This window comes from Balaenoptera musculus, chromosome 10 (genome assembly GCF_009873245.2).
Source record: "Balaenoptera musculus isolate JJ_BM4_2016_0621 chromosome 10, mBalMus1.pri.v3, whole genome shotgun sequence".
NCBI lineage: Eukaryota > Metazoa > Chordata > Mammalia > Artiodactyla > Balaenopteridae > Balaenoptera > Balaenoptera musculus.
Genome location: NC_045794.1, coordinates 46,324,557 through 46,468,735, shown reverse-complemented (window position 1 = coordinate 46,468,735; position 144,179 = coordinate 46,324,557). Strand labels below are relative to the sequence as shown.

The 144,179-nt window shown below is 39.8% G+C and overlaps 1 pseudogene; it reads left to right on the top strand.

Moving 5' to 3' along the window:
* Positions 1–48,928: 48,928 nt before the first annotated feature.
* Positions 48,929–102,742, top strand: LOC118902782 (annotated as a pseudogene).
* The last annotated feature ends 41,437 nt before the right edge of the window (positions 102,743–144,179 follow it).

Genomic DNA, 144,179 nt, shown 5'->3' with positions numbered 1-144,179 from the left:
TCAGCTGGAGTCGGATTTTACCTTGGGTAGTGTTTTTATGAGTCTGTTTGAGGAATGAAGACTCGATTATTAAAACAAAAGAGCTTAAACTTAGAATGAAAACTCACAAGTTAACACAGTGATTTTGGCTTTTATACACTGTAGTCTGTTAGAGCTAGAAGAGTCCTTTGAAAAATCACCTCATCCTGTTCTTTCATTTTACAGATGAGGAAAATGGGATCCAGAAAGCATTGGTGACTTGCCCAAGGTCACCTCTCTCTTTAGAAATACTCTTTCCACTAAACGACAGTGACTTCAGATTGAAATTTGCTAAGTGAAGTGCCATTCCCAGTGCAGCCTCTCACTATGGGTACTAAAGGACTCCAGGTACTGGAAGATTGGCTTATCCTTTTTCTACTAAAAAGGATATTATGCTCAATACCCTGGTTTAACTGATAAGGACCTCTGCATTTACAACCAAGCTGTATTCAAAATCTTTGTAAATCAGTGGTTTAGAATTTGAACTCTACTTTTCCCATAGAAACAACATTAGAAATGGTGGGTTGGTGCCAAGACAACTCACAGAAACATATTTAAATTAGGATAAGACTTCAATGCCATAAGTATTACAGAAGATATAATCAGCAGCAAATACTTTTGCAATTCTTGCAATTAACCATTAAGAAAAATATAAAGCAATCCATTCCAAAGTAAATTATCAGTGCTTAGTTATGTTGAATGTTGATGCTTAAAGAAAAGCAGTTTTAATAAGTATTCATTTAACAAGAATATTCCGGGTACCACCAGATTGAGTGCCTGCCTCTAAGAAGCTACAGAAGCCTGGAAGGGACAAGGAAACAAAGAAAATGAGAAGGTTAGAGACATGTCCTAAGGTGCAAAAGGAATACAACTGCCTGGGGAGATTAAGAGGGCCCTTGCAGAGGAGGCGACTTCTGATCCAGTCCTCAAAGGATGAGCAGGAGTTTGACAGGAAGATGAAGAAAGGAATGTCACTCCAGAAGGTAGACAGAAACGTGTTGAGGCTATTCTGTTGAAAATTTGAGCACTCTTGGGGACTAATTATTTCTCATTTCACTTAAGAATGTGGAGATTCCCTTATTGCTTAATACAGATATCTCACTAACACTGCTCATTGCTCCTCAGTCATAATAAAGATGGGATTTATCTATGAATGAAGGGAAAAAGGAGCAAAAGAAGAAAAGGTTACTGAGCAAGAACTGGAAATGGGACGGGAAGACCCAGCTCAAATGCCCTGCGCTTGCCATCCCTATAGGATGCCAGGTTCTTGACTCATTTGCTTTCGAAATTTTTAGCGCACAGTGTGTGGCCTGTATTAGGTACTTAGCAAATGTTTATTTGAGTTAAAAGGCACAAATTTCCACAATGAGATACCACTTTACAACCACAAGCATGGCTGTAACATAAAGACAGGTAATAACAAGTATGGATGTAAGAGGATATGGAGAAATTGAAACACTTATATACTGTTGGTGGGAATGTAAAATGGTTCAAGAACTTTAGAAAACAGTTTGGCAGTTCCTCAAAAAGTTAAGCATAGAGTTGCCATATGATCTTGCAATTCCACTTTGAAGTATATACCCAAGAAAAATGAAAACATATCCACACAAAAAAAAGTGTACATCAATGTTCATGACAGCATTATTCATAACTGACAAAAAGTAGAAACAACCCAAATGTCCATCTACTAATGAATGGATAAATAAAATGTGACCTATCCATACAACATAATATTATTCTGCCATAAAAAGAAATGAAGTCCTGATACTTGTTACCACATGGATAAATTTTGGTTTGTTTAATCAAGTTATACTTGACATACAATATTATATTAGTTTTAGGTATACAACATAGTAATTCTATATTTTTATACATTATGAAATAATCATCACTGTAAGTACAGTTACCATCCATCACCATACAGAGGTGTTATAATATTATTGACTATATTCCCTGGGTGTACATTACAACCCTGTGACTTATTTATTTTATAGCTGGAGGTTTGTACCTCTTAACCTCCTTCACCTATTTTGTCTGTCCCCCAGCCCCACTGCCCTCTGGCAAGCACTAGTTTGTTCTCTGTATCTATGAGTCTACTATTTTCTTTTGTTGGTTCATTTGTTTTGTTTTTTAGTTCCACATATGAGTGAAATCATATCATCCATCCACGTGGTCACAATTGGCAAGATTTCATTTTATATATATATAGTGAAATACTACTCAACCATAAGAAAGAACTAGATATAAATATATAATATATATATCATATATAATCCCTGATATATATATATATATATATATATATTCCCGGAAGTGGAATTGCTAGATTTTACAGGAGTTCTATTTTTAGTTTTTTGAGAAACCTCCATACTTTTTTCCATAGTGGCTGCACCAATTTACATTCTCACCAACAGTGCACGAGGGTTCCATTTCCTCCACATCCTCATCAACACTTGCGGTTTCTCGTCTTTTGGATAATAGCCATTCTGACAGATGTGAGTTGATAACTTATTGTGATTTTGACTTGCCTTTCTCTGATGATTTGTGATGCTGAGAACCTTTTCATGTGCCTCTTGGCCATCTGTATGTCTTCTTTGAAAAAATGTTTATTCAGGTCCTTTGCCCATGTTTTAATAAAAGTCTTTGTTCTTTTATGTTGACTTGTACGAGTTTTTTTGCATATTTTGGATATTTACCCTTTACTGGATATACCATTTGCAAATATCTTCTCCCATTCGGTAGGTTGCCTTTTCGTTTTGTTAGTGGTTTCCTGTAAGCCTTTAGTGTGACATAGGTCCACTTGTTCATTTTTGCTTTTGTTTAGTCCCTGAGTTCCTCTATTCTTCCCCTGAGTTCTGTGAGCCTCTTTATGACTGTTTCTTTGAACTCTTTATCAGGTAAATTATTTATCTCCATCTCATTAGGGTTTTTTCCTGGGTTTTATTTTGTCCCTTTATTGGAATATATTCCTCTTTCTCCTCATTTTGTGTGACTTTCAGACTTTGGTTCTATGAATTAAGCAAAACAGCTGCCTCGCCTGGTCTTGAAGGAGTGGCCTTGTGTGGGAGCATCCCTTGTGTAGACTGCTTGTGCCTGGCGGCTTGGTCAGGCTGACGGAAGCTGGAGCAGCCCCGGTTGGGGGCAGTCCCTGGAGAGCGCTGCACCTGAGGCTGCCTTGGCGGGGCAGCTGGGGCTGGGGATGGAGTGCGCATGGGCTGGGGAGACAACCCAGGGGAACTCAAACAATGGCATTCACCAGTGCCTCCAACCCCAGGGAGGGCTCTCGTCTGGCAGAAGCTCTAAGGTTAGTAAATGGCTTTTCTTCCCATATAGTCTAAGTACCCTTTAAACTGCTGCTTTTCCGCTGTGTCCCAGGGTGGGTGAGTCTGTGCTCAGACCCCTCAACTATCCCTCCCTACTGCGGGTTGCCATGGCAGGGTGGGGTTCCTGTGGATACCATGTCTCCAGCTTTCCTACCAGTTTCTATGTGGTCCTTCTACGTGCAGTAGCTGTTCAGTCAGCGCTTGGGTCTTCTTCAGGAGGAATTGCTCTATAGGCAGGTGTAGATTCAGTGTGCCCACGAGAGGAGGTGAGCTCAGGGTCTTCCTATGCTGTCATATTGACCAACCCCACCAACGTGGATGAACTTTGAAAACATTAAGTGAAAGAAGCAAGCTAAAAAAGACCAAATATGGTCTTTTCCATTTGTATGAAATATCCAGAATAGGTAAACCTATAGAGACATAAAGTAGATTCGTGGTTACCTAGGACTGAGGGATTGGGGAAAATGGAGAGGGACTCCTAATAGATACAGGGTTTCTTTCTGGGTTATTGAAAATGTTCTAAACTTCATCATGGTGATGGTTTCACAATTCTGTGAATATACTAAAAACCATTGAACTGTACACTTTAAATGGGTGAATTATATGATATGTGAATTGTATCTCAACATGCTTTTTAAAATAAAGTCACGAGGTAACCACAACTATGAAATTCCTTTATCCATTCATTCAACAAATATTTTTTAAGCCCCCACTCTATGCCAGGCACTGCTAGAGGCCTGATACAGAAAAGTAAGCAAGACAAAGTCCCTACCCTCAAGGTATTTATACGGGGGAGGGGTAGACAATAAACACAAGATTAAGGGACTGGATAAACACAGTTAATTGAAAACAGGCCCTTATATACTCCTCTCTCCTAAATTCCAGTAAAATGACTGCCAAGGACTAGAAAGGTATTAAAAAGCAGAGACAAAAATAACAGAATAGGAAATAACCCCAGACAAGACATGACAAAAACTAATAGAGAAAGAAGATGGACAAATGATATCGCAACATGTCCACTGGGAAGTCACTAAAAGCTTTTAAACAAGAACAGTGACTTGAATTAACACTGAGACCATTTATTCTGGCTGCTCTGTGTAGAATAGATAACAGAGCAAGAAAGTGGAAGGCAGGAGAACAGTTAGATGTTATTACCATAGGCCAAGTAAGTGGTGATGCCACTTGGACAGTGAAGACAGAAAAAGTGGGATTGAACTTGAGGTATATCTTGAAGGTAGAACCAATAGGACTTGCTGATAGATTGACCATGGGGCAAGAAGAGAAAGAGGAATCAAAAACTACCACTAGGTATTTTGGTTGAGCAGCTAGGTGATGATGCATCATTTACTCAAATGAAGACTGAGGGGATGGAAAAGGAAAGATTTGGGGATGAGGGCAAGTAATTAAGAATCAAGCATTTTGGGCGTTTTAAGTCTTATATGCCTGTAAGATATCCAAGTGCCCAAGATGGGTGCCAAGTAGATATTGTATGTATAAATTGGGGTAGAGATATAGATTTGGGAGTCATCAGCACATATACGGTATTTAAATTCATGGAACTAAGAGGAGAAGAGGGCCCAGATCTGAGTCCTGAAGCATTTAGAGGTGGGTCACAGGCTCCCGCATTTTGCTGGATACTTCTTTTGTTCTTTAAGTTTGTTTGTGAATTATTTCATTCTACAGAAATTTTCAATTACCTTTCAATTACCTAATATTTCTGCTCTCCATGACATCCTAAGAAAGGCCTTCTTCATTCAATATAACAAAATTTTCCTCCTACACATCCTTCTAGTATATTCAACATTTACATGTATATCTTGAGCTCAGCAGTGGGCTAAAGATCTGAACGGATGCAAAAGGCAATAAGCTGGTGCAATCATAGAACTCACCTCATTTGATTCCTGTCTCTCAGGGATCCCTGGCCTTTGTTGTCTGGTGTCCAGGATCTTGAAAACCATCCTACACCTGTTTTTTGCACATTTGGTGAGGATATACTAAATATATAGAGTAATTTCATTTTTATACAAATAAAATATGCATACATAAATACATACATACATACTGATAAATGTGCACACAATTTACAAGTTCATACAGAATGAACTGGAATGATTTATACCAAACTATTAACAGTGGTTACTCTCACAAGTGAAGGAATAAAGGTAAAATAGGGATCACTTTTTATTCTACTTAAACTGCCTTTCAGTGTTTTAATTTTTATAGTGATTTAATATAATCTTTATAAATTATTTAAAAATAATTAAAATATTGATAAGAACATTTTGAATCGTTACCCCTCGCTACCCTCTTCAATTCAGTGAACTGCATTGAAGAAGGTGTGTCTGTGATTGACTAGCTCACACATCAGTTCACATGACATTGTTTCTTTCACATTGAGATTTCCCATTAAGGCCTCCTAGACTGTTTCTCCCATGTTTTGAAAAGCTAATCATTTAATCCAAATAATATGAGAAGGAGGACAATTTAAATCAATAAAGGTATACTTTAAATTCAGCTGGAGAAAAATAACTGCATCAACTATAATTTGAAATATAGCTATGGCTATTACCACCCCCATTGAAACTTTCTTGCTGGTAGAAAGGCTGTTTTGTCTTCAGAGAAGATAGGGAGGCTGTCAAGCAATTCCACCACGTGGTACAACCCATCCTTACCGTCTCTAAAAATCTGATTTCTTGTTTTGAATACTGTATTTAAGTTAGCTGACAGCTTTTGCATTGCAAATTGATGGGGAAGATTCTTGTGCAACCAAATGTCAATCTTGTTTCCAGAGCTTAGGACTGAAAATGTAAGTTCCACTATATATTTTGAATGCACTCTATATAAAAGAGTTCAGCAAGATAGATGGGTCTGTATGTGAGGAAATGCTTCTTAATGGACCTCTAAGTGCGGTTTCAACCCCTCAAGCATTTTGAAGCTAGGGTGGTAAAGGAAAACTGTTTCTTTACTCACAACATTTCTGGCACAAACGTGTAGGTGGGTGTTCCACACCAAGCAATTCTCCAGTTCTCTGCAGACACCAACTGCGAGTCTTAAAATGTAATTAAATTCTGACACTAACTACCCTGAGCTACCACAGAGCCCGCAGGTTAACGGCTCAGTCCCGTAAGGCTGCCTCCCTCTTCAGGTGCCAATCTCAAGTAGTGGGCTCCCAAGTCACCCACACTTTTGTCTGACTCAGCTACAAATCAGGATACCCACAATCCCTTCTCAGGTTCAATAATTTGCTATAATTGCTCACAGAACTCAGAGAAACACGCTACGTATGTTTACTGATTTATTACAAATGAGATTACAAAGTATACAAATGAAGAGCCAGATGAAGAGGTACCGTAGGACCAGGTCTGGAAGGGTCCTGAGTGCAGGAGCTTCTGTCCCCATGGGGTTGGGGACACCCCACCCCCACTGGGTGCACCACTCTCCCAGCACATGGGTACTTTCACCATCCCAGAAGCTCTCTGAACCCTACAGTTTAGCCATTTTTATGGAGGCTTTATCACATAGCCACAATCGATTATTAATTCAATCTCCAACCCTTTTACTCTCCCCGGAGAATGAGAAGTGTGCTGAAAGTTCCAAGCTTCTAATCATGGCGTGGTCTTAGGTGACCAGCCCCATCCTGAAGCCATCCAGGAGCCCACCAAGGGTCATTTCATTAGAACAAAAGACATTCCTATCACCCAAGAATTTCCAAGGGATTTAGGAGTTCTGTGTTAGATGCTCCTATCACTCCCATTGCTCAGGAAATTGTAAACGTTTTAGGAGCTCTGTGTTAGGAACTGGAGACAGAGACTGAATATATATTTCTTATTATGTCACAGGTTGGTCAGCACATAATATAAAATATATCAAGCTTCCTCTTTCTATAGCAGAGAGATGACATGAGGCTCTCTGGAGGTCCCTTCAAGCCTTACACTTCCTTTAAATCTGTCACGTATTTGGTACTCCAATAAACACACGCACACACCCGCACGCACACACACACAGGCACACACACACACTCTATGCATGCACATCTTTATTCCTGACTTTTGATCTTCAACTACTTTAGATTTTCAGTAGGTGATAAACTTTCAAAAGTGCCAGAGCTTTAGCTATCAGGACCGTAGAGCAAATAGAATTTAATACTTTGAGATTCAATTGACTAACACGTAAAAACACCTAGAACCGTGCCCAGAACCTGGTAGAAGCCAAGGACGATATTCAAAATATTTTACCACCAGTATGGTGTGGTCACCCGACAATCACAACAAACACCAGCTATAAAATTTTAGTAGGAATATACCACAGTATACTGGCTAAATTATCAGTGCTGATAAAAGCTCACTAAATGTTTGGATTTTTTTCTTCTGTATACCCTTGTTCACATAGAGTTTGTCGAACCAGAATTAATATTTATAGGACATTATTATCACAGTATGTATGCTTTCTTAATTGAGTTATATAATTGTATTTACATTTTGTTCATTAATCTCTTATTGATACCAGAGGACTACAGAAAGCTATCTTCCAAGAACTTGGAAATGAGAGAGATAAGATCTCCCTTGACAGACTAAAAAATGAACCTTACTGGGAGAAGTTATCCACCATAATGGCTGAAGAGCTGAAGAACTTCCTCAAATTAAGTAATCTGAGGGCCACTCAAAGCAAAATTTATTATCATGTTAGAGCTGTAGAATACCTAAAGTCCAGAGCAGAGAGAGAGAGAGAGAGAAGCAATGGAAAATATTCAGAACTGCCCCATGGAAAAAGCAAAGCAGACACTGGCCTAGACTAGGGTGCCCCAGCCAGCATACTCAGAGTATACTGGGCCAAACTGAAGGCTGCCCCTAGAGGTGGGGAGGCTCTAGAGAGATTTTGTTAAAGGATTTTTCCTGAGGTTAACTAAATCCCTTTCATTTTGACCTACTCACTGATTTGGTAAGGAATAGGGGGAAATGACCTGCTCATATAGCCATAATCACACAGCTCATTCCGGTTCCTATGAAGTTCTTTCTCACTCTAAATTACTAAGTTGACATTTTGGTGCTTAAATCAGCCCCATGTGCCTTTTTCTTAGCATAGGTCAGCCACCAGTGCTTGATGACCTCCCAGTACTCATAAAAGAGGTAGGTGATAGAGCCTAGTGCCAAAGATTATGAGATGTTAAGTCACTTAGACCTGGGTTCAAATGCCAGTTCTGCTTTTCTAAGGCAGTGTATGATTCTAAGCAAGTTTTAACTTCCCTAAGCCTTGCTTTACACATTGATAAAAATGTGTATAATAATTCCTCCCACATAGAGTGATTGGAGAATTAAATGTGGTAAAGTTTGTGAAGTGCTCTCATCATCATTAAGAGTGAGTCTCTGGGGACTTCCGTGTCAGTCCGGTGGCTAAGACTCTGCGCTTCCGATGCAGGAGATGCAGGTTCGATCCCTGGTCCAGGAACTAAGATCTCACATGCCACATAGCACAGCCAAAAAAAAAAGAGTGAGTCTCTGGGCTTTCAGAGCAGAGGACACATCCCCATGACCAGCACCCCACACACTCACACACTCCCCTGGGAGGCTCATCCACATCACACCTTTATCTGTCATCTCCAAATGTCTACAAACATACTGTCATGTCTGCCTGGGGTCGCCTGGATGAACTCTGAGCGCACATTCATCTTTGTATCCCCAGGGTCTCTCTCTCAATAGGTTTGCTTTGTTCCCTTGAATTGTTTTAAATTGTGGGAAAACAACCACACTACATCAACAAGGAAGCACATCTGTAGAGTTTTGACTACACATTTACTAATACAACAGTTGTTACTCTTAGCATAGCGACCATTTAGAAATGGAGAGGTGCACAGGATGACAGCTATGTTAATATTAGTATTTGTCTAATGTGATTCTCATAAAAGACTGTGCTGTCTCATTATTACTGCCCCTTTATTTCTAGATTTTAAAAAGAAAAAACTAATCCTCAAAAAATTTAAGTAAACCACTTTTATGTACAGCAGAAACTAACACAACATTGTAAAGCAACTACACTCCAATAGAAACTAACTAAAAATAAATAAATAAAAAGAATCAGAAAAAAAAAAAAGGAGAAAAAAATTAAGTAACTTACAAGAAAAGCACATAGTCAGAAGTGAAACAGAGATCCTAGGATGCTTCCCATGTGTTTTTGACAATACCACACCACCACCACCACACACACACACACATACACCCCAATTAGTTGCTATAAATCTAAAGCTACTGCTATGAATCTAAACAATATTTGACACAAAAGGTCGGTTGGCAAAAAAAAAAAGGAAGAGAGGCAAATATTTAACAGAGTAAGAGAACAGAAACTGAGTCAGTATCTTGCCAAAGTTAAGAGCCTATGTTAGACCAGGGCGGCTGCTGGGGAAACACTTCTCCCTTATTCCTAATTATTCCATCCACAGGAAGGGAGCTCAAAGGTATAAATCTTGGACCCTCTCTGTCCCCAAGGAGCTGGAGTGATGGCTCTGGTTGGTAATTTGGGGAGATTTAACGAGGCATGCCTGCTCAGCTCTGCCCTGTCTCCCTCAGGAATGGGGACACTTGAAGGAGTCTGTGTTCTCTGCTGCTCTTCCCTCAAACACAGAGGTCTCCCCAGACCCAAGGCTGCCATGACTGTGAGGGCCGCTCTCTCCAGTTTGTGGATTCAGTCATCAGGCTTTTCGGCCCTCACACCAAGCCGTATATTCTAACCCTGACTTTATTGGTAATTAAGGTGATCGCTTAGCCTCTATTTGATTCCTTTGTTTTATCCTTAATTTAACCGAAACTCAAGCAGGTAAGAGGAATGTTATTTATGGGACTACTCAAACACCCCTAAATATAGATTCTGATATTAGCTATGTCACCTTGGACAAGTCGGTTATCTACCTGGTAATCTGGGACAAATTACTTAATCTCTCAGAACCTCAGTTTCAACATCTATAAGGTACCCTAAATACCACTCAGATTAGATTAGACAGGAACATGAAACAGATTATATATATATCAGGGGTTCTCAAACTTTCAAACTGAATCAAGCATCAGAATAACCTGGAGGGTTTGCTAAAACTCAGAGTGCTGGGCCCCACTCTTAATGCTCCAGACCTAGTTTCTGACTCAACAGATGAGGCCTACAATTTGCTGATGTTTCTGAACAGGGAACCATACTCTGAGAACCACTGAGATTTCACATACATGCACACACAAACATATATATACATATATCTCGAGAGAGAGAGAGAGAGGGAGCTTATTAATACAGCATCTGTTACATGAGATGTACTCAATAAAGTAGGACTGCTGCCATTTTTGTTTTGTTACCAAAAAAAAATACTTTAAGGCAGTGGCTCTCCACTGGGGGTGATTTTGTGTACATACACACACATCTGCCAGGACATGTGGCAGGCGTTTTTGATTGTCACAACTGGAAGGTGGGGAAACAGCTCCTAGCATCTACTAATCCATTGAGTAGAGGCCAGAGATTCTGCTAAACATCCTACAGTGCACAAGACAGCCCCCCTGACGACAAAAAAATTATCTGGCTCAAGATGTCAATAGCTCCAAAATTGAGATATCCTGCTCCAAGACCTCCCCCAAAACCCTGTCTATAACTCAAGCATCAATGCCTACATATTTTTCATACACACAAGACCTTCTCACCATTTGAGAGGCACTTGACCCATTAGAGACCCATTAGGCCAAGGGGAATAGTCCAAAGGAAGCTTAAGGTTGTTTTATCAGATTATATTAGATATGTCAACAGAAGAAGGCTTTTGATAAAGGAGAAGAAGGAAGAGTAAAGTTTGGAAACCATAGGTGTATAGGGGAAGAGATTTCTTTAAGATAAAACTAAATTTTTTTGTTGAAATTTGTGAATAAAGAATATATATGCAACACAGATATAAAATCATTGTTTAAATGCAGAAATATAAAACAAATTATATACAAGTTGCCTGCTCATTAAATTTTCATGCTTGGAATGTTTAGAACTGTTAAGAGCTAAGGAAAAATCTCTTTCTCCCTGAAATTTTCCTGAGTTTTTCCCTATCAGCAGAAAAACAAGATGCAATTTTAGTAGTCAGCAGTTTTAGGAATATGGAGTAGTTTGTACTTTTTTTCATCTATTTGGGAAAATTAGATGGGCCTTCCAACATAATCCTTTTGAGTGATCTTTTCTTGCTCACAGAAAAATGTGATTGGAAAAAAATCCAGTTATTTTAGGATCTGGGTTCTGGCACATGGGTTTTTCTTCTTGCTCTGTCACGACCTCTCTGGGCCTCAGTTTTCTTATTGTGTAGAGCACTTGTTTCAGAAATTACAAAGTGGCAGTGCATTGGGCAAAGCTAGTCTTCATAATAGCCATTTTTTGACCCTACTAGCTTTCTGCAAACTTTGCCTCTTTGGGCATATGAGTTTGACCCCCGGCCTAGTTTCAGTATCTACCGAAAATCCAGGGAAGTCCTTGAGTCAGGCCAAGTCAGGTATTTATTAGCATGAGGCCTCTTTAGCCTGGGAAAGACAGTGACCCATCAGACTAGACTGATACTGGCCCAGGTATCTGACCCACAAGCCATGAAGAAATAATCTCCTGGTTGCTATACATAGGGCAGAAAGAACTCACTGGAGGGAAGAGAAAGTTCAGTGAATAGTCTCAGTCTGGAGCTACTGTTTGCCAGGGACTGAAGAACTCTGACAGGAGAAAGGCACACTCAATTTCAAACTGCCTTCTCACGTCCCCCCAGGAAAATCCTCAGACTGCCCCCAGATAAAGTGGGCCTAAGTTTTTTTAAACACCACCAACTGAGACTCAGTAAAAAGGGAGAGCAAAATGACCTAATTTTGTGGCCCAAAACCAGACTCCAACCGGACTGGGGCAGGGCTAACATGGGTGAGGACGGGAGAGCTATTTCACATCCACCAAAAAACCCAAATTTACATTTGTTATGTGCTCTCTAAATTAAGCGTAAGGTATAATCAGTGTATTAGTTATATTGAAAGTGTTAATTTATCCATAGTACATTTTTGAAATGGAGCCCAATTTTCTGAGTCTTATTTTGCTATTTTTTCATCTCTTAACATAGACGGAGCTTTAAAAAATTGGCTTGAGACCTTTCTCAACCTCTGGGCGAGCCCCACTGTAGTTAGATATTTAGGCAAAGCAAAGGAAGAGCTAATGGACCCAACGGCTAAACCAGCACGTTTGCTGGCTCCAGCCTCCAAGAGCAGCATCTCCTGAGAGAAAGTGGAGAAAACCCTGAGAGCTGTGAGGTGAGGATGAGGTGAAGTTCTACTTTGATAAGTGCTCGTGTGGGATGGTGGCTTTGGCAGGGGAAGGTAACCTGCACAGCGAGGGAAGGATGACATAGGAACAGAACTATGGGAGTCTGGGCCCTGCTTATCCCACACTCCTCGCCATTGCCCTCGGACGAACAATGCCTGAGCCACACCTGGTCCAGCTGTCCTCCAGAGTGAGATCAGGGCAGGATGGAAATCCTGTGCTTGTGTGAAGAGCTGAAGAACTTAAGTGAGGACTAACTAACCCTGGACCGTTGCTTCTCCACCCTTGCCCACATCCAAGCCCCAGGGCTGGTGAATAACCATGCAAACAACAGCATCCCAAGATTGCTTCCTCTTCGGGAGGAAGGGCAAAGGGTGAAACTCTGACCTGGCAAGTTGTTGGGTGAGGAGAAAAGATAAAGCCAAGAAGAAATGTGAAGTATAAAATATACACAGAATGTAAATGGAAGAAATAAATGGCAGAATGGAAATATCCAGGGGACAAATCAGAGATTGGAAAGAATAGATTATGGAAACCTCCCAAAATGAAGAAAGAAAGGACGAAGAAATAGATAATACAAAAGAGTAGCTAACAAAGATGGAGGCTAGCAGTAGAAGTGCTAATATCCAGATAACAGGAATCCTAGACAAAGAAAAGTATAAAAATAAAAATGTATTTTTTAATTTATTTTTTGATTATCTATTTTTGTATATGTTTGAAATTTCAAGAATAAAAAATTTAAGGCAATTAAAAATGTTTGAAAAAAATAAAGAAATGCCATGTGACCATGGTATTAAAAAGTGCAGAAAATGTATTTCCTAAAATTCAACATTGAGCCATAATTTTATAAAATTCAACATCAATCCACATTCTTAACCTGTTAAGGAGATCACAAAACTACAGGTAATATTACCCTAAATGGGAGTTGTTACTGGATTGGCAAGATGGTCCCTAGGTCTCTGTCACTAATGGGCATGGCTTCTCCAGAAAGGAGGGAGCATGGGCATCTTTGAGGAAAGTGGGGAGCTTTATACGGGCGGGAGACAGCATGAGAGGATGGGGCAAAGGGGACTCATAAGTGGCAAAGAAACAGAAACACAAAGAGGGATATGGGAAAGGGTCTACCCTAAAATATTCCCTAGGGTAAATGCTGTCACTTCTCCCCACCTCACCTTTCCAAAGCCAATTCCAATGTCATTAAATCTTTTTTTTAATTGAAGTATAGTTGATGTACAATATTATAGATGTTATAGGTGTAGAATATAGTGATTCACAATTTTTAAAGGTTATACTCAATTTATAGTTATTGTAAGATATTCCCTGTGTTGTACAATATATCCTTGTAGCTTATTTTATACATAATAGTTTGTACCTCTTAATCCCCTACCCCTATATTGCCATTAGATCTCAATGGATCCTGCGTACCCTCGTATTCATTACCTGCAGTGATGGGTAGGAGGCTCTAGGAAAGGATCAAGAGAGTCTTAACTGAGTAGCCCAGGACCTTTGAGGGGCCATATCTGGGAATTGTGGGCCTTGATTGAGCATGTGCATCATTTAGCAGAAACTTTGATGCTCAAATTTTAGTCTCTGAAGACACTGGAAAGACCTTCAACTGTCAGGCTTGCTTTTGTCTTTTAAGTTTTCATTACCTTTTTTCCTATAACTTAAGAAATCCAAGGGCATAACTTAAGAAATCCAAGGGCATAATGTGGGAAAGAAGGTTGGACTCATTGTATTTGGGATGGTACTTTGGGCTCTAACCTTGTAAAGAGATGACTCCTCTCCCCCATATGGAAGCTGAAGTAACATTTGTTCGGAAGCTATAGAGCATGCAGTGTAAAATAAAAGCTAGAAGGGAAAAATGCTGTCCCAAGGAGTTTATAATCTGTGTTTAATTGTGAATTCATGCACCAAAAAAATACCATGGGAGAAGGTGTTTAAATCTTAGAAGTCTAGGGTCTGCTAAACTATTTCCTTTGTTCATTTTCTTTTCATAATTATGAGGCTTTTAAGACTGGCTAAGATAAAGAAAGCCCAGCATTTACCATCTATGTTATTAAATACTATATTTATTTTATAAGAAGAAAAGTTCCGTTATTGGGCCAGTGTATACTGAGAGTAACAGAGAGAGAGAAAAGGCACTGAGGGCCTCTCTGAAGAGACATCTAGAATTTGGCACTACTTACCATTGGAGTGTTCCAAGTTTTTAATTTCCATTTAAGTTGCATTATATTTTATGGGACATTATTTGGGGATGAAAAATTCTAACTCTGCAAAGAAAATTGGCTGAGTAGGGAATTTAACAGCACTGCAACTGGATGAGTCGTTATTTCATATATTTGAAAATTTAAAGAAAAAAACTCCAGAACAAAGAAAATAACCATAGACATCATTCAGGCACACCTATGGTGGCATTTAAACATCGTAATAAAGAATGAGTGGGTTTTTACCAGATAGGCCAGGTGGAGAAAAATGTTCCAAGAAGAGGGGATTCCATACACAGAGGAGCACAGCACGCTGTGCTGTGCAACAGAGACACGGGATGCTCTTATAAACAGTCAGTGTGAGGCTGGAGAAGTAGAAGGAGGGCCATGTCATCAGGAGCCTCATATGCCCCTTTTATCATTCAAGAACTTTCCTGCCACAAGTGAAAAAGAACCCAATTCCAACTGGCTTAAGCAAAAACAAAAAACAAAAAAGAACAACAACAACAACAAAAAGATCCCTGTGTAGGCTTCAGGCATAACTAGATTCAGAATTCAAATGATGTCCGTACGGCTCAGGTTCTCCCCAGCTTTCTGCTGAGTTGGCTTCATCCTCAGACTCCACATGAAAATTTCCAGAATCAGCTCCAGAATCCACCCAGGGCCAAGACTAGAGTAGGATGAGGGAAGCACTCACCACCTCAGGCACAAATTTAAAGGGTCACCCAAAAACTCAGTAATCAAGATAAATAATATTTTACTGCAATATTTTAAAAATTCAAAAAGCAATCTGTGATGAACAAAATATCAAATTTTTAAATAAGGACAAGATCAGTATTACTGATTTTTCCTTTTGCCTCAGGTTCCACCATGGCTCCAGTTTTCAATAAAGACAGAATCATAACAATGCTACTGATACTAGAAGAATGAATAGATGCTGGGGGTGGGGAGGGCACAATCTGATGCCCACCACATCATGGTTAGAGGTTTTGCCTTTATCTGTGGGCAGTGGATGATCATGGAAGACTCCAGGCAAGAGACAGAAAGACAATGGATGGAAAGACATGTTGGGAGGGTTAGAGGAGGAAATTCAGGGAGGGAAGTTAGGAGACAATTAGCCCAAGCAATACATGGTGAAACACACACATAAAGCAATGCCAGTTGGAGATGGTGGTGGGGGGGGGGGGGTAGGGAGTACAGAGGACATGGGGGACAGAACTGAAAGGTAGTTAGGAGTATCAGTAGAACTTGGAGAGATGGGAAACAGGAAATGTTAAATAGTCAGGGATGCTTCTCCAGTTTCTGGCTCTAGCCGCTCTCTGGATAGTAGCACAATAACCAAGATTAAGATTTCAGAATATGGGCAGGTGGGTGATCGGCCAAAGGGAGCAAGGGTGAGGAAGAGATGCAGTTCTAGACATGGTGACACTGAGGTGGCAATAGCCAGCAGACAACAGGGTCTGAATCTCACAAGACGGGTCCAGACTGAAGAAGTGGCTTTGGAAGGTATTAGCATATATAAGGGACAGTTGAAATCCTGGGCATTAAAAAATTTTCCCAGAGGGTGTGTACAGAGAGGGAGAGAAGAAGACTGAAGATGGAATTGATATTATTAGGAGTTCTCTCCAGTGCAGTTTTGTTTTTTTTTTTTGTTTTTTTTTTTAGGCCGCACTATGCGGCTTGCAGGGTCTTAGTTCCCCAACCAGGGATCGAACCCAGGTCCACGGCAGTGAGCGCACCGAGTCCTAACCACTGGACCCCCAGGGAATTCCCTCTCCAGTGCAATTTGAAAAATAGATCCTGGCCTTAAAATATTCTCCTTATTGACCTTACAACAACTCCTAAAAATTTTTTTTTAACTCCTAGAATTTTCACATTACTTCTGCTTTGGATTAAATCACCAAAAGCATTTTGATGTACTACATATGTTATCTATATAACTTTAGACTGTAAGTATACAAGTTAACAGAGTTGGGATAACCACCTAGAAAACAGCCATAGAGAACATAATTTCCAAAAAGGAGAGGGGAAAGGAAAGGAGAAAACAGGTGCTACCTATTGGGTTTGTGACCACCTTAAAAAACCTTGGTCTATAATTGATTTCTCAGGTTGGGCCTGAAAAAATTACAGAGTATTAAAAGGTCCCCTGATATACCTTTTGAACCCTCCGTATCTGATTAAATTGGAGAGTTTAAGAGAAACAGAAATAGGAAATGCAAAGAAAGAGGAGGGCCTCAAGGTGAGGTCTGGGATCTGGGCCCAGTGTAGGTTTCTATACTCTTTCCCCTCTCCCTTCAAGTTAGAAATGAAAAAAATCAGTCATCTCTGGAGGTCCCTTGCTGGTGCCAACTGTAGGAGAAATATAAGAAGGCATCATCTGACTCTTACCCAAGGGGGCAGACAGACAAGAGATGCATTCTTCTCCTGTTTTTGAACAAAGGGGCTGCAAAGTAAAGTATCTGAAATATTTGAGTATTCCATCAGGAAATACCCAAATCAGTAACAGTCTGCAGTGGAACTTTTTAAAAAGCCCAATAAAATCTACAACTAGGAGAAAGATTACTTTCATTTGCAGCTAAGGCTGGAATCATTATTTTTTATAGTGTGAGGTTTGGCGGAATTTAAAAATCTTTTGTTATTCTACAGCTTTAGCCTGTTTTTAATTAAGACACCCATGTCAGTAGAAAAATGTGGCGTATTTGCATAGAAATAACTATAGCAAACGAAAATCTTAATTTTAAACCATTTTAATCACTTTCCCAGACACACTGGTAATTATTTCTGGTTGACATCACTGAAGTGCTTTCCAGCAGCACTGAATATATTCATATCAATTGAAGTGTTCCCTCGTGCAGAAAGATGAGGTGCCCGGGATAAATCTGGGAGTGGGCAAATCACATTTTTCATCAGTGCCTAATAATTAGCAGAAATTCATTACTCTGTGTTTGTTTGAGCCTGAACAATATCAGCTTGTAATTACTGGTAGCTTAGGGCAAGGTAAATATTTGATGTGATGCTGGTAAATCAGTTTTTAGTGGTACAAAGAGTTAGCTGATCCTGTATTTCTTTAGCCTTTAATAAGATTATAAGCATTAACCACAAAGGTGAGGCTAAACCTTCCCCATCTGTTGTTGTACCTTCACGCTGCAGACAAATAGCAGGAAAGAGACTGCCCGTGGAACACTTAGCTAATGAACCCCTGGGGGACTGGGGCTGTCTACTTGGGTTAAAAACAGGAAATTGCTTTCAGCAAATTCAGTGCAGGAAAAGTAGCTACAGTAGCCTTATCATTAAAGTCCTAAAGCCTGTCACTGGGCTAAGCCTTGGCCTAGTTTTGATTTAAATCTCTAATTTTGTTGTTGTTGTTGTTGTTGTTGCTGAGTCTGAGCAGCTGACACTGGAGGCAAATTTAAGCTTTTCTGGTTGGTTTACTAGATATTTTTTTAAGTCTTAAAATTAAGCAATATTCTTTATGTAATAAACACAGCAGGTAAGTTCCAGAAGGATCTTTTCCAGTGGTTAATATAAAAGAGCCAATAAAAGTGCATAGGGGGCTTCCCTGGTGGCGCAGTGGTTGGGAATCCGCCTGCCAATGCAGGGGACACGGGTTCAAGCCCTGGTCCGGGAAGAGCCCACATGCTGCAGAGCAGCTGGGCCTGTGCGCCACAATTACTGAGACTGTGCTCTGGAGCCCGTGCACCACAACTACTGAGCCCACGTGCCGCAGCTACTGAAGCCCGTGTGCCTGGAGCCCGTGCTCCACAACAAGAGAAGCCACCACAATGAGAAGCCCGTGCACCACAACGGAGAGTGGCCCCTGCTCGCCGCAACTAGAGAAAGCCCGTGCACAGCAACGAAGACCCAATGCAGCCAAAATTTTAAAAATTTTTTTAAAAACTCTAGGATGCTTATTAAAAAAAAAAAAAGTGCATAGGACTTTGTAACAATCTAAACATGAATACCTACACGTAGCTCATTTATCCCACTACAGCCCAGCAAGGTAGGGAGAGCCAGTGTTATTATCTCCATTTTAAGAATGAGCAACATCTTCTTTATCCATTCATCTGTCGATGGACACTTAGGTTGCTTCCATGTCCTGGCTATTGTAAATAGAGCTGCAATGAACATTGTGGTACATGACTCTTTTTGAATTATGGTTTTCTCAGGGTATATGCCCAGTAGTGGGATTGCTGGGCCGTATGGTAGTTCTATTTTTAGTTTTTTAAGGAACCTCTCTACTGTTCTCCATAGTGGCTGTATCAATTTACATTCCTACTAACAGTGCAAGAGGGTTCCCTTTTCTCCATACCCTATGTGGCACATACATACAATGGAATATTACTCAGCCATAAAAAGAAATGAAATTGACATAGACGAACTTTACCATATATCCTCTTACTCTGCCTTAAATAGGTTAAAGAGATGAAATGGCCAATATTCATATGTTTCAATCTAAGATTATCATTTTTCCCATGTTAGAGAACTTCTAGAGGACTGAACTATATGCATTCCTCTTGGTCAGTGTCCTCCAAATGCCTGGACTGAAAAAATGAACAATAATTTTCAGTCAATAAAAGAATTTATGGGTTGTTCCTTAAATTCTTCAGGTTTTTCTTTTTACATTATTTTCATTCTGTAAGTATATCAGGACTCAACACCACCACCACCATTCCATTCTCATTCATTCTCTCTCATTCATATCTTTCATTCTTTCTCTCTCTCTCTCTCTCAACATTGAATCCATTCTAGGAATTCCACCTCCACAAAAGTTCCTGAACTAAACTGAAGACAATTGACTATTATAACTAACTACATCCTGTAGGAACAAAGATGACCTTTGTATTTCATTTGTTCTTCTATTCAGTTAACATGCATTGAGGATCTTCACTTTGCCAAACACTTGTAACCACCAGACAGACACAGGTGAAATATTGTCTGTTCCAATCACAGCCCAATGGGGAAGACAAGCAAGAAATCCAGAGATTTCCAATGTGGCAGGTGCCATAAAAAGTGTACACAGGGTCCTATAGGGACACATAGGATGGGCTCCTGATTCATTCTACAGAGGGGAGGGGAAAGAGGAATTCAAAGAAAGCTTCCCCAAAAACCTAACTGAATCTTGAGAGAAAAGTTTACTGGGTGGGAAAAAAAGGAGAAAATTTTTCAGGGAGAGAGAATAATGTTCAAAGACAGAGAACTGTGTCAAAACATCCATTTTGATGGAACAATGTGTTTGTAGGGCATAGGAGGAGGGGGCATGGCAAGAGAAGAGACTGGAGAGGTGGGCAAAGGGTAGATGATGGTGGACCTTGTGTGCCAAGTCAAGAAGCTTCAACTTTATCCTGAAAATGACTGGAAGCCATTAAAAAGTGAGGTGTGTGTGTGTGTTTATAAATTATAAATATATGTGGAGGGGGATAGATAGAGATTCTAAATACACATAGCAGCTAAAGCCTGTGCATTATGGTTGACAGTAGGGAACATTGATTTGCAAATTAATATTTGTACATAGAATTATAAACTAGTATAGCATCAGTTCTAGAAAGGACAGTTTAGAGATCGTCTATCCAATAACCACATTTACACACGGAGAGATGGAAGGTCTTGCGTCTGGTCATAGGACTTGTGAGCATCCAGGTCAATAATTATTGCCAATAATAATCTTTTCTTTTTATCATTATCATATGAGTCAAAATTGTGTTTGAATTAACGAGAATTTTATTTGGCTTGTATTTTACATCAACAACTAAAGTGGTCGATACCTCAAATAGTTTAAATAATAAATTGAATTCAAATATAAGCCACATCCAGATAGGAATAAAATGGATTTTTTCAATTACAGGAAAACAGCAAAATCAGTGTGGTCTTTTTGGGGGGCCACATACTTAAGTCTTTGACATCAATAACACATATAACGTCATTGACATTGATGTGGGCAATGCCGACATCAGCTTTGGAACTCATCTTTTGGAAATGCCTCTGAACATGGAGAGGTAGTATAGCATAGTGGCTGAGTGTTGGCCTCCTGAGCCCCAGAGTGTCTGGGGTCTATTTTGGCTCTGCCCCTCATGAGGTGAGTGACCTGGGAAGTTGATTAACTGCTTTGTGTCCCAATTTCCCCATGTATAGAAAAAGAAAAAATAATGGTACCTACCTCTAGCGTTGTTAGGAGGATTAAATGAGTTACTACTTATAATGGGCTAAGAATAGCCTGGGACATGATAGATGTTACACAGGCATATGTTAAATACAAATAAAGCCAGATGTAAACCCCATGAAACAGTTGGCACGATGAATTTCTAACTATGCTCTGGTTAAAGCTAGCAAACAGAATTCTAAAACCAAACTGTAGAAAAATATTTCTAAAGCACTTTTATGCTGTAGATGTTAATGGCATTAGTCCATCATTAGCTACTATTTGTAAAATATGAATATTTATTCCTCTATTTGTTTAAGGTTCATTATTTAATTTTAGCTAATCTTTTGCACATCTGTTTACATGTTAAAAACCCCCAAAGGACAAAAACCATGCTCTTCAAATTTGCCCTCTAAGGTGTCAAATCCAAGTGCCAAGTGGGCACTTTCTGGTGACGGGGATTAAGCTGAACAAATAAGTTCCTTTGCCTTCTTTATGTGTCAGCTTTACTTGGCTTTGTGGTGGCTATGCATGTATTTCCTTTTCATTTCATTACTTTGATTTTCTTTTGATGGGGAGAGGGATAGTGGGAAAGAGAGTTTACCACTATCCTCTGGTAGATGTGAGTGATTTGTAATATTTTATTCCCTCTAGGTGCAATTGGCTTCATGACTACCTTTTTGCTAGCAGAGTCTTCAGTAGGTCACTGAAGACCTGGGGCAGGTTTAATTTAGAGATGAGGCTGGGAGAGACCTACAAATGAGGAAAGGCAATGATTTCACAGCAGCACACTGTTTCCCGTCTGATTAAAAGGACCTACTCACTGAATCAGCCCAGAGAGCCTTGAATTCATGCTCTAATCAATGTGATGAAGTAAATAATACAAAATAAAATGCTGGAATGAATCTGAGTGATTCCATACTTTGTGAGAAACAGCAACTTACCAAAACACACAAAGAAAGGGGAACATGTCAGGAAAAATGATACAGGTAGAATTAAAACAACTTTAAAAGGTCCCCTTCCCCAAAAAATGACAAATTGAGCTATTTCAATTTCACTTCTTGCTAACTACTCCTTAATCAAATGCTTTGTTGGGTAAAATCGACACGTGGGACTTTTCAAATAGCAGAAGATTGTTTGAAGAGGAATTTGGCAAAGAAAAAAGTTAAATCTCCCTCACAATATTCTTTGGAAATAAGAATGAGGCAAGATCAACATGTTGAGGATCAACCAAAATATAACATTTGTTGAACTGAAAGCAAAGCACAGGTTCTGGATAGGATAAAACCTGAGACTGAAAGGTCCTCCTTAGTATGTCCACATTCACAATAAAGTATCACAAATATGAAATAATATCCTTGGACTTCCCTGGTGGTGCAGTGGTTAAGAATCCGCCTGTCAATGCAGGGTACACGGGTTCAAGTCCTAGTCCGGGAAGATCCCACATGCCGCAGAGCAACTAAGCCTGTGTGCCACAACTACTGAGCCCAAGAGCCACAACTACTGAAGCCCGTGCGCTTAAAGCCTATGCTCCACAACAGGAGAAGCCACCGCAATGAGAAGCCCACGCACCACAACAAAGTGTAGCCCCTGCTCGCCACAACTAGAGAAAGCCCGTGCACAGCAATGAAGATGCAAAACAACCAAAAAATAAAAATAAATAAAATTTTTAAATAAATAAATAAATTATATCCTTGTGGGGGACAGTGAAACTGGTGAGAAGCTGGATCTATTCCAGAATTATAGATGTATTGTCATGGCCCTCACCAAAATAGCCCAGCCGGGAGCTTCGTGATCCAGTGAAGATTTGTGGCCCAAGTGATTGAGTTAATCAGTAAAGATAGTATAAAAGAAACATTCTCTTGAAGTGGAAATGCTTCTGTATAATCTATTTGAACTATTACCAAAAATGTATTTTTTATGAGATCCCAAGTGTTGAAAACAAGGTCAGGGAACAAGAATTACATAAGAGATGAATTAGGCCAAGGAGATGGGACTTTCTCTGCTGTCAATACCTAGTTAGCAGACATGACACGGTGAGTATAAAGTCTGTGTTGTCAGTGGGTAGCCTGGGTTTGGTGCTCCAGAAGCATCTCTACTCTTATTTGTAAGAAAGCCTTAGATGTGTACCAAAGCTGCAGATATGAATGCATAAGATATGCATTTTCAGTGTGCCAGAGAAGTGTATTAATATCAAATTGCCTAAATTCAAAGAAACAAAGTATTCTTCTGATGATGACATTTCATCATCTCCTTTTCTCACCAGCTGTTGCGCACCTTCAAAGGTCACATCATTTAGGAATTAAGAAACTCACCTGTATCACTTCCAGAAATGAGCCAAATGAAATCCTTGAAGAAAAGATCAGCAAATCCATTTTTCAAAAGATGTCCTTGCTATCAATTTGTCAAGGATGTCAGAAAAGAGTGATTTGTGATCAAAATCTCTTTCCATAGAAAATATATACATTTCCACTCTGTTTCATGACTGACAGAAATAGCCAATATTAATACACTTAATTATTTATAGTTTGACCTTTACTTTTCACAGAAATTCAAAGAGCAGCTGTCCTTAAAAATTCAAGATAATGACCACACTAACTTTTTGAATATAAATCAACTTGTTAAAATTAAAGGTTTACTGACTACCATTTTGATTTCTTGTTGAATAATGAGATGAGAGAAGAAGATCAAAAATGGAATTTCAGTATACCAGATAATCTCTTTAATTTCATTTCTTCCACAGGTACATACTCAGTTCCTCCTATGAGCAGGGCAGTGTACACATATAACATGAGAGAGGAGAGTTAGAAAAAATATATACAAAATAGTGACTTCCACTTAAGAAGGCAAAAATTTTATTAAGGAGGCTGAAGAATTTGCCTAAACAGGCAAAATTATTAATAGGATGAGGTTAAAATGCAAAGTAGTATATGTACAAGAGCAAAATCATTTGATACAAAGAATGTCTCTAACATGGAAGAATGATAAATAAATGAATGATTGTTGTCGAATTAGGGAGCAGGCAGGCTGTATTCTGGGAAAGATTTTTGAACAAGTTAAATTTTGAATAGAGTCTACAGGGAGGTAGCTTCTCAGAACCTTGCTTTCCTAGAATGACCTTCTGCTCACCACTCTATTTAAGCCTCAATTGTTCATTCACTACTTAGTATGTGCCAGTCACTGCACTGGGCACTGTAAATATAAAAAATAAAATACCTGAATCCTCTCTTCAGAGAGAATAGTAGAGACATATGCTCTCCAGTAGAGACTCCTGGGCATATATCTGGAAAAAATGAAAACATTAATTAGGAAAGATATATGCACCTCAAGTTTTATAGCAGCATAACTTAAAATAGCCAAGATATGGAAACAACCCAAGTGTCCATCAACAGATGAATGGATAAAGAAGATGTGGTATATATACAATGAAATTTTTTTAACATCTTTATTGGATTTTAATTGCTTTACAGTGTTGTGTTAGTTTCTGCTGTATAACAAAGTGAATCAGCTATATGCATACATATATCCCCATATCCCCTCCCTCTTGCATCTCCCTCCCACCCCTCTAGGTGGTCACAAAACACTGAGCTGATCTCCCTGTGCTATGCAGCTGCTTCCCACTAGCTATCTATTTTACATTTGGTAGTGTATATATCTCAATGTTACTCTCTCACTTCGTCCCAGCTTACCCTTCCCCCTCCCCATGTCCTCAAGTCCATTCTCTACGTATTATACAATGAAATATTACTCAACCATAAAAAAGAATGAAATTCTGCCTTTAGAAGCAAAATGGATGGAGTTAGAGAATATTATGCTTAGTGAAATAAGTCAGACAAAGACAAATACTGTATGATATCACTCATATATGGAATCTAAAAAATAATACCAGTGAGTGTATGTAGCAAAACACAAGCAGACTCACAGATACAGAGAACAAGTTAGTGGTTACCACTGGGAAGAGGGATGGCAGAGGGACACATTAGGGGTATGGGATCAAAAGATATAAATTATTATTTATAAAATAGGTAAGCAACAAGGTTATATCGTATACCACAGGGAATTATAGCCAATATTTTGTAATAACTTTTAATGGAGTATGAACTGTAAAAATACTGAATCACTATACTGTAGACCTGAAACTAATATAATATTATAAATCAACTATGCTTCAATTTAAAAAAATAATGTGATGAGTGTGGTAACAGTGTTATCAAGTTACAACAGAAAAACAGTTCTACCTGGCAAGTGAAAGATGTTTTCAAAAGGCAGAAACTGAACTGAGTGTTGAGAGAAGAACAGAAGTCTCCATGAGCTGAGTGGGAGAGAAGGCCACACCAGGCATAATAACCAGGCAAAGTTTGCAGGGAGCCATGGTAGAAAAGAGCAGGGGCTTTCCAGAATCTGAGATCAGAGTGTCAGGGACTACAGAAGATCTGATTGAAAGCAGATCTGGGCCAGAATGTAAAGAAGGTCTTTTGTGTACAAGACTTCTATTTCCTCCTCAGCACTAAATGCACTTCAAGAACAATAGCTATTTTATTTATTTATTTATTTTACATTTTTTTACTCCTAGCATTGTTATCCAGTTGGTCTATGGGGAGCTAAGGAGAGAAGTACTGTCAGATACTCACAATTTATGGTTTTATATTGTTCTAAAATTAATCTTTGTGAGGGCAAAAGAAGCACAAAAGAAACAAATGTGTTTTTATGTTAGATATTGACTTCTAGCACTGATTTCAGTTCTTAAATAGGACAATCTTGGAGAAGGATTGGTACAAGACAGCGGAGTAGAAGGACATGTGCTCACTCCCTCTTGTGAGAACACTGGAATGACAACTAACTGCTGAACAATCATTGACAGGAAGACACTGGAACTCACCAAAAAAGATATCCCACATCAAGAAAGACAAAGGAGAAGCTGCAGTGAGATGGTAGGAGGGGCACAATCACAATAAAATCAAATCCCATAACCACTGAGTGGGAGACTCACAAACTGGAGAACAATTATACCACAGAAGTCCACCCACTGAAATGAAGGTTCTGAGCTCCACGTCAGGCTTCCCAACCTGGGGGTCCGGCAACGGTAGGAGGAATTCCCAGAGAATCAGATTTTGAAGGCTAGCAGGATTTGATTGCAGGACTTCGACAGGACTGGGGGAAACAGAGACTCCACTCGTGGAGGGCCCACACAAAGTAGTGTGCGCATCAGGACCCAGGGGGAAGGAGCAGTGATCCCATAGAAGACTGAACCAGACCTACGTGCTAGCGTTGGAGGGTCTCCTGCAGAGGCGGGAGGTGGCTGTGGCTCACTGCGGGGACAAGGACACTGGCAGCAGAAGTTCTGGGAAGTACCCCTTGGCATGAGCCCTCCCGGAGTCCACCATTAGCCCCACTAAAGAGCCTGTAGCCTCCAGTGCTGGGTCGCCTCAGGCCAAACAACCAACAGGGAGGGAACTGAGCCTACCCATCAGCAGACAAGCACATTAAAGTTTTACTGAGTTCTGCCCACCAGAGCAACACCCAGCTCTACCCACCACCAGTCCCTCCCATCAGGAAACTTACACAGGCCTCTTAGATAGCCTCATCCACCAGAGGGCAGACAGCAGAAGCAAGAAGAAGTACAATCCTGCAGCCTGTGGAATGAAAGCCACATTCACAGAAAGATACACAAAATGAAAAGGGAGAGGACTATGTACCAGATGAAGGAAAAGATAAAACCCCAGAAAAACAACTAAGTGAAGTGGAGATAGGCAACCTTCCAGGAAAAGAATTCAGAATAATGATAGTGAAGATGAGCCAGGACCTTGGAAGAAGAATGGAGGCAAAGATTGAGAAGATGCAAGAAATGTTTAACAAAGACCTAGAAGAATTAAAGAACAAACACCTGGAAGAATTAAAGAACAAACAAATAGAGATGAACAATACAATAACTGAAATGAAAAATACACTAGAAGGGATCAATAGCAGAATAACTGAGGCAGATGAACGGACAAGTGACCTGGAAGACAGAATGGTGGAATTCACTGCCATAGAACAGAACAAAGAAAAAAAAATGAAAAGAAATGAAGACAGGCTAAAAGACCTCTGGGACAACACTAAACATACCAGCATTCTCATTATAGGGGTCCCAGAGGAGAAGAGAGAGAGGAAGGAGCAGAGAAAATATTTGAAGAGATTATAGTCAAAAACTTTCCTAATATAGGAAAGGAAATAGCCACCTAAGTCCAAGAAGCACAGAGAGTCCCAGGCAAGATAAACCCAAGGAGAAACATGCTGAGACACATAGTAATCAAACTGACAAAAATCAAAGACAAAGAAAAATTATTAAAAGCAACAAGGGAAAAACAGCACATAACATAAAAGGGAATTCCCATAAGGTTAACAGCTGATTTCTCAGCAGAAACTCTAAAAGCCAGAAGGGAGTGGCACGATATATTTAAGGTGATGAAAGGGAAGAACCTACAACCAAGATTACTCTACCCAGCAAGGATCTCATTCAGATTCAACAGAGAAATCAAAAGTTTAAAGACAAGCAAAAGATAAGAGAATTTAGCACCACCAAACCAGCTTTACAACAAATGCTAAAGAAACTTCTCTAAGTGGGAAACACAAGAGAAGAAAAGGACCTACAAAAACAAACCCAAAACAATTAAGAAAATGGTAATAGGAAAATACATATTGATAATTACCTTAAATGTGAATGGATTAAATGCTCCAACCAAAAGACACAGGCTTACTGAATGGATACAAAAACAAGACCCATATATATGCCTTCTACAAGAGACCCAATTCAGACCTAGGGACACATACAGACTGAAAGTGAGGGGATGGAAAAAGATATTCCATGCAAATGGAAATCAAAAGAAAGCTGGAGTAGCAATACTCATATCAGATAACATAGACTTTAAAATAAATAATGTTACAAGAGACAAGGAAGGACACTACATAATGATCAATGGATCAATCCAAGAGGAAGATATAACAATTATAAATATATATGCACCCAACATAGGAGCACCTCAACACATAAGGCAAATGCTAACAGCTATAAAAGAGGAAATCAACAGTAACACAATAATAGTGGGAGATTTTAACACCTCACTTACACCAATGGACAGATCATCCAGACAGAAAATTAATAAGGAAACACAAGCTTTAAATGACACAACAGACCAGATAGATTTAATTGATATTTACAGGACATTCCATCCAAAAACAGCAGATTACACTTTCTTCGCAAACGCACACGGAACATTCTCCAGGATAGATCACATCTTGGGTCACAAATCAAGCCTTGGTAAATTTAAGAAAATTGAAATCTTATCAAGCATCTTTTCCGACCACAACGCTATGAGATTAGAAATCAATTACAGGGAAAAAAACGTAAAAAACACAAACACATGGAGGCTAAACAGTATGTTACTAAACAACCAAGAGATCACTGAAGAAATCAAAGAGGAAATTAAGAAATGCCTACAGACAAATAACAACGAAAACACGATGATCCAAAACCTGTGGGATGCAGCAAAAGCAGTTCTAAGAGGGAAGTTTATAGCAATACAATCCTACCTCAAGAAACAAGAAAAACCTCAAATAAAGAATCTAACCTTACACCTAAAGGAACTAGAGAAAGATGAATAAACAAAACCCAAAGTTAGTAGAAGGAAAGACATCATAAATATCAGAGCAGAAATAAATGAAATAGAAACAAAGAAAATATTAGCAAAGATCAATAAAACTAAAAGCTGTTTCTTTGAGAAGATAAACAAAATTGATAAACTATTAGCCAGATTCATCAAGAAAAAGAGGGAGAGGACTCAAATCAATAAAGTTAGAAATGAAAAAGAAGTTACAACAGACACCACAGAAATACAAAGCATCATAAGAGACTACTACAAGCCACTCTATGCCAATAAAATGGACAATCTGGAAGAAAGGGACAAATTCTTAGAAAGGTATAACCTTCCAAGACTGAACCAGGAAGAATTAGAAAATATGAACAGGCCAATCACAAGAAATGAAATTGAAACTGTGATTAAAAATCTTCCAACAAACAAAAGTCCAGGACCAGATGGCTTCACAGGCAAATGCTATCAAACATTTAGAGACGAGCTAACACCTATCCTTCTCAAACTCTTCCAAAAAATTGCAGAGGAAGGAGCACTCCTAAACTCATTCTACGAGGCCACCATCACCCTGATACCAAAACCAGACAAAGATACTACAAAAAAAGAAAATTACAGACCAATATCACTCATGAATATAGGTGCAAAAATCCTAACAAAATACTAGCAAACAAAATCCAACAGTCCATTAAAAGGATCATACACCATGATCAAGTGGGATTGATCCCAGAGATGCAAGGATTCCTCAATATACACGAATCAATCAATGTGATACACCATATTAACAAACTGAAAAATAAAAACCATATGATCATCTCAATAGATGCAGAAAAAGTTTTTGACAAAATTCAACATCCATTTATGATAAAAACTCTCCAGAAAGTGGGCATAAAGGGAACCTACCTCAACATCATAAAGGCCATATACAACAAACCCACAGTAAACATCATTCTCAATGGTGAAAAACTGAAAGCATTTCCTCTAAGATCAGGAACGAGACAAGGATGTCCACTCTCGCAACTCTTATTCAACATAGTTTTGGAAGTCCTAGCCATGGCAATCAGAGAAGAAAAAGAAATACAAGGAATACAAATTGGAAAGAAGAAGTAAAACTGTCACTGTTTGCAGATGACATGATACTATACATAGAGAATCCTAAAGATGCCACCAGAAAACTACTAGAGCTAATTAATGAATCTGGTAAAGTTGCAGGATACAAAATTAATGCACAGAAATCTCTTGCATTCCTATACACTAACAACGAAAGATCAGAAAGAGCAATTAAGGAAACAATCTCATTCACCACTGCAACAAAAGGAATAAAATACCTAGGAATAAACCGACCTAAGGAGGTAAAAGACCTGTATGCAGAAAACTACAAGACACTGATGAAAGAAATCGAAGATGACACAAACAGATGGAGAGATATACAATGTTCTTGGATTGGAAGAATCAATATTGTGAAAATGACTATACTTCCCAAAGCAATCTACAGATTCAATGCAATCCCTAGCAAATTACCAATGGCATTTTTTACAGAACTAGAACAAAATTCTTAAAATTTGTATGGAGACACAAAAGACACTGAATAGCCAAAGTAATCTTGAGGGGAAAAAATGGAGCTGGAGGAATCAGACTCCCTGACTTCAGACTATACTACAAAGCTACAGTAATCAAGACAATATGGTACTAGCACAAAAACAGAAATATAGATCAATGGAACAGGATAGAAAGCCCAGAGATAAACCCACACACCTATGGTCAACTAATCTATGACAACGGAGGCAAGGATATAAAATGGAGAATAGACAGTCTCTTCAATAAGTGGCGCTGGGAAAACTGGACAGCTACATGTAAAAGAATGAGATTAGAACACTCCCTAACACCATACACAAAACTAAACTCAAAATGGATTAAAGACCTAAATATAAGACTGGACACTATAAAACTCTTAGAGGAAAACATTGGAAGAACACTCTTTGACATAAATCACAGCAAGATCTTTTTTGACCCACCTCCTATAATAATGGAAATAAAAACAAAAATAAGCAAATGGGACCTAATGAAACTTAAAAGCTTTTGCACAGCAAAGGAAACTATAAACAAGAGGAAAATACAACACTCAGAATGGGAGAAAATATTTGCAAACAAATCAACAGACAAAGGATTAATCTCCAAAATATATAAACAGCTCATGCAGCTCAATATTTAAAAAACAACCCTATCAAAAAATGGGCAGAAGACCTAAATAGACATTTCTCCAAAGAAGACATACAGATGGCCAAGAAGCACATGAAAAGCTGCTCAACATCACTAATCATTAGAGAAATTCAAATCAAAACTACAATGAGGTATCACCTCACACTGGTCAGAATGAGCATCATCAGCAAATCTACAAACAACAAATGCTGGAGAGGGTGTGGAGGAAAGGGAACCCTCTTGCACTGCTGGTGGGAATGTAAATTGATACAGCCACTATAGAGAACAATATGGAGGTTCCTTAAAAAACTAAAAATAGAATTACCATATGACCCAGCAATCCCACTAATGGGCATATACCCAGAGAAAACCATAATTCAAAAAGACATATGCACCCCAATGTTGATTGCAGCACTATTTACAATAGCCAGGAATGGAAGCAACCTAAATGTCCATCAACAGACAAATGGATAAAGAAGATGTGGTGCATATATACAATGGAATATTGCTCAGCCATAAAAAGGAACGAAATTGGGTCATTTGTAGAGACGTAGATGGACCTAGAGACTGTCATACAGAGTGAAGTAAGTCAGAAAGCGAAAAACAAATATTGTATATTAGCGCATATACGTGGAATCTAGAAAAATGGTACAGATGAACCTGTTTGCAAGGCAGAAATAGAGACACAGATGTAGAGGACAAACATATGGACACCAAGGGGGGAAAGCAGGGGGTGTGGGGTGTGGTGGTGGTGGGATGAACTGGGAGATTGGGATTGACATATATACACTAATATGTACAAAATAGATAACTAATAAGAACCTGCTGTATAAAATAAAATAAAATAAATTCAAAAAATAAAAAAAATAAATTAACAATTTGAAAAATCAAAAAAAATAGGACAATCTTTATTATTCAGAAAAGACTAAATGTATAATATGGGATAAAGATTGCATTTATTAGCAAGCATTTCGCTTTATCAGCCAGATAGGTACCATTAGCCAGACAAGTGCTTATGAATTATGGCATTGTTTTTGGCAAAACTATTTATCTGTGTGACACGATATGTCACTTTTGAACTTCAACTTGATGTCCATAAAATTACATTTTCATCATACTGAAAGATCAAGCTTTCCATGCTGACTCACTTGGGTCAACATTTTGCAAATGCCTGAATTTACTACTTGAACCATAAACCCTTTGTGAATAATTTTGTGCACTGATTTTTGATAGCCTAGGGCACAGATCATCATTTCTGAGCAGAAGGGGCGTTAAAGCAAAATGCATTTCCTTTCTGCATACCCGATGACTTACTCCAAAGAGTATTCTCATCAGGTCATTTTGAAATCACTGGATAAACACTAACTTTGCTGAGCCCCAAAAGAAAGTAAACAGCATCCGTGGTGCATCGTTTACTTGTTAGGATTAGGAAAGAGCATCACCTCCACTGCCAGAGGATTTTCACTAGCATAACAGGCACTTGCCACAACTTGGGGTAATTTCCTTGTTTCGGTTAGACCTAATTTTAGGTTCCTTAAAAATATGCAATGAGGAGAAAATCTCAAAACTGACCAGAGACCTAGAAAGAGTCATCAGTTATTCTGTCCTTAATTCTCTACTGAAAAAAAAACAAAAAACAAAAAATGCAGCATTCAGGTGTTACTGCTCTTTTCTGGGCCCTGTTTATGAGGCGGATTCTTTTTTTCATATGAACAACACAGATTTGGACCTCTCACCCTGGTAAGTAAACGTAGAAGCTTTGGCCCTCAGACAGGTGACTGCGTTAAAGAGGAAATGACCCAGTACCCCTGTAATCTTTTTGGACAGAAATGATTGGCTATGATGAAATTCAGTCATCACTCAAATACCCCATTCAAGAATTATTAAATGAGCAGGTTCCTCACTGACCTTTACTAACCACATTAAAGAACAATCTGGCTCCATTTTTGAAACAAGAATTTTCACAGCAATTTTGCAAGAATAAATATCCCATTTGGTGCAATAATGTAAACTTTATCTTCTGAGAAAGGTGCATACCACTTTTGGTGCTATTTATGCAAGAACAAATTGTTATCTCCAAATCTTGCCCAAGGCAAAGGAAGAGAAACATTAAATATGGTGATTGTTATGATGACTTCACTAAAGGCTGGAAGAAATGATGACAAAAGTTCTTGTTGCAAGTAGAAAGTTTGAAGGCAAATCTTTGGGAAGTGCTCTGCCCCAGGTACCACGTAAAATTGGAATATTATTGACACAGTTGACTGGACTAACCATAAAGGTGGAAGAGAGGTGCCTGGGGTTTTAGTGATGTCTGGAAGAGCCACTCAGGCCTTAACTAAGATGGTACTGAATTCTTGGAAGAAGGTTGAACTTCTTTTTTTTTTTAATTAATTAATTTATTTATTTTTGCTGAGTTGGGTCTTTGTTGTTGCACACGGGCTTTCTCTAGTTGCGGCGAACAGGGGCTACTCTTCGTTGCGGTGCGCAGGCTTCTCATTGCAGTGCCTTCTCTTGTTGCAGAGCACAGGCCCTAGGCACATGGGCTTCAGTAGTTGTGGCACACGGGCTCAGTAGTTGTGGCTCAATGGCTCCAGAGCACAGGCTCAGTACTTGTGGCACACTGGCTTAGTTGCTCTGCGGCGTGTGAGATCTTCCCGGAGCAGGGCTCGAACCCGTGTCCCCTGCATTAGCACGCAGATCCTTAACCACTGCACTACCAGGGAAGTCCAAGAAGAAGGTTGAACTTGTGTTAGATATTCAGCACTTACAAGAATCTCTCACTGGCAAGACCTGTCATAAACTAGTTTCAGTAATACTGATATAGACCCTGCAGATTCTCAAATGTTAAAAGGCCAAACTGCTAAGTTAGATGACTGAGAAAAAGGTATCACTTTTACTTTCTGTTGCAACTAAAAGAAAATTCTGTTTAGCCTGGATTAAATAGCAAAGTAGACTTGTTAGCTCCATTAACTAAAAAGTCCAGAGATAAAGAGACTTTAGGCTAGACTTGATGTGCCACTCAACCATATTAGAGAAAAAAAAGTCTTTCCATCTCTCTTCCCTGTCTCCCAGAGGGTCAGGTTTATCCTAGGCCTGGCTCTCTCATAGTCACAGGGAGGTCCCAGGGTTACATGCTTCCTTATTCAAGCTCAGGGGCAAAGGGCAGTTTTCTAGTACCACCTGAGGAACCTCAGGAAAGCTCCCTTTCCAGAAGATTCTAGAAACATCTCCTTAACTCTCAATTGTGGCAATCCTGTGCTTATCCCCGAACCAATCAATGTGACTAGTAACCAAGACATATATCTTGTCATATTGTAGACTTTAAGTCTAAGACTAAGAACTTTTTTCTTCTAATGATCTGCCCTTGATTTAGTGGCCTTTACCTTGGGCCAATTCCAAGCAGACTGTGCAAGGAAGGCACCATTAATAGACTCCTCTCCAAGGGCCCAATTCCAGCTGTGTCTTCCTGAGAGCAGTAACTGTTTCTGCTCTCCAGCAGGGAGTACATAGCAGGAGGTGCCTGGGAGGAGTCTGGGGGAATCATGCTTCTCTCAGCTCTGACCTTGTCTGCAGCTGAGTCTTTTACTTCCTTGCTTTTGCTTGTACTAACTTTAGCTTGGGAAAGAGATTTTTGAAATCTGCTAGACCTTAAACCACTTTGGATTATAGACTACTACATCAAAGGCCTCTCTGCAAAGTTGCCAGGTTTTTCCCTCTCTTTTCAATTACAGGCTAAGCAAACCCCTTTCAATAAGACCTTACTAAAGTTTGCAAGAAGGAGTCAAAATACGCCAACATCCTTAATTTTTTCTACTAAGTTTCCTAATGCTGCTGCCCCTGTAGGCAAAAGATCTAAGAACTAAATTATAGGTCAGGCCTTAGGTCAACCAGATGTTCCACTACTAGTAGTAAGAACAGATAATTTTCCAGACTTGGATAGTGAGACCTCGTTGTTCTCTACTCAGCTCCCTGGGATCAGCCAATTCCACATTTTTAGGTGTATCTATCAAAATATTCCTATTAACAGTTGCAAAAAAACAAAAATAGATTCTGACAATTCTAAACAAAAGGGAATTTGTTGGAAAGTACTGAGGGCTTATGGAACAACAGGAGGTTGGAGGACTAGGCTTAGAAAATGGGCAGTCTCTCTACTAATCAGGATATGGATCCTTCTTCTTCAGTAGAGGCCAGACAACAGTGACTTAACCAACATAGAAAATTTGTTTCTTTCCTGTGTAGGGAGAAGGAAACAGGAGTGTAGGCTGCTCTACCCAGGCTTCTTCCACTTGGCTTTCCATTCTCTAAGACACTGTCTTAATCTGCAAGGTGGCATTACCAGCACCACATCCAGGCTCCAGCCAAGGAGAAAGAGGCAATAAAGAGTAAGCAGCTTCCTTTAAAGAGGTGATCTGAAAGTTGTGCACATCACTCCCAACTACTGGCAACTGGCCAAAATCAGTCATCTAGTCACCCCTAGCTGCAAGAGAAGCTGGAAAAATCTAGTCTCCAGCTAGGTAGCTCAATGCCAAGCTAAAATTTAGGATGTAGGGGGTTTTTTTCTTAAAATAAAAAAAGAGAGAAAGGCTACTGAGGAATCTGGTAGTCTCTGCCACAGTAACCCAGTATTATGATTTGAATGGTTGTGTCCTCCCTGAAATTCATATCTTGAAGTCCTAATGCCCAATGTGATGGTATTAGGAGGCAGGGGCTTTGGGAGGTGATTAGGTCATGAGGGTGGAGCCCTCCAGAATTTTGGATTAATGCTCTTATAAAAGAGACCCACAGGGGTCCCTAGGCCCTTCCACCATGTGAGGACACAGGAAGTCTGGGACGCAGAAGCAGGCCTTCACTCAACCATGCTGGCACCTTGATCTCAGACTTCCAGCTTCTAGAACTGTGAGAAATGTTTCTATTGTTTATAAGCCACCCAGTCTGTGGTATTTTGTTATAGCAGCCCGAACAGACAAGACCCCAGGAAGCTCTAGAGGATCAAGAAGCAGAAGAGACATCATCTCCAAACGAGAACAGTCAGCTAGGCTACCACCACCCCTGCTGCAGAGCACTGCCACCACCAACACCAGGCATCGCTTCCTACTGACAGGAATAAATTCTAGCTGACCTTTCGTCTTTGAGTCACTCACTTGAGAGCCAAGGTCCGGTCTGCAGTACCTGATTGTCCAGGCTAAATCCCGTGCTCATGTCCTGGCAGCTATGAAGTGGTGACATGGAAATTCTGTCTTCCACCAAGACTACACCTGATCAAGGACTCCCCAAGAATAAGAAAGAAGTTTAAATACTGGGGCACCAAACAAAAATGACAAATGTCCACTACAGATGAGGATATTGTTTCTCTCAAATACCATTTATCAAAGCACCTTGTTAGTCTGCTTAAAATCAATGGCTCTTGAAGGGGCTGTGCCCTTGGCTCACAGCCTGGTGACTAGAAAACAAGTACCTTAGTAACAGCAGTGAACTCTACCATCTTCTTTAGGAGGTACATAGAAATATTTGAGGGGAATGTTCCATGAGTGAAGGAAGGAGTTTCTACATTCCTATAGTCTAAAGTTTTCACATATGGGTGAAGAGAAATTTCCTATTTGCTTCAGAAAGCATAATTTTCTTTCATCTAAATCAGTCCTAGAGAGTCTGTTTAAGCTTCCCACATGGTCAGGTACTATACTCTGCAGCTGTTAGGATGTGAGAGAATGCTTGGGCAGCATGAGTCTGGGGTTCTAAAAGGTATTTATGGAAGGGAAGTATGGCCCAAGGGGTCACAGGCACTGCCCTTGTGTCTTCCCTATATTTTGTGATCCAAAACTAATAAATTATTTTTTAAGAAAAAAATTTAAAAATAAAAAGTAAATCAGTCCTGAAATCATCACATTCTATGTCTCCATGAATGCATCTCTTTGAATATATCACTTAAACTTTTTGGTTAATCAAGAGAACATTGTCATTACAGAAAACCAATGCAAACTTTTTGGTTAATCAAGAGAACATTGTCATTACAGAAAACCAATGCTTTCAATGAGTAGTATACCAGGCTTGATAAAGATACAGAGAACTTATTAAAAGAAAGACATTTGCCCTTAAATCCACTTGCAGCAGTGCTTCTGGAGGAGGGCACTACTGTCATTTTGGGTGGGACAATGCTCTACTGTGCAGCACTATTCCATACATTGTGCAATATTTAATATCCCAGGCCTCCAGGCACTAATACCAGTGGCACCTCATTATAACATATGTCACAGTCATTATATACTGTCATTATAATAACAAAGATGGCATACCCTTTTCAAATGTTCCCTAAAGGTTCCCACTGCTAGTTGGTTACAATCTAGCTGGGGAGACAAAATATACAAAAATGACCTAACAATCAGGGACCAGTCAACAAAAACTGGGAAATGATCCACAGTGGCACCTAGCACAGTGCCTGGCATACTGAGGTGTGCAATAAAGGTTAAAGGAATGAATGGATGGATGGATAAATGAAGATAGGACTTAACTGGCTCTCATGGAATGGAACATGAGTACACAGAACCCGACAGAGAGTTTAGAGAGCAGTAAATAGACCTATAGTTACTATTTCTATTAAGAAACACTTAATAGAAGTATGGTCCAGATGAAAGAAGACCTTAAATGTCAGGTGGCAATTTGATTTTCCCAGTCTGCCACTTAACATGCAACTTTGGACTAGATAATCAATTCCTTGCATTTCATCTTTTTTTAATCTGTGAAATGAGGGTACATGCCTCATATAGTAGTTGTGAGGATGGAATGTTAGAAAACCCAACATGGTGCTTAGTATATAGTTGGCTAACAATAAACGGTAACTGTTATTATTACTACTCCTATTATGTCATGATAGCAAGTTAGATTTAAACTTAAAATGTTTAATTGGGAGACAGTGAGGTAAGGAAAGCAACAAGAACAAAGTGGTGTGAAGAAAAGGGTACTGGAGAACAGAAAAGGCTAGAACTGGAGACCAGTTAATCCTGAGTGCTCCATTTCAGCACTTTTCATTTAAAATAATATAGTTTCATTCCAGGTTTCCTTAGTTTCTTAGTTCCCAGGCTATATGTTTTTTAAAGTCCTTACAATAAGATATACACCACGATATTAATAGGATTTACAAATCAATTTGTGATGCTGGGTCTTATTTACCTTTTTATGTTTATAATATTTTCTATTTTTTTATTCTATTTTTTCAATTTACTTTATTTTTTATTGAAGTATAGTTGATGTATAATATTAAATGTACAGGTGTACAATATAGTGATGGTACTATAGTAATATTTTCTAATTTTTTCACTATAAACCATTTTAATCTGTTTTATTTTGAATAGTTTTTATGTAAATATTTTTTAAATAAAAAGATTTACAGTGAAGTCAATTTTGAAAGCTGGGAACTCTTTAATAAAGTCTTCTGATCGTTAATTGATATTTATTGAACAGCCTAGATGGACTGAGCAAACTCTTGGCACTAATGTCTGTCTCAAACCACCAGCAAACCACGGAGTCATTAAGAGTGAACAGGTGGTTTCTCCAAGAAGCTGATGTATCTTCCAGGACAGGAACTGATGGTACCCAGGGAAGCAAAGAGAGGGGCGAGGGCCACAGCTTTGTTCCCAGGCTTCTGGAACTCAGTTACTTTCCCCATCACTTTCCACATCATGTCTCATCAGAGAGAATTTCTTTCACTCTTGGGTAAGTATTAGAACTGGGTTGAAATAAAAAGCCATTTATTTAAGACAAGTTTTTAAGGCTTTACTTTAAGTTTCTTTCTGAGTTTATCATGCTCCTTTGCTTATAAAATGCAATAAATGTTGATGTGATATGTTATCCAAAATATGACAACTATAATAGCAAACAGTGATTGTTACAGCTACAAGGCAGCTGTATTCAACACTGTTCATATAATTATGCCCCACCTCACAATAATTACAACTGTATTGTACAATATTGGAGGCAAATTATCAACAATAGTGATTTTTGCATTTAAATGTGTATATAGCTTAATTTGTTCCTTCTCTTATAACATGGCAGGAAAACAACTGTTTGAAAAGTTTAAAAATTCCATCAAAATGGTGATTTCGAAGAATGTAGGTTTTTTAATTGTATGTACATAGACACAGCCCTACAGTGAAATTTCGATATGTGCTATGAATTGGAAAGTTCAGCTGTAATTTGGTCCAGTTTATCAAAAGGTTTCCCACCTATCCTGAATAACTGAATTTAACTAGTCAACATGCAGCTAACATTAGTAGCTTTTGGAGACATTTTTTCAGCAAAGGATTTGTTTTAACTTTACACCCAGGGAAAATAGACATAAAGGGAGAAAATGTTGTTCGGCCCTTCTTAATCTAAGCTTTTGGATTGTCTCCCTCTGGGACTTAGTCACAATGATTAAAAAAACAAAAACAAAAACAAAAAAACTAGCTTTTATTGAGCACTTAACTCAACATCGCTAATCATCAGGGAAATGCAAATCAAAACCAAAGTGAGAGGGGGATTCCCTGGTGGCGCAGTGGTTAAGAATCCGCCTGCCAGTGCAGGGGACACGGGTTCAAGCCCTGGTCCAGGAAGATCCCACTTGCCACGGAGCAACTAAGCCCGTGCACCACAACTACTGAGCCTGCACTCTAGAGCTCGTGAGCCACAACTACTGAGCCTGCGGCCTGTGTGGTACAACTACTGAAGCAATAATAAGTAAATAAATAAAACCACAATAAGAGGGACTTCCCTGGTGGTCCAGTGGTAAAGAATCCGCCTTCCAATGTAGGGGACACGGGTTCGATCCCTAGTCAGGGAAAATCCCACATGTCGCGGGGCAACTAAGCCCACGTGCCACAACTACTGAGCTCGCACACCTCAACTAGAGCCCGTGTGTTGCAAACTACAGAGCCCACAAGCTCTGGAACCCGCGCACCACAACTACAGAGCCCACGCACCCTGGAGCCTATGCACTACAACTAGAGAAGAAAAAACCCGCACACCACAACTAGAGAGAAGCCCGCATGCTGCAACATAGAGCCCACACACCACAACGAAAAATCCCGCATGCCTCAACGAAGATCCCACGTGCCGCAACTAAGACCCGATGCAGCCAAAAATGAATTAAATAAATAAATAATAAATTTATCTTTAAAAAAAAACCCACAATGAGGTATCACCTCAAACCTATCAGAATGGCTATCATCAAAAAGTCTACAAATAACAAATGTTGGCGAGGATGCAGAGAAAAGGGAACCCTTGTACACTGTTGGTGGGACTGTAAATTGGTGCAGTCACTGTTGAAAACATTATGGAGGTTTCTCAAAAAACGAAAAATAAAACTACCATATGACCCAGCAATTCCACTCCTGGGTATATACTCAAAAAAACCAAAAACACTAATTTGAAAAGATAAATACACCCTAATGTTCACAGCAGCATTATTTACAATTGCCAAGACATGGAAACAACCTAAGTGTCCATCAATAGATGAATGGATAAAGAAGATGTGGTAAATATATACAATGGAATACTACTCAGACATAAAAAAGAATGAAATTTTGCCATTTGCAGCAACATGGATGGACTTGGAGGGCATTATGCTACGTGAAATATGTCAGATAGAGAAAGACAAATACTGTGTGATATGGCTTATATGTGGAATCTCAAAAATACAACAAACTAGTGAATATAACATAAAAGAAGCAGACTCACAGATACAGAAAAAAAACTAGTGGTTACTAGTGATGGGGGGAGCAATATAGGGATGGGGGAGTGAGAGGTACAAACTACTGGGTGTAAGATAGGCTCAAGGATGTATTGTACAGGATAGGGAATACAGCCAATATTTTGTAATAACTATAAATGGAAAATAACCTTTAAAACTGTATAAAAATAAAGAATATAAAAGTAAAATTTTAAAAATAAAATATTAAAGGTTAAAAAAAAACTAGCCTTTATTGAGCACTTACCATGGACCAACAAGGTACTGTGCAACGTGCTTTTCATACTTTGCCTCTTTTAATCCCTCCCCAGTGATCCTTCACAGGTGAAGAAACCATGACTCAGAAGAAGTAAGGGACCTGCCTAAGGCCACCCAGCTGACAAGTGGCAGAGCCAAGATTTAATCCCTACCTGTTCAACTCCAAAAGCCCTTGCTCATGACAACTCCACTCTGGCCTCAACTCACATGAGCCTGAGCCATCCTGAGAGATAAATGGCCAAATCAGAAGCTGCATCAGGCCATTTGCAGTGGTGTTGTGTGTCTTTCAGGCCATCTTGGAGATGCTGTATGTCTCCTATTAATGTTCATGTCAAGTAAAAACCATGCCTTAGAGAAAAAGACCAAATGATTATAGTATACACTTAACGTAGTATTTACTATATGTGTCAGGCAGTGTATAAATATAATACATGTTTATTTTTAATCCTCAAAAGCCTACACATTAGGTATTATTACTGTCAGCCCTAATTTACAGATAGTAATTTAAAACAGAGAAATTAAGTAAATTGCCTAAGGTGACATGTCTGGCAAATAGAAAATCTGAGATTCAAAGGCAGACAGGCTAGTGACAAGGGTCTGGGTCCCAACCACCACCTACAACCCCCTCTCAGAGACCAGGCTCTTGTTTTCACATCTCCCACTGTCTCTGAGTAGAGCAATGACCAAGGCTTTTGGAAGCAGCTTTACTAATTGAGGTTTGGAAATAACACACTTCTTAGCAAAGTGTTTGGGGATGTAGAGATAAATTATCCAATTCAATAAATTAATGTTCTGTTTGTATGCTCATGTACTTTTTGTACAAAACACTCTAGAGTTATATTTTCTTTGGTAAGACCTAAAGGGGAAATAAAGAGGAGAGAAAAATCTTACAGTGATAAAAATGTTATGACCGTAATAAAATGACTTTTTAAATATATATAGACCCAAGGCCTTTCTTTTAGTCAGATAATATATAACTGGCTATAGGAAGATTAACAAGTGTAAGACAATGCATTTGAATTGCAGACAATTAATATTTAATGTGCCGTCCATGGTACATTCTCAGGCACAGGACAAGGTGATTTTTAAAAGCAAAATAAGGAGATTAAAAAAATAAAATTAAATTAAAATAAGGAGATAGCACAGTTCACGTAACACTCAATCGTTGTGAGCCACCTCTAGGGCCAGATTTACATTAGTTAATCAGTCTATTCATTAAATAATTCAACCACCTATATGAACGCTTTTCCTAATATGACCTCATAACCTTTGGCCCCACAGAAATGGAACTTGTACAAATCAATTACGCCACTGCACACTGGCTACCTCAGGCAGAAAAAAAAAGAAAATCTCTCATCCAACCATGTTCCAGGGCAGAAGAGAGATGCTGGAGGCTGGGAACAAGGCCATTTAACTGAATGCCCCCTCTCTCCTGATTTAAGTGTACTGCACTGAATTGACTAACAAGACCAAAATGAGAAAACCCATCCAGTTATTAAGAATTGGGTGTATCCATTGCCCTTCACACACCATTGGCTTGATTCACTTTGGAAAGCAATGCAGATCCAAGCAATTCAAACATTTAAGTAGACTCTTTTCCCTGGGAGAGAAATGGTCTTGTCACAGGGCTGAAATCATCCTGCAGTACCAGACAAGGTACACAGTGCAGAAAACTGGGACCCTGGGAACTAAAAGGCAGCCTAAAATAATCCAAAGAAATAGCAGAGCTCTGTTTTATACTATGTATGGTTGCAGAAATAGAAATAACTGTCATTTACTGAGAACTTACTATGTGTGAAGCACTTGCTAAACATTGGTGGGACGTAACATATTGAGACAGACACAGTATTAGTAATCAGACAGCCTGGGGTCTAGTGCTGATACCTCCACCTGTGTGGCCTTTTGATGTTTTCTTCCCTTTCTAAAAAGGGGTCAAATGACACCCATCTGACTGAGTCACTGAAAGGATCAAGTAAGATAATGTATACGTGGCAGAGATTGCTATAAGGACTCCCAATTTTTAGGTAGATGCTTGGCTACCTGGAATAAATACTATTTCCCAGACTCCCTTGCAGTTAAGTGTGGGCATGGACTACATTATGGTCAATGGGAAGCAGACAGCTGTATCATGTGGTAGTTTTCATTCACCACCTTTAACTCAGTCATCCCCGTGAGTGCAGGCTTTGCCTCTTCTTTATCCCTTTCTCCTGCAAGCTAGATGGCCAGGTTGCCATGTTGGACCATGCAGTTGTGGTCACACGCAGTCAAGCAGAAAGATAGGAGGCGTCTCTGACACTACAGAGTGACACATTCCTGATCCACCCGCCCAGACTTTACCAGAAACACAAACAAGCTTCTATCTTGTTTAATTCGCAGGTATACTTTGGTTTTCTATACAATTCTGTTGCCGCTGTCATTAAAATACCAACCAAGCACATATCTCACTGGGGTAGTGGAGAATGAAGGAAGGGAGAAGAGAGCATTTGTAGCTCAGCAAACAGAAAGCAGACCAGGTTCTTCTCAAATGTACCCTGAGGGACCCATCTTGTAAACCTATAGCCTCTTCCTTTCCTGTATATCTACATTCACGTGGTCTGGCCTCCAGCTCTAAAATGCTATCGTCCTATTGTTGCTCCCACATAATGTGAGCTCAGAATAAGAGTCCACCCACCAGGGAGGCTTAAGGTCACCACCCCAGGAAATGCAGCAAAAACTCCCTAGGACCAGCTGGAAGACGAAGGCTGCAGCAGTGTGGAGCCGGGCAGGGTTAGGGCTCCAGAGATGGCTTTACTATTTGGAGATAAAGGGCATTAGCCAGACAGAAGGTGTGGTTGAGATCCCAAAGAGATAACTCTCGTCACCCTCTGGCTCAGAGCAGGGATCCGGCTTTACAGCCCACCTGCCCACATTGAGCACAGCCCTGTACGTTGCTGAAGTCCGTGTGCGTCCCTGCCAGACTCTCCCTTCTCAACCTTATCCTAAGTATTGACGATCAAACCTGGCCCCTCTCCTGCTTTCCCTCACCCTCCGGAGGTGCCATAGACCTCATGGCTAGTCATCTGCCTTTATTACTGCTGCTTTCAGTTCAGACTGTTAGCCACGAAGACATGCACACCATTGCCACCCCAGTAGTGTGACATTGAACAAGTCAGTTTCTTTAACTATAAAATTGGAGGCATATATCAATTACATCTCAAATGAACTAAGAAAATTAATTAATTAATTAAACTAATTAATTAAAGTGACAGAAGAAATTGGAGAACTAGAAAATCCCTTGCTAACAGCCTTTCCAAAGTCAGGGTCAATGATCCGTACAGTGAACCTCAGAACTCAAGTGGAGTTCTGAGCCCTAAGTGAAGAGCAATGGCCGCCGAAATGCTCACCAGAGTTGGCATGATATAGATTCTGCATCAGCGTGAGTTTTACTTTGAAAAAAATCTCCTGCCACTTCTGCCCACGACAGGTAACTGACTTCACTCTCACCGGGACTAACATCAGTCACCGGTGTTTAATGAGAAAAACTGTCCTCTCTCTCCCATTTTCCCACCTTTAATGGTACCTCTTCCACCGTAGGCCTCAGTGCCTCTGAGGTCAGGAGAATAAGGATAAAGGGTTTTTGCACTAAGGCCCACCTGGTGAACTCCTACCTGGCCTCAAGGTCAACTCAGTATCACCATCTCTGGGAGACCTTGCTTAAACTTTCCAGGTGGTTTTGTGCTGCTTCTCAGGCACCCTGTACATCAGCAGTCCCCAACATTTTTGGCACCAGGGACCGGTTTTGTGGAAGACAATTTTTCCACGGACAGGGCAGGGGAGATGGTTCAGGTGGTAATGTGAGCGATGGGGGGGATGGGTCAGGAGGTGATGCGAGAGATGGGGAGTGATGGGGAGCGGTAGATGAAGCTTCACTCGCTTGCCCGCCGCTCACCTCCTGCTGTGCGGCCCGGTTCCTAACATGGGCCGGTACCAGTCTGCAGCCCAGGGGTTGGGTACCCCTGCTGTACATGACTCTGTAATAAGACTTAACATGTTGTGAGGTGTTACCTGTGTGTGCACGTGTATCTCCAACTAGACTGTGAGCTCTATGAGAGCAGGAATCAAATCTTACTGATTACTGTTTCCTTTTTAGAAAAGCCCTTGACATACAACAGGAGCTTAAAAAAATATCTGATGAATGAATGAGTAAATAAATGCTCTGCAATTAACATTGAAATGTATTTTTAAGCTCCAGGATTCCCTTGAGGAGGTAATTTTATCCTGCTCTTGGGTAGATGATTACATGGCCCTATATGTGGTTGACTTAACACTTTCTACAACAAGTTGAGCCACTTCCCTTTTTTGGGTCCTCAGTGGAGACAGAGAACAAGTCAGCACCATCTATGCCTCACCAACCTTGTGGAAGATTCCCAGGTTTGCTTCAGGCTGTAGAATGGTCACCCCAGGAAAGGCAATAAGAAGGATGTCCACTTCAGAGGTCATCCTTTAACACCCTTTCTTTCTCAAACTGGCAGCCAACACACTGGGGACAGGGCAGAAGCAGAGAGGGAGGTGTCACCAAAAGAACCCAATAGGAGTTGGGTAGCAGTTTTGCTAATGAGCTGTGGGTTTTGTCTTTATAATCCCCAGTGAATTGCTGCAGAGATTCGACTTCTCAAGTGGCCTGGCAAACCTAGGAAATGAACACACCTCCTGGGGGCTGAGAGCAGGAGGTTGGCCAGATTTAATGACTGAGCACAAGAAAATGGAAAAAGAAAATAACCTGGAAAGAGATTTTGTTTTTCCTTAGTTGGCAAGGGGGAAAGGGAGCTACTATTGTTCTGGAGAAGGTAGGGAAGAAAGAAAAATTGTGGTAGTGTCAGTAAGGGTTGGAGACAAGGATCCCCCTTATTCACACTCCCTGCTAATACCAAGGATGTGAGTAGGAGAGGATAACTGAGGAAAAGGCTCCTTGGAGGAGGAGACATAGGCAGGATTGTCCTCATGGAGACCAGTGATCCGAAAAGAGGGGACCTTTTGCCTGAGCCCCCAATGTGGCCATAGAACATAAGGTTTCTTGACACCTTGGGTAATCCAAAGTGACGTGGTGGAAATTCAAAAGTCTGGGTTTGTAAAGGGTTCTCTTTACCAGTGCAGCCAACAGTAATTTGTGATACTGTTTTCCTTTGATAAAATCACTATTTCTATAATCATGAGTCCAAAGAGCTTGCAAAACCTCTCACAATCTGACCTTTGCCCACCTTTGGAAGTCCATATAAGTCATTTGAACGTGCAGTTCCCCTCATGTGTCAAGCTGTATGTTTCCACCCCTTGCAATGGCTCACATCCCTGCCACCTATTGGACCTCTAGACATCCTTCAAAACTCAGCTCAAATTTCTCCTCCTTTGTAAACCCTCTCATGATCTCCACAGATAGAGATAAATGCCCCTCCGACACACTAGCCATTGCAGCATTTTCGTGAGGCTGCAATTGTTTGTTCACATGATTGTCTTCCCCACCTGACCGTGAGCTCTTGCAGAGTAGGGATCACACATCTTTGTATTCCCAGCATTCAGGACTTAGATATCTTAGACTCTAAACAAGTTACTGATAAATTTATTAACTATCATTTAATCAAAAAGTAAACAGCTGTCTAGGTAAAGGGATGTCTGCATGATCTGAGCAGACTCGAAGTTAACTTCCCCCCAAAATAAATCAGCTCTTGGATATCAGGAACATCATACCCCAGAGAGATACATATTACATTAGCAAATCTCTTAGACTATTTTTCATAGGTAGGACCAGGATGCAAAAGCTTGAGGACTGTTAAATACTTACATACCCTATGACCCAGCAATTTCACTCCGAGGTTTATACCCAAGAGAAATGAACATGCATGACACACAGTTACACTTGAATATTTCTAGCACCTTTATTCATAATACTCAAAAACTGGAAACAACCCAAACATCTACCAACAGGCAAGTAAATAAACTGTGGTATGTTCATACAATGGGATATGAATATTACCCAGCAATAAAAAGGGAAAAGCTATGAATACATGGAACAACATGGATGAATCTCAAAACAATATGTTGACTATTCCATTTATATAAAGTCAAACAATAGGCTGAAAAAAATGTATCTACAGTGGTTGTCTTGGGTAGGAGGATTTGACTAAAAAGGGGCACATGGGAACTTTCAAAGATTAAAAAAATGTTTCATATCTCGATTTGAATGATAACCCAGGTGTATGTATTTATCAGAAATCATTGAACTTAAGATCTGTACATTTTACTACATGTAAATTATTCTTCAATAAAGAAAAAGTTTGAGGATTACTGCTATATAAAAACCATGCACTTCAAGAAGTGATGCTATACACATTTTCCCTTGGGAGATGGGAAACCTGGAGTATTGCTCTGTTCGAGAAGTCACCTCATAAGAGAGAATATATGGCGCTATACCCAGCATAACGACAGTGCAAAATATAAACCCTTTTTAAAATGACAAACTGTCAGTCTATTAAAGAATCAAAGAGGAAAAAGTGTTGTTCAAAAGTCTTCATTCAAAGTTCACTTTTGCTTGCCTGTCATAATGGATCTTAAATCAATTCTCTGATGATGAATTGACTATTATAATATTGCCTATTATTTTTAGCCTCCTTTTTATGAAAGTGGAGAAAAATATTTTAACTTGAGGAGGCAATCAGGGAAATGTAATTGCAAATGACAGCGAACAAAGGCATTTTATGAAGCCGGAATGACTGGTAAGTGCTTTGAGATCAATGAACTAAGAGCTATGAGGCATGTGCCCAGTAGCTCAATAAGAAAATGCTTTCATTTTCAACAATCTGCACAAAGACTTCAACTGGCATCAGTGGGCAACACATTTACCCAAAAGCTATTATCTTACATTTGCTCCTAGGACTCAATTCAATGTTTCTCAGCCTTTAATACAAAGCACCTCCTTGGTGCCCCAGTAAATACAGCAGATTCAAGAACTCCTTTACTGGTACACACACACACACACACACACACACACGCATACATTTATCTTCCACTCACTGGGTGTGCTTTGGAGTTATGTTCCAAACTCTCCCACTTATTAGCTCTGGAAACTTGAGCAATTTATTTAACCTCTGTTTTCCAGATTCCTCATCTGTAAAATGGGATAATAACAGAATGTACCTCAGAATCATTTACAGGTTAAATATGTGTTTAGCACAGGATCTAGCCCATAGTAAGTCTCAGCAAATGCTAGAAGAAAAGCAACCACACAGTGGAACTTTAGAGATGGAAGAGATATTAGACATTATCAATTCATAAATAAGGTTACTGATGCTTAAAGAGGGAAATTGACTTCCTAAAATCATGTAGATATTTGATGACAGAAATGGTAATAGAACAGAAATTTCCTGACTCCCAAAATCCCTGCTCTTTTCTCTTCTGTCCCCCAACTCTTACTATGCCAGGTACCCATGAATAAGAAGACCCTGTGATGAGCAGAGTCAAGAGACCCATATTCTACTCCCAGACTGACATCTCCCTGAACTTCTGATTTCTCTTCTGTAAAATGAAAGGATTGGAAACATATGATTGCAAAGATTCTGACCAGCAATAGCATTCTGTGAGCCCATTAGCAAGTCTAAACCCTGCACCATTTTTATGGGTGAAGAGTGGGACAGGAATCACTTACACCACAATCTACCATCTTCTGCTCTGACTGATCACTTTGTAAAGTTGTCCAGCCTTGAGCTCACCGCCTTGATATCTCCCTCCAATGTTTTCACCCTCTGCCTGGAGCAATGTGGGCAGGAATGTAATGAGCACAGGTGAGGTAGGAAAAGGCGATCTAGGGAGGTTCTCTAGTAGGAGACTTGAGGGTGTGTTCCTCATGCCTGATGGTTTATACAACAGGCATCTAAATTAAAGTGCAACCAGCCATTCTATAAGGGCACATAAAGTGTTTTGCGGAAATAAGCAGTAGACAAAGTCTGAGAACTAAGTTCAATTCTGACTCCAGGATAATGTGTTCCTCTTCTTTATCTACCATGCAAAAAAGGGCTCATTTAAGGTAACAAGTTATGTACACACGAATTTTGTAAGAACTGCCAGGTGTAGTAAGCATGTGAGTGTCATAGGTTAAAGGAAGAATAGAGGTGAGCCAGACCACCGTGATGAGACAGAAGAAGCCAACTCGTCATCCTCTCCACTGGCTTTTAGATAACTTAGGACAGACCCAGATTCAAAGTCGAGCTTCTAAAGAAGCAAGTGGCATAGAAGAGACTGGCAGAGAAGACAGCACAGGACAGGTAAAATGAATGGAGGTGGGGGGAAGGAAGCAGAGAAACACAGTCTGTCCTCTAGGCAGAACTGGGAGCATGAAATGGCTGCCTATCTTGTCCCGGAATTCTTTTTTCCGATATACCGCACATAGCCCATCATGTCCAAGGGCAGTGCCAGAGGAGTGGACCCACATAGGTGGGAACAGGTGGTTGATCAGCTCATCAAACATGAAGTAAAAGTAAGAACACGGAATAGTTCTACCCTTCACCCAGAGAGAGGACATATAGACATCTCCTTCATAGGATGAACAGAGGAAGGAACTGAGGATGCTTAGCTTAGAGAAGAGGTCAACTAAAGCAAAGAAGGAAGCTTCGAACATGAGAAGGGCTAAGCCATGGTGAAGGAAAGCAGTTACTTCTCCTTAACTAGAATGAACATAACTCTCATTGTCCCTAGGACGGTAGTGGCTTTGTCTGTTGACCCAGGGCCAGTTTAGCCTTTGTCCTATTGGAAACATTTTTATTAAAGCTGCATTAAGATAACTCAGAATGGGTTTGGTAGACTTCCACTTTGTACTTCCACCTTCTGCCTTAATTTTCATTTAACTTTGTGTAAGACCTATATGCAATGAACAGAGATCTAACTTTTACACATGGTTTCCAACTGAAAGATGATTAACAACCCATCTCTCTTTTCCCGACTCTTTCCAGAGACAATGTAACCAGTACCTCCCTTTCAAGAACAGCATGCAGGGTGCTCACTCACCCATATGATAAACGATATTCGTACACAAACACAGGAGAAACTACCCATCTCAGGTGTGGAAGACGGATTCAGCATTTCTCCCTCTACTGGCAGCTTGGTGGACTGGCTCCTGAGATGTCTGGATGCACAAAGACGCCACGCCCCCCAGTTCACCAAAGCAGGGGTTCCCAAGCCGCAGGCCTTGGACCCTGGGGCTGTTAGGAAAGGTCCGCACAGCAGGAGGTGAGCAGCGGGCAGGCGAGCGAGCGAAGCTTCATCTGCTGCTCCCCATCGCTCCCCATGGCTCACATCACCACCTGAACCATTCCCCACCCCCACCCGCACCCACGCCAGTGGAAAAAATGTCTTCCACGAAACCGGTCCCTGGTGCCACAAAGGTTGGGGACCACCACGTCAAAGAGTGGGAAATTTAAAGCGGACTCTGGACTGTCCTGCCATAGACTAAAACACAGAAAGTAGTCTAAACACCCTACTCCAGTGTTGTTGCCATTTATTGTAGGGAGTTTTATTATTTGGTAATGCTTTTTTATTTTGTAATTAACTTTTTGCAGCAATGATTCTTTTAAGTGCTTATTAATCAAATAATAAGTACTAAATTTCTATTTTTCAAGAATGTTAAGAGTTACCATCCACCATGGGGGCTATAGTGATGTCACTGACCACATGAAAACCTGAAGACACGAATCTCTGAAAAGAGTCAGCGTCTACTTCAAAAGTTATTTTCAGAAGACTGTGCCCAAAGATAAAGGTTTAACACTTTCAACTGCACAAGATTTATTTATATATCACTCTGTGAGACACAACTTTTGATCTAGATCAAATGACTGTTCTTCTAAATTAATTTCACTTATTTTATCTTCCAAATGTTTCTGTGCATATACCAAAAATAAAGAGAAGGCTGTATGGATTGACTCTGTAAGCAGAAAAACTTCACAGTTAAAAACTGTCAGTTTTCTATCAGGATCAGCACCGAAGTTTCAAAGAGAAAATCAGTTAATTCCAAAAATAGCTCTAATATTTTCAATATTTCTACTCATCTCATGAAGAAGTTCAACAGTGGATATTAAAATTTCTATGGTGGAAATATAATTTTCAGAGTACAGTGTCATGGTCAAAGCAATATTCTCACTAAATTAAGGAACCCATGGAGAGAACAGCTGAAAAGAAAACCTTGATTAAAATCCATGTGTTTCTTTGAGAAGATAAACAAAATTGATAAACCATTAGCCAGACTCATCAAGAGAAAAAGGGAGAAGACTCAAATCAATAGAATTAGAAATGAAAAAGGAGAAGTAACCACTGACACTGCAGAAATACAAAAGATCATGAGAGGGCTTCCCTCGTGGCGCAGTGGTTGAGAATCTGCCTGCCAATGCAGAGGACACGGGTTCGAGCCCTGGTCTGGGAGGATCCCACGTGCCGCGGAGCAACTAGGCCCGTGAGCCACAATTACTGAGCATGCGCGTCTGGGGACTGTGCTCCGCAACAAGAGAGGCCACGATAATGAGAGGTCCGCGCACCGCGATGAAGAGTGGCCCCCACTTGCCGCAACTAGAGAAAGCCCTCGCACAGAAACGAAGACCCAACACAGCCATAAATAATAAATAAGTAAATAAATAAAAATTTAAAAAAAAAGATCATGAGAGATTACTACAAGCAACTCTAAGCCAATAAAATGGACAACCTGGAAGAAATGGACAGATTCTTAGAAATGCACAACCTGCCGAGACTGAACCAGGAAGAAATAGAAAATATGAACAGACCAATCACAAGCACTGAAATTGAAACTGTGATTAAAAACCTTCCAACAAACAAAAGCCCAGGACAAGATGGCTTCACAGGTGAATTCTATCAAACATTTAGAGAAGAGCTAACACCTATCCTTCTCAAACTCTTCCAAAATATTGCAGAGGGAGGAACACTCCCAAACTCATTCTACAAGGCCACCATCACCCTGATACCAAAACCAGACAAAGATGTCACAAAGAAAGAAAACTACAGGCCAATATCACTGATGAACATAGATGCAAAAATCCTCAACAAAATACTAGCAAACAGAATCCAACAGCACATTAAAAGGATCATACAACATGATCAAGTGGGGTTTATCCCAGGAATGCAAGGATTCTTCAATATACGCAAATCAATCAATGTGATACACCATATTAACAAACTGAAGAAGAAAAACCATACGATCATCTCAATAGATGCAGAGAAAGCTTTCGAAAAAATTCAACACCCATTTATGATAAAAGCCCTACAGAAAGTAGGCATAGAGGGAACTTTCCTCAACATAATAAAGGCCATATATGACAAACCCACAGCCAACATTGTCCTCAATGGTGAAAAACTGAAACCATTTCCACTAAGATCAGGAACAAGACAAGGTTGCCCACTCTCACCACTATTATTCAACATAGTTTTGGAAGTGTTAGCCACAGCAATCAGAGAAGAAAAAGAAATAAAAGGAATCCAAATAGGAAAAGAAGAAGTAAAGCTGTCACTGTTTGCAGATAACATGATACTATACATAGAGAATCCTAAAGATGCTACCAGAAAACTCCTAGGGCTAATCAATGAATTTGGTAAAGTAGCAGGATACAAAATTAATGCACAGAAATCTCTTGCATTTCTATACACTAATGACAAAAAATCTGAAAGTGAAATTAAGAAAACACTCCCGTTTACCATTACAACAAAAAGAATAAAATATCTAGGAATAAACCTACCTAAGGAGACAAAAGACCTGTATGCAGAAAATTATAAGACACTGATGAAAGAAATTAAAGATGATACAAATAGATGGAGAGATATACCACGTTCTTGGATTGGAAGAATCAACATTGTGAAAATGACTCTACTACCCAAAGCAATCTACAGATTCAATGCAATCCCTATCAAACTACCACTGGCATTTTTCACAGAACCAGAACAAAAAATTTCACAATTTGTATGGAAACACAAAAGACCCCGAATAGCCAAAGCAATCTTGAGAACGAAAAATGGAGCTGGGGGAATCAGGCTCCCTGACTTCAGACTATATTACAAAGCTTCAGTAATCAAGACAGTTTGGTACTGGCACAAAAACAGAAATATAGATCAATGGAACAGGATAGAAAGTCCAGAGATAAACCCACGCACATATGGTCACCTTATCTTTGATAAAGGAGGCAAGCATATACAGTGGAGAAAAGACAGCCTCTTCAATAAGTGGTGCTGGGAAAATTGGACAGATACATGTAAAAGTATGAAATTAGAACACTCCCTGACACCATGCACAAAAATAAACTCAAAATGGATTAAAGACCTAAGTGTAAGGCCAGACACTATCAAACTCTTAGAGGAAAACATAGGCAGAACACTCTATGACATACATCACAGCAAGATTCTTTTTGACCCAGCTCCTAGAGAAACGGAAATAAGAACACAAATAAACAAATGGGACCTAATGAAACTTAAAAGCTTTTGCACAGCAAAGGAAACCATAAACAAGACCAAAAGATAACCCTCAGAATGGGAGAAAGTATTTGCAAATGAAGCAACTGACAAAGGATTAATCTCCAAGATTTACAAGCAGCTCATGCAGCTCAATAACAAAAAAAAGAACAACCCAATCCAAAACTGGGCAGAAGACCTAAATACACATTTCTCCAAAGAAGATATACAGATTGCCAACGGACACATGAAAGAATGCTCAACATCATTAATCATTAGAGAAATGCAAATCAAAACTACAATGAGATATCATCTCACACCGGTCAGAATGGCCATCATCAAAAAATCTAGAAACAATAAATGCTGGAGAGGGTGTGGAGGAAAGGGAACACTCTTGCACTGTTGGTGGGAATGTAAATTGATACAGCCACTATGGAGAACATTATGGAGGTTCCTTAAAAAACTACAAATAGAACTACCATACGACCCAGCAATCCCAATACTGGGCATATACCCTGAGAAAACCATAGTTCAAAAAGAGTCATGTACCAAAATGTTCATTGCAGCTCTATTTACAATAGCCAGGACATGGAAGCAACCTAAATGTCCATCGACAGATGAATGGATAAAGAAGATGTGGCACATATATACAATGGAATATTACTCAGCCATAAAAAGAAATGAAATGGAGGTATTTGTAATGAGGTGGATGGAGTTAGAGTCTGTCATACAGAGTGAAGTAAGTCAGAAAGAGAAAAACAAATACAGTATGCTAACACATATATATGGAATCTAAGGGAAAAAAAAAAAAAAGGCCATGAAGAACCTAGTGGCAAGACGGGAATAAAGACACAGACCTACTAGAGAATGGACTTGAGGATATGGGGAGGGGGAGGGGTGAGATGTGACAGGGTGAGAGAGTGTCATGGACATATATACACTACCAAATGTAAAATAGATAGCTAGTGGGAAGCAGCCGCATAGCACAGGGAGATCAGCTCGGTGCTTTGTGACCACCTAGAGGGGTGGGATGGGGAGGGTGGGAGGGAGGGAGACGCAAGAGGGAAGAGATATGGGAACATATGTACATGTATAACTGATTCACTTTGTTATAAAGCAGAAACTAACACACCATTGTAAAGCAATTATACTTCAATAAAGATGTTTAAAAAAAAAAAATCCATGTGTTCTAATCATGCTGTGTCAATGGCTGTTCTGATAAGTCTGATATATTTCCTAGTACAAACAAACAACAACAACTAAAATATAGGTACAACCTATGGAGCAGAAATGACTTGGCATTGGTTACAGTACAACATAATTTATAATTATGTCCAAATAAGTTGCAACATTCCACCAATAAAAATGTAACTATAATGGTAAAATTTACTAATTTTTTAATTTATATACATGGTTACAGTAATTGAACTTGAAAAAGTTTTAATAAAGTTGGTGTAAAATCCAAAAAAAAAAAATTTGCTAATGAATTAGAAAACACATCAAAACACCATTCATTTTAATTTTTTGTAGCTCCTTTCAGTTTCAAAACTCTTAATTTTTCTCAAAAGTGTCCTGATGGGCACCCCATCTAAAGCTTAGGAGAACAAAATGAATACAGTTGGAGGAAGGTGGTAAGAGGCAGATTTCAATTCAAAGAAAGAGCTTTCTTATAATCAGAGGTATTTGACAAGAGGGAGCACAGTGTGGTAGGAAGATGACCTAGCACAATGTCCAGCGTGGTAGCTGATTTCATTATTGACGATGGAATGGGCCACTTGAAGAGACCATGTGCTCACCATCCCTGGAAATGTTTAAACACTATCAGTGAAGGGACCTGCCTGAGTTGGAGGAGGATCCAGAATACCTCTGAGGCTCCTTGAAACTCTATGGTTCATTCATTCAACAAATAATCATTGCTCTCTCTTGCACTGCTCACCCTGGAGGTAGCTAGCCGCTGTCGTGAGGCCTCTCACAAGGAAGGTGTGTGAGATGATAAATGTTTGTTGTTTTAAGTCATTAAGAAAAAAAGAAAACTGAGTGCCCACTACATGTTAGGCACGGTTCTAGTGGTGGAGAACAGCAGCGGTGAGTCCATGCTGTAACAATTGTACGAAGCGCTAATAATCTCTTTCTTGATATACGCCTCTCAGAAAAATGGGCCAATAAATGAAGCTGTGAAAAATGTGAAAATAAGTATCTGAAAATGCTCTCAAAACTGTCAAGTACAACTCAGATGTGAGCTATAATTATGGTTAAATTGAACTATATATTTATGTCTTTATCCTATATTTGATCATTAGTCATACATATAGCTGTTTCATATACACAATTCCAGTCTTCCAGGTTCATGTTTTCAGATTTCTGTTTTCATTTGGGCACCTCTTAATTGGTGTTAACTTGTATTTAGTTTTGTGAAGCCATACTTCCACGTAAGAATGTTCTACCTCCCAGAATAGGTTATATGAATATCAAGGTCAGGTCCCTTCTTCCACCTTCCCACTTAGCCCTCACAGGGTTCAGATCAAGGTTCGGTACTCAGAGGTCTCTCAGGACACAAGATTGGCTGCACAAAGATACTTTCTTCCCCATTTGGTGAGAGTCAAGTCTCAAATCTTTCGCACTTTTTTTATAGAGTAAGCCCCCTTCTGTGCTCCTTCATTGTTCCTGCCTCCTACTATTCTCCCACAAAATGAAATGTTATTATGACCAGGATTCAGCAAACAAAACTAACACGACTCAAGTCCTTAAAACCCAAAGAGTACTTCTCAATAGAAGTTCAGATCCACTGGTGTGCCCAGCAGCTTTTGATTCCCAAAAAGATAAAAACCTGTGCCTTAATATCTAATTCTTTTCCACTCCCCTCAATCATACTGGATCCTTCTATCATTATTTTAATGTTTCTTTGCATAAATGGTTGAGAGCCTTCATTCTGTGCTCTTGAGAGCTGATCTGAATCACACCCACACAGATCATATTGTGTGAACTTGCAATTATTTCCTGTGAATGTTCTGTGAATGTGCTGAAACCAAGCATGAACATTTCCAGCCAAACTGCAATTTTTTTTCAGGACCTTTACAGCATCCAAGTTCTGAAAGCAGGGAGTGTTAATAGCAGTTTCTAACACAAAACTTTGGATGCTCAATTTGCAGAGGCAAAAGGTTTCCAGTTCCCACATTCATGATTCTAATGTTTAGTAAAACCATACATAGTATTTGATCAACCACCACTCCTCTTCCATTCCCAAGAACTGTTACAACAGAAAACTTCCACAACAATTGTAAGGACGCCAGGGGCTCCCCACTGTCTCCTAATATGCACATAACTGGGAAAATATTTGTGAAACTATTACTGATGTATGGTTCCTGTTCCCTGGCAGCCACTCCGTTATGATGGTGCAACAGGAGGCGAAAGTCAATGCCACATCAGGAAGGAGGAGAATATGATGTGGAGAAAGGCCCTTCCAGACAGGAAGAGAAAATGGAAAGCTTTCCACTTCCAAATCCCAGTGCAATACGGGGAGGAGAGATCAAATGCCCGTGATTTCACTGCCCACTCTGAAGTGGGGCTCTGGGAGTAGGAGGCATGATAGAAACATCCACACAGACAGACACAGAGAAGCACTGGAGCTTTTGGTAGGATTTGTGATTTGGTGTGCTTTCCTGGGCAGAGCTTGGGAAGGCTGTGAGGCTACAGGGAGGGCTTCACCCTAAGTAGCATGGGAAAAAAGTGCAGCCCTGGTAGAAGGAGGAGCCTAGACAGAGGAGCCCTGGCAGTGCTCCTGGCTTCCCAAGGCCTGAGCAAGGCATGCAACCAACAAGGACCTACTGTATAGCACAGGAAACTATACTCAGTGTCTTGAATAACCTATAATGGAAAAGAATTTGGAAAAAAAAAAAATATATATATATATATATATATATGAATCACTTTGCTGTGCACCTGAAACTAATGCAACATTGTAAATCAACTATACTTCAATTTAAAAATAATTTTTTAAGAAGGCATCCAAGGGCTTCCCTGGTGGCGCAGTGGTCAAGAATCCACCTGCCAATGCTGGGGAAACGGGTTCGAGCCCTGGTCCGGAAAGATCCCACATGCCACGGAGCAACTAAGCCCGTGCGCCACAGCTACTGAGCCTGCGCTCTAGAGCCCGTGAGCCGCAACTACTGAAGCCCGCGCGCCTAGAGCCCATGCTCCGCCTCAAGAGAAGCCACCGCAGTGAGAAGCCTGCGCACCACAACGAAGAGTAGCCCCCTCTCGCCACAACTAGAGAAAGCCTGCGCGCAGCAACAAAGACCCAACACAGCCAAAAATTAATTAATTAAAAATTTTTTTTAAGTTTAAAAAAAAAAAAAAAGAAGGTATCCAAGAGATCTGGGACCTCTCACCTGCTCCAGAACAGGGGTTCAGAGACCAGAGGGGACCTGTGAAGGGCTGCGATTAGGACAGAATGGTTGCTGCAGTCAAGGGCTTCATGATCAGAGCCTAAAGCAAGAACTCAATATTGGGGATCTGACCTCCAAATGACCATATAGGCCCTCTCCAACAGTAGCACAGGGAACACACAGATCAGCCATGGCCCGGTGAAGATCAATGAGGAGCCAAAGGACACTGCATTGGTCTGAAACTCCCATCTCTCCCCTGCTAACATGAGGTCACACACACCCTACCCTTCGATCTATCTAGGTACCATTTTAGAGTGGGAGGGGCGGGGGGATGGGCATCTAAAAGACTGAATATTTACCCAAAGGGGACTTAGTCATCCAAGAGAGACTATTTAAACCCAAAGGTACAGAGATAGCATAAATTGACAAGGTAAAGTTAATTTCCACACCTCCCACTACCTACCCCCACCCAGCTTGAGTGTGGTCTGGTAAGGAAGATCACATCAGTTTTAGGAAACAAAGAAGCTCCATTTGCTTTGCACATCTGTGTGAGGCATGTGAATTTTAACATACCACCATCCACAGTCCTAAGTTCTCCATTGCTACAGCCAATTTTATTTCAAAATGTTATTTCAAATGTTGTATTTTTTGTTCAATCCCAATAAGATTTCCCTTTTTCTTCTAGGTCTCATCTCATCAAGATGTATCTGAGAAAATTTTGAGAGCTGGTAAAAGATGCCACCAAAAAATCCCAATACTGCCCTGACAAAACCAACGGAGGGACGTCCCCAGACTGCCAGCCATGGGGTCCGAGGGCTACGCTGACTTAACACTATCAGAGGAAGGAAGAAGTGTGTATGTGCAAGGTTCCAGCTGCCAGTGCCAAAGAGCTCTGCCATTCACCCACTGAAACATTCATAACCAGACTGGGGGCTCCAGGGGTGGCTAAATGTTAAGGGAGACCTTTAAATTTCCCCAAATGAAACACACATCCCCTCCAAATCTGTGAAGCCTTAACAGTGGCTGCAGGCTGACCCAGTAGTAGGAGGTGAAAATGACCACCCTACACATACACAAACACACATATGCACGCGCACACACACACACACACACACGCAGCAATCTTCTGTTAAACAGCTCCCCACAGCCACCATAGCATGCCATCGCCACTGCTACTAGGCAAACCCGTCCCCTCCCTCATCCCACAGGCACAATCTCCCGCTTGAGACTCCACATTACCCATTTGTAAGTTATTTTCCTCCATTTGAGTTCACCCTTGATGTTCCATTAACTTCTTCAAATCCTTTTTGGAAAGAGCAAGTGAATGAGCAACTTCATTTTATTCGTATAAAAATAAATACCATTCGAGAGTAACCTGGGACAGGAGGAAAAAGGTAGAGCATGTGCGCTTCTCAAGGCAGCCAAAGCCCTACAGGACAGGGCTCCAGGGTTTGACTGCTCTGTTCCTTCTACTGCTAAAGACAAGGTCCATTCCCGCTCACAATTTCCTCTGCTTTCATCTGTCCAGAGCCTGCCATTGTTTTAGTTGTTCAAGCCTGAGACTCCATTCTGCACAGTGATGTCAGAGGCCTTTGCCTTCTTCTAATTAGCCTTGCTTCTATTGTTGAAGCCAATTTACACTTACAACTTCCCTCTGAACTCTTTTCGGGGCAGCATGCCCTTGGATATAGAAGACACACGGTTATACTCTGGTTTGATATCAGTATTAAAGTGCTAGTTCTTTCTTATATTCTGCCTTGTAAAATGTCTCCTTTCACTCACATCTCAGTCAATAATTAGAACCTGGGAGGTCTGCTGTTAAAAAACAAATAGGAAGGCATCCTCCTTCCAAATAATTTTCTTCCTCCTTGAGGTCCAGGTCTCATTGGATGAAAAGTCCAGGGCACATGGATTATATTTCCCAGAGATGTTCCCTTCATTTTTACTTCTAGAAATTTAAAAAAAAAAAAAAAAGACTCTATCAATATTTAATGATAGCAATTATCTTTAAACTGGCAAAAGTGCCTTCCGTTACAAAAGGTAGGAGGACAACATTTGTGTAGCCCTGGTATAAAGATTTTTGTTCCATTACATCCACTAGGGAGAAGGGATGTAATAAATAATTAACTACCTAAAATTGTTGCCATGAATAATAACGTGGTCAGCCAGGACTTCCATCAGTATACAGAATCAATCCTGTGAGGATGCCACCACCTGCAGCCACACACACAGCCCTCTCCTGCTCACTCCCGAGGTGACCCCAAGTACCTGTTTCCACCCTGACTACACCGCCTCTTCCTGAACTCGCAGCAATGAGACCTGAAATCCTGAGAGAGGCAAGATGTTTTCTAAAGGGAAATGTTAGGTGCAAGCAGAGACCTCAGCCTAGCATGTCACTACTGACGCAGAGAAGCAGCCTGGACCCCAGTGCCATCCTCATAGATTCTGTGAACTCCGGCCACTGGCCTGAACTCTCCCAGACTCTTCCAAGGACTGACTGTGTGACTTCTACCAACACAGTTTAAAAAAAGAAACAGAGGGGCTTCCCTGGTGGCGCAGTGGTTGAGAATCTGCCTGCCAATGCAGGGGACACGGGTTCGAGCCCTGGTCTGGGAAGATCCCACATGCCGCGGAGCAACTAGGCCCGTGAGCCACAATTACTGAGCCTGCGCATCTGGAGCCTGTGCTCCACAACAAGAGAGGTTGCGATAATGAGAGGCCCGCGCACCGCGATAAAGAGTGGCCCCCGCTTGCCGCAACTAGAGAAAGCCCTCGCACAGAAACGAAGACCCAACACAGCCAAAAATAAATAAATAAATTTAAAAAAGAAAAAAGAAACAGAAAAGAAACAGTTTTCATACGAAAAATGATTGAGCATTTACATCTTCCCAAATACTTCTAGAACTCTAACCCAACAAAGCTGTTCATAAAATATTACTGATAAAAACAAATTAGAAGCCACCTTCTTAGCAGTACAGCTGACTAGTTCTGCCATCTGGACCACAGTGCACTGAGGCTACTCCCTGCTGGGACTCTCACTATTTTGACCTACCTGGCACTTTCTGCCACTGCTACTCAGCTCCTTCTCTGAAGAATGCAGCTCTCCCTGGAAAAGGAGTAAAGAAGACCAAGGGGCTGTCACATCTGATCCTTTATCACCTCTTCCTGAACATGGAAGAAAAGTTCTTCACGAGGGAATCCTGAGAATTTTTCCCAGTTTCATCCTAAACCTGGAATCCAGACCTTCCATGCTTTACACTGGGTTTATCGTGTATTTTCTACTCAAAAATAGCCCCGTTGTTACTGCAACCACCTTCTCCACCAACACAACGTTCTGTTGCTTATCGCTGTAACTAAAAGAATATGGGTCATCTCTAGGAGAATCAGCTGCTAAATCCAGTGGGCAACTATTCACCTAGCTAGATGAGTGAAGCTCGCTTCGATAAGCACATCCAGGATTTCACTGATTGAGAAAAGGTAACAGGCCTCGGTTCAGATGCCCCACTATCTGCTTGATGTCCATAAGAAAAATATTACTCACGGTCTTGAAGGATTCTTGCCCAAAATGGCACCATGATAAAGAATACAAGGAAGCAAAGACTCACATGGGCTGCCAGAACTTGATGTAGAATATAACATGTCAAGAGGAACAGAATCACATAGCCAGTGGTGTGGAGCAGAAACTGTGCAGAGCACCTCCGCCTGGCAGGAAAGGAGACAAATGCCAAGAGCAACTCAGATTTGAAGCTGCAAACAAAGAAGTTTCCGTAAATGCATCTCATTTTATGTGAGAGAGCAGGAAGCAGTTTGTAGTCTGAATGGAAACTAGTCTATATGACAATGAAACCTTTCTCTGTATAATGTTGGTCCTAAAACTAAACCTTACCTTCACTGAAAATAAAAGTTTGGTATTTGGCAATACTTACTCAACCATCTCTCCCAACTCTACATTTTTTTCATTTTTCTGTGACTACTAATGATTAAAGGTAGTATGTTACTAAAGATTATCAAGTTATGACTTAAATATATAACTCAATCTGCCATCTTGAAAAAAATTAACAGCTTAATTGAGGTTTACAAAATTCAAGGAAGGCAGGGAGGGAGGGAACGAGATAGAGAGGGAAGAGACTGGAAACAATCCACTCATCTAAAAGTAGAGGAGGGACTTCCCTGGTGGCACAATGGTTAAGAATCCACCTGCCAATGCAGGGGACACGGGTTCGATCCCTGGTCCAGGAAGATCCCACATGCCACGGAGCAACTAAGCCCGTGCACCACAACTACTGAGCCTGCGCTCTAGAGCCTGTGAGCCACAGCTACTGAACCTGCAAGCCACAGCTACTGAACCCGTGAGCCACAGCTACTGAGCCGTGTGCCACAACTACTGAAGCCCATGCGCCTAGAGTCCTTGCTCTGCAACAAGAGAAGCCACCACAATGAAAAGCCCGCACATCACAACAAAGAGTAGCCCCCACTCACCACAACTAGAGAAAGCCCGCGCGCAGCAACAAAGACCCAAGGCACCAAATAAATAAATAAATAAATAAATTTATTAAATAAATAAATAAAAGTAGGGGAATGGTAATCTATACAATGGAATATTTATGGGGCCATTAAAATTATTTTCACAAAAAAACAGTTTATGTCATAGGGAAATGTTCATGATATGTTAAGTAAAAAGAAAAAGCAGGAAATAATACATTATAAGACATTTTCTAAAAAAATAAAACAACTTAACCCAGGTAAAAATACCCCAAAATGGGGCTTCCCTGGTGGCGCAGTGGTTGAGAATCTGCCTGCCAATGCAGGGAACACTGGTTCGAGCCCTGGTCTGGGAAGATCCCACATCCCGCGGAGCAACTAGGCCCGTGAGCCACAATTACTGAGCCTGAGCATCTGGAGCCTGTGCTCTGCAACAAGAGAGGCCGCGATGATGAGAGGCCCGCGCATCGCAATGAAGAGTGGCCCCCACTTGCTGCAACTAGAGAAAGCTCTCGCACAGAAACGAAGACCCAACACAGCCATAAATAAATAAATTAAATTAATTAAATAAAAATAAAAAATAAAAAAAATACCCCAAAATATTAACCTTTTTTTCCCTTTGATGATATGATACAGGGATTTCTATCTCCTTTATATTTTTCTGTACTTCCTACAATATATACATGTAACTTTTATGTTCAGAAAAATAATGGTGTTTTTAAAAGAATATCTCAATCATAAGAGGGTTGATCAAGGACTTAAGCATATATAAAATGAGCTAAAAGATCAGAGAGGCAGACGTTGGCAGTGACCTTCCAAGTTCCATCTGGGGTACGGCTCTGGAGATGACCCCAGCCGATACTAGGGGCAAGTGCACGGGCTGTCACTGACTGATGCTATTCAGGATTCAGATCAGAACCAACTCTTCATTTTGGGGGTTCATTCTCTACATTGTTGCCAGAAAGTTTATTTTAGGTTCAGTTATATCTGAGTTGATTAAGTGGGTAAAATTTCTAACCTGTGATTATCCCCTAAACCGGCCATGTTTTATGATTTTCTGCAATGATTAAAATAAGCTTTATAAGCATAGAAGTGTAGTCTTGTAACAAGACAATTTGACAGCAAGACAGTCCCTATCTTTTTATATTGCATGGAAGAAAAATCCAGCGAAGAAATCTGTCCCTTATTGTAGAGAACAGAGGGTTTAATCGATTTTAATCTTTCTCAAAAATTTTCATCTTAGTTGATTGTTCAGCTAACCAAAGCCCTTTGTTTACTTTATTAGATCATAAATCCAATTTAATAGCATGCAGAAACTAAGCAATTTTAGGTCCAAGGAGACTGTTTACTAGTTTTCCTTTAATTAAAGATGATTTTCCTCTTAAAGGAGACTCATGCTTCTGATTTGATATTTTCTTTCTCAAAGAGGGAGCTTACATTGTTTCTACATACAACTTACCTGCTGGCAACAGCAGTACCAGGTGTACCAGACAGTAGCCTTCGAGCTGTGGTGTTTGAGGTGCCTCCCTACGTTTTCATAGGGAAGGGGATTTGGGTTAATATAGTAGGTCAGTGAGTCTGAGGAGGGCTAAGAATGTTTCTAGTGGACTTTTCAGAACTATTTGGCCTTAGTATCTCTGCACAGAACTTGTCCCCCACACCCTACCCTTCTCTAGAGCACCAGTGTTTCTCCAAAGTCTGACACTTGCAGTCCTCAAGATTTAGATTCCTATTCAACATTTATCTGTGTTTTCCCAATGCCTAATAGAACTCATTCCCTAAGCAGAAGTGTATTGAGCACCTCCACCTTAACAGACACTGTGATAGGTCTGAAGGCACTGAACAAGATAGACCCAGTTGCCATTCTCATAAGAGTTCATTCGATAGGGAGAAATAGATGAGAAAATACGTAAACCCAATTTCGGCGAGTGTGAGGTAAATGAAGAAAATAAAACAGGGTAATGGAATAGAAAGTGATGAGCACAAGTGTTTAGGTTGGATGAACAGGGAAGGCTCCACTGAGGAGGAGGAATTTAAGCTTAAATCTCATGCAGAGAAGGAGCTGCCATTAATAGAGCAAGGGAGGTGCACACCAAGAGGAGAACTCAAGTTCAAAAGGCCTGAGGCAGAGCAAGTTTGGTTCATGAAAGGAACAAGCAGGGAGCCAGCCTGGCTAGAATCTAGGGAGAGGAAATCCAGATGACATTAGAGACGTAGACTGAGGCCAAATCATACAAGATCTTGCAAGAAGGAAGCTCAGATTTTTAAACATGGATGGGAAGATACCAAAGGATGTGGTATCACAGTCTGAAGAAGCTACCATCTCGTCTATAAAACTTACGAAGGATGATCCTGGTGTATATCATTTTACTTCAGGCCACCCCCAGCACTGGGATTTCCTATCAGACACAGCTCCGGGGGTATCTGCCCAGGATCATGAATCAGAGGCAGGCGAGTTAGTCCTTCTGTATTCATTTTTCATCCAAAATACTTTTGCTTTCCCTTTACCTTTGAAAGATATCACAAATTTTAATTGTGGTTAGGGAGAGTGTAACCAAGGTCCACATTCCCAACTGCCTAACCAATACCTCCACGAGTGCCCCAAACTCAATCACAACCCACTCCCACCTGTTCTCTCTGAAACCCAGCTCTCTCCTAGTGTCCTCCACCCAAGGACCAACACCCTCACTTCTCAAGTTTCACAAGCCAGGTACTTAGGAATTATCCAACACCTTGCACACTGTCAGCTCCTTATTTAACCCTCATCAAGTCCTCCTAAAACCCTCAATTCCATCTGCTTCTCTCCAGCTCAACCACCACTGAGATCTTTGATTCAAACCACCATCGTACAGCAAGTATCTCTGAACTGGCCTTCTCACAGTCACTTTTGTTCTCCTGCAATACACTGCAGCCTGAACAGTCTTAAAGGTGCTTAAAGCTCTGCAGTGGCTTCTCGATATGCTTAGGACAACCACTAATCCAGCCTACGGGGTTCTGAGTGGCCAGACCATGTTACTCACTCCAGACTCATCTGTATATCTGTGCTCCAGCCATCCCGGCCCCAATCAATTCTTCAAATCATCATGCTTCCTTTCATCTTAAGGTCTCTGCCCTTATTTTTACACCCCATATCTTTCCTTCACCTGATTAATGCCTACTCATTTTTCAGATCTCACCACAAACACCACTTCCTTAGGAAAGTTTTCTTGGGTTTCCCTATTTTATTTTCTCATAGTTTGTATATTCATTTAGCTCTTATGAAAACAGTGGAAACACTGCACAAAACTAATTCAATTGTTTTTATTTCACTTCTTGATACATGCATATTCTAGCAACCAACCCTCTACCTTAGGCTAACTGATGACTAAGGAAGGACTGAAATGAATAGGAATTCTAGGTTGCCTAGTCTTTCCTTTTACGTATGTCATCATTCTCAGCGTAGGTAGCTGGTTAATGCAGAGAAGTAACACAGGTGAAAAAGGACAAGATAGAGTTCTCTGGTATTTTACATTTCTTAGAATGCTATTGCTAGCTTTCATCAGTCAAAGCAAGTTCTGGTTCAAATGGAAAGTGTGGCTTCTTGGGTAGGGTTGCCAGAGTTTGCAAATAAAAAGTGCATGACAATCAAATCTGAATCTCAGATAAATAACAAATCATTTTTTAGTATAAGTACATCCCAAATATTGCATGGGACACACCATATCTTAGGGCTGTGGGTGCCCCCTGCTTCCTGATTCATAGGTATAACTTTCTTTTTTTTAACTGTGATAAAATACATGTAACATAAAATTTACCATACTAACCATTTTTACAGTTCTGTGGCATTAACTACATTCACATCGCTGTGCAACCATCACCACCAAACATCCACAGAACTATTTTTATCTTGCAAAACTGAAACTCTATACCCATTAAACACAAACTCCTCATTTTCCCCTCCCCAAAGTCCCTGGCAACCACCATTCTACTTTCTGTCTCTATGAATTTAGCTACTCTAAGTACTTCATATAATCTAATCATAGAGGGTTTTTGATAGTATATTATAGTCCTTTTGTGACTGGCTATTTCACTTAGCATAATGTTTTCAAGGTTCATCCATGTTGTAGTACATGTCAGGAGTTCTTTCCCTTTTTGTAAAAAATTTTTAATCTTTTTTCAGCTTCATTGAGGTATAATTGACAAAAATTGTATATATTGAAGGCGTACAATGTGATAGTTTCATATAAGTATACATTGTGAAATGATCACCACGATCAAGCATTCATTACCTCACGTAATTACTTTTTTTTTTCTTTTCATCCCCTACCCTCCTCCCCTTTGGCAACCACCTGTTTGTTCTCTGTATCTATGACTCTGTTTCTGTTTTGTTATGTTTGTTCATTTGTTTTATTTTTTAGACTCCTCATATGAGTGAAATCATACCATATTTGCCCTCCTCTGTCTGACTTATTATCTGTCTCACTTAGCATACTACTTTCTAGGTCCACTCATGTTGCTGCAAATGGCAAGATTTCATTCCTTTTTATGGCTAATATTCCATTATATATATGTACCACGTCTTCTTTATCCACTTGTCTATCAATGGACACTTAGGTTGCTTCCGTATCGTGGCTATAGTACATAATGCTGCAATGCACATAGGGGTGCACATATCGTTTCGAATTAGTGTTTTTCTTTTCTTCAGAAAAATACCCAGTGGATCGTGTGGTAGTTTCATTTTTAATTTTTTGAGGAAACTACATACTATTTTCCGTAGTGGTTGCACCAATTTATTTTCCCACCAACAGTGCACAAGGATTACCTTTTCTCCACATCCTCACCAAGACTTGCTTTTTGTTGTCTTTTTTGGTGATAGAGATTCTGACAGGTGTGAGGTGATATCTCATTGTGGTTTTGATTTGCATTTCCCTGATGATTAGAGATGTTGAGTGTCTTTTCACGTGTCTGTTGGCCATCTGTAAGGATGTTGGGAAAAACATCTATTCAGGTCCTCAGCCCATTTTTTTAATCAAGATTTTTGTTCTTTGTTTTTTTTGATGTTGAGTTATATGAATTCTTTGTATATTTTGGATATTAACCCTTATCAGATATATCGTTTGCAAATATTTTCTCCTATTCAGTAGGCTACCTTTTCATTCTGTTGATAGTTTCCTTCACTGTGCAAAAGCTATTCACTGTGATATGGTCCCATTTGTTTACTTGCTTTTGTTTCCCTTGCCTGAGGAAATGGATCCAAAAAATATTGCTAAGACCAATGTCAAAGAGCATACTGCCTATGTTTTCCTCTTGGAGTTTTATGGTTTCAGGTCTTACATTTAAGTCTTTAATCCATTTTGAGTTTATTTTTGTACCTTGTGTGAGAAAGTAGTCCAGTATGATTCTTTTGCACATAGCTGTCAAGTTTAGGGGGTTTCCCTATTTTATAGCTTTGCTACAAGGTACCTTTCCTTTATATCATTCATCAAAGTTTGTGAATGTATTTTAAATTGAATGCTTATATTATTGGATCAAGCTTTCCTACCAGTCTATGAGCTCCATGAGGGTAAGGGTGGTGTCTTCTTAGTTAACCATCACCGTCATCATCTAATATTGAGCTGGGCACCTAATACATGTCCAACAAATATTTGTTGACTGAATGAATGTGTTGTAACACCAATGGTTATTCTACTGCATTCACATTCTATGCATAGCACAAGCTAGGTGCTATGGTAATGTAAAGTAACTAAATGTGACCCTACCATCAAGAAGATTTGGAGATGAAAACAGACATGTAGTAACAGACAAGGTATGAGAAGCACATGAATAACAGAAGTACCCAGAGAAGGGAGAGATTAATTCGGAGGCAAAGTTAGGAAATGTGGTCTAAATCCTCATTCATGCTTTCTTCAATCTCCTAAGAGATTTTATATCCTACTCAACACTTCAGCTTTCCAAAATGAAAATCTAATTCTTTAATCTATTGATTTGTATATTGGACCAAAGCATAAAACGGTGAAACGGAAAACAATTATCACTTTCCTTTTCAAACCTAAGCCAATATATTCTTTCTTCTCTACCCAGAGCTGCTTGGAATGCCATCAGATCTCAACACCAGCCCTCACTCTGCTCCAAACTTGCTGTGTCTGTTAGTCAGCTCAGGCTGCCATAACAAAATACTCAGACCTAGTGGTTTAGACAACAGAAATTTATTTTCCCACAGTCCTGGAGTCTGGAAGTCCAAGATCAGGTTGCCAGCATGGTCAGGCTCTGGTGGGAGCTCTCTTCCTGGCCTGTAGATGGCCACGGTCAAGGAAATTCACTGTTTTTTCCTTTACTCTCATGTTCTCAACATTTCAGATACCAGATACATGGGGTTTCTCCCTGACCAATTTTCCAACCCCAGCTGAGTGTCCTACAGTTCAATACAATTCAATTCTGACACTAACTGGAGTTAGCACTGACCCCACAGGATAAAGACTCAGGCCTACAAGACTGCCTTCCACCTCAGATGTCAATCTCAAGTAGTAGGTCCCCAAGTTACCCACGACCTCTGTCTGACTTGGCTATAAATCGGAAGTTCCCATGACCCCCGTCTCAGGTTTGAGAATTTGCTAGAGTAACTCACGGAACTCCAAAAACAGTTTACTTACTACTGCCAATTTACTACAAATGATATTTTAAAGGATACAAATGAACAGTCAGATGAAGAGATACATGGGTGAGATCTGCAAAGGTCTTTCCCTGTGAAGTCGGGCTGTGCCACCCTCCTAGCATGTGGATGTGTTCACCAGCCTGGAAGCTCTATGAACCCAGTACTTTGGGGATTTTTATGGAGGTTTCATCACATAGGCATGATTGCTTATTAACTCAATTTCCAGTCCCTCTTCCCTCTCCAGAGAATGAGGGATGGGTCTGAAAGTTCCAAGCTTCTAACCATGGCTTGCTCTTTCTGGTGACAAGTCCCCATCCAGGAGCCCACCAAGAGTAGCCTCATTAGAACAAAAGATGCTCCTATCACCCGGAAAAATTCCAAGGCATATTAGGAGCTCTGTGACAGGAACCAGGGGCAGACACAACTATATTTTCTATTATTCCACAGCTACTTTTTCACCGTGTCCTCATATGGTGGAGAGAGAAAGAGATCAAGCTCTCTGGTGTCTCTTCTTACAAGGACACTAAACTTTTTGTGTCAGGGACCCACCCTATGACCTCATTTAACCTTAATTACTTCCCTGTAGTCCCTATGTCCAAATACAGTCACATTGGCAGTTAGGGCTTCCACATATGAACTGGAGGGTGGGGGACACAATTCAGTCCATATGATCTCGATCAAACGCCAAACTACTCTGGTCTTCATCTTCAACTAGAGCCCACAGGCTTGTTTTTGTGTATAAAGTTTTATCAGAATGCAGCCATGCACAATCATTTGCATATTGTCTATGGCTGAGTTTGCACTTCAACAGTATGGTTGAATAGTTGCAGCAGTGATCTAACAGCCTGCAAAGTCTAAAACATTTACTATCTGGTCCTACACAGACAAAGTTTGCTGACCCCTTACCTTGGTGCTCCCTCAGGACTCTTTAGCTCTAACATTCTAGGATCCTATTCATGCCTTCAGCCTAGAACATCTTTTAGTTCAAGTCTTCAGGTTCTGCAAAAAGCATTGGTGACCTAATGATTGTTTTAATAAGTATTAAATTATCAACAGAGGTGTATTCATTAATCTCACATTGTAGCTAACCTCTGCACTGTTATTAATTGAGCCTAAGTAGACATGGAACAAAGGCTTTCCATGTAGTAAATGCATTTTATATCTCCATAACCAAATACATTCTCATTAAATCATTGTTTTAGGGGCTCTGTTGAGTGCCTAACGTAGCAAGAAAAAAACAGAGAGAGTTAGAAGTGTTCTGGCCTCACTGGTTTCCCCTGTCTGCACTTGTATAGCCCCTCTAATCTGCACCACACTATTTGGCACAGAGATATGTGCCATTTTGAATTGCTTGCTAGTTATGTCATTTGCATTAGCCTTGTATCCCAAGCTAGATAGTTAGTAGCTTGGGGTCAGGGATCGTGCTTTCTGAATCAAAAAAGCACAGAATTAAAGAGCTGGCAGAGATATTAATAATCATAATCCAACCTTCTTGCTTTACACATGAATAAACTGAGGCCCAGACCAAACAAATAACTTGTCTTACTTCTCTTTAACTGTCATGGTATTTATCAAGTGCTTGAATCAGAATTTCTGTTTGGCAAGGACTTGAAGAATGATTAGAGAAGGAAATTAGAAAAGGAAATAAAGAGGAAAAGAAAATTTCCTGGATCTTGACTTGAAAGGCTTTTGGTGGAGTGTTCTAGAAAGCAACCTAAACTCTGTGTTTTCATGTATCTCTACCACAGCATTTCCTAACATGTAGTCTGTGGAACACCAACCCCAAGAGATGCTCCAAGAAAATATGGTCCAACAGTTAAACAAGTTTGGAAAAGGCCTCTTTTTAAATAAGCCAAAACTAATCTCTATTTATACAATGCACTAAGAGAATCTATGATCACCTAACAAATTTCTAATAAGCTTCTTTCATGTGGGGCAGGACAATTAACTGAATTCTACTGGAAACTTGCGGAGCTCACTTAATCTATTTCTCTCTGGCAGAGAACTAGAGTGGTGCCCATATGTTTTAACATCCTATAGCACCTTTCTCTCCCACAAGACTCCTTTAACATCTCATAGTTTCTCTGGGCAAGAGAATGTCAATTTACCAACCAGGAAACCACCTCACACCACTGGACCACAAAGACCATCTGAGACCAGGGATAACTTCACCATCTGTCTGAGCCAGAGTCACCAATCCTGGCAACCCATGCCTGTTTTATGCACAAGAGGCAAATGGTCATATGGCAGGGAAAGTAGAAAGTCTGTAAATTATCAGCTTTGAGACTCAAGAGATGAATGATGACAAAGCTGCTGACATTTCACCTAAAACCATCATCTCGAGTGAAAAAGAAATGAATAACTAACAGCACATATATCTTTCTGCAGTTCAGTGTTTTCCCTCCTTTCTCCCAAAGCATCTAAGATGAAAGTTTCTTCATTTACACATTTCACTAGGCTTTTACTACTTACCACTTTTCAAGAAAATAATTTGTGAAAACAATTAGAGTCATTTTTCTAAGTTCAAATCTCTACAAAACTAACTGCTTTCTTAATTAAGAAAGCAATTGCTGGCAATTTTCAATTTACCAATGAGTTTCCAAATTCCAGTAGTTTTACTTGGTCAGTCCTAGTGTGGAATTAAGAGCTTATTGCCCATGATAACATGCTCTTATTTATTGATTCATTCAGCAAAGTTTTAGAAGGTTGCCTATAATATTGAATCTTTGAGGATTCAGAGGGTGCAGGACATTGTTACTATACACAAAGAGTTTTCATTTTAGTAGAGGAGATACAGATATGCAAAAAATAAAATAATATAATAAATATATATAAAATATATATTGATATATGTTAAGTACTAAGAATGCCATTTAGATCAGTGTTCCTTAAAATTTGGTCCATGAGCTAGTGAGCACCCCAATTCCCTAGGACTTGTTTAAAATGTAGATGCTCTAGTCTTTCTCTAACTCTCCTGAACCCAGATCTCTGGAAGTTCTTTGTATGAACACCAAAGTTTCAGAAGAATGGTATAAGTGATATATGCAATGTACTGCAGAAATTTAAAAAAGAAAAAGTCTCTTTCAGCTGCTATGGTCAGGGAGAGGTTTAGAAATTCAGAATGAATTAATAGAATTTCATTACATGGAAACTGAAACTCAAAGTATTCTATGCAAGGATTCTGACTTCTGAATGACAGAGTAAAGAACTCTAAAAATCCATTCCTCCCATAAAAACAATGAGAATACTAGCAAAAATTGTCAAAATCATCTTTTTTGGAACTCTAAAAATTAGCCAAAGGCTTTTAACAATCCAAGGTGTGTTTATTCAAAAAAGTAGCTAAATCTCCATAAGAAACAGGGAGTTTTGTTTAACTTGCCCTATTCCCATCCCTCTCTCCAAAGCTCTGCAGTAATCTTAAAAACAGCCTTGCAATCACAATAGTCATGAACACCAGCAGCCTAGCAACCACTAGAAGAGGTAGAATGAATTTAGGGTTCCCCAAAAGTGCTATCCCACTATTTAACCTATCTGGCACTTCCCTGAAAACCCCCATTTCCAAGGTTCATCTTTATTTCTCCTGACTCAGAGCTCATTCAGCAAAAAAACCTTTTCCCCTTGAGTCATTGTTCAAAAACAATCAGCAGCAATTGTTTAATATTAGCTACCTGAGGCAGCAATAACAGCTGGGACAAATGAGAAGCTAACCAAAAAACGTAAAAGGAAAAGCTGGAGAACAGGATGTCAACAGGGTACTTTGAAGGGTTGTGGACTATTTCTTGATATTTAGAAGGCCTTTTGCAGGGCTGAGTATAATTCTCTCCTCTGGTGACCATGAAGCTCTGGACAAGCAGGAAATGAAGGCTAATGTAGTGTTGTAAACTGCCTGCCACAGCATTGAAGACATTCCCTGACACACGCAAACATACACTCCATCAGCAGAGGCTGAAAGACTTATCAGTGCAAGGCATTTAAGGAAATCTCTGTCCAATCATTAACTGACCACTAAGCTAACTGAGCAGAGACTTCAGTGGCCACACACAACAAAGAATACAGACTTTACAAAATTAGTTCAGGAAAGTCACTGAACAAACAAACCAAAAAAAAAAGCAGCAGCTTTTGCCCAAAAACAAAGGGCAAAAACAAACCAAGGTGAGGGTGAGTACGGGGTGGAATCTGACTTCCAGAATTCCCATATTACATTATTTTAAATGTCCCAATTTTAACAAAAAATTATGAGACATGCAAAGAAACAGATGAATAAGGCTTATACAGGATGTGGGGGGTAAGGAGCAATAAATAACAACTGTTCCTAAGGTAGCTGGGTATTGGCCTTACTAGACAAAGACTTTAAATTAACTTAAATAAAGACATTAAAAGACCTAAAGGAACATATATCTACAGAACTAAAGAAGAGTAGAAGAAGAATGTCCTCACCAAAGACAAAATATCAATACACAGAAATTATAAAAAAGAACCAAGTTGAAATTATTGAGTTGAAAAGTACAATAACTGAAATGAAAAATTCAGTAAAGCATTTAGCATATTTGAGTATACAGAAGAAAGAACCCACGACCTTGTCAATAAGCCTTGAAATTATCGAGTCTGACAATACTACAAAGCTACAGTAATCAAAACAGCATGCTATTGGAACAAAAACAGACATATGGACCAATGGAACAGAAAAGAGAGCCCAGAAGTAAACCCACACAACTATGGTCAATTAATCTTCAACAAAGGAGGAAAGACTATACAATGGGAAAAAGACAGTCTTTTCAGCAAGTGGTGTTGGGAAAGTTGGACAGCTGCATGTAAATTAATGAAGTTAGAACACTCTCTCCCACCATACACAAAAATAAACTCAAAATGGTTTCAAGACTGAGACATAAGACATGACACCATAAAACTCCTAGAGGACAACATAGGCAAAACATTCTCTAACATAAATTGTACCAATGTTTTCTTAGGTCAGCTTCCCAAGGCAATAGAAATAAAAACAAAAATAAACAAATGGGACCTAATCAAACTTACCAAGCTTTTGCACAGCAAAGGAAACCATAAACAAGACGAAAAGACAACCCTCAGAATGGGAGAAAATATTTGCAAACAATGCAACGGACAAGGGCTTAATTTCCAAAATATACAAAAAGCTCATACAACTCAACAACAACAAAAAAAAAACAAACAACCCAACTGAGAAATGGGCAGAAGACCTAAATAGACATTTCTCCAAAGAAGAAATACAGATGGCCAATAGACACATAAAAAGATGCTCAACATTGCTAATTATTAGAGAAATGCAAATCAAAACTACAGGGACTTCCCTGGTGGTGCAGTGGTTAAGAACCAACCTGCCAATGTAGGGGACATGGGTATAATCACTGGTCCAGGAAGATCAGACATGCCATGGAGCAACTAAGCCCGTGTGCCACAACTACTGAGCCTGCTCTCTAGAGCTCGTGCTCTGCAACAAGAGAAGCCACCGCAATGAGAAGCCCATGCACCTCAACAAAGAGTAGCCCCAGCTCACTGCAACTACAGAAAGCCCACACGCAGCAATGAAGACCCAATGCAGCCAAATAAATAAATAAATAAAACTACAATGAGGTATCACCTCACACCAGTCAGAATGGCCATCATTTAAAAATCTACAAATAATAAATGCTGGAGAGGGTGTGGAGAAAAGCAACCCCTCCTACATGGTTGGTGGGAATGTAAGTTGGTGCAGCCACTGTGGAAAACAGTATGGAGGTTCCTCAAAAAACTAACAGTAGAACTACTATATGATCCAGCAATCTCACTCCTGGGCTTACATCCACACAAAACTATAATTCAAAAAGATACATGCACACCTATGTCCACAGCAGCACTACTCAAAATAGCCAAGACATGGAAACAACCAAAATGTCTATTGACAGATGAATGGATAAAGAAGTGTGGTACATATATACAATTGAATACTACTCAACCATAAAAAAGAACAAAATAATGTCATTTGCAGCAACATGGATGCAACTAGAGATTATCATATTAAATGAAGTAAGTCAGAAAGAGAAAGACAAATACCATATGATATCACTTATTTGTGGAATCTAAAATATGACACAGAGAGGGCAGACAGCAGAAGCAAGAAAAACTACAGTTCTGCAGCTTGTGGACAAAAACCACATTCACACATTCACAGAAAGATAGACAAGATGAAAAGGCAGAGGGATATGTACCAGATGAAGGAACAAGATAAAACCCCAGAAAAACAACTGAATGAAGTGGAGATAGGCAACCTTCCAGAAAAAGAATTCAGAATAATGATAGTGAAGATGATCCAGGACCTCAGAAAAAGAATGGAGGCAAAGATTGACAAGATGCAAGAAATGTTTAACAACGACCTAGAAGAATTAAAGAACAATTCACAGCTGCGGAACAGAATAAAGAAAAAAGAATGAAAAGAAATGAAGACAGCCTAAGAGACCTCTGGGACAACATTAAACGCAACAGCATTCACATTATAGGGGTCCCAGAAAGAGAAGAGAGAGAGAAAGGACCAGAGAAAATATCTGAAGAGATTGTAGTCGAAAACGTCCCTAACATGGGAAAGGAAATAGCCACCCAAGTCCAGGAAGCACAGAGAGTACCATACAGGATAAACCCAAGGAGAAACACGCCGAGACACATAGTAGTCAAATTGGCAAAAATTAAAGACAAAGAAAAATTATTGAAAGCAACAAGGGAAAAACGACAAATAACATACAAGGGAACTCCCATAAGGTTAACAGCTGATTTCTCAGCAGAAACTCTACAAGCCAGAAGGGAGTGGCATGATATACTTAAAGTGATGAAAGGGAAGAACATACAACCAAGATTACTCTACCCGGCAAGGATCTCATTTAGATCTTTTTTTTTTTAAACATCTTTATTGAAGTATAATTGCTTCACAGTGGTGTGTTATTTTCTGCTTTATAACAAAGTGAATCAGCTACACATATACACACGTTCCCATATCTCCTCCCTCCCGCATCTCCCTCCCTCCCACCCTCCCCATCCCACCCCCCCAGGCCTCATTTAGATTTGATGGAGAAATCAAAAGCTTTACAGACAAGCAAAAGCTAAGAGAATTCAGCACCACCAAACCGGCTCTACAACAAATGCTAAAGGAACTTCTCTAAATGGGAAACACAAGAGAAGGAAAGGACCTACAAAAACAAACCCCCCCAAATTAAGAAAATGGTCATAGGAACATACATATCGATAATTACCTTAAACGTGAATGGATTAAATGCTCTAACCAAAAGACATAGGCTTGCTGAATGGATACAAAAACAAGACCCATATATATGCTGTCTACAAGAGACCCACTTCAGGCCTAGGGACACATACAGACTGAAAGTGAGGGGATGGAAAAAGATATTCCATGCAAATGGAAATCAAAAGAAAGATGGAGCAGCTATACTCATATCAGATAAAATAGACTTGAAAATAAAGAATGTTACAAGAGACAAGGAAGGACACTACATAATGATCAAGGGATCAATCCAAGAAGAAGATATAACAATTATAAATATATATGCACCCAACATAGGAGCACTTCAATACATAAGGCAACTGCTAACAGCTATAAAAGAGGAAATCGACAGTAACACAAAAATAGTGGGGGACTTTAACACCTCACTTACACCAATGGACAGATCATCCAAAATGAAAATGAATAAGGAAACAGAAGCTTTAAATGACACAATAGACCAGATAGATTTAATTGATATTTATAGGACATTCCATCCAAAAACAGCAGATTACACTTTATCTCAAGTGCGCACAGAACATTCTCCAGGATAGATCACATCTTGGGTCACAAATCAAGCCTCAGTAAATTTAAGAAAATTGAAATCATATCAAGCATCTTTTCTGACCACAACGCTATGAGATTAGAAATCAATTACAGGGGAAAAAACGTAAAAAACACAAACACATGGAGGCTAAACAATACATTACTAAATAACTAAGGGATCACTGAAGAAATCAAACAGGAAATCAAAAAATACCTAGAGACAAATGACAATGAAAACACGACGATCCAAAACCTATGGGATGCAGCAAAAGCAGTTCTAAGAAGGAAGTTTATAGCTATACAAGCCTATCTAAAGAAACAAGAAAAATCTTAAGTAAACAATCTAACCTTACACCTAAAGCAACTAGAGAAAGAAGAACAAACAAAACCCAAAGTTAGCAGAAGGAAAGATATCATAAAGATCAGAGCGGAAATAAATGAAATAGAAACAAAGAAAACAGTAGCAAAGATCAATAAAACTAAAAGCTATTTCTTTGAGAAGATAAACAAAATTGATAAGCCATTAGCCAGATTCATCAAGAGAAAGAGGGAGAGGACTCAAATCAATAAAATTAGAAATGAAAAAGGAGAAGTTACAACAGACACTGCAGAAACACAAAGCATCCTAAGAGACTACTACAAGCAACTCTATGCCAATTAAATGGACAACCTGGAAGAAATGGACAAATTCTTAGAAAGGTATAACCTTCCAAAACTGAACCAGGAAGAAAGAGAAAATATGAACAGACCAATCACAAGCAATGAAATTGAAACTGTGATTAAAAATCTTCCAACAAACAAAAGTCCAGGACCAGATGGCTTCACAGGTGAATTCTATCAAACATTTAGAGAAGAGCTAACACCCATCCTTCTCAAACTCTTCCAAAAAATTGCAGAGGAAGGAACACTCCCAAACTCATTCTATGAGACCACCATCACCCTGATACCAAAACCAGACAAAGACACTACAAAAAAAGAAACTTACAGACCAATATCACTGATGAATATAGATGCAAAAATCCTCAACAAAATACTAGCAAACAGGGCTTCCCTGGTGGCTCAGTGGTTGAGAATCTGCCTGCCAATGCAGGGGACACGGGTTCGATCCCTGGTCCGGGAGGATCCCACATGCCGCAGAGCAACTGAGCTCGTGTGCCACAACTGCTGAGCCCGCGTGCCGCAACTACTGAAGCCCGCGCGCCTAGAGCCTGTGCTCTGCAATGAGAGAGGCCACTGCAATGAGAAGTCCGCACGCCACAACGAGGAGTAGCCCCCACTCGCCGCCAACTGGGGAAAGTCCGCGTGCAGCAGCAAAGACCCAACACAGCTAAAAATAAAATTAAATAAATAAATAAATAAATAATTTAAAAAAAAATACTAGCAAACAGAATCCAACAACACATTAAAAGAATCATACACCACAATCAAGTGGGATTTATCCCAAGGATGCAAGGATTCTTCAATATATGCAAATCAATCAATGTGATACACCATATTAACAAATTGAAGAATAAAAACCATATGATCATCTCAATAGATGCAGAAAAAGCTTTTGACAAAATTCAACACCCATTTATGATAAAAACTCTCCAGAAAGTGGGCACAGAGGGAACCTACCTCAACATAATAAAGGCCATATACGACAAACCCACAGCAAACATCATTCTCAATGGTGAAAAACTGAAAGCATTTCCTCTAAGATCAGGAACGAGACAAGGATGTCCACTCTCACCACTATTATTCCACATAGTTTTGGAAGTCCTAGCCATGGCAATCAGAGACGAAAAAGAAATAAAAGGAATCCAAATTGAAAAAGAAGAAGTAAAACTGTCACTATTTGCAGATGACATGGTACTATACAGAGAGTATCCTAAACATGCCACCAGAAAACTACTAGAGCTAATCAATGAATTTGGTAATGTTGCAGGATACAAAATTAGTGCACAGAAATCTCTTGCATTCCTATACAATAATGATGAAAAATCTGAAAGAGAAATTATGGAAACACTCCCATTTACCATTGCAATAAAAAGAATAAAATACCTAAGAATAAACCTACCTAGGGAGACAAAAGACCTGTATGCAGAAAACTATAAGACACTGATGAAAGAAATTAAAGATGATACCAACAGATGGAGAGATATACCATGTTCTTGGACTGGAAGAATCAATATTGTGAAAATGACTATACTACCCAAAGCAATCTACAGATTCAATGCAATCCCTATCAAATTACCAATGGCATTTTTTATGGAACTAGAACAAATCATCTTAAAATTTGTATGGAGACACAGAAGACCCCGAATAGCCAAAGCAGTCTTGAGGGAAAAAAATGGAGCTGGAGGAATCAGACTCCCTGACTTCAGACTATACTACAAAGCTACAGTAATCAAGACAATATGGTACTGGCACAAAAACAGAAACATAATCAATGGAACAAGATAGAAAGCCCAGAGATAAACCCACGCACCTATGGTCAACTAATCTATGACAAAGGAGGCAAAGATATACAATGGAGAAAAGACATTCTCTTCAATAAGTGGTGCTGAGAAAACTGGACAGCTACATGTAAAAGAATGAAATTAGAATACACCCTAACACCATACACAAAAATAAACTCAAAATGGATTAGAGACCTAAATGTAACACTGGACACTATAAAACTCTTAGAGGAAAACATAGGAAGAACACTCTTTCACATAAATCACAGCAAGATCTTTTTTGATCCACCTCCTAGAGTAATGGAAATAAAAACAAAAATAAACAAATGGGACCTAATGAAACTTCAAAGCTTTTGCACAGCAAAGTAAACCATAAACAAGACGAAAAGACAACCCTCAGAATGGGAGAAAATATTTGCAAACGAATCAACTGACAAAGGATTAATCTCCAAAACATATAAACAGCTCACTCAGCTCAATATTAAAGAAACAAACAACCCAATCCAAAAATGGGCAGAAGACCTAAATAGACATTTCTCCAAAGAAGACATACAGACGGCCACGAAGCACATGAAAAGATGCTCAACATCACTAATTATTAGAGAAATGCAAATCAAAACTCCAATGAGGTATCACCTCACACCAGTTAGAATGGGCATCATCAGAAAATCTACAAACAACAAATGCTGGAGAGGGTGTGGAGAAAAGGGAACCCTCTTGCATTGTTGGTGGGAATGTAAATTGATACAGCCACTATGGAGAACAATATGGAGGGTCCTTAAAAAACTAAAAATAGAATTACCATATGACCCAACAATCCCACTACTGGGCATATACCCAGAGAAAACCATAATTCAAAAAGACACATGCACCCCAATGTTCATTGCAGCACTATTTACAATAGCCAGGTCATGGAAGCAACCTAAATGCCCATCGACAGACGAATGGATAAAGAAGTTGTGGTACATATATACAATGGAATATTACTCAGCCATAAAAAGGAACGAAATTGAGTCATTTGTTGAGACGTGGATGGATCTAGAGACTGTCATACAGAGTGAAGTAAGTCAGAAAGAGGAAAACAAATATCGTATTTTAACGCATGTATGTGGAACCTAGAAAAATGGTACAGATGAAGCGGGTTGCAGGGCAGAAGTTGAGACACAGATGTAGAGAACGAACATATGGACAGCAAGGGGGGAAAACTGCGGTGGGGTGGGGATGGTGGTGTGCTGAATTGGGCGATTGGGATTGACATGTATACAGTGATGTGTATAAAATTGATGACTGATTAAAAATAAATTAATTAATTAATTAAATGGAAAGGAAGGAATAAGAGGGGGAAATATAAAAGCCAAACCAGTAGACCTAGACACTGATGTCATTGGCAGTGTGTATGGGAAACATTCAGAAATGACCCAAGTTCTCAAGTCTCAGTCATTGCAAGATGGCAAAAGTAAGGAAATCAGGAATAGTTGGTTAGAAAAGGAGGGAAGAATATGAAGGGTGTGGTTTAGGATACGTGGAGCTTGAAGCCCTGAACATACATAGAGACCAGCAGTAAGGGGCTGGAAATGTGGAACTGAGAGAGACCGGGGAAAGGCTGCCATCCTGGTTTGCTCCTACTGCCCTGGCATCACATCCAGTTTCACATTTGTCCCAGACAATAATTTCCCAGTTTGGGCAATAAATTATATGACCACATTATCTCTGAGGGAGAAAGTAAAAAGATTAGGGAAAAGCTCATAGCACAGAACATTGGGCAATGTCCACTGATAGGTAAGAAGAGAAGGAATAAAAACAGTTATGGAAACAGGAAAACACAATCAGAGAAGTAGGAATGTATATTCAGAGACGTGAAGGAGGAGCATGACTGCGGAAAGATGGTCAGCTTTGATGTGATCTTCAGAGGTCCCAGGAGAGAGATTCCATCAAGTGGTGGATTATTAAAGGTCCAATTTTTTAAATTTTGTCATTCAAGAAAGTAACAAGTTAGAGGATAGTTTGTTTTCTAATGCTAAGTATATTTGCTGACTGAGGGGAAGGAACTAGCAGAGATGAATTGAGAGAAGATAGAAGTAAAAGCCAAGATAATGAAAAGAGCGAGGTCTCATAGGAGGTGAGGACAGGAGGGAAGGAAATGGTAGAGACGGGAATTAAAACATCATATATATAAATGGAGCTTTTCTTAAGAATGGATGATGGCAGAAAATGTTTGAAGCAATGAGAGGTTACAGTGAGAGAAGAAAGGAAGAGAAAATGAAGGCACTGTCACTCCCTGCAGTCAGGAGTGGCCCTTATTTATTGAGTGTGGATGTGCCTGACCACTTGGATTCAAATCCCAGCTCTGCCACCAATTCTGTTATTTCGAGCAAGTTATCTGACCTCTCTGTGCTTCTATTTCCTCATCTATAATGAGGATACTCATCATTGCTGTGAGGTTGAGTGTATACAAGCAAAAGTGCTTAGAATAGTAATGCTTACTGAGTGCTTACATAATAAGCACTCAATTGTTATTATTTGCATAGTATTGTTTGTAACCACCCTGCCTCACATGATCACTGGAGCTCCCTAAATGTCCCATGAAAGAATGAAATCAGAATCAAGATAATCTGCTGGAAGCTAGGATGTGTGAAGGTTGTTGAAGAATAAAGATCAAGTAGATGAGAATTCTAGAATTCTACAGGAGGCAAATTAAAATGACTAATAATCAAGGTCCTGGTTAAGGGGGAGACCCCTAAAGCCAAAGAAAGTAGACGGTGACTGGCAAGTGATAAGGATAAAGGGAAGTCTCGGTAGGTGTAAGGGGATGTGAGGGGAAGAACAGAGCAAGCTAAATGATTAACTCTTCAATATTCCCACATAATGAAATGCCTTAGTTATCCCCATAGGGTCTGGGAGATCACATTAAGACAACACATAACAGAAAAGCATTCGCTGAGTATGCACACACACGGAAACCAGAGGAAGATGCAAAATATCTTTGCTTTCCCATAATGTCATCCTTCAGTTAATTCAGTCCACCTCAGATAAGTATCTAAAGTTCCACTCTCTCTCTCTGGATTTCCTTCCTCTTCCCTCTCTCTCTGCCCCACTGCATCTCATTGGTCCTTTTCTACCCCCTTCCCCTCCTTCCAAGTCCCAGCTCCACACAAGTGGGCCAATATTCCTGTGTAAAGAGGCTTCAGGACCTTCAAATCTTCCTCGGTTTACATTGACAATATCTTAGAGCAAACTTATTACTACATTAATAAAATCTCTACCTCTTTATTCCAATCTACAAAAGACCCCCTTCATACCTAAGATGAGAAAAGAAATAGAAGGTGACAGGTGCAAAGAAAATCCTGTCCTGTCAGGTAACCATTTTAAATACAAAGTTTGTCCCAGCCTCTAGAACAGTGTCTAAACATGATAGTCCCCTAATAAATGTTGGATGGATGAATAAATGAATAAACACAAACTCCAAAGTAAAACATGACTGACTTGAACATTAATGACTGTTGGCATCCATAATAGTCTCTCCTGAGCCTTTTGTTTGCTAACTCACTTCGTTAGACTGATTGCATCGAGTCCCAACTTTTCACACCTCCCTGTATCCACACCCTTTGGTAGTTGCCGTCTCACATTGACTCTGGACTTGGCCATGTGATGTGCTTTGGAGAATGAGAAAGCAGCAAATATGACTGAGCAGAAGCTAAAAAACCGCTTATACATGAAGTGCCACTAACATGAGAACAAGCCTGAGCTAACCTGCTGGAGGAATGTGACAAACACAGGAAGGACAGATGAACTGTCCCTGTCAAGGTCATCCTAGGCCCACCAGCCACCAGCCTACCCACCAGCTGATCCCATATTCAAGATCAGCAGCACCAAATTCATGAAATATAATAAATGGTTTTTGTTTGAAACCACAAAGTTTGGAGTTATTAAGCAGCAATAGCTAACTGATACACTTCCAAACCCCAAATCCCCCTCTGGTGACATTAGACTGGCAGCCCCACTGCACCACTTTGAGGGGTGGGAGCACCATTCACATCATAATCTATGTCGTGCAATGCAGAGCCTTTATGGCCGCATGCAGCAGTACCGCTGGGACAGCACCAGAATAAGTTAACACCCTCTCTCTCCTGCTTGCCCTTCACCTTTAATTACACAGGGAGAAAGGGAAAAGAAAGTGAAAGGCAGTTTGAGCTACCAAAACTAACTGCATATTGCAAAAGGAACCATTTCGCTTGACTGAACACTTCCCAACAAGTTTCAGCTCCTGAGCATTTTAAACACAGATAGAAAACAATATAAATAATGTATGTGTGTGTGTATACGTGTATATACACATACATACATATATATCTACATGGCTGTTAGTGAATCATTTGCAAGGGACATTTTGAATGTTAAACTGGCGTGAATTTCTACACTCCTTCTTTCTGGCTTTCCAGGCACCAGTCCCATCAATCTCTAAACCCTGACACCAGGCAGTTCATTGTTTTTCAAATTTATGACATTTTTCAGTCCATTGTTTTTAAACTGTCACCCTCAGTGGGTAGCTGGCACAACTCATTGCTACTCTCAGCTCCCACCAAGCTCATCACCCTAGGAGTGATGTGCTAGCAAATTTTTCAGTTGACTGAGCTCCAGGATGGTAAATACTCTCTGTGTGCTTCCTCTGATGACATCATTAGTTTTGTCCTCCAACCTTACCCAAAACAGAAATAATTAAGATTGTGATTGTCCATCCCAAACACATAATGAAAATGAGGGAAACTGAAAATAGAACCAGTCATTCTATCCAACCTCTTAGTGGGATGGAAGACTAACTCTCTCCCAGACATCCCATTAGTTTTATGTCATCGTTGCAAAAATGTCTCTAATATTGCAGGATCTATCTGGTCTATTGAGAGACTATTCTGTATGTGGTTCTCAGTTTAAACCAGCTTATTTTGATCTGCTGAATTTTATCATTTATTTTCTGAAATGCATAACTTATGGACTTAATTCTCATCTCAGGAAATGGCCTGATTTCTCCAAGTGTTCTCAAACTAATTATATGGAGTTCAGAGAATGTGAGAGTCAGTTCTTCCTCTCTGTCCTCGCCTGGACATTAGGCGTGATCTTAGTTTGGCGTATGTGCCTGAATGGAGGAATCAGAAAACCAGGTCCAGCTGACTCTGCCCCTTACCAGGGTGAGGCCCTGCACAAGTCACAATTATGTCTGATCCTCAGGGTCCTTATCTACAAAATGAGGATTTGGATGATTTCCAAGGTTCCTTTTAGCACTGAAAGCTTATTATATTATCCACAGATTTTTGTGATATTTCCTTTTACTTTAGTAGAGAGCATACACTTATTTCAACATTTACGGCATTTCCCATCAGTATATCTCCTTATCTAATTGTGTGCCTGGATAAAATTTTCATGAGTATATTTTTAGTTCCCCCTTCCATCTTGGGGTTGGAAGGGTTTGAAAAGTACTTGGGCAATTCAATCATTCAACAAACATTTATTGAGCACTTATTATGTGCCAGACCCTAGACTAGGGGCTTGGGAAAATAAAATGAAAGTGATTATAATACTGATGTTCCTAATTATTTCTCTACAAAAACACTGAATGAGAGACTTGGTCTCAGCCTCAACCCAAAGTACACATCTAGTCTAAGAAAATGTTTAATTCAAAAGATCACTATGTTATACCAGACCCAAGAAGAGGCTAAAAACTTTTGCTAAAATGGTATTGGCAATATACACCCTCTGGTCCATTTTAAAGAGATAGTGTGAAAGTGATCTGAGTTCTGAGAACTACTTAAATTAATTTATTAAGCTGTCTAGCCAGTGTCTGGTACAGTAGAGAAGAACTATGGTAATTTTTATCTTCCTACACCTCCTTCCTTTCTTTCCATCTCTTTTTCCCTAAAATTAATCTGACTTCTCTCTCACTCTTCCTACCCTAACTGTACTCAAAGGGTACACCATTGAAGCAGCAAAATCACCAGGCATCTTCTTCATTCCCACTTTCAATACTAGTGAAAGACAACTGCCTTCTTTGCTTCTAACCTAACCACATTCGCAACCTTTTGTTCAGTACATGCTTACACCAACATGACCTGGAAACCAAGTAGGTGAAAGGAAATCTGGTAGTATCCATAGTTTGCTGTGTATTAAGAAACCTGCAGAAGTCTGATATTACCCAGGAAGCCGAATAATTCACATTGACAGGAAAATTCTATATCTGCTGTTCTCCACTCCCTGACAAGGCTCAGTAAGATTGTATCTGTTGTGTGACCACAACATATTTACATAACAGATTTTTTCTCTGCTTTTGTGTTGCTCTAACTAATTGATTTAGAATGCAACTCTAATGTCCAGTGCCCCTCCCCCCAGGAACTAATTCTATTAGAATTCAAGTATAATGAAGACTCATTAGTAGCGGTGCATAAGTCATTAGAAAAGATAATTTACCACACAGAGAAAATAAATAATTAAATGGCTTTAAAACACAGTATTTGGCCATACTTATTTAATGAAATATATTCTAAGGACAAAAAGAAAAAAATCCCTTAACCTCTATTTAGTAATCTAATTGCTGGTAGTAATATTGGTGTAGTTATTTTTAACTATTCATATATGTAGTATGATAATGCTATAGAAAAGTATACTGCTGTTATTAAGAATCAAGTTTTCAGAAAAGAGCCAAATGTGTAATTTTTTAAGTAAAAACTCTACAAAGTTAAATTTGAATTGGAAATTTCAGAATGAACTCATGGGCTTTTTCAATGCACATTACTCAGCTCTTGTCTACTGAAAAGGCTTGAAAGCCACAACAGCCCAGTAATGAGCACCCCTATTGACCATATTTGGGACTCAAATATTACAAACCACTAAAAAGAACCAGGACTCCTTGGAGAAAAAGTGGATTCCAGGCCTAGGGCAGGAAATAATACAAGATGAGTTTGGAACACTTTGTTGCTCTAGAAAGCGAGGAAACCATCAAAGTTTAAAGGGACTTGTCAACAAGTCACAGAAACCAACTTAAGGGAACTCTCACTGGCCAGAAATGGGACAATGTGAACATCAAAGAGAATAATGATTGCAATTGGTTGAAATACAATGAATATATAAAAATCCATGGTGAAACTTTTTAAAAAGACCTTTGAAGAGAATAAATTTAGAATTTATCTTGCCTGTCTTAAAAAAAAAAGACTTTATTTTGGAATACCAAATAGCTCTAATTGATGAGAGAAAGCTCTTCTTTTAAGAAGAATTCCAACTAATAAATATAGCAGGAATTACAGCATTAGAAAATCACCATTTGCAACCCTTAATAGAATCATTGTTCAGGCAACCATCCATAGTTGGCAAAACAATTAGGTAAAAGGATAATGATAACCAGATATCCATGGGGTACCAAAGTAACACCTCACTGATTATGAGGGGGAACATGCAACTTTACAACAGAAGGATCAGATGATCACTCTTAGCATCCCTAAAACCAGAGGACAATATGTACATCCTGATATAATATGAAGTACCCAACTCCACCTATGACATATTCTTGTCAAAATGTTGAATCTGAACTTAAGACTTTAACTTCCAGTTTATGGAAAATTCAAGGGAAAGAAGAACAGGTTAAAAGCTACCATTCAGAAACAATCAGACAAATCAGAATGAGGGTTATTCTCCATGACAACTAACCTGGACTTTTCAACAAGTCAATGACATGAGTAAAAAGGGTAGGTAAGGATACTGTTAAAGATTTTAAAGGACTCAAGAGACATAACAATCAGATGTGTGTGCCTTATTTGCATTCTACCTCAAACAAACCAATTGCTGAAATAAAAAAGGACATTTTTGAGAAATTCAAACATGGACTGGATATTAAATGATGCTAAGGAAATATTGCTAATTTGGGGGGGGGGCTGTAATGCCATTATATATGCCATTATTATGTGATACAGTGGTTCAGAAGATATTCTTGGGACTTCCCCGGTGGCACAGTGGTTAAGAATCCACCTGTCGATGCAGGGGACACGGGTTCGAGCCCTAGTCCGGGAAGATCCCACATGCCACAGAGCAACTAAGGCCATGCGCCACAACTACTGAGCCTGCACTCTAGAGCCCGCGAGCCACAACTACTGAAGCCCACGTGCTACTACTACTGAAGCCCGCGCCTAGAGCCCGGGCTCCACAACAAGAGAAGCCACCGCAGTGAGAAGCCCATGCACCACAACGAAGAGTAGCCCCAGCTCGCTGCAACTAGAGAAAGCCTGTGCACAGCAACGAAGACCCAATGCAGCCAAAAATTAATTAATTAATTAATTTTTTAAAAAGAAGAAGATATTCTTGTTTTTAAAGATATATAAATACATTTAGGGTTTCCCTGGTGGCACAGTGGTTAAGAATCCGCCTGCCAATGCAGAGGACATGGGTTCGAGCCCTTGTCCGGGACGATCCCACATGCCGCGGAGCAACTAAGCCCCTGCGTCACAACTACTGAGCCTGCGCTCTAGAGCCCAGGCTCCACAAGAAGAGAAGCCACCCCAGTGAGAAGCCAGTGCTCTACAATGAAGAGTAGCCCCCCGCTGGCCACAACTAGAGAAAGCCCGGGTGCAGCAATGAAGACCCAGTGCAGCCAAAAATAAATAAATAAATACATTTATAAATACATTTAAATATTTAGGGGCAAAAAATATCAGATTGTCCAGGTTTTGCTTTAAAATTCTTCAGCCAAAAAAAAAGAAGCAGCAGCAAATGTGGCAATGTTAATAATTGTTTAAGGTGAGTATACAGAGCTTCATTATACTATTTTTCAACTTCTATATCTTCGAATTTTTCATACATAAAAATTTAAGAATAAAGTTTCTTAAAATATGATGAAAAACAAAGCCCCTTGCCTCCTGGAGACTACTTTATGATGACTACAATTATTTTGGGTATAGAAAATGACTGCTGGCTTTCAGAATCTCTCTACAAACATCTGAAGTCTTAATTCCCTGGTGAATATTTTGGTATTCCCTGTAGTTGTTTTTCCCAAATTTGACATTATGCTTCTTATGAAATCTTCCTTGCCCTAAGACCCACATCAAGTTCCACTTCCTTCACTAAATCTATTCATTCATTCAATGAACAACTATTGGGTGACTTCAATGTGCTGGATCCTGCTTTAGACACAGGAGATATATTATAGAAGCAATAAAGACAAGCTCTTGACAAGTTCTCTGTGACAGAGACAAGTAAACAGGAAATTACAGTGCACAGAGAAGCAAGCTATGATAGGGAAGCTGGAGAGTACCACAGGAGAGGGACCTACCCCAGTCTGGAAGGAGTGACTTGCGCACTGAGACCTGAAGATCCAGTAGGAATGAGCTAGGGGTCGGGAGACCAAGCGTAGTCCAGGCATAGGGAACAGCAAGTGCAAAAGAACAGCAGTAAATGAAAACAAGCCATGTTCTTAAAACTTGTGATAGTTAATTTTATGTGTCCACTTGATTGGGCCATGAGGTGCCCAGATATTTGGCCAAACATTACTGTGTTTGTGAGGGTGTTTCTAGATGAGATTGACATTTGAATTGATAGACTGAGTAAAGCAGACTGCTCTCCCTAATGTGTGAGAGCCTCATCCAATCAACTGAAGACCTAAATAGAACAGAAAAGGCTGAGTAAAAGAGAATTTCACTTGCCTTACGTTTTGAGCTGGGACATTAGTCTTTTCCTGCCCTCAGACTGGAACTTTCACTATCAGCTATCCTAGTTCCCCAGCCTTTGATTCAGACTGAAACTGTAGCACTGTTTCTCCTGGATCTCCAGCTTGATGACTGCAGCTGTGAGGACTTCTCAGCTTCTATAATTATGTGAGCCAATTCATCATCATCATCATCAAAATTTATTATATATATATATATATATTTATATATATATTTATATATATATATACACACATACATACACAGTTGACCCTTGAACAACATGAGTTTGAACAGCATGGGTCCACTTATATGGGGATTTTTTTCAATGAATACTATAGCACTAAACAGTCCGAGGTTGCTTGAATTGGGGATTTGGCACTGAGGATACAGGGGACTGACTGTGAAGTTGTACTTGGATTTTTGACTGTGCAAGGGTTGGCGCCCCTAACTCCGCATTGTTCAAGGTCAACTGTATGTTGCATGTATGTGTGTCTATATAAAAATAAATGTGTGTGAGTATGTGCGTATACATATTTGGTTCTGTTTCTCTGGAGAACGCTGACTAATACAGAACTAAAAAAAAACTTAGTAGAGCTAGCACATGAAATGTATGTTTGGGAATGAGAAAGGTAGAGGGAAAGAGACTAGGTTGGAGAATTAAGCAGAGTTCATATACTGAACACTTTATCTCAAAGGGAATGTGAAACCATGGGAGGATTTGCATTTAAGAAAAGGACACGTTGGCTGTTTTATGAAGAGTAAATTGGAGGGGGCAAGACAAGAGTCAGGGAGACCAGTTAAGAGGTTGTTGCCATATCCCAGCCAATAGGCTCTCTCCATAGCACCCACATCAAGACATTTTGAGGCTCCTTCATGGCCTTCATCCCTTCTGCCTTGAAGCATAGATATTTATGCGCATGCTTTCTCTCTTCTTCCAGAACAATCTCCTTAAGGGTGGGAACAAAGTCACATAGCCTGATAATAACAGCTAGCACTTAACACTTAGGATATACTAAGCACACTGTATACATAACATCTAATTCCACAATAACCATGCAAGATAGCTATTATCCCCCGTTTATCAATGAAGAAGCTCAAATTCAGAAATATTTGCCAAATAAGTATATGCACCAGTCCACACAACTGGTAAATGGTGGCACTTGGATTCCCACCCAGGTCAGCCCTGCTCCAGATCTCTCCAAGCTCCTGTAGTGATCAATAAACACACATACAGCTGAGTTGCAAGATGTCTGAGTCCAATCTTATCAAACTACAGATTTTTCTTTTGATGCGTGTTTGCCTACAGAGGGTGGAAAAATAAGTTACCCATATTTCAGGGTTGTTTTTTTTTCTAGAGTACTCTATACCAGGGGGCGTTTTATTCTCACAGTGAATGTGAAAGTGCAATTTGAGGATTTTCGATACAATAGCATAAGTACTGAATGGACTTGACCGGCAATGTCGGAAGAAGAGGAAGAGGATGCTGGAACCAAAGAGGAAAGTCAAGGCCAGCCAAGAGCATCAGTGGCAGGCTCTATGCAGTTCCAGGAAACATTAAAGGCTGGCATCACTCCCCGCTTAATCCATAATGTGACTGAGCCACAACCCCAGTGATTTTGAGGAAAAAGAATCAGCAGAATTTTGCAGCTTTAATAGAATGTATAAGCAACTAAAAGTTTCAGCGAAGCCTTCACTTCATTACCTCAGCAGTCATACCCTGACCTTGTGGCCGCTCTTTGTGAAAAACCCTTTTATGTTTTTTCACATAAGTGGAATTAACACTTATATGGGGATTTTTTCCCTCCATGGCATGAACTCATGGTAGACGAATGCTTCAGTAGATTACAAGTAGTTTTTCAATGTCACATTTCTATAACAGTGTTACGGAACAAAACTAATTGTCATCCGGATTGGAGGCAATTCTATTCACAGCAAGATAAATTGGATTTCTAAACTGTGATTTCCATTGTGTTACCTCTATGTATCATGAAAGTTATCCTGATGTGCCCAGCAGTCAGGCTACTTACTTATACAGTGAGGTCCAGCTTTATGCTGAATTCATCATCTTTCGCTTCCCGAGGGAGGACAGAAGCACAACGGAAGCATAATTTTAGACCACCATCTAATGGAAGGGGTTAATGAGGATATACTACTCTAAATATCAGTATGAACATTCAAAGACTAGAAGAAAACAGTCCATTCCCTAAGAAGATTAGACATCACTGTGAATTATCCAATTTATCACTGTGGAGTTTTGTGTGTATGTAAAGCCCTCTCTCTCTCTCTCTCTCTCCTTTTTTAATAATACTTTTTAGATATATGCAAACAGTATAACTATTTCAGAATGCAAATCGCCATCAATAAAAACGTCCCATCTTGCAATTTGTAAATTTGGACTCCACTAATCTTTTAATATATTGGGCAATGTCTTGGGTGGCATTTTCACAACCTATAAAAAAAATAGGGCTTCCCTGGTGGCGCAGTGGTTAGGAATCTGCCTGCCAATGTAGGCGACACGGGTTCGTGCCCCGGTCCGGGAAGATCCCACATGCCGCGGAGCGGCTAGGCCCGTGTGCCACAAATACTGAGCCTGCGCGTCTGGAGCCCGTGCTCCGCAACAAGAGAAGCCGCGACAGTGAGAGGCCCGCGCACTGCGATGAAGAGTGGCCCCCACTCGCCACAACTGGAGAAAGCCCTTGCACAGAAACGAAGACCCAACACAGCCAAAAATAAATAATTAATTTAAAAAAAAAAAAAAAAAAAAAAAAAAAAAAAAAAAAAAAAAAAAAAAATAAGATTTTCTAAGTGAATTAAAAGATTAAAAATATTATGGAAAACAAGATGGATAGTGCAAATGTTCATACTGTTGTAATCAAAAGGCAAACAGGAGGTAGTAAAGCTTAGGACCACGGACTTTATAGAGTCAGTCCTTCTGGGTTCAAATCTTGTCTCACCATTGTTGTGATCTGGACAAATTACTTAACCTTACTGTGCCTCCATTTTCCTATCTGTAAAATGCAGATCATAATAATACACACTTCACAGTAGATTGCCATGAAGATTAGAGTTAACAATATACTTAGAGAAGTTCCTGGCACACACTAAATACTCAGTGGTACAACTTATTATTACTATTAGTATTATAATCTGAAAGCATCCTTTTTTTAAAACGAATAAGTTATGAACTACTCATAGTTCTATCTCGATCACTGCAGCAGATTTCCTTACAATCTCTAGCAGGCAGTATCATGTTGCCTCATTCACATTACTAAGTATTTTTGAAAATAAGAACACTGCAGTCCTAAAAAAAAAAAAAATTCTAGATTTCAGTTTTCCCCACTTATTTTCTATTGGTGGTATTCTTCCATATTTAAAGTAAACCTAAGCTACCCAGCAAATACCTGGGCCTTGTTCCTTTATGTCCTGTCAAATCCTTACAGGATCTTGGAAAATATGACTACCTGCAACATTCCCCACTATGAGGACACAAGATAAAATTCCTTTGTTTTTGGCATGGATCATTTATGTATATGGTAAATCATACTTATGTTTTATTTGCTAAATGCTAAAGGGAAAGGAGACATTAGATCCTAAAGTGTTTCAGAAAGAGGTAAAATAAAAAAGAGAATGCAAAAAAGTAACATTTTCCTAGTTCACTTGGATTAAATAGAATCTATAAATACACAAGGTGAGGTTTTCACAAGCAGCAAGTTAAAGAAGCTATATCCATCTTTTATCGATGCAAAACTGCCAAATGATTTTTCCTAAAATTTAAATGTTTCTATCTAACAAAACTGATTTTCTTGGATCCAAGGAGGGTGCATTATTCATCCAGGTAGTATCTAGCAAATATAGAGTGTACAATAATTATTGACCTAAATAAATTTGAATGAGCACATAGCACAGCACTGGGCTCAAGGGAGGCACTCAAATATTTTTCGAATGAATGAACCAGAGGAAGATTGATGGAAACTGCTTCCAGGTGACCTGTCTTGCAGGTTGTAATCAAGATTAAGAAAGAAATATAGGAGGGCAGAATGGATACCATCCCAAAATAATACACACACGTACGTATCTAACATATGCATTCACATACACAAACTGAAGCAATCTCAATAATTAACATTCAAAAGTAACAGGAACTTAAACTACAGAAGAAAGACCAGCAATTCATACAGATAATGACAATATTAAGCAAATTGCCTTGGATCTAACCCACCATTTAAAATAGCCTTGATCAGTTCTCGAGGCAGAAAATTTCCCCAATTTATATAGTTTGGGCTTTAAATCTGAAAAAAGGAAAGAAAGTTTCTGAAATGTCTGAGATCTAAACTCCTGTATCCCCTCTCAACAAATTCAACTCTAGGGCAACCGTGTGTCAGCGTCATTCGCCATCACTGGACCTGAGAGCTGAGTTTGGTCCTCCCATTTGACTTTTTTTTTTTTTTTTTAACATCTTTACTGGAGTATAATTGCTTTACAAAGGTGTATTAGTTTCTGCTTTATAACTAAGTGAATCAGCTATACATATACATATATCCCCATAACTCTTCCCTCTTGCATCTCCCTCCCTCCCACCCTCCCTATCCCACCCCTCTAGGTGGTCAAAAAGCACCGAGCTGATCACCCTATGCTATGCGGCTGATTCCCACTAGTTATCAGTTTTACATTTGGTAGTGTATACATGTCCATGTCACTCTCTCACTTTCTCCCTGCTCACCCTTCCCCCTCCCCGTGTCCTCAAGTCCATTCTCTAGTAGGTCTGCGGCTTTATTCCCATCCTGCCCCTAGGCTCTTCATGACCTTTTTTTTTAGATTCCATATATATGTGTTAGCATATGGTATTTGTTTTTCTCTTTCTGACTTACTTCACTCTGTATGACAGACTCTAGGTCCATCCACCTCACTACAAATAACTCAATTTCATTTCTTTTTATGGCTGAGTAATATTTCATTGTATATATGTGCCACATCTTCTTTACCCATTCATCTGTCAATGGACACTTAGGTTGCTTCCATGTCCTGGCTATTGTAAGTAGAGCTGCAATGAACATTGTGGTACATGACTCTTTTTGAATTATGGTTTTCTCAGGGTATATGCCCAGTAGTGGGATTGCTGGGTCGTATGGTAGTTCTATTTTTAGTTTTTTAAGGAACCTCCATACTGTTCTCCATAGTGGCTGTATCAATTTACATTCCCACCAACAGTGCAAGAGGGTTCCCTTTTCTCCACACCCTCTCCAGCATTTATTGTTTCTAGATTTTTTGATGATGGCCATTCAGACTGGTGTGAGATGATGTCTCATTGTAGTTTTGATGTGCATTTCTCTAATGATTAATGATGTTGAGCATTCTTTCATGTGTTTGTTGGCAATCTGTATATCTTCTTTGGAGAAATGTCTATTTAGGTCTTCTGCCCATTTTTGGATTGGGTTGTTTGTTTTTTTGATATTGAGCTCCATGAGCTGCTTGTATATTTTGGAGATTAATCCTTTGTCAGTTGCTTCATTTGCAAATATTTTCTCCCATTCTGAGGGTTGTCTTTTCATCTTGTTTATGGGTTCCTTTGCTGTGCAAAAGCTTTTAAGTTTCATTAGGTCCCATTTGTTTATTTTTGTTTTTATTTCCATTTCTCTAGGAGATGGGTCAAAAAGGATCGTGCTGTGATTGATGTCATAGAGTGTTCTGCCTATGTTTTCCTCTAAGAGTTTGATAGTGTCTGGCCTTACATTTAGGTGTTTAATCCATTTTGAGTTTATTTTTGTGTATGGTCTTAGGGAATGTTCTAATTTCATTCTTTTACATGTAGCTGTCCAGTTTTCCCAGCACCACTTATTGAAGAGAATGTCTTTTCTCCATTGTATATCTTTGCCTCCTTTGTCATAGATTAGTTGACCATAGGTGCGTGGGTTTATCTATGGGCTTTCTATCTTGTTCCATTGATTATGTTTCTGTTTTTGTGCCAGTACCATATTGTCTTGATTACTGTAGCTTTGTAGTATAGTCTGAAGTCAGGGAGCCTGATTCCTCCAGCTCAGTTTTTCTTTCTCAAGACTGCTTTGGCTATTCGGGGTCTTTTGTGTTTCCCTACAAGTTGTGAGATTTTTTTGTTCTAGTTCTGTGAAAAATGCCAGTGGTATTTTGATAGGGCTTGCATTGAATCTGTAGATTGCTTTGAGTAGTATAGTCATTTTCACAATGTTGATTCTTCCAATCCAAGAAAATTGTATATCTCTCCATCTATTTGTATCATCTTTAATTTCTTTCATCAGTGTCTTATAGTTTTCTGCATACAGGTCTTCCGTCTCCTTAGGTAGGTTTATTCCTAGATATTTTATTCTTTTTGTTGCATTGGTAAATGGGAGTGTTTCCTTAATTCCACTTTCAGATTTTTCATCATTAGTGTATAGGAATGCAAGAGATTTCTATACATTAATTTTATATCCTGCTACTTTACCAAATTCATTGATTAGCTCTAGTAGTTTTCTGGTAGCATCTTTAGGGTTCTCTATGTATAGTGTTATGTCATCTGCAAACAGTGACAGTTTTACTTCTTCTTTTCCAATTTGGATTCCTTTTATTTCTTTTTCTTCTCTGATTGCTGTGGCTAACACTTCCAAAACTATGTTGAATAATAGTGGTGAGAGTGGGCAACCTTGTCTTGTTCCTGATCTTAGTGGAAATGGTTTCAGTTTTTCACCATTGAGGAGGATGTTGGCTGTGGGTTTGTCATATATGGCCTTTATTCTGTTGAGGTAAGTTCCCTCTATGCCTACTTTCTGGAGGGTTTTTATCATAAATCGGTGTTGAATTTTGTCAAAAATTTTTCTGCATCTATTGAGACGATCATATGGTTTTTATTCTTCAATTTGTTAATATGGTGTATCACATTGATTGATTTGCATATATTGAAGAATCCTGCATTCCTGGGATAAACCCCACTTGATTGTGGTGTATCCTTTTAATGTGCTGTTGGATTCTGTTTGCTAGTATTTTGTTGAGGATTTTTACATCTATGTTCACCAGTGATATTGGCCTGTAGTTTTCCTTCTTTGTAACATCTTTGTCTGGTTTTGGTATCAGGGTGGTGGTGGCCTTGTAGAATGAGTTTGGGAGTGTCCTCCCTCTGCTATATTTTGGAAGAGTTTGAGAAGGATAGGTGTTAGCTCTTCTCTAAATATTTGATAGAATTCGCCTGTGAAGCCATCTGGTCCTGGGCTTTTGTTTGTTGGAATATTTTTAATCACAATTTCAATTTCAGTGCTTGTGATTGGTCTGTTCATATTTTCTATTTCTTCCTCGTTCAGTCTCAGAAGGTTGTGCATTTCTAAGAATTTGTCCATTTCTTCCAGGTTGTGCATCTTATTGGCACGGAGTTGCTTGTAGTAATCTCTCATGATCCTTTGAATTTCTGCAGCATCAGTTGTTACTTCTCTTTTTTCATTTCTAATTCTATTGATTTGAGTCTTCTCCCTTTTTTTCTTGATGAGTCTGCCTAATGGTTTATCAATTTTGTTTATCTTCTCAAAGAACCAGCTTTTAGATTTATTGATCTTTGCTATTTTTCCTTCATTTCTTTTTCATTTATTTTTTTTTAAAGGAATTCCTTTATTTTTATTATTTATTTATTTTTAGCTGTGTTGGGTCTTCGTTTCTGTGCAAGGGCTTTCTCTAGTTGTGGCAAGCGGGGGCCACTCTTCATTGCGGTGCGCGGGCCTCTCACTATCGCGGCCTCTCTTGTTGCAGGCTCCAGACGCGCAGGCTCAGTAGTTGTGGCTCACGGGCATAGTTGCTCCGCGGCATGTGGGATCTTCCCAGACCAGGGCTCAAACCCGTGTCCCCTGCATTGGCAGGCAGATTCTCAACCACTGCGCCACCAGGGAAGCCCTTCATTTATTTTTGATCTGATATTTATGATTTCTTTCCTTCTGTTAACTTTGGGGGTTTTTGATCTTCTTTCTCAAATTTCTTTACGTGTAAGGTTAGGTTGTTTATTTGAGATGTTCCTTGTTTCTTAAGGTAGGATTGTATTGCTGTAAACTTCCCTCTTAGAAGTGCTTTTGCTGCATCCCATAGGTTTTAGGTCATCGTGTTTTCATTGTCATTTGTTTCTAGGTATTTTTTGATTTCCTCTTTGATTTATTCAGTGAAATCTTGGTTATTAAGCAGTGTATTGTTTAGCCTCCATGTGTTTGTATTTTTTACAGATTTTTTCCTGTAATTGATATCTAGTCTCATAGCATTGTGGTCGGAAAATATGCTTGATACGATTTCAATTTTCTTAAAGTTACCGAGGCTTGATCTGTGACCAAAGATATGATCTATCCTGGAGAATGTTCCATGAGCACTTGAGAAGAAAGTGTATTCTGTTGTTTTTGGATGGAATGTGCTATAAATATCAATTAAGTCCATCTTGTTTAATGTATCATTTAAAGCTTGAGTTTCCTTATTTATTTTCATTTTGGATGATCTGTCCATTGGTGAAAGTGGGGTTTTAAAGTTTCCTACTATGATTGTGTTACTGTCGATTTCCCCTTTTATGGCTGTTAGTATTTGCCTTATGTATTGAGGTGCTCCTATGTTGGGTGCATAAATATTTACAATTGTTATATCTTCTTCTTGGATTGATCCTTTAATCATTATGTAGTGTCCTTCTTTGTCTCTTGTAATAGTATTTGTTTTAAAGTCTATTTTGTCTGATATGAGAATTCCTACTCCAGCTTTCTTTTGATTTCCATTTGCATGGAGTATCTTTTTCCATCCCCTCACTTTCAGTCTGTAATGTGTCCCTAGGCCTGAAGTGTGTCTCTTGTAGACAGCATATATACAGGTCTTGTTTTTGTATCCATTCAGCTAGTCTATGTCTTTTGGTGGGAGCATTTAATACATTTACATTTAAGGTAATTATCGATATGTATGTTCCTGTTACCATTTTCTTAATTGTTTGGGGTTTGTTTTTGTAGGTCTTTTCCTTCTCTTGTGTTTCCTGCCTAGAGAAGTTCCTTTAGCATTTGTTGTAAAGCTGGTTTGGTGCTGCTGAATTCTCTTAACTTTTGCTTGTCTGTAGGGTTTTAATTTCTCCATCAAATCTGAATGAGATCCTTGCTGGGTAGAGTAACCTTGGCTGTAGGTTTTTCCCTTTCATCACTTTAAATATGTCCTGCCACTCCCTTCTGGCTTGCAGAGTTTCTGCTGAAAGATCAGCTGTTAACCTTATGGGGATTCCCTTGTATGCTATTTGTTGTTTTTCCCTTGTTCCTTTTAATATTTTTTCTTTGTGTTTAATTTTTGATAATTTGATTAATATGTGTCTTGGAGTGTTTCTCCTTGGATTTATCCTGTATGGGACTCTCTGCACTTCCTGGACTTGATTAACTATTTCCTTTCCCATATTAGGGAAGTTTTCAACTACAGTGTCTTCAAGTATTTTCTCAGTCCCTTTCTTTTTCTCTTCTTCTTCTGGGACCCCTATAATTCAAATGTTGGTGCATTTAATGTTGTCCCGGAGGTCTCTGAGACTGCCCTCAATTCTTTTCATTCTTTTTTCTTTATTCTGCTCTGCCATTGTTATTTCCACTATTTTATCTTCCAGGTCACTTATCCGTTCTTCTGCCTCAGTTATTCTGCTATTGATTCCTTCTAGAGAACATTTAATTGCATTTATTGTGCTGTTCATCATTGTTTGTTTGCTCTTTAGTTCTTCTAGGTCTTTGTTAAACGTTTCTTGTATTTTCTCCATTATATTTCAGAGATTTTGGATCATCTTTACTATCATTATGCTGAATTCTTTTTCAGGTAGACTGCCTATTTCCTCTTCATGTTTTTGGTCTGGTTGATTTTTACCTTGCTCCTTCACCTGCTGTGTTCGTCTCTGTCTTCTCATTTTGCTTAACTTACTGTGTTTGGTCACTTTTCATAGGCTTCAGGTTCGTAGTTCCCATTGTTTTTGGTGTCTGCCCCCATTGGCTAAGGTTGGTTCAGCGGGTTGTGTAGGCTTCCTGGTGGAGGGGACTAGTGCCTGTGTTCTGGTGGATGAGGCTGGATCCTGTCTTTCTGGTGGGCAGGTCCACATCTGGTGGTGTGTTTTGGGGTGTCTGTGACCTTATTATGATTTTAGGCAGCCTCTCTGCTAATGGGTGTGGTTGTGTTCCTGTCTTGCTAGTTGTTTGGCATAGGGTGTCCAGCACTGGAGCTTGCTGGTCACTGAGTGGAGGTGGATCTTGGCCTTGAGATGGAGATCTCTGGTAGATTTCGCTGTTTGATATTACGTGGAACTGGTAGGTCACTTGTGGACCAGTGTCCTAAACTCGGCTCTCCCACCTCAGAGGCACAGGCTTGATGCCAGGTTGAAGCACCAAGACCCTGTCATCCATACAGAAAAAGAGAAAAAGGGAAAAATATATATATATATCGTTGCTCCAAAAGTCCACTGCCTCAATTTGGAATGATTCGTTGTCTATTCAGGTATTCCACAGATGCAGGGTACACCAAGTTGATTGTGGAGCTTTAATCCGCTGCTCCTGAGGCTGCTGGGAGAGAGTTCCCTTTCTCTTCTTTGTTCGCACAGCTCCTGGAGTTCAGCTTTGGATTTGGCCCCGCCTCTGCGTGTAGGTCGCCTCAGGGCATCTGTTCCCGCTCAGACAGGACAGGGTTAAAGGAGCAGCTGCTTCGGGGGGCTCTGGCTCACTCAGGCCGGGGGGAGGGAGGGGTACGGATGCGGGGCGAGCCTGCGGCGGCAGAGGCCAGCGTGACGTTGCAGCAGCCTGAGACGCGCAGTGCGTTCTCCCGGGGAAGTTGTCCCTGGATCACGGGACCTGGCAGTGGTGGGCTGCACAGGCTCCCGGGAGGGGCGGTGTGGAGAGTGACCTGTGCTCGCTCACAGGCTTCCTGGTGGCGGCAGCAGCAGCCTTAGCATCTCAGGCCCGTCTCTGGTGTCCGCGCTGATAGCCGCGGCTCGCGCCGGTCTCTGGAGCTCGTTTAAGCGGCGCTCTTAATCCCCTCTCCTCGCGCACCAGGAAACAAAGAGGCAAGAAAAAGTCTCTTGCCTCTTCAGCAGCTGCAGACTTTTTCCCGGACTCCCTCCCGGCTAGCTGTGGTGCGCTAACCCCTTCAGGCTGTGTTCACGCCGCCAACCCCAGTCCTCTCCCTGCGATCCGACCGAAGCCCGAGCCTCAGCTCCCAGCCCCGCCCGTCCCGGCGGCTGAGCAGACAAGCCTCTCGGGCTGGTGAGTGCTGGTCGGCGCCGAGCCTCTGTGCCGGAATCTCTCCGCTTTGCCCTCCGCACCCCTGTTGCTGCGCTCTCCCTGTGGCTCCAAAGCTTCCCCCCATCACCCCCACCCCCATCTCCACCCGCGAAGGGGCTTCCTAGTGTGTGGAAACCTTTCCTCCTTCACAGCTCCCTCCCACTGGTGCAGGTCCCGTCCCTATTCTTTGTCTCTGTTTTTTTTTTCTTTTGCCCTACCCAGGTACGTGGGGAGTTTCTTGCCTTTTGGGAGGTCTGAGGTCTTCTGCCAGCGCTCAGTAGGTGTTCTGCAGGGGTTGTTCCACATGTAGAGGTATTTCTGATGTATTTGTGGGGAGGAAGGCGATCTCCACGTCTTACTGTTCCGCCATCTTGAAGCTCCTCTCCCACGTGACTTTATTATTCCGAAGATTTTCAAGACATTTGAAAGCCCCTCAAACTCTCGTATTCTTCTCAGCCCCTGCCCAGTCCAGCCAAGATGGCAGACAGTTTCCAGAACGGTTATGTCAAGGATTGAAATGAGGGATTATCTCTTTCTACTAAGACTAGTGTATCCATCTTATGGAAGATGATAAATAGAAAGGGATAACCTATATTTTAATCAAGGGTGCTGCTCTCCATAGTAGAAATATGCATGAAATTTCCCCCAAATTTTATTTCATATGCCATCATTTCTCAACACTGATTTCTGTTCATAAATCAGCTTCACTGGGAAATGTCCATTTAGGATAGTATATTTAGGCATTCCAAATAGCCCAAAGAGAAGCCATTTACACATTCTGCTGTAGCCCCAAGTAAGGTCAGTTCCACTGAGGCATATTGTAAAATTTAAAAAACATTTAAAAGGCATTGAAAAAAGTTCATAATCAGAGGAGATAATACGTACATTCACAGAGGAGATGTAAATGTTACACTGAGATTTGTCAATTTGTCAAGGAAAATAACTCAGGGCCAGAAGGAAGAAATTCTTATCTGCTAAGGCTGACCAAAGTAAGGGGAAGCAGCCCAGCCTACCTCTGCCAACAGTGCTTTGCCCACGGCAATTAAAAACTCTGGGTGGAATACTGAAAACATCTTTTTTTAAGGCATTTATGGGCTCACCAAGAAAATTAAGAATCCTCAAAACCCAAAAATCAAGAGAAAGCGGAAACACAGGGAAGTAGAGCCCCAAAGTTGACATTTACTCTGAGGGCATTTGCCCAGCTCCAGAGTCCTTGAACTTCATTTTCTGACCTTAAAGATCATAAGGGTCAATCTAAAGTCGGACGTCCTATAGGAGATCCCCTCCCTCCATAAAGTGGAACCACAAAAAGCCACGCTCACAATGTCAGGGTGAACAAGAAATCAGCCAGCCACAGCCAAAGGAGGCAGCAAATAAAATTGCCTGCCCAGCCCTAAATGTTGTCACTAGATAGAGGGGGGAAAAAATCTCCCTCGAGAATTCTTAACACAAGCTGATTCTTTCGAAAGTTTGTAGCCCAAACACATAATACCGTGGACTGAGAAACCTTAAAGAAATACTTCAGGATAAAGCGGTCCCACATTGGTAATGCCCCAGACATTTGGCAGAAACAAATGAAAATCCTAAAAGAACCCACCTTCAACGTAGGCCTCAAAAATTCCCATGGGTAAAAATTATGAAGTCAGAGTCAAAACTCCCAAACCGCGGGAAGGATTTAACTCACCGTGAAAGAGTCAGCAGAAACAGCAGATGACATGAACTAACCTATAAACTTCAGATATTGGAAGAAACCTACAAGTATGTTTACTATGTTTAAGAAATAAAAGGGGAGATTGAAACTGTGACTAAGAAGAAAAAGACTTTAGTGGTCACAGGAAGAGCCGGGGTCTCCTGAGAGACGGCGGGAAAAGAGGCACCGGAAGGGGCAGGGCCACCTCGCCCGCCGCTGTCGCTGTCGGTCCCGGCATCCCCCAGGCTCCGAGTTGCTGCCATCCCCACCCCCAGGGAGCTGCAGTACCGGGGTCAGATTTAGCACATCCTCCGCTGCGGCTTCGGAAGGATGACCACGCCCGCACCGGCTCCCTGACGATGCTCCTCTCACAGGCGCACGACAGCCTGAGAGATGAATTTCGTCTGCTGACAGAAAAGTGTTTTCTGGAAGGGTTTTTGGGACGAGCTGTGGTTGATCAAGGGCTCCACAAATGCTAAGGAGCTGTCTTCCAAGGGAGTGAAAATCTGGGATGCCCACAGGTCCCGAGACTTCTTGGACAGCCTGGTACTCTCCACCAGAGAAGAAGGGGATTTAGGCCCAGTTTATAGCTTTCAGTGGAGGCCTTTGGTGGCTGAATACAAAGATGTGGATTTAAATGTATTCACGTCAAGGAGTAGACCAACTGCAAAAGGTGATTGACACAATCAAAACCAACCCTGAAGACAGAAGAATCATTCTATGTGCTTGGAATCAAAAGATCTTCCTCTCATACCCTGCCACCCTGCCCCTGTGCCATGCCCTTTGCCACTTCTACGTGGTGAACCATGAGCTGTCCTGCAGCTGTACCAGAGGTCAGGAGACAGGGGCCTGGGTGTGTCCTTCAACGTCGCCAGCTATGCCCTGCTCACCTACATGATCGCACACATCACAGGCCTGAAGCCAGGTGACTCTGTACACACTTTGGGAGATGCACACATTTACCTGGATCACATTGAGCTGCTGAAAATGCAGCTTCAGGGAGAACCAAGGCCTTTCCTAAAGCTCAAAATCCTTGGAAAAGTTGAGAAAATCGATGACTTCAAGGCTGAAGACTTTCAGATTGAAGGCTACAGTCCCCATCCCACTATCAAAATGGAAATGGCTGTTTAGAGTGCTATTTTTTTTTTATTGAGGTATAGTTGATTTGCAGTGTTTGAGGTGTACAGCAGGGTGATTTGGTTGTGTATACTTTTTCAGATTCTTTTCCATTGAAGGTTGTTGCAGGATGTTGAATATGGTTCCCTATGCTGTGCAGTGAGCCCTTGTTGTTTATCTATGTTGTATATAGTGGTTTGTATCTGTTGGTCCCAAATTCCTAATTTATCCCTCCCCCACCTTTCCCCTTTGGTAACCATAAATTTGTTTTCTATGTGTGTGAGTCTATTTCTGGTTTTTTTGTTTGTTTTTAATAAATTTGTTTATTTATTTATTTATTTATTTTTGTCTGTGTTGGGTCCTCGTTGTTGCACGCAGGCTTTCTCTAGTTGCAGCAAGCAGGGACTACTCTTAGTTGCGGTGCACGGGCTTCTCATTGCAGTGGCTTCTCTCTTGTTGCGCAGCATGGTCTCTAGGCGTGTGGGCTTCAGTGGTTGTGACATGCAGTCTCAGTAGTTGTGGCTTACGGGCTCTAGAGCACAGGCTCAGTAGTTTTGGCGCATGGGCTTAGTTGCTCCGCGGCATGTGGGATCTTCCCAGACCAGGGCTCGAACCCGTGTCCCCTGTATTGGCAGGCGGATTCTTAACCACTGCGCCACCAGGGAAGTCCCCTCTGTTTTGTAAATAAGTTCAGTTGTATCATTTTTTTAGATTCCACATATAAGTGATATCATATGGTACTTGTCTTTCTGTTTCTGACTTACTTCACTTAGTATGATAATCTCTAGTGGCATCCATGTTGCTGCAAATGGCATTATTTCATTCTTTTTATAGCTGAGTAATATTCCATTATATATATACCACACCTTCTTTACCCATTCATCTGTCAATGGACATTTAGGTTGCTTCCATGTCTTGGCCATTGTAAATAGTGCTGATATGAAAATGGGGTGCATGTATCTTTTTGAATTAGAGTTTTCATCTTTTCCAGATATACACCCAGGAGTGGGATTGCTGGATCATATGGTAACTCTATTCTTAGATTTTTTAAGGAACTTCCATACTGTTCTCCCTACTGGCTGCACCAATTTGCATTCCCACCAACAATATAGGAGGATTGCCTTTTCTCCACACCCTCTCCAGCATTTATTCTCTGTAGACTTTTTGATGATGGCCGTTCTGACTGGTGTGAGGTAGTACCTCATTGTAGTTTTAATTTGCGTTTCTCTAGTAATTAGCGAAGTTGAGCATCTTTTCATGTGCCTGTTGGCCATCTGTATGTCTTCTTTGGAGAAGTGTCTATTTGGGCCTTCTGGCCATTTTTTGATTGGGTTGTTTGTTTTTTAGAGTGCTTTTTTTTTAACATCTTTATTGGAGTATAATTGCTTTACAATGTTGTGTTAGTTTCTACTGTATAACAAAGTGAATCAGCTATATGTATACATATATCCCCATATCCCCTCCCTCCTGTGTCCCCCTCCCACCTTCCCTATCCCACCCCTCTAGGTGGTCACAAAGCACCGAGATGATCTCCCTGTGCAATGCAGCTGCTTCTGACTAGCTATCTATTTTACATTTGGTAGTGTGTATATGTCAATGCTATTTTAGAGTGCTTTTAAAGGAGTTGTTTGAAGGATATTTACACCCAGGTAAAAGTTTACTTTGCTCTAAAGGAAGGAGGAACTAGGTCAAAACCTGTTGGTGACCTATCAATTGTTATTGATTAACCTTTAAGGATGTTGCCACTGGCACATAGAACTGTGTTGGTTCTCTTAGTAATAAAAGGCCTTGAGTTTGGTTACTTCACTGAGGATGTATGAAAATGTCGAGATTGTGAATAAAGTCAGGAAAGAGAAAATTTATGTATCTTAACAAAAACATGTACATGCATTTCAATACCGTACTCAAACTTCTCAATTCATAATGTTTTTATGATGATGGCCAGTGACTTTCAAGAGTTATATAGGGCTTCCCTGGTGGCACAGTGGTTGAGAGTCTGCCTGCCAATGCAGGGGACACGGGTTCGAGCCCTGGTCTGGGAAGATCCCACATGCCGCAGAGCAACTAGGCCCATGAGCCACAGTTGCTGAGCCTGCGCGTCTGGAGCCTGTGCTCCGCAACAAGAGAGGCCGCGATAGTGAGAGGCCCGCTCACCGCGATGAAGAGTGGTCCCCACTTGCCGCAACTGGGGAAGGCCCTCGCACAGAAACGAAGACCCAACACAGCCATAAATAAATAAATTTTTTTTAAAAAAGAGTTATATATAACTATTCCCCCAGATTTGAGCAAGCCAAATAACACCATCAGTCATGATAATGCCTAGTGTGGTTATGAACATTTAAAGTTATATTTGTTTTATATCTTGCTATAATAAAAAAGTGTTCCGCATTCAAAAAAAACAAAGGAAGAAAAAGACTTTAGAAAAAATTTTAATAGAATCCTTAGAAATTAAAAATATCATAATTAAAATTTAAAACTCAGTGAACAATTTTACTATATGACTAGACCCACTGAAAAGAGAATTCATGAAATGAACTATAATGCTGAAGAAATTAGTGAGAATGTAGAACAGAGAGACAAAGAAATTGAAAATATGAAACAGTTGTTAAAAAAACAAAGAGGATAAAGTGAGATACAATGGGAGACCTAAGCCAGTGAAGTAAGGCAAGAAAAAGAAATAAATTTAAGTACTAGAAAGGAAGAAACATAACTTTATTTGCGTATGATATATTATCTATATAGAAACCTCTCTTTAAAAATTTCAATAGATTTTTTGAATAAATAGTAGAGCTTAACATGGGATCTGAAAGTAAAATCAGTTGTCCTTCTAAACCAACAACAGCAAAGAGTTAAAAAGTGTACTTTTTGAAAAAGGTATCACTTATGGCGTTTAAAAAAGGTGAATAGGACTTCCCCAGTGGTGCAGTGGCTAAGAATCCGCCTGCCAATGCAGGGGACACTGGTTCGAGCCCTGGCCTGGGAAGATCCCACATGCCGCGGAGCAACTAAGCCTGCGCGCCACAACTACTGAGCCTGCACTCTAGAGCCCGTGAGCCACAACTACTGAGCCCGTGCGCCTAGAGCAAAAGAGAAGCCACCGCAACGAGAAGCCCAGGCACCGCAACGAAGAGTAGCCCCCGCTCGCGGTAACTAGAGAAAGCCTGCACGCTGTAACGAAGGCCCAATGCAGCCAAAAATGAATAAATTTATTTTTTTTTAATGTGACGAACCTAGGAATAAGTATACCAAAAGATCTTTATGAGAAAAAATTATAAACTTTATTAATAGACATTGAAAATACTTAAATAAATTGAGACCATGTTAATGTATAAAGAGAATCATTATTATAATGGTGTCAATTCTCCTCAATTTAATTTATAGATTCAAGTCAGTCAAAACTCTGGAGAGTCTTATGAGTCTTGACAAGCTGATTCTAAAATACATATGGAAGAGAAAACAGCCCATAAAGCCTCAGGTATGCCTGAAGAACTGGGTGGGAGAAGTTGTTTTTTAAGTTACATATAAAGCTATATTAATTGATATATTGTGGCATTTGTGTTGGAATAGACAAATATACCACTAGAACAGGATAGAAACCCAGAAACAACCCCATGTGTTTGGAATGTGATTTATAGCAGAGGTGCGGAGGCACAGGGCAGTGTGAGAAAGCTGGACTTCTTTTGGATTATGCCGCCACAATTAGTTTAAAAAGGGGGTGAGGAATCTCACCACACCCACAAAACTCAATTCTACATGGATTAAAAAATTAAATGTAAAGGGCAAATCCATAAACTGTTTAGGTGAAAGTCTCAAAGATTATCTTTATGACTTTAGGGTAGGGAAGGATTTCTTAAGTAAAGTACACATACACCTGTATACACGCACATACACACACACCCACATCTAACCATAAAGATAGATACGTTTGAGTACATTAAAATTAAGAACTTCTGTTCACCAAAAGATACCATTAAGAAAGTGAAAAGGCAAGGCACAGAGTAAGAAACTGACAAAATGACAAAGTGCTCAGATCTAGACTATATATAGAACTATTACAAATAAATAAGAAAAAGACAAACAATCTGATAGAAAAATAGGCAAAGATATGAACAGAGGTTTCATGGAAGAGGAAGATAAGAACCTTCAACAAGCACAGGAAAAGATACCAATCTCTTTAGTAATTAGGAAAATGCAAATTAGAGCCATAATATATAACTTTACTCCTGCTAGATTTGCAAAAATTTAAAGATCATGTTATCAAGTGTTGGCAAAGATGTGGGATAACAGAAACAGTTATATCTGCTGGTAGGAGTGTATATTGGTAAAAAAATCACTGTGGCATTACCTAGTTTGTCTGAAGGTGTACACAACATAGGACCTATCAACATCATTCCTAGATAAACTTGAGAAACTCTTGCACATGGGCACCAAGTAACACATACGAGAATGTTCAGAGAACCACTGTTTGCTGAGGGATAAGCCAGAAATAACTCAAATGGGCGTCAGCAGAGGAATGGATAAATTATGCTATTTCATGTAATGGAATTCTGTGCTGTCATGAACTACAGCTACGTGCAAAAAAATGGATGAACTTTAAAAACATGTTGAATGTAAGAAGTCATCAGAGAATGCTTACCCTTATGATTCCATTTATATAAAAGTCAGAAACATGTAAACTAAATAGTATATTATTTGTGGACAGAGATTTATGTAGTAAAACCACAAAAAATGGACCTAGAGATTGTGATACTGAGTGAAGTAAGTCTGTCACATAAAGACAAATATCATATGATATCGCTTATATGTGGAATCAAAAAAAAGGGGGGAGTACAAATGAACTTATTTACAAAACAGAAGTAGAATCACAGATGTAGAAAACAAACTTATGGTTACCAGGAGATAAGGGTGGGGAGGGATAAATTGGGAGATTGGGACTGACATATACACACTACTATATATAAAATAGATAACTAATAAGAACCTGCTATATAGCAAAGGGAGCTCTACTCAATACTCTGTAACAGCCTATATGGGAAAAGAATCTTAAAAAAAAAAAAAAAGACTGGATATATGTATATGTATAACTGATTCATTTTGCTGTACACCTGAAACTAACACAACATTGTAAATCAACTATGCTCCAATGAAAAATTTTTCTTTAAAAAAGGATTTTATAGAATTAAAAAAAATAAAGAAAAACAAGGGAATGATAAACTCAAAGTTCAGGGTTGTGATCACTCTGAATGTGGAGAGAAGGGGGTGGAACCAAAGGGACACAGAAGAGACCTCATGAGTAATGAGAAAGTACAAGTTTTTTAACTGGGTCATGAATTCCTGGGAAGTTATTCTATTGTCATTCTTTGGCATTTAAACATATTTCATATACACTGTTTTATATCTCTGAAATATTTAATTTTAAAAATTTTAAAGACGAAAAGACAAATAAATGACAGAAAGTATCTATCACATGTGTAAAACAGAAAAAATTTAAAAAACAAAATAAAATGGTCCTCTACTAATTACTAAGAGAAAATGAAAACACAATAGAAAAATGAGCAAAGGATAAGAACATACAGATCACACAATAAGAAATACAAATGGCCAATAAATATACGCAAAGACATTTAACTTCACTAATCAGTGCAAATGAAACAGAACTATATTTCACCCATCAAACTGGAAGCATTTTTTAAAATGTGATAATAGCAGGATTAGTAAGGTATGAAGAATGAACTGACAAAGTCTTTTGGAGGGCAATCTGATATTATCTATCAAAAATTTAAATGTAGGGCTTCCCTGGTGGCACAGTGGTTGAGAATCTGCCTGCTAATGCAGGGGACACGGGTTCGAGCCCTGGTCTGGGAAGATCCCACATGCCGCGGAGCAACTAGGCCCGTGAGCCACAACTACTGAGCCTGCACGTCTGGAGCCTGTGCTCCGCAACAAGAGAGGCCGCGATAGTGAGAGGCCCGCGCACCGCGATAAAGAGTGGCCCCCGCTTGCCGCAACTAGAGGAAGCCCTCGCACAGAAACGAAGACCCAACACAGCCAAAAATAAATATTAAAAAAAATAAATTAAAAAAAAAATTTTAAATGTAAATACTCTTCTGCTCAGCAATTCTGTATCTAAGAACCTATCTGATAGAAATACACATACATTTTGGTCACATTGTATATAAAATGTTCACTGTAGGGGCTTCCCTGGTGGCGCAGTGGTTGAGAATCTGCCTGCTAATGCAGGGGACACGGGTTCGAGCCCTGGTCTGGGAAGATCCCACATGCCGCGGAGCAACTAGGCCCATGAGCCACAACTACTGAGCCTGCGCATCTGGAGCCTGTGCTCCGCAACAAGGAAGGCCACGATAGTGAGAGGCCCGCGCACCACGATGAAGAGTGGCCCCCGCTTGCCTCAGCTAGAGGAAGCCCTCGCACAGAAACGAAGATCCAACACAGCCAAAATAAATAAATAAGTAAGTAAATAAATAAATAATTTAAAAGGTGCTAATAATTTTTAAAAAAATGTTCACTGTAGCATTATTTGTAATAATGGAAAATTGGAAACAGCTTAAATGCCCATCAATAAAGAAATAGTTTATTTAGAACACAACTGCGTTTTATCATTTTGGAATGTCTTCAGGTACAAGCAGAAATTGTGCCTTAAATAAATAGGGGCTCTTTTTTTAATCACATAACAAGCTCTGAATAAAACGCATGCCATTGTTTGCTCAGCTGCTACATGTTGTCACCAAGGACCCAGCGTCTTTTCATCCCTCTGCTCCTCCATCTTTGAGTGTTGATTGGATTATTGCTCTCAGCTCTTCACTCTCTTCCTCTGCAGTATAACCTTGCAGTGTGCTAGAAAGGGCTGATGTAGGACTTGGCCTTGCAACCTGGATCAGCCAATTGAATGTGGGTGGAAGTAACTCTGTGTGTGCTAGTTCTAAGCTAAGGTCGTAAGAGTTATCTCGTGTTTCTGCTCACTCTCTTGCACTCCTGTGATCCATGATAAGAAGAACTACCTTAGAGAGCCAGTGATGCAAGAAAAATGAGGAAATGCATGGAACAGACCTGAACCTAACACACAGCTTGGAGCCACGCCCAGCCGATCTCAGGGGAGCCCAGCAGAGCCAGAGATACCTCGCATACCTATGAGCAAGAAAACAAATGTTTATCCCTGTAATCCACTGAGATTTCAAGGTTGTTTGTTAGACAGAAAAATTAACTAATAAACTTGGCATGTTGACTTTCCATCCTTATGCCCGTGGCCTTGTGGTCTCAAGTTAGTTTCAAGCTGCAGAAATTGCAGTTGTCTTCAAAGCAGGAAGTTGGGGATGTGAGAAGAGTGGCCAGAGCAGAGAGTAACCTCCTTGTGATGCTTTTGTTTTTTATCAAGGAATAAAGAGATTTCCCAGAAGCCTCTCTGTCAACTTCCCCTTACATTTTATAGTCTAGACAGTGTCACATGGTCACTCTAGCTATTACAAAGGGTGGGAAGTAAATACCTGCCAAGGGGACCAAGACTGGCTGGAGAAAAGGCCTACCTTCCCTGAGATCAAGAGATATCTGCCCTCTACATGGACAAATCAAGGGGTTACTGGCAAAGCGTGTATAACTGCGTTGTCTACCACACATGTTCTGTAATACTGGGCAAAGGTCAAATAGAATAAGGTAGATTTATATGTAGTAACATGAAAAAAAATTTAAGATGATCATTCAAAAAGAATAGCAAATGGCAAAACAATACATATAACATTCTCACTTGTTTAAAAAATAAGAAATTCAAGTTTGGGTGCGTACGTATATATGTAAATACACAGAAAAGGGTCTGAAAAATATACATCAAACTCTTTCATAGCAGTCACTGCTGAGGAAGAGGTGGTTTAGGAAGAGGTTGTGTTAAAAAGGACCTTCTCTAGTTGCTCTATGAACTTATTTCTGTATCGTTTGAATTCTTAAGAACACACAATAACTTATGGATTACTTCTTTAAAAATTTACTTTTTTTTTTTTTAGAGCTCCTGACTTATTTATTTATTTATTTATTTATTGGCTGTGTTGGGTCTTCGTTTCTATGCGTGGGCTTTCTCCAGTTGTGGCAAGCGGGGGCCACTCCTCATCGCGGTGCGCAGGCTTTTCACTGTCGCGGCCTCTCCCGTTGCGGGGCACAGGCTCCAGACGCGCAGGCTCAGTAGCTGTGGCTCACGGGCCCAGTCGCTCCACGGCATGTGGGATCTTCCCAGACCAGGGTTCGAACCCGTGTCCCCTCCATTGGCAGGCAGACTCTCAACCACTGCGCCACCAGGGAAGCCCTAAAAATTTACTTTTCATAAAAAAATAAAAGCTGTATAAGTGAGAGAACTGAACACTGAAAGAGAATATGAGCTAGAAGAAGGTATTTTTTTTTATTCAAAGGGAGAAAAAAAAGATTTTTCTCTATAATCCAATCAATTTCTGGCTCCTAGGAAGAAAACAAAACCACTCAGACAAGATACTTTGTTTGGCCATTGCCATGCCTTTAAAACTGAAATCCCTTGTAAAGTCCTATTTCTCTTGTTAACAAGTTTCATTAAGAATGTTAGACTACCCAGCATTGATCTCCATACACCTCAGCCTTCCTAACTGGGCAACTCAGAGACCAGCTTATTTATTGTTTGAATTGTTTGTTGTAAATGCATTCTCTTATACAAACCCTTGCCAACACCCATCGGAGACCTAGGCACTTTTGTATAAATTCAATCTGCCTCAAATGCAATCATTCTTTATTTTAAAAACCATGTGTATAAAATCAAAGATGTTACCAAATCTAAAGATCACTGGAAAAATAGACAGTATAGTTCAAAAAATAGCTTTTATAGAATGTATTTCTATATTCTGAGCATTCTTTACAATGTAAGAAAATTTTCTATATGAAATAAATGAGAAAGAGTAGGGAACTTCTTTCTTTTATAAAAGTCCTTAAAATAATTCTTATAGAAACTTCTTTATTTTATAAAAAAAAATTATAAACATGAAACTATAAAATACTTTTCATTTCAATTCCATTTATTAAGAGATGAACTAGGAACGAAACTGGAAGCTGGGTTCCAAAAAGATGAGTAAGTTGCACTTCCTCCCCTCAAAAAGCTTGTAATTCGGTAAGAGATACAGAAGTAAAAATAAATGAATTTAATCAAATGGATAACCAGCTTTAAAAGAGTGGAAATGTAATGAGACAGAAAACTGTATTTTCCAGAACTCCTCTCAAGGTTAGTAGGTAAGGTTGGAAGACAGACTTGCGGAGAGTAAGGGGGGCAGGCAAAGAAGGAGATGAGAACTGGAGCAAGCAACTTGACTGGGGGCAGGTGGTGGGTTGCCAACCACCCCCAACCCGTGCTGTGGTCTCCTTCAGTGGTGTGTGTGATTGAAGGTGTTGTCCCCTGGTGGTCCTGCCTTTTGCTCTCCTCTCTGTGCAGCTCAGCCTCTCCTCCAAACCATGGGGACAAAGCATCAGGAGAGAGAGTTGTCGTAGAAGCACTTTGGTTTATTTATTTTTTTCTGAAGTATAATTGATTGACAATGTTGTGTTAGTTTCTGCTGTACAGCAAAGTGATTCAGTTATACATATATATACATTCTTTTTTTATATTCTGTTCCATTATGGTTTATCACAGGATATTGAATATGGTTCCCTGTGCTATACAGTAGGACCTTGTTGTTTATCTGTCTTATATATAGTAGTTTGCATCTGCTAACCCGAAACTCCCACTCCATCCCTCCCCCAACCCCCTCCCCCTTGGCAACCACAAGTCTGTTCTCTATGTCTGTGAGTCTGTTTCAGTTTCCTAGATAAGTTCATTTGTGTCATATTTTAGATTCCACATATAAGTGATATCATATGATATTTGTCTTTCTCTTTCTGACTTACCTCACTTGGTATGATAATCTCACTTGGTATGATAATCTCACTTGGTATGATAATCTCTAGTGCCATCCATGTTGCTGCAAATAGCACGATTTTGTTCTTTTTTATGGCTGTATTCTATTGTGTGTGTGTGTGTGTGTGTGTGTGTGCATGTGTGTATATATACATATATATCTCACATTTTCTTTATGCATTCATGTGTTGATGGACATTTAGGTTGTTTCCATGTCTTAGCTATTGTGAATAGTGCTGCTATGAACATAGGGGTGCAGGTATCTTTTTTAATTATAGTTTTGTCCAGATATATGCCCAGGAGTGGGATTACTGGATCATATGGCAACTCTATTTTTAGTTTTTTGGGGAACCTCCCTACTGTTTTCCATAGTGGCTTCATCAATTTGCATTCCCACCGAAAGAGAAAAGGGTTCCCTTTTCTCCACACCCTCTCCAGCATTTGTTATTTGTAGACTTTTTAATTATGGCCATTCTGACTGGTGTGAGGCGGTATCTCATTGTAGTTTTGATTTGCATTTCTCTAATAATTAGCGATGTTGAGCATCATTTTGTGTGCTTGTTGGCCATCTGCATGTCTTCTTTGGAGAAATGTTTATTTAGTTCTTCTGCCCATTTTTTGATTGGGTTGTTTTTTTGAGCTCTTTGTCTATTTTGGAAATTAAACCCTTGTTGGTCACATAGTTTACAAATATTTTCTCCCATTCTGTATGTAGGTTGTCTTTTCATTTTGTTTATGGTTTCTTTTGCTGAGAAGCACTTTTATTTTAATCATTGCTACAAAGGAACTGCAAACTAAGTGAGTTTCTTGTTAAGGCCAGAAACACACTGAAGTCCATAATATGTAGACAAAATACTTTTTAAAAGCATTAAGTTAAATTTGTGAATTTCCACTATACTATCTCTTTCCTGCGGGGCTGGCACTTCTCTACTGAGCTCCAGACCTACATCCATCATCACCAGAGCTAATCTCCTCATCTTCACCCAGCAAATCTGCCTTCCTTATCTTAGCAAATAAAACACCATCAGCCGCTTTACTCTCACCAGAAACAGGGGAGTCAGCCTTCACTTCTCTACAGTGAGTCCCCGTTTGACCAATTCTACCTACTGAGCATCTTTCAAATGCAACTTTGCAAACTCCACGGTCCCTGTTGCTGCCTTTGTTCAGATCCTTAGCAATAGCACTCTGTGGTATCTCTGCTCCAGTCTCATCAGCCTCTAGCTGTTCATCTTTCTACTACTTCTGAATGCCCTTTCTAAAATGGCCATTTGATTATGTTATATTAAAATTCTTCAGTGCTATTATCCGCCAACACAAAGTTCAAACCCTTTAACATGGTGAACAAGGTGTGTGATGATCTGTTTCTGCCAGGCTTTTTGGTATCATGTCCCATCACTCCCTACACACAAATCCTATCCTAGACACGTATTCTAACTCTGAGAACCATGTGCACCTTTGCTGGGTCAAATGCTGTAGTGAGCCGCAGAGATACAGGAGTGAACCAGAGGGCATGGCCCAGTCCTCACGGAACTTAGAATGCCCTTGCAGGAGCCTGAAAGAAGCACGCTCTCCTTGGCCTCTCTACCTCCACACCTGCTTCCTCATCTGCCCTGGGTCATTGGCTGACCCAGGCAATGGCTGTGGGTGAGCTTGAGGGAATCACTTCACCCCTCCGGGCCTCAGTCCTTCATCTATAACATGACTAGGTAGCCCGCGTGATCTCTAAAATTTCTCCCAACTCTTGCAAGTTATGAATCTGAAGAATACTTTTAAATTGCCAAAGTAGAGAAGAAAGAGTCCTCAGAAATGTCCCAACAAATAGTGATGTTTAAACTATTGTAAGCAGCACTGTGAACATGTCAAAATTGCCAAGTTTTCTTTTGCCATCACTTAAGGATCCAGATTCCAAGCAAGATATGCCCTCCACTGACTCTTAAACTCCGACACCTAATTAAGGTGTAGCTTTATTTAACTAAAGCCCTTTGTAAATTAGAAAGCACTAAAAAATGTTTCTGTCATTCCTGTTAAGTGTGTGCTGTTTTTCCATGAAGTCATTATATAAGTGCATTCCCTGAATTTCAAGGGAAAGGAAGGTGATCTCACCTCTGAAAAGCTGTTTCTTTTGCATCTAATGAAAAGAAAGTGGGCCTTTGGCATTTTTTTCCTGGATACCCAAAATCCAAATTTATACTGCTGAATTACAAATAAATCTCCTGGAACAGGATCAGACAGTGCCAATGCTATCTTCAGCCCAAAATAAAGCTAGCTTTGATGTATTTTTAACCTAGGTTCATAAATTAACTTTCAGAGAAAAACCTGTATTTTGAGCTGAAACAAAACTGTGAAACTCATATATAATTAACCAGATCATGAACAGTTTTGATTTTGATTCTTTCACTAGACTTTTAAAGGGAAAATGTTCTTATCAGAGCACATTTAAAAGTGTATTATTATTGTGGTGGTGTCAATATCCCAGTTTTGATATTGAACTAGGTTTATATGTTACTTAAATAGCTAAGGGAAGTTGGATAAAGGATATATGTGACTCTCTATACTATTTTTGCAACTTTCTGTTTATAATTATTTCAAAATAAAACTCGGGGTCCACCTAATGAATTAATGAATCTAGTCAGGGATCCCCAGTGGCTGCTAACATCACAAAAAGACAGATGATTGGATATCATACACGTCCTGGTGGAAGCATAAGTCCATCCATGAGTGAGTCTTGCCAAAAGGCAGCTGTGAATGTGATCAAACCTCCATCCAACAACCAATTTATAGGAAAATAAAGAGCAGAGGAATAGGCTGAGATAGATCACAGGGGTGCAATCAGCAAGATCCAGACAACGGAAGATCTACAGAACAAATGATTTCATTTCTTCAACAAATAGGTTGCAAAGAGAGACACAGACAGAGAGAGAGGGATGGGGGGAATCTGTGGATAAAAAGAGCCTTAAAGACACATCAACCAATCGCAATGCGTGGACCTTATTTAGATCCTGATTTGAACAAACCGTAAGACTAAAAATCCTATGGGATTTAAGAGATAATTGGGCTTTAACACTCATGGGATATCTTATGATTTTTTTTAATGTTAACTTTAAAATAAATAAATAATTTAAAGTCCAAATTTTATATGTCTAATACTTTTATTGAAGTATATTAATGGCATCTGCCTAAGTGTTTAAATTAAGTGTTTTTGTACAGAGGGCACAGTCCCTGAATTGTGGTAATTAGACGCAGTAATGAACAAAAGCCCTGGCCTGCAGGGAGCACCTGGTCACCATAAGGAAAAGAAAACAGGAAGGTTGAGAATTAGACACCAGCTTAAAATTGTCCTCCTCTTCCAGTGAGATTCCACAGCTCTCCAGTTGAAATATTAAACACTTGGCAAAGCTAAATACTAGATAGGTTTCTTTCATCAGCCTGGGTGGTTCCAGGTATGCAGGAGTGAAGAATGTCCAAATAGAAAACACTCTGTTCCATTAGCCTGAGATATGGTTGAGGAGAAACTTCGATTACCACTCCTGTTCTTAAGTGTTTATTATCTGGACAAATTACAACTTCCCCCTAAGTCTCTTGTGGTTTTTCTCAGCAAAAAAGGTGAGTGTTTTTAGGGAAGTGCTGACTAAATTTTAATTTTAGAAGTCTCCGTGTTTTAAGTATGTTTTCTCCTTTCTTCAGGAATTTTTCAGCAAAACTTCGTTGACATCTACCTCTTTCAGAAATATTTTTCTGTGTGATATTCCCTGTTCTTTGGGAATTTGAGAGTAGACGTCAAGGTTTACTAAACCTAGTTCTCAGGAAATAGCTGAGATTTTATAAACACGTCAAGCCTTCCCAAGGGCAGACAGAATTGGGGTGATTTCCCTAATCGTTCCTTTTAAGGGGGCTGCTCAGCTGTAATAAAAAGTGGAAGATCCCTTGGGATGGCAGCAAGAGAGAGAAAAGGAGGTGGCTCTTATAGTTGGTTTTTTTAAATCTCAGAGGAAGAGCTATATACTTAGATATATGCGGAATTCATGGGTTTGCATATAAACCCAGATATCAGTCTCTGCCACCCGCCCACCCGCTCAAAAGTGACCTCCCTCCAGTATAATTTTCCTTTCATGGGCTCCTGCATGGAATTCAAGCTGCAGCTCCTCTGTACACCAGGAGCAACTGTCACTCACTGCCAGACACAGCCTGCACCCCTGGACCTCAACCTCTACTGCTGCTCAACACAGCAGCAGTGGGCTGGGGAGTGGGACATCTCCCTTTGCTGCCCACCCCTTTGTTCCCTCACATCACCCCTCAACCTGGTTCTACAAGTCTGTCACATTTTGCTGAAAGTATTGTTTGCAATAACCCAAACAGTCGGCTATTAAATATTAAATATCCTGTTCTTAAAAGACTATTAGCCACTCCACTTAAATTCATTCATAAAGAAATACGTACTGATCATCTACAATATGCCAGATACTCTGATAAGCTTGGCGGTTGTATTGGTCAGGGTATAAAACTGCAGATAACAGAAATTACACCAGCTAGTTTAAACAGAGAATAATTTTAAAAAGAATTTAGGTGCTCCGCTAAAACATCATTGGAAAGACAAGAGAGCAAGGCTGGAGCAAAGCTCCAGGCTGAGCAAGGCAGCCAAGGGAGTGTGTGCTCAGATCTCTCTTTGAGAAAAACTGACTTCGAGGAGCGTAGTTAGCTGACAGCTGCCACTTGCAGGGTCCACCGCTGTGTGCACAGTAGGCCACACATTCTCCAGGCTGCTCCCAGCCCCTGACTGAGCCCAGTGGGGTTCTAGACTAGGCTCCTCCTGCCCGGTGCTGGTTCCTCTAACGAGCGGTCTTTGCTCAGGGCCTCCCCATCGGCCTGGCCGAGACTCTCTCAGAGCTATGCTGCAGTCTAAAACTCCTCCTTCCTTCCCTCTAGATGTCAGAACTTCATCATGGTCTGAAGCTCTCCCTGCCCACTCCGGCTGCCTCACCCTTGGTTCTTCACAAGCACTTCCCCCAGTAAATCTCTGACACATTTAACTCCATCTTGACATCTGCTTCCCAGCCTACCTGAACTGACCCTCTGGGCCTCCAGGAACAGCTCCCAGAGCGATGCAACAGAAGTGGTCCACCAAGAGGAACGCAGCTGCCGTGATCAGGAAGTCAGGGAATTGGGTAGACCCCACCTCAACAGCTGTGTTCAAAGAACCACCCATCTAAGCCACCACATCCTGCTTCTCAACACCCACCAAGTTTGGGAAGAGTCTCCACTACAGCTACCATGAGGGAAAAAATTCCACCCACAGGACCATGCTTGCCAGGAAAAAAATAACACAAATGGCAAAAGTGCGGCCTCTTCCTTATAGTGTTCATGCTGGGCACCTCAGGTCATGTTCAATGTTCAGTCTCTATTACAGTTGACTAGCAGGCCAGAAGGTATTTCTCACAAGGAATAGTGATCTGGAGAGGATGGCAGAGCTTTGCTCAGAAACCCAAAGTCTGCTCTAGTATTTATGTATATGGGGCCTGCCAAGGACACTTCCAGAACCATTGAATGAGCTGGGCCCTATGTTTGTCTTTTTCTTATTGATTTTAGGAATTCTATATATGTTCTGGAAACTAAGCCTTTATTAGTTATACAGAATTGAAATTATCTTCTCCCAGGCTGTGGCTTATCTTTTCATGTTATTTATGTGCTTTTTGATAAACAGAAGTTATTTTTAAGGGAGTTGAATTTATCAGTCTTTTCCTTTGTAGTATATGCTCTTTGTGTCTTGTTTTAAAATCCTTTCCAAATCTGAGGACATAAAGACATTCTCCAATATTTTCTTCTAAAGTTTTAAACTTTTACCTTCAATGTTTAAGTCCTTAATTCTTCTAGAATTGATTTTTGTGTATGATATGAGTAGTGATCCATTTTTTTCCAATAAAGACCGCCAATTTCCAAACACTTTCTATTGAATACGCCATTTTTCACTATGGATCTGAAATATATCATTTCTGTTATATCCTTCCATGTATGGATGGGTCTGTTTCTGGACTCTCTTTTATGTTTCATTAACCTATTTATCTGCACATGCACCAATGCCACATTGTCTAAATACTATACATTGCACAATAAGATTTTTAGTAGAATCTGTTCCCAGCTCATTGTTCTTCAGGAATATTTTGGCCATTCCTGACTCTTTGCTTCTCAATTTAAATTTTAGAGTAAGTTTTTCAAGGTTCACATAAATTCCTTTTAGGTTTTTTACTGGAATTTTATTGAATCTATTGATCAATTTGGGGATAAATTACATTTTAATGATATTCCTTCTAGACAATAATATGACTCTCCATTTTTAAATGTCTTTCAATAAAGTTTTATGATTTTCTCCATAAAAGTCCCACATATCTTCGGTGAGGTTCATATCTAGGTACATTTTATTTTTTTATTAGCTAATATAAATGTTAGATGTTAAAACTTTGGTTTTTAACTGTTTGCTGCTGTTGTCTAGAAACACATATGATTTTTGTATAATAGTTTTATATCCAGCAAACTTATAAAACTCTCTTATTAACTCTAATAATTTTCCATAGATTCTTGGAGGTTAAAAATTCATATCATTTGAAAATAATTACAATTTTCCTACATCCTTTCAAATTTTGTATTTTCCATTTCTTTTTCTTGGCCTGTTATACTGGATAATATATCTAGTACAAAGGTGAGTAGAAGTATAATAGCATAATTCCTGTCTTTTAACCAGAATGTTTTTAACCATTCATCATTAAATATTGTGTCAGTTCTTCACCAGATCCACCCCTTCATACTCTGCTTTGTGATGCCAAGGCTGGGAACCTACATATTACATTTCCCAGATACCAGCTTCTTGTTAGATTCTGCCAATGAAAGGTATTGATGGGAGATTGGAAGGCAAGAGAAGGGGAGATGGGACTTCCTGTTTTCTACCTCCTATTGACATTCCTCATACAGAGACAAACAGCTTCATCTACCTAAGACTTTTGACAGCTCAAGCACCAAACCCCAGGGTGCCCCCTCAGTGAGCAAAGCACTAGTTCTGCAGCACCACCTCACAATCACTGGCTGTATGGACCCCCTATGAGCCAGAAGGTGGCTTCACTCAGAGGTATTAAGATATACAAGCTTTATAAAATGAGTTGAGAATATTCTCTCTTTTTCTATTCCTAGAATAGTCTGAATATGATTAGTAATCTTTTACTTGAATGTTCAGTAGAACTTGCCAGTGAAGCCACCTGGCATGGTGTTTTCTTTAAGGGACAATGTTAAACTACTGATTTAATTTCTTAAATCATTATAAGATCATTTAGGTTTTCTATCTTCTCATGAGACTCTTTTGGGAATTTGTATTTTTCAAGAAATGTGTTTATTTCTGCTAAAAAATTTGTAGGCAAAATGTTGTTCATCATATTCTTAAATTTTCTTTTTAATCTCTACGTCATCTGTGGTGATGGTCTCTTTTTTCCTTTCAAATAATTGCTATTTGTGCCTTCTCTCCTGTTTTAACATTCTTCTTAAAGGCTTGTCAATTTTGTTAATCTTTCAAAAGTACAACTTTTGTCTCTTTTGATACTTTCTATGATATCTTTGTTTCCTGTTTCATTAATACATGCTATATGCTATATTTTTATAGCATGTGTGCATTCATGACTATATATTTTCCTCAAAGTATTATTTTGGCTTCATCTTACAAATTATTTGCTTTATATTATTGTTTAGCATTTTTATTTTATTATAATATCTTCTTTAATCCATAAGTTTTTTAGATGTATTTATTTTTTTAGATTTATTTAGATTTAGATTTATGTTTTAAATTTTTCTAATATTGTGGGTACAGCATTCTACCTATGTCCATTAGACCAAGATTGTCAATTGTGTTACTAAAATCTGCTATATCCTTTTGATTTTTTTTATCTGCTTAATTTATTGATTACTGGGAGAGATAGGTTAAAATCTCCCACTCAGCTACCAGATATGCCTGGAAGCTCCACCTCTTGTCTCTTTGCATCTCTGTTAATTATTGCTTTATATATTTTAAAGTGTGTTATTAGCGTATACCAGCTTAGAATTTTCATATATCCATGGTGAATTGAACCTTCGTCATTATGTGGCAACACTCTTTTTTTTAAACTAATACAATTTTTTTAATATTTATTTTATTTATTTTGTTTTTATTTTATTCTTGGCTGCGTCAGGTCTTAGTTGAGGCATGCGGGATCTTTGTTGTGGCATGTGGGATCTTTCGTTGCAGCACACAGGTTCTTTGTTGCGGCATGCAGGCTTCTCTCTAGTTGTGGCATGTGGGCTTCTCTCTAGCTGTGGCGAGCGGGATCAGTAGTTGTCGCACAGGCTTAGCTGACCCGCGGCCTGTGGGATCTTAGTTCCCCGACCAGGGATCGAACTCACGTCCCCTGCATTGGAAGGCAGATTCTTTACCACTGGACCACCAGGGAAGTCCCTATGTGGCAACACTCTTCATCTCTAATAATACTCTTTCTCTTAAAGTCTCTTTTGTCTTACTTGTTATAACTATATCATCTTTTCCTGATTCTGTGAACTTTATTATAGTTATCTGTCTATGTAAGGAATTGAAAATGGTAGCTATGTCCCAGTCTCTTTTTTCAAGAGGCCCAAATGACTCCAGCATCTTTTCCTTCCCTTGCTACATACAGCATGATAGCTTCCAAATGAATTAGGGGTGGATTTTCCTTGCAAGAACTTTCAAATAATCACCTTTGCCACAAGAGCAAATGGCAGATTTTCCTCCTCCAAGCTTCCATTCAGTGGCCCTATAGCAATATATTATGCCTACATCCACTATATTATGAATGTAAGCATTGCTCCTTTATCTCTGGTGGCCAAATTATCATTGTCTGAAAGCTGCATTGATGAGGTTCCATCTGCTCTGCGTAGCAAGGCCCCAAAAAAGGTCTTATACTAACGGTAGTTTTTTATCCATTAAAGCATGCAAATAACCTCTTCAAAATGTCTTAAGTTGAAATAGTATGCTTTTATCAACTCATTTATCAAGATTATTATCAACATGTATCTATTAATCTTACTTAAATAAGATAGCTACCATAAGTGATTAAATGACTGTCTTAGAAGATAGCTGACTGACATCTAAATCTTTTTGGTTATCAAAAAGCTTCCTTTTAATCATGTGTCTTTCATGATGACATGCAGTGAGTGTGGGGTATAGCAGAGATGACAATAAAGTGGGGGAGGGGGAGGGGGGCACTCAATAAGTGAATGTTCACTTCATGTATCCTCCCTGTCTAGGGGAAATACCCATCTTGATCGCAGTGATGCGATTGAGCTGATACTGGTGAAATGAAAATCCAGAACTTTTTAATGGACTGGCTGCACCCCTTGCCTATCTTTACCGAATTAAGTCCAGACTATTCCGAAGCAGAATAGAACTGAGTTAAAAATCCAACAAAGTCTTACCACGTCCATAGGACTGAACTATAAACTGAAACTTGTATCATCAAGTTTTAGGTTTAAAAAAAAACTCTGCTGGTATTCCTCAGCGTTAAGTACACTCCAACACACCTTTTTGAATTGATAAAGCTAAAAAACTAATAGCTATTACACAGCCTGAAACCTTGGAGACTTTTAAGCTAGGATTCAGAAGATGTTAGAGAGCGGCACCTGCTGGCAAACTGTGATACTGCAGCCCACTGGGTCGTTCAGTGAAATGGACGGTGAGGCCAGTGAAAATCCAGTGTCCCAAAAGCAGTCCTACATTCATATGGAAGGGCAACCCTCCCTCCCACCTCTCGGTCACCCCCCCAATAACCAAGACCTGTCGATTTGCTTCCTAAACAGCTCTCAGAGTCTTCCATCTTCCACATTTCATCCCCATACTCACTGCCTCAGTACAAGCCACCACCTTTATCACCTGGATTCCAAGAACAGTCTCCTAAGGGATTTCCCAGATTCCAGTCTATTTTCCACTGGAAGTAATCCTTTGTGTGCGGTCTTTTTTATACAGCACCGTTATGATCATGTCACTCCCTGCGCAACAGTTTCTTATTAAAGAGGTTAAACTTCTACCATAGAATTACCAGATTCTTCTCTTCACCACGGTCGTCCTTCTTCACCCTCCAGCATCATCTCTCTACATAGCTTCCCTCCACTCTTGGGTTCAGCCACACCGAATGTCGCTCGGTTTTTGACACATCACACACACCCACTGCATCCTGCTCTTACTCCATAGCCTGCTATGACCTTTACCTTAAATCTCTGCATTCCCATCCCACTCACCTAACTCTTACTCACCCTTCAGGTTCACCTTAGCTTTCATTCTGCTGGGAAGATTTTTCTGACCTTTCTAGAATGGATTAAATTCCTTTGCTCTAAATTTGAAACTGTTGTTCCCTTATCAAAGCTGTGGTTTAATTGTCTGCCACCCCCTCTAGACTGTAAGCTTTGTGAGGACAAAATACATGACTGTTTTGTTCATCCTTGTAACTTCCACACATAGCAGAGTGCCTCAGAAGAAACTTAGTAAATATTTGTTAAGGTATTGAATTGAATTGAAATCTAGTATATATTCAATTGAACCGTATAAAATTGCTTTTTTGGGCTTTCCTGGTGGCGTACTGGTTAAGAATCCACCTGCCAATGCAGGGGACACAGGTTCGAGCCCTGGTCCAGAAAGATCCCACATGCCATGGAGCAATTAATCCCGTGCACCACAACTACTGAGCCTGCGCTCTAGAGCCCGTGCTCCGCAACAAGAGAGGCCACCGCAACGAGAAGCCCACGTGCTGCAACAAGAGTAGCCCCCGCTCGCCACAACTAGAGAAAGCCCGCACGCAGCAACGAAAACCCAACACAGGCAAAAATAAAATAAATAAAATAAAAATAAATTTTTTTTTAAAAAATTGCCTTTTTAAGGTCAAAATGATCAAATATTGGCAATTATGTATGTTTAACCTAATAGATGCTGCCAATTTGGGAAAAGAAAAGAGCCTTAACAATTGATATAGTTACTGAAAAAAAATCAATAAATGTCTTTTTTAAAATGTAAACTTCTTGATTTTCACTAAAATCCATTATCTTGGGCCATATACACAATTAGAAATCCATGAATTCAGAAAGTGACCTTCAAAAGGAAAAACCAAACACCTGTGCTAGCCCTTAAAAACACAATGACTAACAAAAATTAACTTTCTGACCTTCATGAGTATTTTGGCTAAAAATTACTTTCTGACCTCATCATGCTGAAGTGCTGATCATAATCTGGCCTTGCATGCAAGAGAGTTAAATCTAGAATATTTCCCATTCTGCCAAATACTCATTGCAGCTGTTGCTTTATCCATCATTCAACATGTCCCCCAAGTGGACATTGCCACACATCATGTCCAGTCCTAGATGGTTGCCTTCATCTGAACAGGCAAGTCCAAAGAAGCAAGCCTCTGGTTAAATAAATGCATCTGTGTTTCCTCTGGAATTCACTCATACTTTCAGATAAACATGCTCAGTGGGAGAGCACAGGATAGTGGGCTCCAGGATAAAAGGAAATCTGTCAGGCAGATGTTGCTTTTGTGCAGTTGTCTATTCCTTAAAACCTTCATGTAAGACTAACAGAAGGCAGGGGGCCAGGATAATATTATTAGCCTGTTTAGTGGTTACTCTACTTTTAAATGCAGAGAACCTAGTTCAGTTTCCAGGTGCAATGGATTCCTCACATTCAGTGATTTGGATACTTTTATGCATTATAGTCCATATTTTAAATTCCATACAAAATAATTTATTCTTGCTAAAACACACTGACTTTCTACTTCTGTATATTACTGTTACGGCTGAAAATGGCCTTTCTTACTTAACCTCTGTTCCGTGTTTTATTGGCCCCAAAATAATTATAGTTTATGCTAAAACTTCTCCCACTTTCTTCCCAAGGGAGGGATATAGAGAGAAAAGAAAGAAGAGCAAGACCAAGGATCAGGAGTCTCCAGTAATTAGAGGCTAGTTAGAGATGGAAAAGCTAGGAAAGGAGATGGAAAAGTAACAGCCAATGTACATCCTTAAAATTGTCCTAATTAATAACAAAAATGAAACCATCTAAATGTCCCAAAAGGGCATTTGTTAAATAAAGTATGGAACACCTATGTAACCGAATACCATAAAGATATTAAAATGATTATGAAGACCTGTGTTTATTGATTTTGGAGGATGGTTATAAGCTATTAAGTGAAAAAGTGAGGCTCAAAACAGCATATATAGTATGATTCCATTTTTTAAATTAAAAAGTCTGGAAAGATACATGCCAAAATATTAGTGTTAGTGAGATTTTTGCAAATGTTTCTGTTTTTGGTTTTCCTATAAAGAACATGTATTGTTATATAATAACAAATTTCTTTTATTTATTTGATTGGCATAGGGATAGAAAAGGTGCTCCATGCCTGCAAAGCTGGGGGCTTATCCACAGCAATGCCCTTAAGTTTCAGCCCATGGAAGTTCAGCCTTGATTGGTCTTAACCTGCCTCACTGAGTCTTACATTTTATAGGTTGCAATAGAGGTAACTGAAGTCAGGAAAACTGATAAAAATTTAAAATGCAACTATGTCATCTAAGAGGATAATATTTTATGCCAGCATTTTTCAAATATTTTTAGCCACAGAAACTTTTATTTAAATTAAATATTTTAGGAAATCCAAAGCAGACTAAAATAGAACTACTGAAATTGAGGGGAGTATGGAGAAAGTGGACCCCAACCAGTTCAAGTTACCAAGAAGTTCCCAAGGGAAGAAGAATAATATCACAATAATAAGAGAGGAGGTATCATGTAAGGGACAGAGCATATATCCTGGAGCATATTGCCTGAATTCAAATTCTGGCTTCACCACTAACCAGCTATGTAATTTATTAAGCACTTACTATCTGCCAACAATGTGCTAAGTGCCTTGCATGTATTGTCTCAGTTAATCATCAGAGGACACAGAGAGGTTGAATATCTTATTCTAGATCCCACAGAAGAGTGGGGATCTGAACACCAGCATCTGATTTCAGAGCCCATGTTCTTTTTTCTCTCTTTTTCTTTTTTTATTGAAGTATAGTTGATTTACAAATGTTGTGTTAGTTCCTGGTGTACAGCAAAGTGATTCAGCTATACATATATATACAGTAAGTCCCCACATATGAATGAGTTGCATTCCGAGAGCGCGTTCGTAAGTCCAATTTGTTTGTAAGTCCAACAAAATTAGCCAAGGTACCCAACTAACACAATCGGCCTTACAGTACTGTACTGTAATAGGTTTATAATACTTTTCACACAAATAATACGTAAAAAACAAGCACAAAAAATAAAGAAAACATTTTTAACCTTACAGTACCTTGAAAAGTACAGTAGTACCAGCTACATAATTGCTGCTTTTACGCTTGCTTCCGGACATCCTGGGGTTGAAATGAAGATACTGTACTACTGTACTCTATACAGTACTGTACAGTAAAGTACACAAAAGCACAACTACTTTTAGAGGATGCACGCATGTGACAATGTACGCCAGACATGTGAACTATCGTGATTGGACATGCAAATGCACATTCGCATCTTTGAAAGTTCACAACTTGAAGGTTTGTATGTAAGGAACTTACTGTATATTCTTTTCCACATTCTCTTCCATTATGGTTTATTACAAGATATTGAATATAGTTCCCTGTGCTATATAGTAGGACCTTGTTTTTTATCCATTTTATATGTAGTAGTTTGTATCTGCTAATCCCAAACTCATAATTTATCCTACTCCACCCCCTTTCCCCTTTGGTAACCATAAATTTGTTTTCTATGTCTGTGAGTCTGTTTCTGTTCTGTAAATAAATTCATTTGCATCATATTTTAGATTACACATATAAGTGATATCATATGGTATTGGTCTTTCTCGGTCTGTCTTACTTCACTTAGTATGATAATCTCTAGGTCCATCCATGTTGCTGCAAATGGCATTATTTCATTCTTTTTTATGCAGAGCCCATGTTCTTAACCCCTACAATGAACTGCAGTTGTTTTAAGGCCATTAAGTTATCATCATTTGTACTAGTCAGGGTTATCCAGAGAAAAAGAACCAATAGCATAGAAAGAGATTTTAAAGAACTAGTTCATGTCATTATGGAGGCTGCCAGGTCCAAAATCTGCAGGGTGGACAGGTAGCCTGGAGACCCAGGAAGAGTCAATATTGCAGTTCAAGGCCATCAGGCTAGAGATCCAGGAATGTTGCAGTTCACATCCAAAGGTCACCTGCTGACAGAGGGAGGTCAGTCTTTTGCCAAGCCTTCAACTGATTGGATGAGGCCCACCCACACTATGAAGAGCAATCTGCTTTACTCAAAGTCTACTGATTTAAATATTAACCTCATCCAAAAGCACTCTGACAGAAACATCCAGAATAATGTTTGACCACAAATCTGTGCACCATGGTCCAACCAAGCTGACATATAAAATTAACCATCACAGCATCCATCCATCAAAACATTGGCCAAAAAGGCCCAGGGAAGGTGGTATTAATGGAAGGACTAGAAAGCATTTGGATACAGAGTAGTCCAGTGAAATAGCCTAGGAGAGGTACAATGGAGAGGGCCAAGGACCCACTAAACACATTCAGTACCTAGTGAAAGAAAGCCATAAAAGGGAACAAGCAGATTCATTTAGCCCACACATTCTCCCAGGCTTATCCTACTAAATCTAATTTCTGAGTGTCTTCCTATCTGTAGATCAAGAGTCTTACAGCCACCAGCTGAAGTACCATTTGGTCAGGAACTCCTCAGGTTGGGAAGAGGCACCCTTGGCTCAATGGGCCATGCTGAGCTTGGGGCTGCAGAACTACTATGATGTGTTATTTGATTTCCCCTCAGCTGTGGGAGGGTGTGACCTTGGGCACTGGAATAAACACCTCCCCCTTTGGGACCATCAGTCCAAGAGTATAGGGAGAGTTGTATGGAAACAGCACCTTATCTGGAGTTGTTTACCTTAACTCCTCAACACTGTGAGAACAACAACCTCCTTCTGTCCCTTTTTCCCACATGGAGTCAGGGGATCACACAAGAGACTTGCCTGTCATTGTGTGGCCACAACCTGAGGAAGTTCTATTCACTGTCTGAGAAAACTGCCCTGAATTTAGACTCCAATCAAGGCAGTTAATGACTTAGGTACCAATGAAATTGGCTTCAAAGTAAAATGTGTCCTTGTGGGTAGAAACATGGAGCCAAGTTGTCAGTGTCCTATCTTCTTTTCTAACCAAAGAGAGGCGGGAAAAGCTGGGCCTGGCTGGGTACAGTAATCTGGAGACTTGTGTGAGCTAGCAGACAGTAGAGGGTAGGGTTAAGCACAGAGTCCATGGACCCTGATGTGAGTTCAAACCCTGGCTAGGCAACTAGCTGTATGACCTTGGTTAAGTTACCTAGCCTCCTTGTGCTCCATCTGTAAAATGGGGATGGCACCAGCAAGAACAGTGCAGACCTATGGGCCTCTCCAGTCAGCTGAAGTACATGGCATGGCTTCCCACAAAGTCAAGGTCATAGGGGAAAACAGAGGAATCTCAGGTACCAAAAAGCATCAGGGAGAAAGGGTCCAGGTAAGAAGACACCACAGGGATAATCAAGGGGAAGGTCACATCTCAGGAACTTCAGATTGTGCCTAAGAGCTTGGATCATGGTAACAGGACAGCCACAGCCATGTCCAAATCTGCTAGCTTTTCTGTAGTTATACTGAGCAGTCATTCTAAGTAACTGGAACGGACCTGGAGGGCGAGCAGGACAAAAATGAGTTGCCTCCTCACATCAATTTCATCTGTAGTAGGGCTCCAAGTTGACTTACATCACCCTCATAAATCCCAGGAAAATGAAGCTTCATTATTGTCTTATTAATTAATCTCTCTTACAAGTTCCCAGCTCCCCTTGCAAGCAGGAAGAGGGAACTAGACATTTTAGTTCAAGCTTATAATCTCAGTCCAATCTCAAAAACTGAACAAAATCCTTAGATAACTTGATGTCTTTTGGATAAATGTTCAGTCTTTCAGATGTCCTTGCTTCTTCTCTTCCCCAAGATGACATTCAAGAAAAGGAAGGAGTCCTTGATTCCAGATGCTGTCCCTTGCTGCAAAATGCCTAGCCTGAGCTTGTTCCTGGACTGATAACCTTTAGGGAGCAGCCGGCTTCTGGAGGGGTGCAAGTTTCTCCTGCAAAAGCCCCTACCAGGGCTGAGCTGGGCTGGCCTCTTGCAGCTCCATGATGGCCTGGTGATTCTTCCTGGCTGACTCACTTGTGCTCTGCCACATCCCTCCTCTGGCTGCTAGTCTATGTGGCCCAAGGGGGTCACCTTCATCTTGCCATGCCAGATACCAAGGCAGATCCTGTGGCTCTCATTCAGTCCCCTTTCCCATCCTCCCTGGGGTGTGGGGAAACACGTGGACACTTCTGGGTCTCCTCCACACCACATAACTTGGTGCAGGAATTGTCTGGGGGAAGAAGATAATCCAGTTGCCTTCCAGAGTTCCAAAACAAAATTGAAACGAATCACTCCCCCCGATCCTTGAAGGTCTTACCCAACACACCCATCTCCCGCCTGCCTCCTTTCTTTCCCCCAAAATCCCCCAAGCCAGAAGAGGTAAATTTTCATTTATCTCCCTTTCCTTGCTTGCTGGGACTTGCCATTGTTACTTTCTTCTTCTCCTTCCAGATTCCAGGCTCATGGCTAAGGCTTACTGGAGAGTAGAATTCAGGAGAGAAAAAGATCATTCTTGCCAATAACAAGAGCTAAATTTGAAGCTTTATCATAAAGATGAACCTCATTACTCTGAGAAAAAAAGATCTCTACCAAATTCTCAGAGAGCTCCCTTAAAACCAAGCAAGGAATGATTTGAGGGTGTCCTTGTGTAAAGTTAACACAGATGGCATTTGAATTTGCACATAATTGGGATGCATAAATATATCTATAGCAACAAGGTGTGCAAAACTTGTGATTCCCCAGACTCAGACCACAAGAGAACAGGATGTGACTATTATGCTAATGAGCTCATTAATATCATGAATACAATTAACAAATGAAGTTGATTATCACTGGCAAGCATTCAATACAAAGAGATAAGTTGCTGTGCTTTAACCACACAAGTTAACTATTTTGCTGTGTTTGTCTGGAAGCACTCTTTTCATCTTTGCTCATTTATTACCACTAAATGGATAAATGCCTGGGAATGTGGGCTCAGCTCATTACTTATACATATTACTTTGATTATAATTTGATCTCATGCACATTTCAGTTAGAAGAACCCTACAAAATATCACTTCTATTTATAATACAGCCTCATCTGCCAAGTCTACAGAGAAATAACATCCTAATTGGAAAGAATAAAAGGTTACCTTTGCATGTAAACGGCACATTCATTTAGTCATCGATTTTATTTCTTTCTAATTATCGGTGGTTGTTCATCTGCTAGTAACTGGGATAGAGTTGATTTTCCTCCTAATAACTCCTGAGAAATGGAAACCCTAATGATCAGATCAGTAGATTGGAAGCTGTAGTTTTAACGTGAGTTTTATTGGGGCTGTCAAAAATTAAGAAATATTTAGGATTCAAACTTTAACTTCCATAAGTTCTGAGGCCAAAGACCTATTTTTACGTGACTCCTTCACTATCTGTGTCATAAGATGTACATCTTCTCTGCAGTTTAGAGTAAAATAATCCTGTTGCCAATACACCCAAAATTAAATATACATCTTGTCTCCAGCAGTTTTTCTTGCTACCCATCCATAAGAAGTGAAGCCATGGTTCCCAGCTGTGGATTTTAAACTCTTTGAAGAAAAGGATAAAGCTCACCTTCACAGGGAACCGTCCTGGTCACCAAACCTCAACACCGTCGGCTCACACAGTCACTGGCTTTCTCCCCCACCCATCTCATCTTGCCTCTCATTCACTGAATCACCCCTTGTATTAGTGTGCTCGGGCTGCCACAGACTGGGTGGCTTAAATGACAGACATTTATTTTCTCACAGTTCTGGAGGCTGGAAATCCAAGACAAAGGTGCCATCATGTCTGGGTTCTGGCAAGAGCTCTATCCTCAGGTGGCAGATGGCCGCCTTCTTGCCACGTCCTCACATGGTGAAGAGAGACCTCTGATGTCTCTTCCCCTTCTTATAAGGGCACCAGTTCTATCAGATCAGGACCCCACCCTTATGACCTCATTTAACCTTAATCACCCCCTTAAAGGCCCTGTGTCCAATACAGTCACATGGGGGTTGGGACTTCAACATATGAATGAGAGGGGGACACAATTCAGTCCATAACACCCCTGGCCTGGCACATTGATGTTCTTAATCACCAATACACTGTGTGGGGAGATTGGCTGGCGGGTAGCATTGCTCACCCAATTCACCAGCTGTATCATTTTTGCCATTTGGCTCCTGAAATATCTTCTCCATGTGGCCCCTTGCAGAGGCTGAGACAGAAGTTCCTCAGGGAGGTTGTAAGTGTTGGTGGAGTATGCAAGGGATTGTTTAGCCAAAAGAGTTAACTGTGATTATCTGAGCACAGAATGGCTCTGACTGTGGAAGGATGGACACAGGGTTAACCTTAAGAGTGGACTGTCACCTGCATCATAAGAGCTGAGAGGCACTGGAAACGCCCATTAAAAATACCTCTCTTGGGCTTCCCTGGTGGCGCAGTGGTTAAGAATCCGCCTGCCAATGCAGGGGACACGGGTTCAAGCCCTGGTCCGGGAAGATCCCACATGCCGCAGAGCAACTAAGCCCTTGCGCCACAACTACTGAGCCTGCGCTCTAGAGCCCGTGTGTCACAACTACTGAAGCCCGCGCGCCTGGAGCCCGTGCTCCACAACGAGAAGCCACCACAATGAGAAGCCTGCGCACCGCAACAAAGAGTAGCCCCCGCTCACGACAACTAGAGAAAGCCCACACGCAGCAACGAAGACCAAACGCAGCCAAAAAAAAATAAAATAAATAAAAAATTTAAAAAAAAAATACCTCTTTCATTGGCATGATGCTGAAACTAAAACTTCACCATTAGAGTTGTATTCCATTGGCTTAAGGAAAAAAAGGGCAATGTAGCAGTCAGCTAATAGAACATGGAGGAAGAAGAAGAGACCATTTCTTAATTTTAGGGCTTTTTTGTTTGTTTGTTTGTTTTTTGGATTATAGGAGCATCAAAGGAAGGAAAAGCATTTTGCTCACCTTTGAGCCCTCACTTCACCTACCACGGTGGCTTGCACAAAAATGGGTGCTCAGTAAGTATGTCTTGAGTGACTGCATATTACCCAGAGGATTTGGATTTCTTTTACTTCCACATGCCAAGTGCTGAGCAGAACCTATTCTCTTTATTGTTATCTACGTCACCGAATATATTTGCCCATTTCATTTTCACTTCCTGAGCCAGACTGAGTGTGGATGCCATACAAGGCCAAGCAATAAAACAACCTAAACAGTCACATATTAATACTCACTTCTTCCTAGACTTCTCCCCACTTTATGAATATGTTAAACAGAACACGTTAGTCTCTATTTAGTGTGGATATATAACTGGAAATTATTGTGGGCCACACACAAATCACAATTGATGTGCCATTCACATTGCAAACAAATTTACTCTTTAGTGTTCCAACCATTGATTCATTTATTGTATTTTCTGGTTGTTTTTATATCAGACAGCTAAATCTTCTGCCTTCTTCAGTTTGCAGTATTGGAAATATTTCTCTTTTGAAATTCATCTCTTAACTAGAGAAGTTGGCACTAAAAGAATGAACAAGTTAACGGGGTCAGAACAAGGTCTTGCCACAAACGCACAGACCTGGTGTCCCTGATGGAGTGATGAGGCAGCAGGGGAAATGTGCCGAACCATAACCAAGGAGAGGCAATGCCCGGTGACTTGGACCCCATACAGGCCTGACCAGTGGGCTCTTCTCTAACTGCTGACGTATCACCTTTTTGACCTAGCCAAGGCACATCTGGTTGGAAGGAAGGAACAGAATCCCCCTCAAATTATCTCAAGAAAAGGGGCTCTGTTCAAAAGATACATCCCTTGGGGAATCTATGGAAAAGCAGGGCAAAGATAAAAACAGACCTCGCAGGACAAAACCAGAGCTTATCTGGGACCCTCTGCAGCACGAGTTCCCTGTATTTACACCAGCAGCACAGTAAAGATGTCTGGGCTCTCAATTCCCTCTGTCTCTATGACTTAGTCCCTTGCTATGCTAAGTGTGGCCCTGGGACCTACATCATTGCATCACCTGAACTTGTCAGAATGCAGACTCTCAGGCCCCACCCCAGCCCTAATGAAGCAGGATCTGCATCTTAGCAAGAGCCTCAGATGAGGGGAGAGAGAGAGAGGAGAAATAGAGCTAGAAAGGGTGAGAATATAATAGGCTGGCTGCTTGGCAGTGGACTGGCCATCCCTGAGGCAAGAGGCCACACATGACAGAATTCTGTTTGGAGTGGATGAACCAAAGGCCATGGGCAAGAAGAAAAGTGAGGTATGTCGGGAAAACTGGTTCCACTACATAATTGAAATGTGTTTCTGAGCTCAGTTGAGCCTGAGTACATTTTGAGTGTTTTGCTCCTGAAAGAGTCTACGCTGTGGGCTGATTGTTACAACCTTTATGGCCATCTCCTGAAATTAGGTATCCTTGTTTCTCAGGTGACTAGAAACGTCAAGCGTCATTAGCAGAGTGAATGTTTGTCCCATTGTGAGCACTGTTGTCACACCTGAAAAATACATTCAATTCACATATAACTAAAGAGAAAAGGGAGCTCTTTATAATTCTTACCAGTTCAGTGATCCAGTAATGAGCTCTCATAACCTCTCTTCTTCTCTAAAATCTGAATCCCTCCAAAGCAGTATCTTCACTGATGCTTTCATGTTGGGTGGTGGTTTCCATACCTGCAGGTATAGAAGAGAGCAGCTGTATGTCATTTTCTCCTTAGGGTTTAAACCTATCTTGAGAAGGCAAGCCTGTGGGTAGCTAATTAATAGATTTTTTTTTAAACAATTGCATGTATCTGGAATTTTTCTGGTTAAATTTCCAAGCCAATTAAAAAAAGAGACCAAAAAATTAATAAGCATTTTTTTCCTGCCTTGTGGAGTTGAAAACCAGCTGGGGAAGCCCCCAGGCAAGCTCCTGAGTTGGGAGACATGCCAGAAAAGAGAGGAAGGCTGTGGGCACATCAGAAAGAGGATAAGCATGGTTTCCCTCTCTCTCTCTCTTTCCCTTTCTCCCCTCATAAAACACCAATATTTCTGTGCTCTAGTTTTCAGCACACACAGATTTGTTTCTTATCTACTAACAGCCAGAAATACAGAAACCCCTCCAGGATCACAGACTCAGGATTTCTACTTTAGCCCATTTACTGTGTCCTGCCAATCAACACACATTCAATGGGTCCTGCTCCCTGGGGACAGCCAGCCTGAGCCTTGCCCTGTGCTCCTGGGGCTCACTTTTGTTAAGAATGTTCAGATGCAACCATGAGATAAAGAGAGATTAGGACCTAACAGAGGCTCTCTCTCTGTGATGTCATTTTTTTTAATAAATTTATTTATTTAATTTTTTTTTTTTTTTTGGCCGCTTTGGGTCTTCGTTGCTGCGCACGGGCTTTCTCTAGTTGCGGTGAGTGGGGGCTACTCTTTGTTGCGGTGCACGGGCTTCTCATTGCAGTAGCTTCTCTTGTTGCAGAGCACGGGCTCTAGGCACACGGGCTTCGGTATTTGTGGCACACGGGCTCAGTAGTTGTGGCGCACGAACTTAGTTGCGCCACAGCATGTGGGATCTTCCCAGACCAGGGCTCAAACCCGTGTCCCCTGCATTGGCAGGCAGATTCTTAACCACTGCGCCACCAGGGAAGTCCCTGTGATGTCTTTTTTTTTTTTTTAATTTTTGAATTTTATTTTATTTACTTTTTTATACAGCAGGTTCTTATTAGCCATCCATTTTGTACACATCAGTGTATACATGTTAATCCCAATCTCCCAATTAACCTGTGATGTCATTTTATAAATACATAAATATAAGGAAACAGAGGGAAGGAGAGCTTCAAAGAAAAATTTATTAAAATGATGCCCAGAACAGCATGTGCAGGTTGATGCTTTTTCAAACCATGTGGTTCTAGTGGGTGTTTCTGACATATGCCAAGAGGAGGGCACCTGATCCAAGATGGGCCAATCAGAAAGTCTCAATCCTATCACTGGGATTGGTCCAGGAATAGACATTTGACCCAAGTCAAGCCAATCAGATTTCTATGCTGGGATTTTTCAAACTTGAGCTGAGGGAAGAGTCTTTCCTCTTGGGTCTTGGAACTGTAAATGTGCAAGGCTGGAGCTATAGCAACAACAGCCCCAGCCGCATGAGAGCCAGTCTGAGCAAACAAGCTGATGCTCAAAGAAGCCAAGACAAGCAACGAAGAGCAGGAACCCTCACAGTGCTCAAGTCCTTGATGCCAATTTTCCCCAGTGCCATCTCTGGCCCTGCCCTTGTCTGCTTTCCCTAGTTCAAGTTCAGTTTCTTTCATTTGCCACCAGGAAAGTACTAGCTAGTACATCCAGCCCCTCCACTACTACTATAGATGTCCTCAGTGAACCCCCCTTTTTATTTCTTTTTCAACATCTTTATTGGAGTATAATTGCTTTACAATGGTGTGTTAGTTTCTGCTTTATAACAAAGTGAATCAGCTATATATATACATATATCCCCATATCTCCTCCCTCTTGCATCTCCCTCCCACCCTCCCTATCCCACCCCTCTAGGTGGTCCCAAAGCACCGAGCTGATCTCCCTGTGCTATGTGGCTGCTTCCCACTAGCTAGCTATTTTACATTTGGTAGTGTATGTATGTCCATGCCACTGTCTCACTTCGTCCCAGCTTACCCTTCCCTCTCCCCGTGTCCTCAAGTCCATTCTCTATGTCTGCACCTTTATTCCTGTCCTGCCCCTAGGTTCTTCAAAACAATTTTTTTTTTTTTAGATTCCATATATATGTGTTAGCATATGGTATTTGTTTTTCTCTTTCTGACTTACTTCACTCTGTATGACAGACCCTAGGTCCATCCACCTCACTACAAATAACTCAATTTCATTTCTTTTTATTGCCAAGTAATATTCCATTGTATATATGTGCCACATCTTCTTTATCCATTCATCTGTTGATGGACACTTAGGTTGCTTCCATGTCCTGGCTATTGTAAATAGAGCTGCAATGAACATTGTGGTACATGACTCTTTTTGAATTATGGTTTTCTCAGGGTATATGCCCAGTAGTAGGATTGCTGGGTCATATGGTAGTTCTATTTTTAGTGTTTTAAGGAACTTCCATAGTGGCTGTATCAATTTACATTCCCACCAACAGTGCAAGAGTGTTCCCTTTCTCCACATCCTCTCCAGCATTTATTGTTTGTAGATTTTTTGTTGATGGCCATTCTGACTGGTGTGAGGTGATACCTCATTGTAGTTTTGATTTGCATTTCTCTAATGATTAGTGATGTTGAGCATCCTTTCATGTTTTTGTTGGCAATCTGTATATCTTCTTTGGAGAAATGTCTATTTAGGTCTTCTGCCCATTTTTGGATTGGAACCCCCCTTTTTAAAATAGAAATTCTACCTTATAAGCAAGCAGAATTGGTAGAGTGTAAACAGCCACATCATAAAGCAATCAGAAGATTTGAGGGGATAAGAAAAGGAGAAGAAAAAGACAATTATCCTAGCATTTTATGTCAAGATCAAATTGCCATTTTTACGCAAATCTTCATTATTAATGGAATATAATACTCCTGGATTTTTCTATTTATATGTTATCACACACACCACACTCACACTCACATCTACAGAGAGCATTCAGTAGGTCCTCGCCAGTGCAGAGGGTGGAGGACCGAATTGGACATCAGAGATCATGTGACTTTGGTGGCCAGCCACTTCACTCTGGGACTCTGTTTTCTCATCTTAAAAAGGACTTTAAAAAAGAAGGAAAAAATTAAAAGAAAAAACACTGTTAGAACCAATAAACAACATAAATTCAGCAAAGTAACAGAATACAAAGTCAACGCACAAAAATCAGTTGCATTTCTATACACTAACAATGACCAATCTGAAAAGGAAATTATAAAAATAATTCCTTTTATAATATTATCAAAAAATAAAATAATTAAGAATTAACCAAGTAGGTGAAAGATTTGTACAATGAAAACTACAAAACATTGCTGAAAGAAATTAACAAGGACACAAATAAATGGAAACAAACACATCCTATGGATGTGAAAACTTCATGGATTGGAAAACTTAATATTGTTAAAATGTCAATATTACCCAAAGGATTCCACAGACTCAATGCAATCCCTATCAAAATCCTAAAGATATATTTTGCCGAAATAGAAAAATCCATCATAAAATTTATATGGAATCTCAAGGAATTAGCAGAGTGAATGTGCTAATTCAAAACCCTGAGAAAACCATAATTCAAAAAGACTCATGTACCACAATGTTCATTGCAGCTCTATTTACAATAGCCAGTCTCCTTTTGCTCTAAAAAAGAGCCAAAACAATCTTAAAAAACAAGAACAAAGGTGGAGAGCTCTCACTTCCTGATTTCAAAACTTAACACAAAGCTACAATAACCAAAACAGTGTGGTAGTGGCATAAAGACAGACATATAGACCAATGGAATAGAATAGAGAGCCCAGAAATAAACCCTCACATATTTGCTCAAAAGATTTTTGACAAGGGTGCCAAGACCATTCAATGGAGAAGGATAGCCTTTTCAACAAATGGTGCTAGGGAAAATTGATATCCACATACAAAAGAATGAAGTTCGACCCTTACCAAACACCATATATAAAAATTAACTCAAAATGTATTTGTAGTGAGGTGGATGGACCTAGGGTCTGTCATACAGAGTGAAGTAAGTCAGAAAGAGAAAAACAAATACCATATGCTAACACATATATATGGAATCTAAGGAAAAAAAAAAAAAAAGGTCATGAAGAACCTAGTGGCAAGATGGGAATAAAGACACAGACCTACTAGAGAATGGACTTGAGGATATGGGGAGGGGGAAGGGTAAGATGTGACAGAGAGTGGCATGGACATATATACACTACCAACCGTAAAACAGATAGCCAGTGGGAAGCAACCGCATAGCACAGGGAGATCAGCTCTGTGCTTTGTGACCACCTAGAGGGGTGGGATAAGGAGGGCGGGAGGGAGGGAGATGCAAGAGGGAAGAGATATGGGAATATATGTTTATGTATAACTGATTCATTTTGTTATAAAGCAGAAACTAACACACCATTGTAAAGCAATTATACTCCAATAAAGATGTTAAAAAAAAATTTTTTTTAATTTTGTGCTCCAAAAGACAATATTCACAAAGTAAAAAGGCAATCCATAGAATGAGAGAAAGTATTTATAAATCATATATCTGATTAATATCCAGAATATAGAGAGAACTCCTAAAACTCAACAACAAAAAAACAAACAACTGGATTTAAAAGTGGGCAAAGGACTTGAATAGACATTTCTCTAAAGAATATATACAGGTGGCCAATAAGCACATGAACAGATGCTCAACATCACTAATCATTAGGGAAATGCTAATCAAATCTACAGTGAGATACCACCTCACACCCATTAGGATGGCTACTGTCAAAAAAAAAAAAAAACAGAAAACAATTGAGGATGTGGAGAGATTGGAACACTTGTGCACTGTTGGTGGGAATGCAAAATGGCACAGCAGCTGTGGAAAACAGTATGGCAGTTCTTCAATAAATTAAAAATAGAACTACTATATGATCCAGAAATTCCACTACTGGGTACACATCCAAAGGAATTGAAAGCAAGATCTTGAAGAGGTATTTGTACACACATGTTCATAGCAGCATTATTCACAATAGCTAAAACATGGAAGTAACCCATATGTTCACTGAAGGATGAATGGATAAGCAAAATGTGATATATACATACAATGGAATATTATTCAGCCTTAAAAGGAAGAAAATTCTGACACATGCTACAACATACATGAAACTTGGGGACATTATGCTAAGTAAAATAAGCCAATCACAAAAAAAGACAAGTACTGTATGATTCCACTTACATGAGGTACTTACAGTAGTCAAAAATCATAGAAACAGAAAGTAGAATGTTGGTTGCCAGGAGCTGGGGGGTTGGAGAATAGGGAGTTATTGTTTAATAGATATAGAGTTCCCATTTCACAAGAAGAAAAAAATTCTGGAGATGGATAGTGGTGATGGTTGCACAACATTATGAATATATTTAATACCACAGAACCATACACTTAAAAACAGTTAGATATTAACTTTTATATTATATATATATTTTTTTTACTACAATTTTTTTTTAATTAGGAAAAAAGAAAAAAGAGTATCTTAACAGGGTGCTTTCTAAGCCCTTCTAGAGCTAAAATTCTAGAATTACACACAATATCCAAAGGTACCTCCCAACTTCTCTCACAAATCACGAAATACATTCAGAGTAAACTTTTATCCTCCCTTTGATCCAAGGTCTATAGTTGAATCTCTATGACCTGGAAGGAAAGAAGAGTCCACCGCCCTCTTTATAATAAATCCCAGGAATGTCCATTTCTCAAGGGCAAGAATTTCATCTTATTGATCTTTGTATCTTCAGAACTTAATACAGGCCAAATAATCACATGCTGAAAGAATAAATCATTAAAAGGACCTAGTAGCCTTCAGGTTATGATAGTGGCCAATAGATACATTCTCCCACCTTCCTACTGAACTGCCCAGGAAAGCATAAACAAAAATGCAAAAATTGCAACAGCTTTAACCCATCTTAAAGAACCCAGCAGGAATTTTTCCTACACAAAGGAACATGAGCCCCTGAATGTGAATTCAAAGAACCAAGTAGGAAGGATTGAGAAGAAATTTCCTCTATACCCCCTGAGGGTATCTACGTTTGTGTCAACCAAAAAATTCACAACCACTTTCCTATTCAGAGGAACTGCATTCTCAGGTCGACTCCAATCCAGAACAAGCCCTCTTACAAAAATTTCTAAGGTATCTGGAGCAAAGATGTCTAGGGTTATTTCATCCCAAGCAGGCATCACAATTTATTATAAAACCAAACTTATTAAAACAGTATGGCACCGGCATAAGACTCAACAGATAAATCCATAGTATAGAGTAGATAACCATGAAAAAATCCTATGTAAGAGTTAATGTGGCTTATTCCATAGACTTAGGTATAAATTCAGTTACATCTCTTCCACTTTTCTAATTAGTTGCTCAAGGCTCCCACCTGTTCATTAGTAAGAAATTCAAAATCTTCTTCAGACTTCCCTTCATTCCAGCCAAATTGTTCAGGAACCCTAAGGGCCTATATAGTCCAAGGGCATTGGGATTTAGTCTGGCACCCTCATCCTAGCAGAATGGGAACTGGGTCTAATCAAGTCACTGTTTCCATTGTTTCTCATTGTAATACAATAGTCATATTGAAAACCAATCCTACATATTTTGCCAGCTGTTGCTGGCCCACTGCTACAAAAAGATTTTTGTGGATCCGGATTTCTGTATAGGCAACCTGATTCTTCAAAGAATACTCTTTAAATGTGCTAAGTCAGACAAGAGCAACATATTCTTGGGGTCTCAAGATTGCAGTTCCTAGTGATCTGTTTTTTCCATTCCCCTTAGAGCCACCTTCCAGGGTGGCAGGTAAACACTTAATAGATTAGAAGGAGGCCAGGATAGGTGATGTTTAATAAAGACTTTAGCTGGCCTTTGTCCCCAGTTCCTAAGAGACTCCTAAACCCTTAGAATTTCCTGGTGATAGGAGTGTCTTTGTTATTCATGATGGGTCCATCAGACCAGCATGATTTCTTATGCTAACAAAGTGATTCCTGGTGGACCTCTGAGATGACTCAGAATGGGGGTGGCCATACCAGAAAGACCAAGTGTGTGATTAGATGGTTGAAGCTTTTTTTTTTTTTAACATCTTTATTGGAGTATAATTGCTTTACAATGGTGTGTTAGTTTCTGCTTTATAACAAAGTGAATCAGTTATACATATACATATGTTCCCATATCTCTTCCCTCTTGCGTCTCCCTCCCTCCCACCCTCCCTATCCCATCCCTCTAGGTGGTCACAAAGCACAGAGCTGATCTCCCTGTGCTATGCAGCTGCTTCCCGCTGGCTATCTATTTTACGTTTGGTAGTGTATATATGTCCATGCCACTCTCTCACTTTGTCACATCTTACCCTTCCTCCTCCCCATATCCTCAAGTCCATTCTCTAGTAGGTCTGTGTCTTTATTCCCATCTTGCCACTAGGTTCTTCATGACCTTTTTTTTTTTCCTTAGATTCCATATATATGTGTTAGCATACTGTATTTGTTTTTCTCTTTCTGACTTGCTTCACTCTGTATGACAGACTCTAATTCCATCCACCTCACTACAAAAAACTCAATTTCGTTTCATTTTATGGCTGAGTAATATTCCATTGTATATATGTGCCACATCTTCTTTATCCATTCATCCGATGATGGACACTTAGGTTGCTTCCATGTCCTGGCTATTGTAAATAGAGCTGCAATGAACATTGTGGTACATGACTCTTTTTGAATTATGGTTTTCTCAGGGTATATGCCCAGTAGTGGGATTGCTGGATCATATGGTAGTTCTATTTTTAGTTTTTTAAGGAACCTCCATACTGTTCTCCATAGTGGCTGTATCAATTTACATTCCCACCAACAGTGCAAGAGGGTTCCCTTTTCTCCACACCCTCTCTAGCATTTATTGTTTCTAGATTTTTTGATGATGGCCATTCTGACTGGTGTGAGATGATATCTCATTGTAGTTTTGATTTGCATTTCTCTAATGATTAACGATGTTGAGCATTCTTTCATGTGTTTGTTGGCCATCTGTATATCTTCTTTGGAGAAATGTCTATTTAGGTCTTCTGCCCATTTTTGGATTGGGTTGTTTGTTTTTTTGTTATTGAACTGCATGAGCTGCTTGTAAATCTTGGAGATTAATCCTTTGTCAGTTGCTTCATTTGCAAATACTTTCTCTCATTCTGAGGGTTGTCTTTTGGTGTTGTTTATGGTTTCCTTTGCTGTGCAAAAGCTTTTAAGTTTCATTAGGTCCCATTTGTGTACTTTTGTTTTTATTTCCATTTCTCTAGGAGGTGGGTCAAAAAGGATCTTGCTGTGATTTATGTCATAGAGTGTTCTGCCTATGTTTTCCTCTAAGAGTTTGATAGTGTCTGGCCTTACATTTAGGTCTTTCATCCATTTTGAGTTTATTTTTGTGTATGGTGTTAGGGAGTGTTCTAATTTCATACTTTTACATGTACCTGTCCAGTTTTCCCAGCACCACTTATTGAAGAGGCTGTCTTTTCTCCACTGTATATGCTTGCCTCCTTTATCAAAGATAAGGTGACCATATGTGCGTGGGTTTATCTCTGGGCTTTCTATCCTGTTCCATTGATCTATATTTCTGTTTTTGTGCCAGTACCATACTGTCTTGATTACTGTAGCTTTGTAGTATAGTCTGAAGTCAGGGAGCCTGATTCCTCCAGCTCCATTTTTCTTTCTCAAGATTGCTTTGGCTATTCACGGTCTTTTGTGTTTCCACACAAATTGTGAAATTTTTTGTTCTAGTTCTGTGAAAAATGCCATTGGTAGTTTGATAGGGATTGCATTGAATCTGTAGATTGCTTTGGGTAGTAGAGTCATTTTCACAATGTTGATTCTTCCAATCCAAGAACATGGTATATCTCTCCATCTATTTCTATCATCTTTAATTTCTTTCATCAGTGTCTTATAATTTTCTGCATACAGGTCTTTTGTCTCCTTAGGTAGGTTTATTCCTAGATATTTTATTCTTTTTGTTGCAATGGTAAATGGGAGTGTTTTCTTAATTTCACTTTCAGAATTTTCATCATTAGTATATAGGAATGCAAGAGATTTCTGTGCATTAAGTTTGTATCCTGCTACTTTACCAAATTCATTGATTAGCTCTAGTAGTTTTCTGGTATCATCTTTAGGATTCTCTATGTATATTATCATGTCATCTGCAAACAGTGACAGCTTTACTTCTTCTTTTCTGATTTGGATTCCTTTTATTTCTTTGTCTTCTCTGATTGCTGTGGCTAAAACTTCCAAAGCTATGTTGAATAATAGTGGTGAGAGTGGGCAACCTTGTCTTGTTCCTGATCTTAGTGGAAATGGTTTCAGTTTTTCACCATTGAGGAGGATGTTGGCTGTGGGTTTGTCATATATGGCCTTTATTATGTTGAGGAAAGTTCCCTCTATGCCTACTTTCTGTAGGGCTTTTATCATAAATGGGTGTTGAATTTTGTCAAAAGCTTTCTCTGCATCTATTGAGATGATCATATGGTTTTTCTCCTTCAATCTGTTAATATGGTGTATCACGTTGATTGATCTGCGTATATTGAAGAATCCTTGCATTCCTGGAATAAACCCCACTTGATCGTGGTGTATGATCCTTTTAATGTGCTGTTGGATTCTGTTTGCTAGTATTTTGTTGAGGATTTTTGCATCTACGTTCATCAGTGATATTGGCCTGTAGTTTTCTTTCTTTGTGACATCTTTGTCTGGTTTTGGTATCAGGGTGATGGTGGCCTCGTAGAATGAGTTGGGGAGTGTTCCTCCCTCTGCAATATTTTGGAAGAGTTTGAGAAGGATAGGTGTTAGCTCTTCTCTAAATGTTTGATAGAATTCGCCTGTGTAGCCATCTGGTCCTGGGCTTTTGCTTGTTGGAATATTTTTAATCACAGTTTCAATTTCAGTGCTTGTGATTGGTCTGTTCATATTTTCTATTTCTTCCTGGTTCAGTCTTGGCAGGTTGTGCATTTCTAAGAATCTGTCCATTTCTTCCAGGTTGTCCATTTTATTGGCATAGAGTTGCTTGTAGTAATCTCTCATGATCGTTTGTATGTCTGCAGTGTCAGTTGTTACTTCTCCTTTTTCATTTCTAATTCTGTTGATTTGAGTCTTCTCCCTTTTTTTCTTGATGAGTCTGGCTAATGGTTTATCAATTTTGTTTATCTTCTCAAAGAACCAGCTTTTAGTTTTATTGATCGTTGCTATTGTTTCCTTCATTTCTTTTTCATTTATTTCTGATCTGATCTTTATGATTTCTTTCCTTCTGCTAACTTTGGGGGTTTTTTGTTCTTCTTTCTCTAATTGCTTTAGGTGCAAGGTTAGGTTGTTTATTTGAGATGTTTCCTGTTTCTTGAGGTAGGCTTGTATTGTTATAAACTTCCCTCTTAGAACTGCTTTTGCTGTATCCCATAGGTTTTGGGTCATCGTGTCTCCATTGTCATTTGTTTCTAGGTATTTTTTGATTTCCCCTTTGATTTCTTCAGTGATCACTTCGTTATTAAGTAGTGTATTGTGTAGCCTCCATGTGTTTGTATTTTTTACAGATCTTTTCCTGTAATTGATATCTAGTCTCATAGCGTTGTGGTAGGAAAAGATACTTGATACGATTTCAATTTTCTTAAATTTACCAAGGTTTGATTTGTGACCCAAGATATGATCT